We start from the raw sequence: 142,634 nt of genomic DNA, 5'->3' as shown, positions 1-142,634 counted from the left end.
TTATATATAAAATATAAATATATTATATAAACATAAAATTATATTATTTATAATATAAATTATATTTTATGTATTTATAAAATTTATGCTCGAGCGGGCCCAGTAACGTCTCCATTGGAGACTTTGTTGTTACTGTGTCTGGCATGATTTATTTATAATTTATAAATTTATAAGGAGCGATAGCACAGCGGTAGGGCATTCACCTTACAAGCGGCCAACATGGCCGACCCGAGTTCGATTCCTCCGCCCCTCTCGGAAAGCCCGGCAAGCTACCGAGAGTATCTCACCCGCACAGCAGAACCTGGCAAGCTCCCCGTGACGTATTCGATATGCCAGACACAGTAACAACAAAGTCTCCAATGGAGACGTTACTGGGCCCGCTCGAGCAAATCGACGATCAACGGGAGGGCCTTTTGTTTAAAGTTTATTTATTTAAATGTTTTATTTAAAATAAAATAAATAAAATATTTTATTTTATTTTAATAAATAAAAGGCTGGAGCGATAGCATAGCAGCTAGGGCATTTGCCCTGCATGCAACCACCTGGATTCAATTCCTCTGCTCCTCTTGGAGAGCCCGGCAAGCTACCAAGAGTATCTCGCCCGCACAGCAAAGCCTGACAAGATCCCGTGATGTATTCGATATGCCAAACACAGTACCAACAAGTCTCACAATTTGTTGTGAGATGTTACTGATGCCTGCTCGAGCAAATCGATGAACAGCAGGAGGACAGTACTATTATTACTATTATTATTATTATTATTATTATTATTATTATTATTATTGGTCTGGAGCGATAGCATAGTGGGTAGGGCATTTGCCTGGCATGCGGCTGACCTGGGTTCAATTCCTCTGCCCCTCTTGGAGAGCCCGGCAAGCTCCCCGTGGCGTCTTCAAGATGCCAAACACAGTCACAACAAGTCTCACCCTGGAGACGTTACTGGTGCCCGCTCGAGCAAATCGATGAACAACGGGAGGACAGTGCGACAGTGGTAATAAATAAAAAAATATAAGAGACCACAGATCAGAGAGACTGCAGAACCGCGCCCAACCCGACGGCCTTGCTTTAAACATAAGCAGATGTGTGACGTTGGTGAAGGAGCCGCCAGCAGAATGACATCTGGGCACTGACACCGCTCAAGAGCCAACGGAGAGGCAACGGCTTTCCAGAAAGGAACGGAGCGCTCTCTCGTTCAGGGCATCGGATTTCTTCTTCCATTCGGCGAGTGCGTCAGCAAGATCTCCTGAGTGGCCAGAGGAAGGGCTGAGTGGGGAGAGACGTCCACGCAGGAAAGAGGCCCCACAGCTGAGAGGTGAGAGACCAGAGCTTCGGGAGATCCCCAACAAAAAAAAAAAGCATTGTGGGGGTCAGAGTGATAGCACAGTGGGGAGGGCGTTTGCCTGGCACACGGCCAACCCAGGTTCGATCCCCGGCATCCCATAGGGTCCCCTGAGCACCTGAATGCAGAGCTAGGAGCATCGCTGGGTGTGACCCAAAAAGCCAAAAAGAAAAAAAAAAGAGAGAGAGAGAGAGAGAAGAAAAAGAAAGTGTGATACTGGAATCGAAAACATAGGGACATAGGGAGAGAGGCTGGAGGGACAGCACATCGGGGAGGGCGTTTGCCTTGCACGAGGCCGACCCGGGTTCGATCCCTGGCATCCTATAGGGTCCCCCGAGTACCACCAGGCGTGATTCCTGAGTGCAGAGCCAGGAGTCAGATCTGAGCATCGCCAGGTGTGACGCACACCCCCCCCCAAAAAAAACATAGAAACTACTTGAGGGGCTGGGGAGGTGGTCTGGTGAGAGCATATACGAGCATGTGTGACGCCCTGGCTTCGACCCCTGGTCCTGTAAAAATAATTTCCCGCCTCTCCCCAGGGACTAAACAAAAATGTCTTTTTTTTCGGGGCCAGAGCAATAGCACAGCACAGTGGGTAGGGCGTTGGCCTTGCACACGGCCGACCCGGGTTCGATTCCCAGCAGCCCACAGGGTCCCCCGAGCACCACCAGGAGTGATTCCTGAGTGCAGAGCCAAGAGTCAGCCCTGAGCATAGCCGGGTGGGACCCAAAAAGCAAATAAATAAATAAATAAATAAAAAGCAAACTAGGGACTGGGGTGATAGCACAGCGGGGAGGGTGTTTGCTTTGCACGCGGCCAACCTGGTTCGCTTCCCAGCATCCCACAGGGTCCCCCGAGCACTGCCAGGGGTAATTCCTGAGTGCAGAGCCAGGAGTAACCCCTGTGCATCACCGGGTATGACCCAAAAAGCAAAATTTTAAAAAAAGCCAAACAAAAAAACAAAAAACAAACCAAAAAAACATGGGGGGGGAGAGAGAGAGAGAGAGAGAAGTGAGGGATGGAGGGAGAGAGAGAGAGAGAGAAGGGAGCGATTAATAAGGTTAAGGAGATGCTGATAAGGAAAGACAAAGGACTGAATCTACTGGAGAATTCGAGGGTGACGTTTGTTTAAGATTCGTAGGGTCATGAGTGACCCTCATGATTGTCATTTTCCTGCTAGGTTTTACTGATTTCCCCCCTGGTGACCTCGAGTGACCCATCATGGCATGAATGATGACCCGTGGGAGTCGAGGACATGAAAATGATTTCTAATTAATGAGGTGAGCAACTGGTGATGAGTGTGATGCAGTGACAGGGTGGGCCGAAAGTGCTGAAGAGCTTTGGCCAAGAAGGCTCTGCCAAGAGCCATGACAATGGTGAAGAAGGGAAGTGCCCAGCACCACGGGCATCGGGCGAGGGGGGACCGCGGGAGACTCTTTTTCAGAAGATGAACGTCAGGTCAGTGAACAGAAACCCAGAGGAGGTAGATGACAATGGGCCGGAGCGATAGCACAGAGGGCAGGGCGTTTGCCTTGCACGCGGCCGATCCGGGTTCGATTCCTCCGTCCCTCTCGGAGAGACTGGCAAGCTCCCGAGAGTATCCTGCCCGCGTGGCAGAGCCTGGCAAGCTCCCCGTGGCGTCTTCGAGATGCCAAACACAGTCACCACAAGTCTCACCATGGAGACGTTCCTGGTGCCCGCTCGAGCAGATCGATGAACAACTGCACCACAGTGCTCCGGTGAAGGTCGGTGACTAGATACCCAGAGGAAGTCGATGACAATGGAATGAAATCACACCTCGGACTCGCTGACTCTCTCGAGGGCTGCCACGTGGACTGAGACGAACGGGAAGTCGGTGGTTCCACGGCAACTCGAAAAAGACTCCAAAGCAATCAGGAGTGAAGACAGGCTTTGGGGACTGGAACAAGAATAGCACAGGGTTCGAGCCCCAGCATCCCCTACGGTCCCCCGAGCACCACCAGGAGTAATTCCTGAGTGCCTGAGCCAGGAGGAACCCCTGAGCATCGCTGGGTAGAACCCAAAAAGCGGGAAAAAAATAAAGGCTTTGGACACAGAGTGGGTGTGAGCCGTCCTTGTGGAAAGTTGAGCACCGAGCTGGGAGTCGACCCGAGTGCACAACACCTCAGCCTCTGCCTCCGCCTACCCTATGGGTCTGCTACTTGCAGAACAGCGACCTTCGGCCGCGGGCCCACTGACCCCTGGTCTACTGCCCTGGTCAGTACAGTGGGGGCCATAGGGTGGTTGAAGAACGGTGGTCTGGAACGCCCTCTAGAGGCAGGGGCAGAGATTCCACCTGCGTGTTCGAATTTTATTTGCTTTTTTGGGTCCCACCCGGCGATGCTCAGGGGTCCCTCCTGACTCTGCACTCAGGAATCACGCCTGGCAGTGCTCAGGGGACCCTATGGGATGCCGGGGATCGAACCCGGGTCTGTCGCATGCAAGGCAAATGCCCTCCCCGCTGTACTATTGCTCTAGCCCACATGTTGGAATGTAGATTGTCATGACTTACTGGAAACAACTTGATAAAATTAAATTAAAATTTAAAAACTTTGGGGGTATAGTGCCACCAGCAGGTCAATCTGTACCTGTGAGGCGAGTGCATCAGCATCCTCATGGCGCCTTCAGACTTCCAGATACCCCAAAATTGCTGCTGTGCCTTTGGCCAGACCCCAAAAACTTGGGACAAAGTTTACCAAGAAAGTAAACGGCCAAAAGTTAGGTATGTGGGAAACACACCCACAAACCACCTCCGGCTCAGCTATATAATTGGAGGCATGGTCTCTGGTTCCTGATTGAACTGCTTAATGGCCATGATCCCAGAGACTCAGAAACGAATCTCGAAACCCAGCGGCTTTAGGTAGAAATGCGTCCGGTCCCTGCAGTAGGCTACCAGTGCTGGGCCAACCCAGGTGGGAATAGGTTCCGTGACTTGGCCTGTTCCCCTTGGCGGCCCAGTGGCCGCCATCCTTCAGAGGCCACTGGATAGTCAGGTTTGGGCCCCCAGTGATGAGACACACAGGGCCTCACAGGATGGGAGTGGAGCTGGGCTTGTCCTCCCCACCCCAATGAGACCCCAAGTCATCGCCCACGAATGGCCTCTCTGGCTCCTGATCCAGCTGCTTGGCCATGATCCCAGAGACTCAGAAACAAATCTCAAAACCCAGTGGCTTTTGGCAGAAATGCGTCTGGACCCCACAGTACATTAGTGTCGCCTGGCCACACCAGGGAGGAAAGGGTGTTGTCCCTCCGCCTGCTCCCTCTTGGCGGCTTGGTGGCCGTCATCCTTCAGAGGCCATTGGACAGTCAAGCTTGGGCCCGCAGTGACAAAACTTGTTGGGCCTCACAGGATGGGGTGGAGCTGGGCCTGTCCTCCCCACCCCAACGAGACCCCAAGTCATCGCCCACGAAGGGCCTCTCTGGCTCCTTACCAAGCTGCTCAACGGCCTTGATCCCAGAGACTCAGAAACGAATCTCGAAACCCAACAGCTTTTGGCAGAAATGCGGCAGGACCCCGCAGTAGGTTACTGTCGCCGGGCCACCCCAGTGGGGAAAGGGTGTTGTCCTCCGCCTGTTTCTCCCTGGCGGCTCAGTGGCCGTCATCCTCCTGAGGCCATTGGACAGGGCCAGCAGTGACGAGACATTTTGGGCCTTACGGGATGGGGGGGGGGGGGGGGAGCCGGGCCTTCCCTACCCTAAGTCATCGCCCACGAACAGCCTCTCTGGCCCCTGATCAAGCTGCTTAACGGCCATGATCCCAGAGACTCAGAAATAAATCTTGAAACCCAGCGGCTTTCCGCAGAAATGTGTCTGGACCCCACAGTATGTTGCTGTCACCAGGCCACCCCGGGGGAAAAGGGTGCTGTCCCTCCGCCTGCTTCTCCCTGGCGACTCAGTGGCCGTCATCCTCCAGAGGCCATTGGACAGTCAGGCTTGGGCCTGCAGCGACGAAACTTGTTGGGCCTCATGGGATGGGGTTGGAGCCAGGCCTGTCCTCCCCACCCCAACAAGACCCCAAGTCATCACCCACGAACGGCCTCTCTGGCTCCTGATCAAGCTGCTTAACAGCCTTGATCCCAGAGACTCAGGAGCAAATCTCAAAACCCAGTGGCTTTTGGCAGAAATCCCTCCAGATTTAAGTGTTAAAATTTCGGAATTTCAAAATCACATGCCCCTACTGCAGCCACACAACATCATAGGTTATTCATAACCAGCAATAGAACACAAATTGTCTACTGTTGCCTTTTCAGCAGATCTGAGTGTTGGGGTAAAATCTCAAATAATAATGGTGGGTCTGGTGTCGAAATATTGAATGTGATCAAAGTAGAGAGAGAGTCATGTGGAAATCATCTGCCCCACAGGTAGGGGGAGGGTGTGGGATGGGGGTTTACTGGGGTTCTTGGCGGTGGAAAATGGGCACTGGTGAAGGGACGGGTGTTTCATTGTATGACCGAGACTTAGACCCAAAAGCTTTGTAACTGCTCTCATGGTGATTCAATAAATAAAATCATAAAAAATGAAAAAAAAAAAGTAAGGTGGAGTTCATGCACAATTCAGTCAGCTAATCAGTGGCTGAATTAATAGCAGTACTCCTACAAAAAAAATTTTAAAAATTTTAAAACTTCCACCTGCTTGGGGCTGGAGCGATAGCACAGCGCGGGGAGGGGGGGGGGTGTTTGCCTTGCACACGGCTGACCCGGGTTCGAGTCCCAGCATATAAATGTAAATTTTCTGGGGCCTGAGCCATAGCACAGTGAGAAGGCTTTTGTCTTGCACACATGGCCAACCTGGGTTCGATCCCCGGCATTCCATAGGGTCCCCTGAGCACCTCCGGGAGTGATTCCTGGGTGCAGAGCCAGGAATAACCTCTGAGCATTGCCAGGTGTGACCCAAAAAGCCAAAAATAAAATTAGCACTGTCGCACTGTCATTGTTAAATTTAGCATTGTTGAACTCCCATTGTTCATCGATTTGCTCGAGCGGGCATTAGTAACGTCTCCATGGTGAGACTTGTTGTGACTGTGTTTGGCATCTCAAATACACCACAAGGAGCTTGCCAGGCTCTGCCGTGCGGGCAGGATACTCTTGGTAGCTTGCCGGGCTCTCCGAGAGGGGCGGAGGAATCGAACCCGGGTCGGCTGCATGCCAGGCCAACGCCCTACCCGCTGTGCTATCTCTCCAGTCCAAACTAAATAAATAAATAAATAAATATATAAAATAAATTAAAAATGCCTCCAGATCCCTAACCTGGCTCCCAACTTAGCATCTGGAGAACAAGGTGTGCCCTGTAATTTCCGCCCAAGAATGGGCCATCATGAAGGGGCCTGTTCTGAAGCCATGGATGAATCCCAGAAGGCCCGTGCTGGAACATTCTGAGCTGACTTCCAGGGGTCGTGCGAAGAAATGCCTCGGGCTCGACCCCAGCCGTGGGCCCCTCTGCATTCCTGCCGCCAACTCAGTTCTGGAAAAGCCTTTCCTCTGACGAGCTACTGCCTGACCCAATTACCATCACGGCCCTGAAGAACAGAACAGCAACGGCTGCGGCCAGAGAGACGCAAAGCGTCAGGCCTGGGGAGACACTGGGGCGTCTTATTCAGACGTGGGGAGGCAGAGGGGTCAGGGGTCCTTGCCTCTGGCTCCCTCGTGGGACAGAACTTGAACTGTGTCCATAAGGATGGTCTAGACAGAGGTCGCTATTTCTGAACTGTGTCCATGAGGATGGTCAAGACAGAGGTCGCTATTTCTGAGAGCCCCCGGAGTCCCGGGGGGAAGGGCGTGCTCCAGAGAGCTACAGCCAAGGAGGAAAAGTGAGGACGGGGTAGTGGGACAGAGTGACCCTTTGGGCCCCCCCCCCCCCCGTGCGTAGGAAAAAGAGAAGCTATTCTGGGGACATGATGAGACCGTCTCCATTCGACGCCGCCCGCCGGCCCCAGCCGGCCCCAGGGGTGTCTATACATCCGAGACTGGAGGGAGAAGCACGCGAAGACAAACACAGGGGGAAAATGAATCACCCGCTGCATTTCTGACAATTAACGAGTGGCAGGAAAGGGACATTTTTACCCAGGAGGGCGTCGAGGCAAGGGGTGGAAGGGCATAGAAGACAGGGAGGTGGCTGCTCTCCTCTCCCGGACTCCAAAGATGGGGGGAGAGAGAGAGCGGGAGAGGGACAGCGAAGAAGAGAAAGAGCGAGAGAGGGAGGGAGGAAGTCAGGGAGAGGGAGAGAAAGATGGAGAGAGAGGGAGAGAGAGGGAGAGAGGGGATGAGAGAGGGAGAGAGGGAGGGAGAGAGATGAAGAGAGAGAGAGAGGGAGAGAGAGAGAGGGAGAGAGAGAGATAGGGAGGGAGAGACAGAGAGAAGGAGAGAGAGGGAGAGAGAGAGGGAGAGAGAGGAGGAGAGAGGGAGAGACAGAGGGAGAGAGACAGAGAGAAGGAGAGAGAGGGAGAGAGAGGAGGAGAGAGGGAGAGACAGAGGGAGAGAGGGGAGAGAGAGAGGAGGAGGAGAGAGGGAGAGACAGAGGGAGAGAGACAGAGGGACAGAGAGAGGGGAGAGAGAGGGAGAGAGGGAGGGAGAGACAGAGAGAAGGAGAGAGAGGGAGAGAGAGAGGGAGAGAGAGGAGGAGAGAGGGAGAGACAGAGGGAGAGAGACAGAGAGAAGGAGAGAGAGGGAGAGAGAGGAGGAGAGAGGGAGAGACAGAGGGAGAGAGACAGAGGGACAGAGAGAGGGGAGAGAGAGGGAGAGACAGAGAGAAGGAGAGAGAGGGAGAGAGAGAGGGAGAGAGAGGGAGAGAGAGAGGGAGAGAGAGGAGGAGAGAGACAGAGAGAAGGAGAGAGAGGGAGAGAGAGGAGGAGAGAGGGAGAGACAGAGGGACAGAGAGAGGGGAGAGAGAGGGAGAGAGGGAGGGAGAGACAGAGGGAGTGAAAGAGGGAGAGGGAGAAAGGGAGAGAGGGAGGGAGGGAAGGAGGGAGGGAGGGAGGGAGAGACAGAGAGAAGGAGAGAGAGGGAGAGAGAGAGGGAGAGAAAGGAGGAGAGAGGGAGAGACAGAGGGAGAGAGACAGAGAGAAGGAGAGAGAGGAAGAGAGAGGAGGAGAGAGGGAGAGACAGAGGGAGAGAGACAGAGGGACAGAGAGAGGGGAGAGAGAGGGAGAGAGGGAGGGAGAGACAGAGGGAGTGAAAGAGGGAGAGGGAGAAAGGGAGAGAGGGAGGGAGGGAAGGAGGGAGGGAGGGAGGGAGAGACAGAGAGAAGGAGAGAGAGGGAGAGAGAGAGGGAGAGAAAGGAGGAGAGAGGGAGAGACAGAGGGAGAGAGACAGAGAGAAGGAGAGAGAGGGAGAGAGAGGAGGAGAGAGGGAGAGACAGAGGGAGAGAGACAGAGGGACAGAGAGAGGGGAGAGAGAGGGAGAGAGGGAGGGAGAGACAGAGAGAAGGAGAGAGAGGGAGAGAGAGAGGGAGAGAGAGGAGGAGAGAGGGAGAGACAGAGGGAGAGAGAGAGAGGGACAGAGAGAGGGGAGAGAGAGGGAGAGAGGGAGGGAGAGACAGAGGGAGTGAAAGAGGGAGAGGGAGAAAGGGAGAGAGGGAGGGAGGGAAGGAGGGAGAGAGGGGGAGAGCAAGAGAGACAGAGAAAGAGGGCACAAGATCAGAAGAAAGAAGAGGCATGGACCGAGTGATAGCTCTGCAGGGAGGGCGTTGGCCTTGCACGCGGCCGACCCGGGTTCGATCCCCGGCATCCCATAGGGTCCCCCTGGGCACTGCCAGGAATAAACCCTGAGTGCAGAGCCAGGAGTCAGGCCTGAGCATCGCCGGGTGAGACCTCCAACCCCCACCCCCCCCACACACACACACACAAAAGAACATAGAAAGGGGAAAGAGGAGTGAGGTCCGAGAGTCACTGAGGAGGTAAAGGAAGGTGCGTCTACCCCAGCCAGCAAGGCAGGGTTAGGGGAAGTGGGCCCAGGAGCGGCCACTCAGATGGTCAACGCTAGGCAGGCCCTGGGAGCCAGCCAGGGCGTGAGCAGGCGGGAAGGAGGAGAGAAGCTCGAAGAGACTAATCTCAACACTGCTGGTGCCCCACCACACACACACACACACACACACACTCACATACATTAACACTCCTGCCTACACACTCACACGCACTGACACACCTGCACACAGACTCACACATGCACGCACGTACACACACTCACATGCACACACCTGCATGCATACACACATGCACACACACTCACACACTGACACTCATGCGCATAGACTCACACACATGCATGCGTGCACGCACACACACTCACATGCACACACACGCATGCATACACACATGCACACACACACTCATACTCACACTCATGCACGCACACTCACACGCACTGACACACCTGCACACAGACTCACACATGCACGCACGTACACACACTCACATGCACACACCTGCATGCATACACACATGCACACACACTCACACACTGACACTCATGCACATAGACTCACACACATGCATGCGTGCACGCACACACACTCACATGCACACACACACTCATACTCACACTCATGCACGCACACTCACACGCACTGACACACATGCACACAGACACACACACCCGCACGCACTCATTCGCACACACAAACACACACTCACACGCAGGCACGCACACCACACACTCACACACGCACCAATGCATACACACACTAAAACACACATGCACACAGACACATGCACGCACACACACAGACACGCATGCACACACACTCACACAGACACACACTCACATGCACACATGCATGTATACACACGTGCACATGCACGCTCACAGAGACAGTAACACACGGCCACCCGCATGCATGCACACACACTCACACACATGCATCTTGCACGCACACATATGCACATGCACACAGACACACATGCGTATACACGCACTCTCTCAGCGCTTCCTGGTGCCCAGACGGAGGTGGCCACTGTCTGCACTGCACATGGGGACCCTTGGGGGGGAGGGGACAGTCCTGGACCTGGTCACCCCGGGATCAGATGGGAGAACTCGGGACCGGGAACGTCACCGCCAGTCCCTGAACTTCTCCCGTGGAGATGCTTGGGGGGGGGGGGGGGGGGGACGGGTAACCCTGTAGAACTGCCCCCACTGGTGCGGGCTTCTACCCTGACGCCACCGTGTGGGCACCCCTGTCACCCTGGATGAGGGGCCAGGGGCCAGAGGTCAGCCTCTGGTGGCCCATAAGGGACATCAAGGCGTCAGCTGCCAACTCCCAGCAACTCGGGACTGAGGGTTTCATTCCAATCAGGATCTGGGGTGGGAGCGACAGCATAGCGAGAAGGGCATTTGCCTGGCACGCGGCTGACCCGGGTTCGATCCCCGGCATCCCCTAGGGTCCCCCGAGCGCCGCCAGGAGTGAGTCCTGAGTGCAGAGCCGGGAGTCAGCCCTGAGCATTGTCAAGTGTGGCCCCCCAACAAAACCAATGACAGCCCTCCCCCCAAAAGCATCTGGAGGGTGCTTCAGAGCATCACGGGTGTGTAGTCTGAGCACAAAATCGAGCCTGGAGTAAGCCCTGAGCACAGAGTTGAGAGTCCACCCTGAGCACCACCAGGAGTGATCTCTGAGCACAGAACCAAGAGTGACCCCAGAGCATCGCCAGGTGTGACCCAAAAAGCCAAGAAAGAAGAGAAGTCATTTGAGTTCCAATTTCTTCTAAGGAGGTGTCAGATACTTTTCTTTCCTTATTTATTTATTTGTTTTATAAGTTACTTCACAATATTAATCACGCGGCCGACCCAAGTTCGATTCCCAGCATCCCATATGGTCCCCTGAGCACCGCCAGGGGTAATTCCTGAGTGCAGAGCCAGGAGGAACCCCTGTGCATCACCAGGTGTGACCCAAAAAGCAAAAAAAAAAAAAAAAGAATAGATTTTGTATTGTCTGTTATGATGAACTGCTGAACAGGCTTACAAAACTGCGTTCTTTTTTTTTTTCTTTTTGGGTCACACTCGGCAATGCACAGGGGTTCCTCCTGGCTCTGCGCTCAGGAATCACTCCTGGCGGTGCTCAGGGGACCCTATGGGTTGCTGGGAATCGAACCCGGGTCGGCCGCGTGCAAGGCAAACGCCCTCCCCGCTGTGCTATCGCTCCAGACCCCCAAACAAGTGTTTCTATAGAAAACAGTGTGAAAACGGTTCTGTTTGGGCAGGAGCCATTAAAACACTCTATAGGATATCACTAACATGTTGTAACATGTTGTGACGCTTCCTGATGTCCCAAGCGAGGCAGAGAGGAGACCCAGCCACTCAATAGCCAGGCTCAGTGTCCCCTGTGGAATGAGGGTCAGTCACAGCCTCGCGACAGATGCTGCCACCGTCCTGGGTCCAGAGAATTCAACGCAAATGGGTTAGGGATAAGAGGGGCTGAGGAGATGAGATGATGCTTTTCCTGTTCCCCACTTGAGATTTCTCACTCCCCAGTAACCCACCTGAACCCCAGCACCAACGTCTTCACTGTAACACTGTCACTGTCATCACTGTCCTCCCGTTGTTCATCGATTTGCTTGAGCGGGCACCAGTAACGTCTCCGTCCATCCCTGTTGCGTGCCAGGGTAGCCCGATGGCGGATCGGGGCTCTTTCAGGGTCAGGGGAAGGAGACCCGTCGTTGTTACTGTTTTTGGCATATCGAATATGCCACGGGGAGCTTGCCAGGCTCTGCCATGAGGGCGGGATACTCTCGGGAGCTCGCCGGGCTCTCCCAGAGGGATATTACGTTGCTCTCTTCTGGGAGTTTTGTTTTATTTTATTTTATTTTATTTTACTTTTTGGGTCACACCCAGCGATGCTCAGGGTTTTTTTTCTGGCTCTGCACTCAGGAATTACTCCTGACGGTGCTTGGGGGACCATATGGGATGCCAGGAATTAAACCCAGGTTGGCCATATGCAAGGCAAATGCCCTACCCAGTGTGTTATCGCTCCGGCCAGCCGGGAGCTTTGTTTTATAGTCTCTGGGTCTTGGCCATTGATGAGATTACGTGGCACTTGGGGCCGTTTGTGGGTGTGGCTGCCAAGCTACTGGAAAACTGGGGGTCTGGGGGAGGAGGCCCAGTCCCCATCCGAGCAGGCTTGGAGGTCTCAGCCCCGGGTCCCACACACCTGGGTTCCTCTGTTGGTTCCTTCATGCGTGAGGCTCGTCCGAGCTCGTGGAGAGTGGCCTTGAGCATGGCTGTGGCTGGGTTCTGGAGGTTTTCAGCTGCCGGGGTTCCACTTGGGGCGGGAAGGGAAACTCCACCCGTCCCCAGCGTTTTACAGGCAGGAAATACCCAATAGGCCCCAGAGGCACCAGAGTGGGGAACACAGGGGAGGCTTGTTGACACTGATCTTCAGAGTTAGTCCAATCCTCTTTCTTTTTTTTTTGCTTTTTGGGTCACACCCAACAGTGCTCAAGGGTTCCTCCTGGCTCTGCACTCAGGAATCACTCCTGGCGGTGCTAGGGGGACCCTATGGGATGCTGGGAATCGAACCCAGGTCGGCCAAATGCAAGGCAAACGCCCTACCCGCTGTGCTATTGCTCCAGTCCAAAAGCTGTAATATTTTATTCCCAAAACATGCAGATCTCGATTTTCCCCCTCCCAACCCATGGGGAGGAATATTAAGCACCACTGAGTAATTCATTAATGAGATGTGAATTTACACTGACTTCGAGCTGTGAATTTACGCTGACTTCTCTGACACCAATCCCCAAGGGGAGGTTAATGACTTCGCTAACTAATTCATCAGACAGGACATGTTGTATCAACAACCTACAGAATCCATTATGCAAATTAAAATCAATATAAAAAATTTTTTTCATCATTCAAGAAAAGAATCTGACTCATGGCCACTTCTCCCAGAAGGGTGCATAACATGAGGCCCCCATAACCATGTCACCAGATTCCGCATCTGGCTGTTGTCATCCGGGGTGCCCCAGAGGGGGCTGGGTGAGAGCCCTTCCCACCCCAAGGGACCCAACCCCCGCAGTCGACCTCCACTACCCAACTACCGCCACCCTCCAGGCCACTTTCCACACGCTCGGGCCGAGCCTCACAGATGAGTGAACAAATTCCTGGACACATCATAAGACACTCCCTACCCATTTTCCATAATTACCACACCATATTTTTTTGGGGGGGGGGGATTACTATAGTCCCAAGGTATCTTGAATATTTTAATTTCAATTTTTATTAGTGAGACATCATGGGGTACAGTTGTAGACTTACAAATTTTTGTGCTTGGATTTCAATTATGCAATGATCAAATACCCATCCCTCCACCAGTGCCCATTTCCCACCACCACGGATCCCAGTATCCCTCCCACCCCCCATTCCCCCATCCCACCCTGCCTCTGTGTCAGGGGCATTCCCTTTTGTTCTCTCTCTCTCTTATTAGGTTCACACCATATTTGATGGGGTTCAGACAGGAGGCAACCAATCATAGAGGGAAATATATATGCATATGTACATATTTTCAGATATATATATACCAAAGCTCACATCACCCGAACTTTAACATGTCAGTGATACCCTATAGAATGTCTTAATGGCTCCTGCCAAAATAGAACCATCTTCACACTGCTTCCTATAGGAACACTTTTTTATTTATTTATTTATTTGTTTTCTTTTTGGGTCACACCCGGCGATGCACAGGAGTTACTCCTGGTTCATACACTCAGGAATCACTCCTTGGCGGTGCTCGGGGGACCATATGGGATGCTGGGAATCGAACTCGGGTCGGCTGTGTGCAAGGCAAACACCCTACCCGCTGTGCTATCGCTCCAGCCCAGATATATACATATATATATATATATATATATTACAGTCATCCTGTTTTTCTTCGATTTCCTCGAGCAGGCACCAGTAACGTCTCCTTCTTCCTAGCCCTGAGATTTTAAAAGAGCCATTTCAATGCTCTTTCAGGATTAGGAGAATGAGACCCATCATGGTTACTGGTATTTGGCATATTGAGTACGACACAGGGAGTTTGCCAGACTCTGCCGTGCGGACAGGATGATTTTGGTAGCCTGCCAGGTTCTCCAAAGGAAAAATAAGGTAATAAGATGTCGCGCGGCCCCTATATGAACACGTTTTTGTAAGCATGTTCAGCAGTTCTTCGTAACAGACAGGTAAAGGTAAAGGCCCTCCCGTTGATCGTCGATTTGCTCGAGCGGGCCCAGTAACGTCTCCATTGGAGACTTTGTTGTTACTGTGTCTGGCATATCGAGTACTCTCGGTAGCTTGCCGGGCTCTCCGAGAGGGGCGGAGGAATCGAACTCGGGTCGGCCATGTTGGCCGCGTGCAAGGCAGACGCCCTACCCGCTGTGCTATTGCTCCAGCCCATAACAGACAATACAAGATATATTATTTCATTTGTGTTTTGGGACAGGGATTGGAGCTTGGGATGGAACCATCCCGAATTGGGTAGCAGGAAGGTGTCATGGTGGTGGGATTGATGTTTGAGTATCAAATGTCATCAAATATTGTGAAGTAACTTATAAAATAAAAAAAATAAAAAAGTATCTGACACCTCCCTAGAAGAAATTGGAACTCAAATAACTTATTTTCTTATTTTCTTTTTTGGCTTTTTGGGTCACACCTGGCAATGCTCTGGGGTTACTCCTGGTTCTGTGCTCAGGGATCATTCCTGGCGGTGCTCAGGGCTGACTCTCAACTCTGTGCTCAGGTCTTACTCCAGGCTCTTTGCTCAGGAGACCCTATGGGATTCCAGGGATCGGATGTGTCGGTTGCTCCAGCCCTGAGAAAGTTCATGTCTGAGCAGTAACTATTTCCAGGAAAAAAAAAAGAGCAGGGGAGGGTGTGCAGTGACAGGTGGATGTCTCCAGAAATTGCAGGACACTGAGATCTGACCGATCTCTCTCTCTCTCGCTCTCTCTCTCGCTCTCTCGGTCTCTCTCAATCATTAATCGAGCACGTCAAAGAAAAACCAACAATTACACAAGAAACGTAAATGATATTTCAGCCAACCTGACGCAACTGACATTTGGAAAACACTCAAGCAGGCTCTCCTGTGTGTGTGTGGAACATTTGCTTGAACCATCACGTTTTTGCTAGGTAAGCAAACATTCAGAAACCCAGAAAAGTTTCCAAATATACATTGGGATATATAAACACAAAGGCGCTATCTTGGAAAGAAAACACAGAGACTATTTCGTGGAAATGAAATAACCTATGAATCCATGAAGAACTCGACACGGAAATGCAGAGTTCTTTGAAACCACAGGACAAGGAGGAAAAAAATATCTCCAAGTTTGTGAGTTATAGTGCGTGGAGCTATGTGAGGGGTGGCCTTAAGAGTAATCACTGCGAGAACCGAGGGGAATGCCCTGCCACAGAGGCAGGGTGGGATGGGGGGATGGGGGGTGGGAGGGATGCTGGGACCCACAGTGGTGGGAAATGGGCACTGGTGGAGGGATGGGTACTTGATCATTGTATAACTGAAACCCAAGCACAAAATTTGTAAGTCTACAACTGTACCTCATGGTGTTTCACTAACAAAAATTTTTAAAAAATGTAAATGATGGAGATTGGGCACTGGTGGAAGGATGGGTACTCGATCATTGTATAATTGAAACCCAAGCACAAAATTTGTAAGTCTACGACTGTACCTCATGGTGTCTCACTAATAAAAATTTTTTTAAAAAAAGTAATCACTGCGTTTATTGGAAAGTAATAACGATTTCAAATAAATTACCTTCATGTTCAAATTACCACTTTGAGGAATGAGGAAAAAAAATCAATTAAACCCATCTGTACGCAAAAGGAAATGACATCCAGGAAAAACCAATAAACCAGATAGAGCAGAAATGAAAGAGAAAAATAAATGAAATAAAGAGCTGCTTCTTTTAGAAAATAAAGGTGATAAACTCCCACTTAGACTGATAAAAAAGAGAGAAGGGGGTGAGGGGGGGTGGGAGGGATACTGGGAACATTGGTGGTGGAGGGATGGGTGTTCGATCATCGTATGACTGAAACACAATCATGATAGCTTTGTAACTGCAGCTCATGGTGATTCAATTAAAAAAAATTTAAGGGGCTGGAGAGATAGCACAGCGGGTAGGGCGTTTGCCTTGCACGCGGCCGACCCGGGTTCGATTCCCAGCATCCCATAGGGTCCCCTGAGCACCGTCGGGAGTAACTCCTGAGTGCAGAGCCAGGAATAACCCCTGAGCACCGCAGGGCATGACCCAAAAAGAAAAAAAAATAAAAATGAAAAAATTTTGAAAAGAGAGAAGAAAAATCTCACCAGTATTAGAAATGAGAAAAGAGGGGACTGGAGCAATAGCACAGCAGGTAGGGCGTTTGCCTTACACGTGGCCAACTCGGGTTCGATCCCCGGCATCCCATATGGTCCCCTGAGCACCACCAGGGGTGATTCCTTAGTGCAGAGCCAGGAGTAACCCCTGAGCATCGCCGGGTGGGACCCAAAAAGCAATAAACAAAATAAAACAAAACAAACAAACAAAAAAAAAGAAATGAGACAAAGGACATCAGTAAGCATAGTCAAAGGATAAGGAAATACCATTTAAAATTATGTCAATAAAGTTCAAGAGTTGAACAAATGAACTAATTCCTTGAAAGTCACAGAAGAAAACTACCTCAGGAAGAAACGGGGCGAGAAAGACAGGACATTGGGGTGGGGGGCTTGCTTTGCATACATCTGATCCGGGTTCAATCTCTGGCCACCGAATATGGTCCCCCAAGCTTTGCCAGGTGTCAGCTCTGAGCTCAGAGCCAGGAGTAAGTCCTGAGGACCTCCAGGTGTGTGTGTGTGTGTGTGTGTGTGTGTGTGTGTGTGTGTGTGTAAGGTGGGGAAGAAGGGGGAGGAGGAGGGAAAAGAGGAAGTGAAGGATGAGGAGGAGGAAGAGGAGGAGGAGGAGGAATAGATGAGAAGGAGGAGGAGGTAAAGGAGGAAGAGAAGGAGGAGGAGGAGGAGGAGGAGAAGGAGAAGAAGGAGAAGAAAGAGGAGAAGGAGGAGAAGGAGGAGGAGGTAAAGGAGGAAGAGAAGGAGGAGAAGGAAGAGGAGGAGGAGGAGGAGGAGGAGGAGGAGGAGGAGGAGGAGGAGGAGGAGGAGGAGGAGGAGGAGGGTAAGAAGATCATCTTCAGTGCCACGGATCCAACCCAGGTCAGTTGTGTGCGAGCCAAGTGCCTTAATCTCTGTGCTACCACTCTGGGCCAAATTAAAAAATACCGTAAGTATTTTTTATGGTATACATGGACTGGAGCGATAGCACAACGGGTAGGGCATTTGCCTTGCACTCAACCGATCCGGGTTCGATTCCTCAGCCCCTCTCGGAGAGCCCAGCAAGCTCCCGAGAGTATCCCGTCTGCATGGCAAAGCCTGGCAAGCTCCCCGTGGCGTCTTCGAGATGCCAAACACAGTCACAACAAGTCTCACCATGGAGACGTGACTGGTGCCCGCTCGAGCAAATCGATGACCAACAGGAGGACGGTGCGACGGTGCAGTGCTAGTTTCTGCTATAAGACACATGCATCCAGGAAGTGAGGTGGCATTGGTCACTCTCAGTTGATCAGAAGCTGAAAGGGAAAAATCCCTTAGCTGTGATCATTTTGATGAGGGAGGGGAAGAACTAGAGAGGGAGAGACAGAGACAAAGAGACAGAGAGGGAGATAAGAGAGAGAGAGAGAGAGAGAAAGAGAGAGAGGAGATGATTAATGAACTGAGCCAAAAATGAAAAGCAAAGATTGAGCAAACCCTCCTAACCTGGAACAAAAATAACAACCGCTGTAATACTCTGATAATTAGGGGCTGGAGTGATATCACAGCGGGGAGGGCATTTGCCTCACACATGATAAACCCAGGTTCCATCCCGGCATCCCAGAGAGTCCCCAAAGCCAGGAATCAGCCCTGACCTCAGCCGGATGTGACCCCCCAAAAAAACAATTTAAGAAGAAGCAATTTGAGATAAACGTGACCCATTGAGAGTGTCAGCCCCCCAGCCCACCCCCCAAACAACCTCAGGGCTTGTGGGAATAAACCCCTCATTAGAATTCTATCTCCCGGGCTGGAGCAATAGCACAGCGGGTAGGGCGTTGGCCTTGCACGCGGCGTGCAACTAGGGTTCCCAGCATCCCATAAGGTCCCCCCGGGCACCGCCAGGAGTAATTCCTGAGCGCAGAGCCAGGAGGAACCCCTGAGCATGGCTGAGTGGGACCCCAAAAGCAAAAAAAAAGAAAGAAAGAAAGAAAGAAAGAAAGAATTGTCTCCCAATATCTCCATTTCGAAGCCCGGCTCTCCTTCCCCCCAGTCTGGCGTCCCTGAGAGACCCAGCGACCCCTCCCTGCCCATCTCACCCGTGTGGGTTCCCTCCCGCCCACCCCCAAAACCTCCCTTTGGGGGCTGCCAACGTTGTCTTGGGTGCGAGCGCCCTCTGCTGGTGAGCGTCGGTGCTGGGGCCCACCCGCTCCAACTCCAGCCTGAGCCGGACAGAGTCGAAGCCCCAGTTCTTGGATGTCTCCGGGTAGAGATGGAATTAAGAAGAGTTCTAGGGGGCTGGAGCGACAGCACAGCGGGGAGGGCGTTGGCCTGGCACGCGGCCGACCCGGGTTCGATCCCCGGCATCCCATAGGGTCCCCCGAGCACTGCCAGGAGGGATTCCTGAGTGCACATAGCTCTGTAGCACTGTCCTCCTGTTGTTCATCGATTTGCTTGAGGGGGCCCAGTAACATCTCCATTTTGAGACTTGTTACTGTGTTTGGCATATTGAATACGCCACCGGGAGCTTGCCAGGCTCTGCCGTTGGGCCGGATACTCTCGGGAGCTTGCTGGGCTCTCTGAGAGGGGCGGAGGAATCGAACCCGGGTTGGCCAGGCCTACCGCTGTGCTATCGCTCTGCCCAGGAGCACAGGGGATCAAACCCAGCTTCCTTCATGTGAAGCTCTTTGAGCTCTCTCCTGGGTCCCTGCTCATTTCTGTGTGTCTGTTTTCAGGGCTACCTCCAGCGATGCTCAGGGGTTCCTCCTGGCTCTGCACTCAGTTATCACTCCTGGCAGTGCTCGGGGGCCCCTATGGGATGCCAGGGATTGAACCTGGGTTGGCCACATGCAAGACCAGGGTCCTCCCAGCTTTGCTATTGCTCCAATCCCCCCATCTCACTTTAAAAAATATATTTACTTCTGCATGTGTATGTGTGTGTGTGTGTGTGCGCGCGTGGTTATGAACAGGTTATTTCCGATATCAGGAAAGGGCTTCCAATGTGGGCTGTAACTGCTGGAGGCAGGCAGGTAGATGGGGAAGGCCCCCTTCCAAGGCAAAGGCAGTAAATTTCCTGGGCAAGGGGGCTGGAGCCATAGCACAGCGGGGAGAGCGTTGGCCTTGCACGCGGCTGACCTGGGTTCGATTCCCAGCATCCCATATGGTCCCCCAAGCACTGCCAGGAGTAATTCCTGAGTGCAGAGCCAGGAGGAACCCCTGTGCATCACCGGATGTGACCCAAAAAGCAAAAACAAAAAAATTTCCTGGGCAGTTATAGCGCTGACCTCATGGACAAGTGCCAGTGGGTAACAGACCCTGAGGAGTCTGGACCCCCCGCTGAGAGAAACTCCATCAGGAACAGAAGGCCAGGAAGGAATTTCAAAGAAGACCATCACCACTCCCAAAACTCTATTCCCTTGACAACCTCCTTAGCAACGAACTTTGACCTAGGTAGAAACCCCAGGTGGGGGCAGGTTGGAGAAACCCTATAAAGGCCGCCTTGGACCAAGGAAGGGCACAGATGCTGCCTCAACCCAAATGCTGCTTGCACCCACGTGACCGAGCACATGTGGTCCCCGAGTACACGTGTCACCCGCATCTCCCCTCATGCTTTCCTGTCTGATGCTGGGGTGTGTGCGGGGGTCTCTCCGCCCTCGGGTGTGTGCGGGGGGGGGGGGGGGGTCTCTCACGCCCTTGGGGTGTGTGCGGGGGTCTCTCCGCCTCTCTCCGCCCTCGGAGAAGCCCAGGATCTCTCTTGAGCATGATACTCACCTCTCTCTTCCACTTTCCCTCCCTCCTTCCCTTCAAAACCTCCAAATAAAATCTACTTACTTTGGGGCTGGAGCGATAGCACAGCGGGGAGGGCGTTTGCCTTGCACGCGGCCAACACAGGTTCGATTCCCAGCATCCCCTAGGGTCCCCTGAGCACCGCCAGGAGTAACTCCTGAGTGCAGAGCCAGGAGGAACCCCTGTGCATCGCTAGGTGTGACCCAAAAAGAAAAAAATATCTACTTACTTTGATGTCGGTGGGCCCCGCGGGTGACTTATGTGAAGTAGGGGAGGAGAGAGACGGTCACTTTCTCCCCGTCCACTTCTGCCATCTGGGACCCAGCCTTAGTGGGTTCTCGTCTTGCCTTGCAGAAAGGAATTTCAGGAATAGACAAGCAGTGAAATAAATAGATTTTTTTTTGTTTTGCTTTTTTGGGTCACACCCGGCGATGCTCTCTCTTGAGCGTCTCTCTCTCTCTCTCTCTCTCTCTCTCTCTCTCTCTCCTCCTCCTCCTCCTCCTCCTCCTCCTCCTCCTCCTCCTCCTCCACACCTTAAAAATCCTCCAAATAAAATCGATTTATTTCGGGGCTGGAACTATAGCACAGCGGGTAGGGCATTCGCCTTACACGCGGCCAACATGGCCGACCCGAGTTCGATTCCTCCGCCCCTCTCGGAGAGCCCGGCAAGCTACCGAGAGTATTCGATATGCCAGACACAGTAACAACAAAGTCTCCAATGGAGACATTACTGGGCCCGCTCGAGCAAATCGATGATCAACAGGAGGACCTTTTACCCGGCGATGCACAGGGGTTACTCCTGGCTCTGCACTCAGGAGTTACTCCTGGCAGTGCTCAGGGGACCATGTGGGATGCTGGGAATCGAACCTGGGTTGGCCGCGTGCAAGGCAAACGCCCTACCCGCTGTGCTATCGCTCCAGCCCCGAAATAAATAGATTTTATTTGGAGGATTTTTAAGGTGTGGAGGAGAAGAGAGAGAGAGACGCTCAAGAGAGAGCATGGGCTTCTCCAAGGGCGGAGAGACCCCTACACACCCCCCAGCATAAGACACGAAAGCATGAAAGTCCCCATCTCAAGAGGGGAGATGCGGATGACACGTGTGCTCAGGTAACACATGTGCTGGGCCACGTGGACGCAAGCAGCACCTGGGCTCAGGCAACCTATGCGCACGCAGAGGGTTTGAGGAACTTCATGGAGAGGGGTCCAATCTCAAGGTCTGCTGGCGTCCTCATCAGGTCTGTTTACTGCATCCACATGGTGAATCAAGTCTTAGGATTCTCCTCCCAGACCTTCTGTCGACCTAAGTTTCATTGCAGAGGGCCTTTCCCTGCCTAACCTGCCTACCTCAGGCTCAGACAGGAGGGTTGAACAGACGAGCTCAGAATGGTGGGCCGGAAGGAAGGCCCCCTGGGCAGGTGGCTGCACAGGTGGACACAGTTATCCCGAGAAGGGGGCGGGCGGGGCCCGGCAGCGGGTTTAAATCGCTTCTGTGGAGAGAAGAGCGTTACCTGGCTGGCTTGAGGGGCTCGTGCCCAGATCCAGCTATGTAGGCTCTGCATCCCACCCCGCTGCGGCCGCCTCCCGCCAAGCTCAGTGAAGGAAAAACTTGGTTCGATACCTCTGTCAATCGGGACACTCATATTTCCCCTATGGAACTGAGGCGTGACGGCGGCGGCGTGGCTTTCGAAGGAAGGGACCCGACACCCCGTGGGCAGGCGGACAGACAGCCCCGCAGGACAGAAGCTGTGGTTTCTTCCTCCGGGAGCCGGGCAGAGAGCGGGGCTTCCAGACCCCGAGTCCCCGTTTTTCAGCCTCCAGCCCTGCCTGACCCGATGGAGGCGATGGAGATGTTCTCCTTCCCCAGGTACGAGGTGGACGAACTCCTGGTCCACATCCGTAACAACATCCTAACGGGAGCGAACGGGAAGAACCTCTCCAAGGCAGATCTCTATCCAAACCCCAAGGTAAGGGGGCCAGGGGTGGAGGGTGTGTGCGGCAGGGACATGGGTGCAGGCTGGGTCCCCTGGCCCGCCCTTGGGGGCCGCGGGACACCCTTGGACGATCACGTTCGTGTCCAGACTCCTGTCTGTGTGTCAGGAAGTCACTCCGTAACACGGGCCGGGTTCGTGAGATTGGAAAAGGAACGCCTTGGACCCATTAAAAAATATTACGTTTGGAGCTGGAGTTGGGGAGGCCCAGAGGGGAGGGCGTTGGCCTTGCACACGGCCGACCCGGGTTCGATCCCCGGCATCCCATAGGGTCCCCCGAGCACCGCCAGGAGTGATTCCTGAGTGCAGAGCCAGGATTAAGCCCTGCGCATCGCCAGATGTGACCCAAAAAGCAAAACAAAACAAAACAAAACAAAAAAACCTCGTTCAGAGCCCACCCGGTTAGGGGTTCACTGAAAGAAAGACTCCGGAAACTTCCTTCCCAGGAAGTACCTGTCCCCTGGGCTCTGTCCAGGTTAACACCTAAGAACTGGACACCTGAAGTGTCCTGCAGGACTGCCCAGGCCAGAGCAACAAGACAGAGGCGGAGGGGCAGGAGCGATAGCACAGCGGGGAGGGCGTTTGCCTTGCACGCAGATGACCCGGGTTCGATTCCCAGCATCCCCTAGGATCCCCCGAGCACCACCAGGAGTGATTCCTGAGAGCAGAGCCAGGAAGATCCCCTGAGCATCGCCGCGTGGGACCCAAAAAGCAAAAAAAAAAAAAAAAAGACTCTGGAAGCCCCCTTCCCAGGAAGTGCCTGTCCCCTGGGCTGTGTCCAGATTCACACCTAACAACTGGACACCTGAAGCGTCTTACAGGATAGGCCAGGCCAGAGCGACAAGACAGTGGCAGAGCTGATCCCTCCCAGGCTGCCCATCGGGTCCCTGAGTTCCTGCCAGGGGCCAGCCTGGACCATCACCCAGGCCTCCCGTTGCCCAAGGGGTGCCCCTGCCATCCACCTGCCGGTCTCAGCTGCTTTGCTGGGCTGGTTTAGGGGTGCGGGGGGTTCCACTGAGCGGCTTCCATTGCAGCCCGAGGTCTTACGTGCGATCTTCGTGCGAGTGCTGGAAACGGTGAACGGGATGCAGCCAGAGGACTTCTACAAGGTGAGGGTGCGGCCGCCGGCCCGGTAGCTTGGAACAGGGCACCCCGTTTTTCCTTTCGGGCCTTCCCGGGGACCAACAGTGGATGGGATTTCTCGGGCTTTTCCTTGCTCTGAGTTTACAAACGCTTTTCCACAGCGTTTACAAACCCAGGGCTTCTCCGGGAAGTCCCGCCTGGACTTCGTTCCTCTGTAGAAGGCTTTTTTCAAGTCATGAGAGAACACACAGGAAACGTTTAGCCAGACAGACAGGGGACGCGGTGTTGTCCTTGCCCACTGCCCATCCCTGATCCATCCATTTGGGCATCGCGGGGAACTCAGCCCCGAGCACCCTGGGTGTGACTCTTCCAGCAGTGAATCAGCCTTGAGCACAGAGCTCGGAGTCAGCCCTGAGCACTCTGGGTGTGACCCTTCCTGCAGCGAATCAGCCCCGAGCACCCTGGGTGTGACTCTTCCAGCAGTGAATCAGCCTTGAGCACAGAGCTCAGAATCAGTCCCGAGCACCCTGGGTATGACCCTTCCTGCAGTGAATCAGCCCCGAGCACCCTGGGTGTGACCCTTCCTGCAGTGAATCAGCCCCGAGCACCCTGGGTGTGACTCTTCCAGCAGTGAATCAGCTCCGAGCACAGAGCTCAGAGTCAGTCCCGAGCACCCTGGGTGTGACCCTTCCTGCAGTGAATCAGCCCCGAGCACCCTGGGTGTGACCCTTCCTGCAGTGAATCAACCCCGAGCAGAGCTCAGAGTCAGTCCCGAGCACCCTGGGTGTGACCCTTCCTGCAGTGAATCAGCCCCGAGCACCCTGGGTGTGACTCTTCCAGCAGTGAATCAGCCTTGAGCACAGACCTCGGAGCCAGCCCTGAGCACCCTGGGTGTGACCCTTCCTGCAGTGAATCAGCCCCGAGCACCCTGGGTGTGACTCTTCCAGCAGTGAATCAGCCCTGAGCACAGAGCTCAGAGTCAGTCCCGAGCACAGAGCTCAGAGTCATCCCCGAGCACCCTGGGTGTGACCCTTCCCGCAGTGAATCAGCCCCGAGCACAGAGCTCAGAGTCAGTCCCAGGCACAGAGCTCAGAGTCATCCCCAAGCACTCTGGGTGTGACTCTTCCAGCAGTGAATCAGCCTTGAGCACAGAGCTCAGAGTCAGTCCCGAGCACCCTGGGTGTGATCCTTCCAGTAGGGAGTCATCCCCGAGCACCCTGGGTGTGACCCTGCAGTGAGTCAGCCCTGAGCACAGAGTTCGGAGTCAGCCCCGAGCACCCTGGGTGTGACCTTTCCAGCAGGGAGTCATCCCCGAGCACAGAGCTCAGAGTCAGAACCAGCACTCTGGGTGTGCCCGACCGGGTCCGTTAGCTCACAGCCTCTCTGAATCGCCCCCACGCAGCTGCCTGCCGGCTCGGAGGTGTCGAACCCACAGCTCATGCAGGGCTTTCTGCCAGTCAGCAACTTGTTCCGACACCTGTGAGTAGCAGGCGGCAGCCCCTGGGGGTCGGGTGCCCGGGCCCCGTCCACCCGCTCTGGTGCTCGCACCCGTGACACCTCCTCACTCCCCTTCCCACCCCCCCAGAGGGCCACAGCAGCCGGGCTCTCGGCACCCCAGGTTAGCACACGGGACCCCCCTGTCCTTTGGCCTTTGACCCTGGGGAAGCCCAGGTCCCCGTAGCCCAGAGCGGGGCGGTCGCAGCCACACTGTCACGTTCTTGCTTCCTCCTCCAGGAAGCCCTTCATGCTCATCTGTCGGGTCAGTGACTTCGAGATGGTGGATATTCTGCACCCAAGTAAGTGAAGTCCAGAGCCAGGCGCCGGCTTGAGGCGTCCCGGGGCGAGGGGGCTTCTGGGGCACCCCCACACCGGCATCTCCTCTGCCCTCCGTCTCCAGGAGAGCTGATTTTATCGTGACTCTTTCTCTCTCTCTCTCTGCTTTCGTGCTTGGGCCATCCCCGATGATACTCAGAGCTCACTCCTCACTCAGTGCTCAGGGTTACTCTTGGCTCAAAGCTCAGGACTCACTTCCGGCTCTGTGCTCAGGGAAAACTCCTGACATTGTGCTCAGGGCTGACTCCTGGCTCTGTGCTCAGGGCTGACTTCTGGCTCAGTACTCAGGGCTGACTCCTGGCTCTGTGCTCAAGGGTTGACCCCTGGCTCTGTGCTCAGGGCTGACTCTTGATTCTGTGCTCAGGGCTCACTCCCAGGTCTGTGCTCAGGGCTGATTCCTGGCTCTACGCTCAGGGCTGACTCCTGGCTCTGTGCTCAGGGCTCACTCCTGGCTCTGTGCTCAGGGAATACTCCCAGCTCTGTGCTCAGGACTCACTCCTAGCTTTGTGCTCAGGGATCACTCCCGGCTCTGTGCTCAGGACTCACTCCCAGCTCTATGCTCAGGGATCACTCCTGGCTCAGTGCTCAGGAAATACTCCTGGTTCTGTGCTCAGGACTCACTGCCAGCTCTGTGCTCAGGGATCACTCTGGGCTCAGTGCTCAAGGAATACTCCCAGCTCTATGCTCAAGACTTACTCCCAGCTCTGTGCTCAGGGATCACTCCTGACTCAGTGCTCAGGGATAGCTCCTGGTTCTGTTCAGGACTTACTCCCAGCTCTGTGCTCAGGGATCACTCCTGACTCAATGCTCAGGGATAGCTCCTGGTTCTGTTCAGGACTTACTCCCAGCTCTGTGCCCAGGGATCACTCCTGACTCAGTGCTCAGGGATAGCTCCTGGTTCTGTGCTCAGGACTCACTCCCAGCTCTGTGCTCAGGGATCACTCCTGCCTCAGTGCTCAGAGCTCAGAGCAGAACTCAGAGGGGCTGTGGCCCAGCACGGTGGGGGGGGAGGACGCGATGCCAGGTGTGTCCCTCTGTTCTTTCCCCACCAGAAGCCAAACGGACCATCCGGTTTCTCAGCGCCGTAATCAACTTCATCCACTTCCGGGAGTCTCGCCGAGAGACCTACACGGAATTCCTTTGGCAAAATGTGAGGCTGCATGTGGTCTGGGCGGTAACTGGGCCCCTCGCACCCATTGGAGTGGCCCCTGAGCACTGCCGGGGGTGGCCTCCCAAGCCACCCAGTTATCTGGGAGCCGTGGGCCAGATGGGTGGCCTCTTGGGGTGGGTGGGGGCCTGGCTCTCTAACTCGTCTTTTTTTTTTTGCTTTTGGGGTCACATCCGGCAATGCTCAGGGGTTCCTCCTGGAACTGCACTCAGGAATCACTCCTGGCAGTGCTCGGGGGGCCATGTAGGATGCTGGGAATCGAACCCGGGTTGGCCGCGTGCAAGGCAAACGCCCTCCCCGCGGAGCTGACTCTCCAGCCCCTCTGTAACTCATCTTGGCTGGCCGCGGGCACTGGCCTCTTGCTGGATGCTTCTCCCCTCAGTGACCTGAGGACAGCTGCGGACCTGGCCACGGCGACCCTCGCCTGCCAGCAGGGCCCTGGGTGGTCTGTCCTGTCTACTCTCTGTGGGGGGAGACCGCTGACCCCCACACTCAGAGAGACCCCTCACCCCCACAACCCCAGGCTGCGTCTCTGCCGTCCTTCTCCCCAGCTCACCTGTGTCCCCCACTGGGGGAGTGCGCTGAGCTATGAGGCTGGAGCGGACACTCTGGGAGTCTCCAAGGGGCACCGGCAGCCCCAAGTTGCCCTAGGAGGGGGCATCCCCGACAGGACCCCATGCTCCCCGACAGGAATCTTCCGCGAGCAAGATGGGTCAGCTCGAGAACGCCCACCAGGAGGCGCTGCAGAGGCTAGAACAGCTGCAGTGAGCGGCCCTGGGCAGCCTAGGGGGGTCAGGGGGCTTGGGGGGGGGGGGGCAGGGGTCCTGACCCGCGTCCCCTGCCCAGCTCGATCCCCGTCGACCAGCAAACTGAGCTCCAGCAGCTGTCAGACGAGATCCATGACCTGCGCCAGACACTGAGTCACCTACAACAAAAATCGGTACTGAGGGGGCACGGGGCTGGGTCCCATCACCAGGCAGTGGACAAAGGACCTGCCGTCCCCGGCCACTGCAGGGCGTTGCTTGGCATAACGCACAGGGAGGGCACAAGTGGCACCAGCCTCTTGGAGAGCCGGGCTGGATGTGATGGAAAGTCGGGCCAGGTGTCACCTAGCACAGAGCCGCCGTCACTAATGCAGTGTCTGCCCTCTCTGCAGACAGATGCACAGGAGACAAACACGCAGAAGAAATACCAAATCTCCCAGAAAACCAAGCACCTGGTGAGACCTTGATCCCACCCCCTGCCCCCCGCCCCAGGCACGGGTGGGTGTGGGAGTTCCACTGGGCATTCAGGGCTGGCCAGCTGGGACCATGGCCCGTGATTAATGTGTCCAAGAGGATAACGGGAGAGGCTTGAGCAATCGCACAGCAGGGAGGGCGTTTGCCTGGCATGTGGCCGACCCAGGTTAGATTCCCGGCATCCCACAGGATCCCCTGAGCACCACCAAGAGTGATTCCTGAGTGCAGAACCAGGAGTCAGCCCTGAGCATCGCTGGGTGTCACCCCCAAATAAACCAACCCAAAAATGCAGGAAAAAAAATAAATCTGGGGCTGGAGTAATAGCACAGCGGGGAGGGCGTTTGCCTTGCACGCGGCCGATCCAGGTTCGATCCCCAGCATCCCCTATGGTCCCCTGAGCACCACCAGGAGTGATTCCTGAGTGCAGAGCAGGAGGAACCCCTGAGCATCGCCGGGTGTGCCACCCCACAAAAAAAGCCAAAAAAATAAAAAAGGAGGGTGGGTGGGGGTGGTCAGATGGCCTGGGACCTAGGAGGGGGCGGGGCTGGTACGAGTTTGTCAAGATGCACTGTCCCCTGACCCCCCAGAATGAGCTGAAGCTCTCGCTGGCCTCCACCAGAGAGCGACAGGACACCTTGAAGACCAAGATCATCGATTCGCCAGAAAAGCTGAAGAACGAGCAGATGAAGGACACGATTCAGAAGCTCAAGGCCTCCCGGGTGGGTGCCAGTCCTTCCCCTCCCTGCCTCACCTCTGTGGAGCCTCCCACCCACCCTTGAACCCCGGGCGGAGGACAGGAGCTCTGTGGCCCCTCCTGGGCCTTGGTCTTGGCTGTGGTGAGTCAGATCCAGGCCCACCAGAGGCCCTGCCCAAGGCACCACAGAGAGGCTGTGTCCCCAAAGCCAGGCCCCTGGCTTCTCTGCGACAGGCTGCGGGACCGGGCACGGGTGGGGACGGTGGCCCCAAGCCAGGCCATCTGCTCCCACTGCTCCGAAGTCAGAGCAGGGCGAGTCATGGGCATCCGGTGGGCTCTGAGCTGACCAGGCGGCGCCTTCCAGCGAGAGGTGATGGACAGGTTGGACCAGTACCATGACGTGGTAGCGGGTCTGCCCGAGTGTCAGCTGGAGCTGCAGCAATGCCTGAGGAAGACGCAGGAGCTGGCGGACAGCAGGGACCGGAGGGCCCAGATCTCCCAGGAAGTGGGTGTCCACCCCCCCGGGGTGGGGGACAGCGGGACGCCCCTGCCCCCGGGCCCAACTCTGACTGCATCACCATCACCATCACGCCCGGCCCGACGCAGAACCTGATGCTGGAGGACCAGATGGAGAGCGCCCAGCTGGCCCTGAGGAAGATGAAGGTGGAGGAGGGCACGCTCCGGCGGCAGCGGGCGGCCAAGGAGGAGAAGCTGGCCACCGCCCAGCTCAGGGCCGGCACGAGGCGGCAGGACACAGAGCGGGACAAGCGTGCGCTCACCGAGTAGGTCACCCGGGTCACCGAGGAGGTCATCATCCGGGTCATTGAATAGGTCACCTGGGATTACCCAGTAGGTCACCTGGAGTCTGGGTTCATTGAGTAGGTCACCCGGGGTCCTCGAGGTGGTCACCTGGGGTTATCGAGTAGGTTATAGAGTAGGTCATCAACTAGGCCCTCGATTAGGTCACCCAGGGTCATCAAGTAGGTCACCTGGGTCATCGAGTAGGTCATCGAGTAGGTCATCAAGTAGGTCGCCCGGGGTCATTGAGTAGATCATTGACTAGGTCATTGAGTAGGTGGTCTGGGGTCATCAAGTAGGTCATCAAGTAGGTCATCCGGGGTCATTGAGTAGGTCATTGAGTAGGTTACCCAGGTCATTGAGTAGGTCACCCAGGGTGATCCAGTAGGTCACTTGGAGTCTGGGGTCATTGAGTAGGTCACCCGGGGTCCTAAAGTAGGTCACCCAGGGTTATCGAGTAGTTCATTGAGTACTGGGGTCATCGAGTAGGTCATTGAGTAGGTCACCCAGTCATCGAGTAGGTCATCAAGTAGGTCATTGAGTAGATCACCCGGGGTCATAGAGTAGGTTACCCGGGGTCATCAAGTAGGTCACCTATGCTCTGGGGTCATCGGGTAGGTCACCCAGGGTCCTCAAGGAGGACACCCCGGTCCTCGAGTAGGTCATCGAGTAGGTCATCGAGTAGGTCATCAAGTAGGTCACCCGGGGTCACTGAGTAGGTCACCCGGAGTCTGGGGTCGAGTAGGTCACCTAAAGTCCTTGAGTAGGTCATCGAGTAGGTCATCCAGGGTCATCTAGTAGGTCACCAAGAAGTCCTGAAGTAGGTCACCCAGGTCCTCGAGTAGGTCACCTGGGGTCACCAAGCAGCTCCCCCTGGCGCTCCAGCGACACTGAGCCCGTGTCCCCGCATCCAGGGTCTGTCAGAGGCTGCAGGAGAAGCGGGGGGCAGTCTGCAAGCGCATGGTGGCCGTCACCCAGGAGGCGCAGCGGGTGAAGCTCATGACCCAGCAGCTGCGGGACACAGCCGAATGGGAGCACCTCAAGGCCCGCGTGAGTCCGGGCGTCGGTTGACCCCGCCCGGGCGGGACCCCACCCTGCTCACGCGTCGCCCCCTGCCCGCCCCCCAGGAGATCTCCCACAACCTCAAGGCCGGGCTAGAGAAGTACCACGAGGGACTCGAGAGGGCGTCGGCTGAGGGGCATGCATCTCTCCGGAGGAAGGCGGAGAGGCTTCGAGCGCGGATGTACCGGGTCGACACCCGGGGGAACTTGGAGGGAGGGCACGGGCCAGGGAGGGCAGGAGGGAGCACCCAGCACTCAGGACTAAGCACCTAGCACACAGCACGTAGCCTCTCGCCACAGCCCCCACTGATGAGGTTGTCACCTGTGGCCCCTCTGAGGTGTTCTGGGGGTCCCCAGGACTCAGACTCCCTGTGTGTTTTCTGCCGGGGGCTGTTTGGACAGAAGAATAAATGAGCACATTCACGGCTGCGTGTGTGCTTGCGAGTCACCTGGCACCACCCTTCAAGACGCCTGGATCTGAGGCTGGGGGTACGGTCCGCAAGACTGAGTGGGCCTGAGGTCTGAGGTCAGAAAACGGCTTCCTGAGCTGACTCGGTTCCGGGGGTCCATATGCGGGGTCGGAGGCAGAGCGAATACTTACCTTCAGGTTTAATGGGGTCATCTCTCTCTTTCTTTCTTTCTTTCTTTCTTTCTTTCTTTCTTCCTTCCTTCCTTCCTTTCTTTCTTTCTTTCTTTCTTTCTTTTCTTTTCTTTTTGGGTTATACCCAGTGATGCACAGGGGTTCTCCTGGCTCTACACTCAGGAATTACCCCTGGCGGTGCTCAGGGGACCCTTATGGGATGCTGGGAATCGAACCCGGGTCGGCCGCGTGCAAGGCAAATGCCCTACCTGCTGTGCTATTGCTCCAGTCCCATAAGGGTTTTTGTTTTCTTTCTTTTTATTTTTTTCATTCTAAGAGTCTCCTGTCCCCGCGCCTGGCCATCCTCACCGGGTCCCCTTGGAGGGGGGAGGGTTGAGTTTCTCTCCCCCCCCCCTGCCCCGAGCAGAGCCCCAGCAGCTGAGGACCTCTGGAGCCAGCCACAGCCATGCTGGGACCACTCTCCACACGTCCGGATGGGCCTCATGCATGAAAGAACTGGCAGAGGAACCCAGGCATGTGGGTCCCGGGGCTGAGGTCTCCAAGCCTGCTCGGATTGGGACTGGGCCTTCTCCAACCAGACCCCCCATCTTCCAGTAGGTAGGCGTCACACCCACCAGCTGCCGCCAGCGCCAGGTTGGTCCCATCAATGGCCAAGACGCAGAGACTGTAAAACCCAGCTCCTGGAAGCACATGGCCACGTTTGCGGCCACGCGACATCTTATTATCTTATTTTTCCTTTGGAGAAACTGGCAGGCTACAAAACGTATCCTGCCCGCACGGCAGAGTCTGGCAAACTTTCCATGTCGTACTCAATATGCCAAATACCAGTAACAATGATGGGTCTCATTCTCCTAATCCTGAAAGAGCACTGAAATGGCTCTTTTAAAATCTCAGGGCTAGGAAGAAGGAGACGTTACTGGTGCCTGCTCGAGGAAATCGACGAAAAACAGGATGATCGTGATTGTGATCAGTGAAGAGTCTTTTGAACTATCCTCCACCCTCAAATGCTGCCTCTTGGTTGAGTCCCATCAGATTAGCCTCCCGATCTCTGGGATGCCATCAGACCTGCACATTGGGATTCACCAAACTCTTCCTCTCCCTGGATTTTTTTTTCTTTTTGGGTCACACTCAGCATTGCACAGGGGTTACTTCTGACTCATGCACTCCAAAATTACTCCTGGAGGTGCTCAGGGGACCCTATGGGATGCTGGGAATCAAACCTGGGTCGGCCGCATGCCAGGCCAATGCTCTCCATGCTGTGCTATCTCTCCAGCCCCCTCAACGGGCTCATTTCCAGGGGTGACCAGGTGCAGGACTGAGCCCCTGGCAGGCTGAAGTGGGCTCACCTGATTCCAGCCCAGCAGAACCCATCCTACTTTCACTCAGTCCAGCAAAGTTGGAGATGAAATTCCGTTCCCCAATCGGGTCGGGTCTCCGTTGTGAGACTTGTTGTGACTGTGTTTGGCATCTCGAAGATGCCACGGGGAGCTTGCCAGGCTCTGCCATGTGGGCGGGATACTCTTGGGAGCTTGCCGGGCTCTCCGAGAGGGGCGGAGGAATCGAACCCGGGTCGGCCGCACGCAAGGCAAATGCCCTACCTGCTCCAGCCCAAAGCTGCATGTAAAGAGAATTATGAAACTGTAGTGAGAATTAAGAAAATGTGATGGGGACAAGAGAAGGGAGGGAGAACCGCTCCTTTGATGACCCCCATCAACTGCATGAAGGGCCCACCAGCCCACCAGATTGATATGAGCATCCTGGGCCCAACAGATTGATGGTAATGCCCAAGGAGATGGTACCAAAGACTGCACTAAAACTGACTCAGATATGCTGACACTGTTTTTCTTTTTTTGGAGGGGGATGAGGGGGCTGGAGGGAGCCCCACCTGGCGATGCACAGGGGTTCCTCCTGGCTCTGCATTCAGGAATCACTCCTGGCAGTATTTGGGGGACGCTATGGGATGCTGGGAATCAAACCTGGGTCGGCCGTGTACAAGGCAAACGCCCTACCCGCTGTGCTATCGCTCCAGTCCCCTCTGTCTCATTTCTTTTTTGGAGGGGGCTAGTGATACTCAGGGGTTCGCCTGGCTCTGCACTCAGGAATCACTCCTAGCGGTGCTCGGGGGACCCTATGGGACGCTGGGGATCGAACCCGGCTCAGTGCTGAGCCTCTAATAACTCCCTCTCCTGTCTCAACTCTCTCTCTCTCTCTCTCTCTCTCTCTCTCTCTCTCTCTCTCTCTCTCTCTCTCCTTACGCCTGGCTCACTCCAGCACAAGCCCCCCCGTTCCTCTGTCATACGTCCCCCCCCCCGCCGCCTTGTCCCTCTTGTCCCACAGACAAGCCGATTCCCCTCTGGACACAGTATAATTCTTGCTGTGACCCCGCTACCTCTGCTCTTGCAGGAACAACTCTTCAAACCTCAATCCAGATGCATGATAACATCAAAATGTGACTCAGTGATATATACCATCTCTGGATGTTGCAGACAAATGGACAAGCTCTGGGTCCAGGATCGGGTTGGAAGTTTAGAACAAAAATTGTGACTGTTTCGGAGCTGGAGCGATAGCACAGAGGGTAGGGCGTTTGCCTTGCATGCGGCCAACCCGGGTTCGATTCCCAGCCTCCCATAGGGTTCCCTGAGCACCGCCAGGAGTAATTCCTGAGTGCAGAGCCAGGAGGAACCCCTGAGCATTGCTGGGTGGGACCCAAAAAGAGCAAAAAAAAAAAAAGCTTCCAATTACCTGGAAGATTGGTAATAGATGCCTGGGTGATCAATTAATTATTATTAATAATTAGCATATGGATAAATTAACATTATAATAAATAACATATTAAGAAAGCCTATGTTAGAAAAGTCCAACAGGTATTAAGAAAAGTCCAACACGGGGCTGGAGCGATGGCACAGCGGGGAGGGCGTTTGCCTTGCACGCGGCCAACCCGGGTTCGATTCCCAGCATCTCATAGGGTCCCCTGAGCACCGCCAGGGGTAATTCCTGAGTGCAGAGCCAGGAGCAACCCCTGTGCATCGTCGGTTGTGACCCAAAAGGCAAAAAAAAAAAAAAAAGATTGAGACTGTTTTGTGATGGAATTGTTCCTTGATCTATTTCATTTTTTTTTTTTGGCATTTTGTGAACAGAAAAGTGAAGATCTTGAATATTACCCCTAAGTGTTTTAGGCTTCGTCAGTGAATCTCTCCTTTTCCTCCTCCGAGAGACGCTTACTTTGCCCTTGCAAATATCCCTAATACAGCACTGTAGCACAAACTCCATAAATCTCAGTGTTTAACCTATTGCTTTTTTTTTTTCTTGGTATGACTTTTCTGCTCATTTTTTCCCTCACAACACTGCTTATCACAGAAATCTACCTGTTTGATTTCACTTTACTGTTTGTTATCTCTGAAAATTTATTGAGATCTGGAGCTGCTAGTGATCAGTTAGCTGATACTTTTTAGGGGTTTCGTTGTTGTTGTTGTTGTTTTGTTTTGTTTTTGTGACAGATATTGGGGGGGGAAATTTTTTTTCGGACAAATTAACCAGTGATTCCCAAGACTCATTTTGGGAGATTGTGACCTCGGTACCACAAGAGTAAAATAAAATTCATAGGACTAGGTCCTGGAGAGTGTGGTGTGTAAGGAACTTGTCTTGCACATGGCTGACCTGGGTTCGATTTCCATCACCCGAGAGGGTCCTCCAAGAGAGCCAGGAGTAATCCTCGAGTTCAGAGCCAGAATGAGCCATGAGCATCACTAGATATGGTCCAAAGCCAAAACTAAATAAAATCCATAGAACTAAATTCATTTGGATTTACTTTTTCGTTTCCAAAATAAATAGGGTCTTGGAACTGGAGAGATAGTCCAGCGGGGAGGGCGCTGGCCTGGCACGCCGCCGACCAGGGTTCGATCCCCATCATCCCATAGGGTCCTCCGAGCACCGCCAGGAGTGATCCCTGAGCGCAGAGCAGTTCCCCAGTTACTCCTGAGCATTGCTGGGTCTGACCCCCCCAAAAAAAAATTTGAAGAAATACATAGGGTTTTCCTCAACACAAAACCTAACAAAAAGTGTTATAGCTCCAGACAGATTTGGAACTAGTCTCTAGAGACAGGTGGGGTGTACGTGTTGGTGTGTGTGTGTTGGAGTGTGTGTGTTGGGGTGTGTGTGTTGGGGTGTGTGTTTTGGGGGGTGTGTGTTTGGGGGGGTGTTGGTGTGTGTGTTGGGGGGGTGTGTGTTGGGGTGTGTGTGTTGGGGTGTGTGTGTTGGGGTGTGTGTTTTGGGGTGTGTGTGTTTGGGGGGGTGTTGGTGTGTGTGTGTTGGGGGGGTGTGTGTGCTGGGGTGTGTGTGTGTTGGGGTGTGTGTGCTGGGGTGTGTGTGTGTTGGGGTGTGTGTGTGCTGGGGTGTGTGTGTGTTGGGATATATGTGTTATATTGGGGTATGTGTGTGTGTTGGGGTGTGTTTTGGGGTGCTTGTGTTGGTGTGTGTATTGGGGTATGTGTGTTGGGGTGTGTGCGTTGGGTGTGTGTTTGGGGTGTGTGTTTTGGGATGTGTGTGGGGGGTTGTGATAGCAACAGAACACCTGGGAAGCCTTGCACATGGCTGGGTTCGATTCCTGGTGACCCATATGCCCACAAGGCCCCCGAGCCCACCAGGGGCGACACCTCAAAGCAGCGCCAAGAGCGGGTCAGCCTGAGCGCGGCCGGGGGGGCCCAAACGGAAACCAAACAAACGGGAAAAGAGCCCCTTGCCCTGGAACGAGGCTGGGACCCCCGTGGCCACTCCAAGCCAGTGGCACTTTTTGTGGTCTTCAATTTTGACTTGATTTGTGGGGTTGGGGGAACACACCCCCCCACACACACACACCCCAACACACACACGCCAACACACACGCCAACACACACACCCCAACACACACACCCCAACACACACGCCAACACACACACACCAACACACACACCCCAACACACACGCCAACACACACGCCAACACACACACACCAACACACACGCCAACACACACGCCAACACACACACCAACACACACACGCCAACACACACCCCAACACACACACGCCAACACACACCCCAACACACACACCCCAACACACACCCCAACACACACACCCCAACACACACACCCCAACACACACATGCCAACACACACACCCCAACACACACACGCCAACACACACCAACACACACGCCAACACACACACCCCAACACACACACCCCAACACACACACCCCAACACACACACCCCAACACACACACGCCAACACACACACCCCAACACACACACCCCAACACACACACACGCCAACACACACCAACACACACATGCCAACACACACCAACACACACACGCCAACACACGCCAACACACACATGCCAACACACACACACCAACACACACGCCAACACACGCCAACACACACACGCCAACACACACATGCCAACACACACACCCCAACACACACACCCCAACACACACACCCCAACACACACACCCCAACACACACCCCCAACACACACACCCCAACACACACACCCCAACACACACGCCAACAAACACACCCCAACACACACACCCCAACACACACACACGCCAACACACACACCCCAACACACACACGCCAACACACACGCCAACACACACACACCCCAACACACACGCCAACACACGCCAACACACACACCCCAACACACACGCCAACACACACACCCCAACACACACACCCCAACACACACGCCAACACACACACACCAACACACACACCAACACACACGCCAACACACACACACCAACACACACGCCAACACACACGCCAACACACACACCAACACACACACGCCAACACACACACCCCAACACACACACGCCAACACACACCCCAACACACACACCCCAACACACACACCCCAACACACACACCCCAACACACACACCCCAACACACACACACGCCAACACACACCAACACACACATGCCAACACACACCAACACACACACGCCAACACACGCCAACACACACATGCCAACACACACACACCAACACACACGCCAACACACGCCAACACACACACGCCAACACACACATGCCAACACACACACCCCAACACACACACCCCAACACACACACCCCAACACACACCCCCAACACACACACCCCAACACACACACCCCAACACACACACGCCAACAAACACACCCCAACACACACACCCCAACACACACACACGCCAACACACACACCCCAACACACACACGCCAACACACACGCCAACACACACACACCCCAACACACACGCCAACACACACACGCCAACACACACACCCCAACACACACGCCAACACACACACCCCAACACACACACCCCAACACACACGCCAACACACACACACCAACACACACACCAACACACACGCCAACACACACACACCAACACACACGCCAACACACACGCCAACACACACACCAACACACACACGCCAACACACACACCCCAACACACACACGCCAACAAACACCCCAACACACACACCCCAACACACACACCCCAACACACACACCCCAACACACACACGCCAACACACACATGCCAACACACACACGCCAACACACACCAACACACACACGCCAACACACACACACCAACACACACACCCCAACACACACACGCCAACACACACCCCAACACACACGCCAACACACACACCCCAACACACACACCCCAACACACACGCCAACACACACACACCAACACACACGCCAACACACACGCCAACACACACACACCAACACACACGCCAACACACACGCCAACACACACACCAACACACACACGCCAACACACACACGCCAACACACACACCCCAACACACACACCCCAACACACACCCCAACACACACACCCCAACACACACACGCCAACACACACATGCCAACACACACACCAACACACACACCAACACACACACGCCAACACACACACACCAACACACACACCCCAACACACACACCCCAACACACACACCAACACACACACGCCAACACACGCCAACACACACATGCCAACACACACACCAACACACACGCCAACACACACGCCAACACACGCCAACACACACACGCCAATACACACATGCCAACACACACACCCCAACACACACACCCCAACACACACACGCCAACACACACACGCCTATACACACACCCCAACACACACACGCCAACACGCACGCCAACACACACACCCTAACACACACACCCCAACACACACACGCCAACACACACATCCCAACACACACGCCAATACACACACCCCAACACACACACCCCAACACACACACCCCAACACACACACCCCAACACACACACCCCAACACACACTCCCAACACACACACCCCAACACACACGCCAACACACATGCCAACACACACATGCCAACACACACACCCAAACACACACACCTCAAAACACACACCGCAACACATACACACCAACACACACCAACACACACACCCCAACACACACCAACACACACGCCAACACACACCCCCCCAACACACACACACCAACACACACACGCCAACACACACACCCCAACACACACACCCCAACACACACACGCCAACACACACACGCCAACACACACACCCCAACACACACCCCAACACACACACACCAACACACCCCCCAACACACACACTCCAACACATACACCCCACCTGTCTCTAGAAACTAGTTCCAAATCTGTCTGGAGCCATAACACTTTTTGTTGTTGTCCCAAATATTGAGACATGGCTCTTTCTGCTTTCTCCTTGGTCTCATTTTCCTGGTCACTTTGCTGGCCTTTATCCTTGCCGTGCTCATGGCTAGTTTTGTTTTGTTTTTGTTTGTTTGTTTGCTTTGAATGTGCATGTATGCGTGATGGGTGGTTGTATTTATTTTAGATTTTGGGGGGTCAGACCTGGAAATGCCCAGGGGTTGGTTCTAAGCTCCTAAGCTCTGTACTCAGCGGTTACGCCTGGTTCTGCACTCAGGAACCACTTTTTTTTTTCTTTTTGGGTCACACCTAGCGATGCTCAGGGTCTACTCCTGGCTCTGCGCTCAGGAATTATTCCTGGTGGTGCTCGGGGTCCTTATGGGATGCTGGGGATCGAACGTGGGTCCACTGCATGCAAGGCAAACGCCCTCCCCACTGTGCTATCGCTCATGGGTTTTTGGTGTGTGTGTGTGTGTGTGTGTGTTTTGGTTTTTGTTTTTTGGGTCACACCTGGCGATGTTCAGGGGTTACTCCTGGCTCTGCACTCAGGAATCACTCCTGGCAGTGCTCGGGGGACGCTATGGGATGCTGGGAATCGAACCCGGGTCGTTCGTGTGCCAGGCAAACGCCCTCCCCGCTGTGCTATCGCTCCGGCCCCTCTCCCTGGATTTTAAAGCTCTGCCACCTTGATGAGTTGTCAAGTTGGCATAGGACAAGAAGCCCCTTGGCGGTTCCATATCACTGTTCATGCTTCTCGCCTAACTGGGTCATCTGCTGGTGAAATTCCCCCCCTTCTTCGACTCCAAACATCACCTTTTGCCCCGTTAATCTGGGGTGGGGGGAGGTGCTTCCCCCTCACCTCCCTGGCCCAGATCATCATCATTGAAGTTTGAACTTTCTAACCTGATTGCTACACTTGGCCCCTAGCATGGTCCCTGATGGGAACAAGTTGTGTAAGTGCTGACTTTAGGGGCTGGAGCGATAGCACAGCGGGGAGGGCGTTTGCCTTGCACGTGGCCGACCCGGGTTCGATTCCTGGCATTCCATAGGGTTCCCTGAGCACCGCCAGGTGTAATTCCTGAGTGCAGAGCCAGGAGGAACCCCTGTGCATCATCAGGTGTGACTCCCCGCCCAAAAAAGCAAAAAAAAAAAGGGGGGGTTGGAGCAATAGCACAGCGGAGAGGGCGTTTGCCTTGCACGTGGCCGACCCGGGTTCGATTCCCAGCATCCCATAGGGTCTCCTGAGCACTGCCAGGGGTAATTCCTGAGTGCAGAACCAGCAGTAAACCCTGTGCATTGCCGGGTGTGACCCAAAATGCAAAAAAAAAAAAAAAAAAGTGCTGACTTAAAGGTTCCAAAACAAAACAGACACGGGAGAAAGGAGCTGTAACAAGCCTCAAGCAAGTCCAGTTCCGCTTCCCTCCGCCCCAGCTCTTGTGGCATTTATAACCTCCAAAAAGATGGGAAGTTGGGGCTGGAGCGATAGCACAGGTGGTAGGGCATTTGCCTTGCACGTGGCCGACCCGGGTTCGATTCCCAGCATCCCATAGGGTCCTCCGAGCACCAGCCAGGAGTGATTCCTGAGTGCAGAGCCAGGAGTCAGCCCTGAGCATCCCTGAGTGGGACCCAAAAAGATAAATAAATAAATAAAAGCCCGGCAAGCTACCGAGAGTATTCGATATGCCAGACACAGTAACAACAAAGTCTCCAATGGAGACGTTACTGGGCCCACTCGAGCAAATAAAATAAAAATGATAATAATAATAATAACAAAAGGATGGAAAATTTATTTGTTAGAGTTCCACCCGTCAATGCTCAAGGGTGACTCCTGTCTCTGCGCGAAGGAATTACTCCTGGCGGTGCCCGGGGGACCCTATAGGCTCCTGGGAATCGAACCCGGGTCGGCTACGTGCAAGGCAAACACCCTCCCTGCTGTACTATCTATCGCTCAGGCTCCAGAAAATTCACTTTTGCAGCAGGTAGGGCGTTCGCCTTACAAGCGGCCAACATGGCCGACCCGAGTTCGATTCCTCCGCCCCTCTCGGAGAGCCCGGCAAGCTACCGAGAGTATTCGATATGCCAGACACAGTAACGACAAAGTCTCCAATGGAGACGTTACTGGGCCTGCTCGAGCAAAATATGTTTCAATCCTTCTGAGAGGCCTAAATTGGATCTTCTAACTCTAGACATGTCACCATGATCTTTGAAAAGAACCCAACCATTTTGTTTGTTTGTTTTGGGGTCACACCCAGTGATGCTCGTGGTGCTTCCTGGCCCTGCCCTCAGGAATCACTCCTGGTGGTGCTCGGGGGAGCATATGGGAGGCCGGGGCTCGAACCCCAAACCCAGGCACGTGGCAAACTCCAGTGAACCAGCATCACAAATGTTTGGCTTTTGTCCTCTTTGTCGAGATCTTATTTGTTTTAATTTGTATTTATTTTTTTTAATTGAATCACAGTGAGATACACAGTTACAAAGTGGTTCACTATTAGGCTTCAGTCATATCATGTTCCAACAACTATTCCTTCACCAGTGCACTTTTCCCATCACCAATGTCCCCAGTTCCCCTCCCATCCCACCCCTACCTCTGTGACAGGCACTTTTCCCCTCTCTCTGTCTCTCTCTGTCTCTCTGTCTCTGTCTCTCTCTCTCTATATATATATATACATAATACACACACTCAAGTGGGCGCCAGTAATGTCTTCATCTGTCCCAGCCCTGAGATTTTAGCAGCCTCTCCTTATTCGTCTTTCCCAACACACACACACACACACACACACACACACACACACACACACAATCTCCCCATAACTTTTTATTACAATTTTTCTTTTGGTTTTGGGAACCACACCTGGTGATGCTCAGGGCTGACTCCTGGCTCTGCACTCAGGGATCACTCCTGGCAGAGCTACAGGACCATAAGGGGTGCTGGCGCTCGAACCTGTGTCCCCTGCGTGCAAGGCAAGAGCCCAGCTTGATGCACTATCTTTCTGGTGTCTATGGTCCACCCACCATTTTTTTTTCCTTTGGGCAGAAGTTACTCCCAGCTCTGTGCTCAGGGTCACTCCAGGGAACTGCGGCATTAATGATGGAATCCCCACATTCCACATGCAGGAACTTTGCTCTCCAGACCTTTGAGCTACCTAGGTTTTTTACTCCTTTATTTTCTACTTTGTTTGCAATTAGAGGTCACCCTCAAAGACTCTGAGCCTCTCGGAGAGCTCGGCAAGCTACCAGCTACCGAGAGTATCCCGCCCGCACGGCAGAGTCTGGCAAGTTACCCGTGGTGTATTCGATATGCCAAACACAGTAACAAGAATGGGGCTCATTCCGCTGACCCTGAAAGAGCCCCCAATACGGCAGCATTGGGAAGGACGAGTAAGGAGAGGCTGTGAAAATCTCAGGGCTGGGTTAAATGGAGACGGTCCTGGTGCCCGCTTGAGCAAATCGATGAACAATGGGACGACAGTGATACAGCAACAGTGATGCAGTGATTTTCTACTTAGGAATTCTTACAGCCTTTATAGTAAAGGCCTTTCTCCTTTATTTTATTTTGGTGCCAGGGGTCAAACCCTTGGGCATAAAAAGCAAGTTCTCTATTACTAAGCCTTGTCTTCGGTTTTTGGGCTGGAGCGATAGCACAGCAGTAAGGCGTTTGCCTTGCGCGCAGCCGGCCAGGCAGAGCCGGGTTCGATTCCTCCGCCCCTCTCAGAGAGCCCAGCAAGCTACCGAGGGTATCTCGCCTGCACAGCAAAGCCTGGCAAGCTCCCCGTGGCATATTCGATATGCCAAACACAGTAACAACAAGTCTCACGATGGAGATGTTACTGGGCCCGCTTGAGCAAATCGATGAATAACGGGAGGACTATGACTGTGACCGTCTTCGGTCTTAGTAACAAGGCACATTTGTAAGGATAAGATTCACTCAGAAAAAAAAAAAAGAAACCTCCCTGTTAACTCAGTTTCTTTGAGAGTAGGTATTTCAGCATCACTGCAAAGACTAAACAAGAACCAAAATATTCTCTGTGACGCTGAAGATCTCAGGGAAGGCAGGGGGAAAATGTTGGCAAGTTAAAAGAAAGCAGAAAAAAAAGAGACCTAGGGGCTCAAGTGATAGTACGGTCTGTAGGGCATTTGCCTTGCACGCGGTTGACCCGGGTTCGATTCCATCATCCCATAGGGTCCCTCAAGCACCCCCAGAAATAATTCCTGAGTGCAGAGCCAGGAGGAACCCCTGAGCAACGCTGGGTGTGATCCAAAAAGCAAAATAAAATAAGATAAAATATTAATATTTGAGCTTTCCTCCCCGCCCCGACCAGGGCTCCAGCAGCCGAAGACCTCCAGGACCAGCCACCACCATGCTGAGACCACTCTCCGCACACCTGAAGGTACTGGAAGAGGGACAAAGCCACGCGGGTTCCGGGGCCGAGACCTCCAAGCCTACTCGAATTGGAGTCGAGCATCTTCCACCCAGATCCTCCAAATTCCAGTAGGCGGGGGTCACACCCACCACCTGGCCCCCTGGCGCCGTGTAATCCCATCAGCGGCCAAGACTCAGAGACTATAAAATCCAGATCCCGGACGAGAACAGTGCAGTCTGCTGCCCCCGCGCCTGGGTGTTCCTTCCCGGAGCCCCTTGGAGGGGAGCGGGTTGAGCTTTCCTCCCCGCCCCGACCAGGGCTCCGGCAGCCGAAGACCTCCAGGACCAGCCACCACCATGCTGAGACCACTCTCCGCACACATGAAGGTACTGGCAGAGGGACAAAGCCACGCGGGTTCCGGGGCCGAGACCTCCAAGCCTACTCGAATTGGAGTCGAGCATCCTCCACCCAGATCCTCCAAATTCCAGTAGGCGGGGGTCACACCCACCACCTGGCCCCCTGGCGCCGTGTAATCCCATCAGCGGCCAAGACTCAGAGACTATAAAATCCAGATCCCGGAACCGCGCGGCCGCATTCGCGGCCTCGCGACATCTTATCAAAACTTTTTTTATGACATCTTATTGTCTCATTCCTACTTTGGACAAACTTGCAGGCTATCGAACGTAGCCTGCCCACAGGGCAGAGTCTGGCAAACTCCCCGTGGCATACCAAATATGCCAAATACCAGTAACAATGATGGGTCTCATTCTCCTAAATAGCCTTGAATATAATCTCAGGGCTAGGATGAAGGAGACGTTACTGGGGCCTGCTCGAGGCAATCGACGAATAACAGGATGATGAAATGAAATGAAATGAAAATATTAAAAAAAGAGGCCTGTGTTCAAGCGTTAAAACGATTCACCATGTTATTGAATCGAAACCAAATTCACTGATATATTACCGAGACCAAAAAATGATAAGTCAGATAGGCGTTATGCAAAAGAAAACTCAGTTTTATTAATATGATACAAGACAAAGAAGAATGATTAGAAATGGAGACACAGATGATGATAAATTCCAGGAAGGAGTTGGCGCAAAGTTCAACTCCAGGTGGTTAATGGCTGCGTTTAAAAAATAGATGAAGCCAAAGTGGAGGGAACTTAAGAGGCAGACAAATCTCCGATCAGAAGCAGAAATATCAATTTCCTCTTTAATGTCTAGAAAAAAAAAAAAGATCCAGGAGCATGCAGAATCACTTGAATCACTTGAAATGCAGTTACGTGGCTGCCCAGCGCATCAACTCTAGAGCCTGTCTGGAGTTAGACTGACGGGCATGAGCCTGGAGCCTAACGCTGTATCCCTGTATCACTGTCATCCCATTGTTCATCGATTTACTCGAGTGGGCGCCAGTAACATCTCCGTCCATCCCAGCTCTGAGATTTTTAGCAGCCTCTCCCTACTCGTCTTTTCCAACCCTGCCGTATTGGAGGTTGTTTCGGGGTCAGGGGAACGAGAACCGTTATTGTTACTGGGGCCTAACTCAGGGACATACATTGAATTTCTATATGCACGTGCTTACAACCCCAGGTTCATGTTCTCTCAAGGCAGAACTCTAACAGAAACTAGAGTCAGGAACCAGAGTGATCACCCAACACCATGTGCTCTGCGTGTGTGTGGCTGACTCCGGTGTGATCCCCGGCATCCCCTAGGATCCCCTGAGCCTCTCCAGGTGTGAGTCCTTGAGAACAGCTGGTTGTGACCCCCCCAAAATCAAAGCAAACCATATCCCAAAATACATGTATAGTTTTATATAGTTATAATATAGTTCGAAAAGCCACCATTATATATAATATATATTATTTATTATATAAATATGCATTATTTAATCACTTCATCACTTAACTTCCCGTTAGTCGTCGATTTGCTCGAGCGGGCGCCAGTAACGTCTCCATTTGTCCCTGTCGCGTGCTAGTGTAGCCGAATGGCATCTGTTCGCTCCAGGAACATGAAGGGCCTCAAACCGATCGTTCATGATCTTGACGAAGAAGTCTGACCATTATTGCTGGAGCGATAGCACAGCGGGTAGGGCGTTCGCCTTACAAGCGGCCAACATGGCCGACCCGAGTTCGATTCCTCCGCCCCTCTCGGAGAGCCCGGCAAGCTACCGAGAGTATTGGATATGCCAGACACAGTAACAACAGTCTCCAATGGAGACGTTACTGGGCCCGCTCGAGCAAATCGACGATCAACGGGAGGGCCTTTACCTTTACCTTTTTACCTATTATATAATATATTATTTATTATATAAATATATTATTTATAATATATGTTATATATAATATATATTATTTATATAATATATTATTATATATAATAATATATCACATATAATATATAACATATATATTATATAGAATATATATTATTTATAATATATTATATATGTCAACTATTATGTAAAACTATATAATTATTGGACTGGAGCGATAGCACAGCAGGTAGGACATTTGCCTTACATGTAGCCAACATGGTCGACCCGAGTTCGAGTCCTCCACCCCTCTCGAAGAGCCCGGCAAGCCACCGAGAGTATCTCGCCCGCACGGCAGAGCCTGGCAAGCTCCCCGTGACGTATTCGATATGCCAAACACAGTAACAAGTCTCACAATGTTACTGGGCCCGGTCAAGCAAATTGATGAACAACGGGAGGACAGTGACAGTGAGATAACTATTATATATGACCATTATATAGTTATAATATCGTTCGAATAGCCACCAATGCTTGCAAATAAAACAATGAACTTTTGTGTTTGTTTTGGGGCCGAGCTGGCAATGTCAAGGGCTTACTCCTGCCTCTGCACTCAGGAATTATTCCTGGTGGTCCTTGGGGGACCATTTGGGATGCCAGAGATCCAAACCTGGGTGCAAGGCAAGTGCCCTCCCTGCTACCAACCAACTTCTCAAGCTGCAAGATTTGGTCTTGGTTCTGGGCAATGACCCAGCTTCCTAAGAGCACTGGCACTGAGTTCTTTAACATGACACCAGGACAGGCGCCCACACATGTCCTCTCGGTGGTAACAGGGCACTTCTGCGCCATCTTTCTTGCCATCAGGAGTCCACATTTATGACTTAACTCCTTCCAAAGCCGCAACACTAAGTGTGCCTACGAGTTGAAGCGAGTTGGTGTTCCTGCCTCTCTCCATCAGGAAGAATGAATCACCTCCAGGGATGGAGCAATAGCACAGAGGGTCGGGCGTTTGCCTTGCACGCGGCCAACCCGGGTTTGATTCCCAGCATTTCGTAGGGTCCCCTGAGCACCACCAGGGGTGACTCCTGAGTGCAGAGCCAGGACTAACCTCTGTGCACTGCCGGGTGTGACCCAAAAAGCAAAAAAAAAAAAAGAATTACCTCCAACTTTGAGGCTTTTCTTACCAGAATGGAGGTCCCTTCCACGCAGTTGACTTGGGTTCGATGCCTTTGTCTATCTCGGAGAGCCCAGCAAGCTACCGAGAGTATCCTGCCCACATGGCAGAGCCTGGCAAGCTCCCCGTGGCGTACTGGATATGCCAAAACCAGTAACAATGATGGTCCTCATTCCCCTGACCCTGAAAGAGCCCCCAATATGCCATCGGGCTACACTAGCAAGTGACAGGGACGAATGGAGACGTTACTGGTGCCTGTTTGAGCAAAGCGATGAACAATGGGACGATAGTGATATATATATATGTATATATACATATCTTGTTTAAAAACCAAACAAACCAAAGAAGTATATGGGTTTATTTGGTTTTTAAACAGTAATTAATTAATAAACAATATTAATAAATATTAAATATTAATTAATCATTAGTATTAATTGATTTTTAAATATTAAAATTTTCCCCCTTCCCCACCCTTTCCAGATGGGGTTACAGTTATGAGAAAACTGGGGAGTCATGCATGGGCCATCTATAATGACTATTTTTCAGTGTCAGTTAGAAAAAAGCCCACCTAACCGGACCCCCTGTTTCCTACTCCCTGGAATCCCTCAGTGTACACATGCTTCATAGCAAAAGGGACCTCTTTGGTGGAATTTGGTGACATGAGGACAGGGCTGGAGCGATAGCACAGCAGGGAGGGCGGTGGCCTGGCACGTGGCCAACCCGGGTTCGATCCCTGGCATCCCATTGGGTCCCCCAAGCACCGCCAGGAGTGACTCCTGAGTACAGAGCCAGGAGTCAGCCCAGAGCATCGCTGGGTGTGACCCAAAAAAGCAAAAAGCAAAAAGAAAAACAGGGTCAAGTGATAGCACAGCGGGGAGGGCGTTTGCCTTGCACGCGGCCGACCCGGGTTCGATTCCCAGCATCCCATAGGGTCTCCCGAGCACCGCCAGGAATGATTCCTGAGTGCAGAGCCAGGAGGAACCCTTGAGCATCTCTGAGTGTGCCCCCTACCCCCCCAAAAAAATAGAGAACACATGCACACAGATACACACACAAAGAATAGAGAACAGAGGTATTGGGAGAGAAGCACCCAGGCAGGCTGGTGATTGGGAGACTGAGTCAGCCACCGCTGTACTATCACTCCAGCCCCATTTTTTTATTTTCTGGTTTTTGGGACACACTAAGGGATGCTCAGGTTATTCCTGGCTCTGCACTCAGGAATTGCTCCTGGCAGTGCTCGGGGGACCTTATGGGATGCTGGGAATCGAACCCGGATCGGCTGTGTGCAAGGCAAACGCCCTCCCCGCTGTGCCATCGCTCCAACCCCATTTTTTTTTTTATTTTTTAGTCTTTGGGTCCCACCCAGGGATGCTCAGGGCTGACTCCTGGCTCTGCACTCAGGAATCACTCCTGGCAGTGCTCACGGGGGGACCCTATGGGATGTCAGGGATCGAACCCACGTCATCTGCGTGCAAGGAAAACGCCCTCCCCGCTGGACTATTAATTACTTTGACTCTGGTTTTAAGTTTCTATCCCTGTGGCTCGCACATGCTTGTCCCTGGAAGTTATGGGATCCAGCGACCTGGGAAGGGACAAGAGGCTTGAGTCCAGATGCCTCCTTCAGTGTGAGGCTCCACCCCCCCACCCGCAACTGAAATCTTTCTAAATTCTGCCAGGGGCTAGGAATGCATCTCCCCCCTTTTTTCTGTTTCTTGGTTTCTAGGCTTTGGGGCTGCACCCGTTGATGCTCAGGGCTGACTCCTGGCTCTGCACTCAGGAATCACTCCTGGCTGGTGCTCAGGGGACCTTATGGGATGCCGGGGCTCAAACCCGGGTCGGCCACGTGCAAGGCCAACGCCCTCCATGCTGTGCTATCGCTCAAGCCCCACCGGTCACTTTTTTGGGGGGAAGGACCATATCTTCCTCCACACAGTAAGCACTTGAGAACGAGACCAAGGCTTTCAACGAGGCCGCAGGCTGGAAGCTCGTGTATGCGATTTATTTTTTGTATGTCTGTACGTCAGAGACTATAAAACAAAGCTCCCGGAAGTGTGCGACCACGTGACCTCTTATAGTCTAGCCCACTGATGTACCCAAAGCAGTGCATGTGTGTTTGGTTTTATTTATTTATTTATCTTTTTGCTTTTTGGGTCACACCTGGTGATACACAGGGGTTCCTCCTGGCTCTGCACTCAGGAATCACCCCTGGCGGTGCTCAGGGGACCCTATGGGATGCTGGGAATCGAACCCGGGTCGGCCGCGTGCAAGGCAAATGCCCTATCTGCTGTGCTATTGCTCCAGCCTCACGTGTTTGGTTTTAACATACTTGCTTACATTCTCTTATATACATCCTCCGTCCCTCTCGGAGAGCCCAGCAAGCTCCTGAGAGTATCCTGCCCGCACGGCAGAGCCTGGCAAGCTCCTTGTGGCGTATTCGAGATGCCAAAAACAGGAACCAGGATGGGGCTCATTCCCCTGACCCTAAAAGAGCCTCCAATACGGCAGCGTTGGGAAGGACGAGTACGGAGAGGCTGCTAAAATCTCAGGGCTGGGACGGATGGAGACGTTACTGGCGCCCGCTCGAGCAAATTGATGAACAACGGGATGACAGTGATACAGTGGTGTCCGTTTTGGGGCACACCTGCCCGTGCATAGGGCTCACTCCTGGCGAGGAGGAGAGGGGAGCTGAGTCAGCAGGAGGCAAAGGTCACCAGCTCTCTGGCCCCAAGTGCAAGTTGTTTTGCATTGGCCATGATGCAACGGAGTCCAAACCTTCATGGGCCAGGACTCAAAGCCATGACTCATTCTCAGATGCGGAACACTGGGATTGGAGCCAACGGCTTTGCTGCCTTGACTTGTGTTTCGAAACTGGGGAGGAGATAATCCAAGTTTCTGCTGTTCCCACTGATAAGCGCCCAAGTGAAGTTGATGAATCGACTTGACAGTTTGGTGTTCAGGACTTAGCACTGTCGCAGTGTCCTCCCGTTGTTCATCGATTTGCTCGAGCGGGCACCAGTAACGTCTCCATGGTGAGACCTGTTGTGACTGTGTTTGGCATCTCGAAGACGCCACGGGGAGCTTGCCAGGCTCTTTGAGTGGGATGGAGGAATCGAACCTGGGTCGGCTGGGTGCAAGGTAGAAACACCCTACCCGCTGTGCTATCGCTCCAGCCTGTCCAGGACTTAATGGAATGAAAAAGGAACAGCAACAACAAAAAAAAAAACCACCACAGGCTTGTTGTGTCCGAGTGAAGCAAAGTATCTAAGAACGATCAGATTTATTTAGGTCAGATTTTACCATTGCTGTGGGTAGTTTGTAGAAATGCGTCACTGTCCTCCCGTTGTTCATCAACTTGCTCGAGCGGGCCCAGTAACATTGTGAGACTTGTGGCTGTGTTTGGCATCTCGAAGACGCCACGGGGAGCTTGCCAGGCTCTGCCATGCGGGCGAGATACTCTCGGTAGCTTGCCGGGCTCTCCGAGAGGGGCGGAGGAATCGAACTTGGGTTGGCCAGGTCGGCCGCATGCAAGGCAAAATTTATTTTGGAGTTTGGTTTTAACCACACCTGCTGGTGCTCAGGGGCTACTCCTGGCTCTGCACTCAGGAATTACTCCTGGCAGTGCTCGGAGGACCTTATGGGATGCCGGAGATCGAACCCGGGTCAGTCGTGTGCAAGGCAAACGCCCTCCCCGCTGTGCTATCGCTCCAGCCCCCAAATGTGATGCATGTTGAACCATTTCTCTGGCCCTTGTTTTAGCTCCTTTAGTGGTTTCCAGTGTAGCCCAGTAGAAATCAGGGGGCTGGGGAGATGGCGCAGGTGTGAAGCTCCTTGCCTTTTAGATGGTTCCCTCCACGTGATCCCCAGCCACGTGAGCGACCCCTTGAACACAGAGCCAGGAGTAGCTCCTAAGTACCACCGGGTGTGGCCCCCATGTCCTCGTACCCCTCCTGAATTTATTTATTTATTTATTTTGCTTTTTCGGTCCCACCTGGCAATGCTCAGGGGTCACTCCTGGCAGTCCTCGGGGGACCCTATGGGATGCCGAGGATCGAACCTGGTTCAGCCGTGTGCAAGACCAACACCTTCCCCGCTGTGCTATCGCTCCAGACCCCCAGACAAGGATTCTGATGCATCATGACACCAGCGTCCATGGCCATGTCCTTGGGACTGAGCCCCTGGGTGGCGAGTGTGGAGGACCTGGAAGAAGGACCCGCAGGCTTGGTTGTGTTAGCCCTGCAGGGGGGGCCTTGGGGAGAAGCATTCAGAAACAGACCCTTCTCCTTTGGGACCCCCGGGACATTCTTTTTTTTTTTCCTGGCCTTTTGGGTCACACCCAACAGTGCTCAAGGGTTCCTCCTGGCTCTGCACTCAGGAATCACTCCTGGCGGTGCTTGGGGGACCCTATGGGATGCTGGGAATCGAATCTGGGTCGGCCACATGCAAGGCAAACGCCCTCCCCGCTGTGCTATCGCTCCAGCCCCCTTCTCCCTCCTTAATTTCTCTCTTCCTCCCTCTCCCTCTTCCTTCCCTCCCTCCCTTTCTCTCATCTATTATTATTATTATTATTGCTTTTTGGGTCAGACCTGGAGGTGCTCAGGGGTTCCTCCTGGCTCTGCACTCAGGAATCACTCCTGGCGGTGCTCGGGGGACCCTCTGGGATGCTGGGAATTGAACCGGATGCCTGCAAGGCAAACTCCCTACCTGCTGTGCTATCTCTCCATTCCCCACCCCACCCCCACCTGAATTTAGCATGCATTCTTTGATAATGTTCTTACCTCCCCTCCCTCCCCATATATATATATATATATATTTAAAGACTTTATTGCTTGGGTCACACCCAGCGATGCACAGGGGTTCCTCCTGGTTCATGCACTCAGGAATTACTCCTGGTCGTGCTGGGGGACCATATGAGATGCTGGGAATTGAACCCAGGTCAGTTTGTGTGCAAGGCAAACGCCCTACCTGCTGTGCTATCACTCCAGCCCCCCATATATTTTTTAATTACTCCGTAAGCTTCCTGAATGTAAGAACAAGCTTTCGGTTTGGTTTGGGAGTCATACTAGGTTATGTCAGGATCCAGCTTGGGTTCTTTCACATTCAACACCTATATTCACCCCAGGCAGCCAAGCTCTTGAGTCTTGAGTCTGTACTGTCGCGCTCCAGTAACGGCTCCATTTGTCCCTGTTGCCTGCTAGTGCAGCCCAATGGCATCTGCTCGCTCCAGGAGCACGAAGTGAGACTTGTTGTGACTGTTTTTGGCATATCGAATACGCCACAGGTAGTTTGCCAGACTCTGCTGTGTGGGCGGGACACTCTCGGTAGCTTGCTGGGCACTCCGAGAGGGACAGAGGAATCGAACCTGCGACAGCCGCGTAAGAGGCAAACGCCCTACCCGCTGTGCTATCACTCCAGCCCTACTATTGCTCCTGCCCAAGGCAGTCGGTAAAGTGTATTTTTTTTTATATATTTCTTGACCTCTTCCTTGCCAGATACAGATCTATGTATATATAATTAAATGTTGGAACAAATACTCATTATATTCATTTACTGATCATTCATTGATCATTTTGTGGTGGCGATAGCAATAAATTGATCATTTATTGATCATTTTGTAGTGGCGATAGCACAGCAGGTAGGGCGTTCGCCTTACAAGCGGCCAACATGGCCGACCCGAGTTCGATTCCTCCGCCCCCTCGGAGAGCCCGGCAAGCTACCGAGAGTATTCGATATGCCAGACACAGTAACAACAAAGTCTCCAATGGAGATGTTACTGGGCCCGCTCGAGCAAATCGATGATCAACGGGAGGGCCTTTACTTTACTTATTGATCATTCACAGGATCGATATGATCCACAAATATTACATTCATTTATTCATCAAAAAATGTTTGGATAGGGCTGGAGCGATAGCACAGCGGGTAGGGCGTTTGCCTTGCACGCGGCCGACCCGGGTTCGATTCCCAGCATCCCATAGGGTCCCCCGGGCACCGCCAGGGGTAATTCCTGAGTGCATGAACCAGGAGGAACCCCTGTGCATTGCCCGGTGGGACCCAAAAAGCCAAAACCCACGCGCCGGAGCAACTGCACGCACGTGCCAACCCGGGTTCGATGCCCAGTGTCCCCCTAGGGCGTTCCCCCCCAACAAAACCCAATCGAGGTTTTTTGCAAAAAGAACCTCCCGGTGAGCAAAATGCAAGGGACGTCGCACGGGGGCCCCGAACTCGCGACCCCGCGATCATGGACTTGCAGCGGCCTTTCTGCGCCCCTGGGCTGAGCCGGGAATGCGGCTCGCCTCACGCATGCGCCGTGCGGCGCCGGGCGGCGGTTGCTGGAGGGGCGGAGGAGGGGGGAAGAGGGCGGTTGCGCGTGAGCAGTGGCGGCGGCCCGCGCCGTTCCGCCTCCGTCTCCGCTCCGCCACGCCCCTCGGCCACCCCTCCCTTCCGTTCCGCTTTGCCTCCAGCCCTTCCACCCGCTCCGCGTTTCGAGGCATCAGGCGTGCCAAAGAGCTCCTGAGAGAGCCGCCGAGGAGCGCGAGTGTGTGTGTGTCTGTGTGTGTGTGTGTGCATGCGTGAACAACGGGCGCGGCGGCGTGTGTGCCGCGTCCGAAGTCGTCCCCACTCCCCGCTTTCCTTTCCCTTCCCCCGCCCCGCCCCTTCCGCCGCTCGCGCAGGCGCAGGCGCACGGGCCCGCCCCCGGCGCGTGGGGATTGGCCGCGGCGGGAGGCCCGGCGCGTCTTGATTGTCTCGGCTCCTTCCGGGCCCCGCCCCTTCCGCCGTTCGCGCAGGCGCAGGCGCACGGGCCCGCCCCCGGCGCGTGGGGATTGGCCGCGGCGGGAGGCCCGGCGCGTCTTGATTGTCTCGGCTCCTTCCGGGCCCCGCCCCTTCCGCCGTTCGCGCAGGCGCAGCCGCACGGGCCCGCCCCCGGCGCGTGTGGATTGGCCGCGGCGGGAGGCCCGGCGCGTCTTGATTGTCTCGGCTCCATCCGGGCCCCGCCCCTTCCGCCGTTCGCGCAGGCGCAGGCGCACGGGCCCGCCCCCCGGCGCGTGGGGATTGGCTGCGGCGGGAGGCCCGGCGCGTCTTGATTGTCTCGGCTCCATCTGGGCCCCGCCCCTTCCGCCGTTCGCGCAGGCGCAGCCGCACGGGCCCGCCCCCGGCGCGTGGGGATTGGCCGCGGCGGGAGGCCCGGCGCGTCCTGATTGGCCGCGGCGGGGAGACCGGCGCGCTCTGATTGGCTGCGGTGGAGCCCCGGGCGGCTGCGGCGGCGGCGGCGGCGGCGGCCTGGGGAGCGGTCGCGGCTTCTGCTTCTTTTTTCCCGACTTTCGGCCGCGGCGGGCGGCGGCCCGAAGGCCACTGAGGACCGCAGCCAAGCCCCCCGCCCCGAAAAGCCAAAGCCAAGCCAAAGCGCCCCCGAGCGGCCCCGCCCGCTTCCTTCCGGGGCGCGGCGGCCGCGGCGATGCTCTGAGGGCGGCGGCCGCGCGGGCCCCGCCGGCCTCGCCATGTCCGGCAGCCGCCAGGCCGCGGCGGGCTCGGCCGGGACCAGCCCCGGCTCGTCGGCCGCGTCCTCGGTCACTTCCGCCTCGTCCTCGCTCGCCTCGTCGCCCTCGCCCCCCGCCCCCGCCGCCGCCGCCGCCGCCGCCGCCTCCGCGCTGGGTCCGGGCGCGCCGGCGCGGCCCGTGCTGGTGGCGCCCGCCGTGTCGGGGAGCGGCGGCGGCGGCGGCGGCGGCGGGGCGGTGTCGGCCGGTCCGGCCCGGCCCAGCTGCGCGGCCCGGCCCGGCGGCGGCGGCGGCGGCGGCGGCGGCAGGAAGCGGCCGCTCCTGGCGCCCCTGTGCAACGGGCTGCTCAACTCCTACGAGGACAAGAGCAACGACTTTGTGTGGTGAGTCCGCGGGGGAGGGGCCGTCCCGGTCTCGGTGCACGCCCCGGTCCCGGTGCACGTCCCGGTTCCGGTGCACGACCCGGTTCCGGTGCACGTCCAGGTCTTGGTGCACGCCCAGGTCTTGGTGCACGCCGAGGTCCCGGTGCACGTCCCGGTCCCGGTGCACGGCCCGGTCCCGGTGCACGACCCGGTCCCGGTGCACGACCCGGTCCCGGTGCACGTCCCGGTCCCGGTGCACGACCCGGTCCCGGTGCACGCCGAGGCCCCGGTGCACGCCGAGATCCCGGTGCATGTCCCGGTCCCGTTGCACGCCCAGGTCCCGGTGCATGTCCCGGTCCTGGTGGTGCACATCCCGGGTCTCGGTGCACGCCGAGATCCCGGTGCACGCCCAGGTTCTGGTGCACGCCGAGGTCCCGGTGCACGTCCCGGTCCCGGTGCACGCCGAGGCCCCGGTGCACGACCCGGTCCCGGTGCACGCCGAGGCCCTGGTGCACGACCCGGTCCCGGTGCACGCCCAGGTCTTGGTGCACGCCGGGGCCCCGGTGCATGTCCCGGTCCCGGTGCACGACCGGTCCCCGGTGCACGACCCGGTCCCGGTGCACGCCGAGGTTCTGGTGCACGCCGAGATCCCGGTGCATGTCCCGGTCCCGGTGGTGCACATCCCGGGTGTCGGCGCACGCCCGGGTCTCGGTGCACGCCCCGGTCCCCAGTACACGACCCGGTTCCGGTGCACGCCGAGGCCCCGGTGCATGTCCCGGTTCCGGTGCACGCCAAGGTCCCGGTGCACGCCGAGGCCCCGGTGCAGGTCCCGGTGCACGCCCAGGTCTTGGTGCGCGCCGCGGTGATGCGAGGGGCGTGAGAGCGACCCCGGCTCGCTTGGGCGCGGGTAGCGTGCAGCGTCCAGGGGCCCCAGTGAAAGTGACCTGGTGAGTTTCACTCACGGGGACCTGGCGGGCGCCCTGCTCTGCCTTGCAAGTCTGGGGTCGATTTTTATTTTTATTTATTTACTATCATTATTATTGTTCTTTGGCATTTTGGGTCACACCTGGCGATGCTCAGGGGTTCCTCCTGGCGCATGCACTCAGGAATCACTCCTGACGGTGCTCGGGGGACCCTATGGGATGCCGGGAATCGAACCCGGGTCAGCCAGCCGTGTGCCAGGCCAACGCCCTCCCCGCTGTGCTGTCGCTCCAGCCGCTGGGGTCGATTTTGAAGGCCTGTCTGGCGTGGGGATTCCTCTCTTACCCGCCCGCCCTACACCCCCAAACCAAAAAAATCTGGGCACTGGGAATTTGCACCCTTCAGCTGCGGGGGAGCTGGGTTTGTTGCAATAAACATTCCCCAGGTGCCCACGGCCTGGGGGACCCCAGCATCTTGGCCTCGGTGGGCCCAGAAGTGCTCGTGGCAGGTTCCCCAGCTCCTCCACGGATGGACAAGGGGCGGTAGGGACCCTGCTGGGGGTGTTTGGGGCTCGGGTGGCTTGTGTGTGTCTGTGTGTGTCTGTGTGTGTCTGTGTGGGGTTTTTTTTTTTGCTTTTTGGGGTCACGCCCCGCGATGCTCAGGGCTGACTCCTGGCTCTGCACTCAGGAATCACTCCTGGCAGTGCTCGGGGGGCCTTATGGGGATGCGGGGGATCGAACCCGGGTCGGCCGCGTGCCAGGCCAATGCCCTCCCCACTGTGCAATTGCTCCAACCCCTTGAAGTCTTTTTTTGTTGTTGTTGTCATTGTTGTTTTTACTTTCTGGGTCCCACCTGGGGATGCTCAGGGGTTCCTCCTGGCTCTGCACTCAGGAATCACTCCTGGCGGTGCTCGGGGGACCCTATAGGATGCCGGGGATCGAACCCAGGTCGTCCACCTGCGAGGCCAACACCCTCCCCACCGGCCTGTCGCTCAGTGGGGTTTGCAATCCAGCCCCTGTCCCGATGCCGACTCGAGTTGGCCGCGCTCCTGGGAGCCCACCCTGCGTTGGGGGGGTTTTGCCCCTGGAGGAAATTGTTTCGGGCCGTGGTCTCCGGGCACGGGGAAAGTCGGTCTGTCCTGTCCCTCTTGGGGACCTTGTTTTCTCCTATCACCGGGCGGAGGCGTTAACCTAGAATAGGGCTGAAGTCCGGCGGGGGAAAGTTGATTGGATTGAGTTTGTAGTAGCTGCCAACCAGAAAGTGTCTTTTCTTTTAAGCTCTTGGCTTTGAAGGTTTTTTTTTTTCTCTCTCCATTCGGAACCAGCCCGTTTCTCGGGGATGCTCTGGCGGGGCCTTAATCATGCTTGTTCCTTGTAAATAAAGCAGCAAAGCAGCTTGTGGTTGGGACTTAAGCGGTCTTTTCTCCTCCGTCAGGGCATGTTATAGGATAAAATAGAAGCGCAGAAAAGTGAAGGGGCCGGAGCCGTAGCACCGCGGGGAGGGCGCTTGCCTGGCACACGGCTGACCCTGTTTTGATCCTCGGCATCCCATAGGGTCCCCCGAGCACCGCCAAGCGTGACTCCTGAGTGCGGAGCCAGGAGTCAGCCCTGAGCATCGCCAGGTGTGGCCCCAGCGTTTCGACATGCAGGAGATTGAAAGCAAACAAACACGAGCATCCATAAAGATGCAGTGAAATAGTGTAGAAGAGGTGGAGTGCGGCACACTTGTCATCCACCTGGCAGTCCTCCCTGGAGTTTCATTGCCTACATTTACCATACGCTGTTTTGGAGGGAAAAGTAGAAGCAAATGGCACCGGGTTTTTTTTTTTTTTTTTTTGGACACGATTATTAGTGTGACTGTATCACATTGTTTCTTAGTTGGGGGCCATCAGGCCTCTTGTAACCCCCCGGGTATTGCATGGGTACCTGTTACTGTTACTGTCTTCCCCTTGTTCATGGATTTGCTCCAGTGGGTGAGATACTCTCGGTAGCTTGCTGGGCACTCCAAGAGGGGCGGAGGAATCGAACTCTTGGCTGAATGCAAGGCAAATGCCCTACCCGCTGGGCTATGGCTCCAGTCCCACAGGTGAGAATTGTCAAGGGTCGGAGGTTAGCAGGAAAGAAGTCGTAGGAAAGGAACCACGGTCAGAAAAAGTTTGAACAACATCGGTATCGATAATTCTGGGTGTGTGTGTTCTGAGGGGGTCCAGTGAGTCTCGAAAGATGCTAAATACTTTCTGAGAATCACATTGGTCCTTCTCCCCACCCCGTCCCCCTTCCCTGATGGGCCTGGTTGAGTTTTTTCAGAATTCTTCCGTGCAGATCTGTTTCCCCCAATTTCCAAGCTAAATTCGATTTGGATAAACTTTTGCAGGTAAGATAAGAGACGAGGCCAGGCCCCAGCCAGCCTTTCCGTTTCTAACGGACCTTGGCTCATTGATCTTGTGGACATTAAGGTCATACTGTGGACAATTCCAAATTCCTCGATGCCTTTCCGTCTCAATGAGGGCGATGTTTGAATAATGGTGGTGGTGGTGACTTCTTTTTATTTCTTGCTTTTTTGGGTCCCACCCGGCTATACTCAGGGGTTCCTCCTGGCTCTTCACTCAGGAATTACTCCTGGCGGTGCTCAGGGGACCCTGTGGGATGCTGGGAATCGAACCCGGGTCAGCCACGCACCAGGCAACGCCCTCCCCGCTGTGCTATCGCTCCAGCCCTGAATAATGGTGGTGGTGACTTCTTTTTCTTTCTTGCTTTTTTGGGTCCCACCCGGCGTTGCTCAGGAGTTCCTCCTGGCTCTTCACTCAGGAATTACTCCTGGCTGTGCTCGGAGGACCCTATATGGGATGCTGGGAATCAAACCTGGCAGCGTGCAAGGCAAACGCCCTCCTGCTGTGCTATTGCTCTGGCCCCATTTTCTGGGTTCTGGGTGACACCAGCTATGCTCAGGACTCACTCCTGGTGGTGCTCAAGTGTATGTTAGAGCCAGGACGAAAATAGGATCAGCCCATTGCCCCCTGTGCACATAGTTCATTTTACCCTTCGAATAATTCTTTGAAGTTCCGTAGAACATCCAGTGTCAACATCATGCTGACAAAGTTCTTGTCCCATAAAGATAGAAAAAAAGACACTTTTTCCCCACCTAGAACAGCTGAGGGTAGAAATGTGGGCATGAAACCCTCCAAGCCCCCGTTTAATGCTTTCTCGGGGTGGAACGAGATAGTGCCCGGCGTCTTGTGTGGGAAGACCGCTGCTTCCTAGTTACTTGAGCCTCGTCGTCGTACTCGCCCCTGTGTCCCCCAGAGCACTTGTGGGACTTGGAGACCGGGTGGGCTGCGTCGGTTGCAGATTCTTCCCTGCTGGTGATGGTATCGTGATCCTGTCATGGAGCACTGGAGCACTGTCCTCCCGTTATTCATCGTTATTCGAGCGGCTCAGTAACGCCTCCCTTGTGAGACTTGTCGTTACTGTGTTTGGCATCTCGAATATACCATGGGGAGCTTGCCAGGCTCTGCCGTGCAGGCGAGATACTCTCGGTAGCTTGCCGGGTTCTCCGAGAGGGACGGAGGAATCGAACTCGTGTCTGCCGGGTCGGCCTCGCGCAAGGCAAATGCCCTGCGCTGTGCTCTCGCTCCAGCCCAGACCTGCCTTAAAGTCAGACGCCCCATTTTCAGTATCATGCATTGCTCTCTCTTGATTTATTTAGTTGCAGAACTGATAGGAGTTTTAGGGGTTTGTGGTTTTACTTTAGTATGACCACTGGAATTATTGTCAAGTTGTTGTTAGTTTTTTTTTTTTTGATCATACCATAATTTTTTAATTACAGTTTTTTAAAGGAATCAGTGGGAAAAGTAGACAATATTTGCAAGACCATGTGAACAGAGATAGAAAGTCAAAAAAAAATTAACAAGAAATGCACGAACACAAGTTGTTGTTAGTTTTAACATTTTAATCAAAGATCTTTTTGTCTGTATCATAGAGTGTATTGAACTTAAACTTGAATAAGTCTTTGATATGAGAAAGTCATCTTTTTACCCAAAGATCATTTCTTTTACACGATCACCTAACTCCTGTCTCCTCGTTAGCTTTGTCGTCAGTCTGAAATCATCTTTCCTGCAACCCCCAGTCATTTTCTCGAGCAGAAAGAAGTAGTTCTGAGTCACTTGTAAGGCCTCGTGGGAAAGTGCTTCTCATCTTCCTGATAGGCTGACCTGCATTCATCGACGTAGCCCCTAATAAATCAGCGGCTGCTCGCTCCTGTCAAGCTATTAATCAAACGAGGCTCTTTTCCGAGGGCCTCATGATTCCACGTGAAGAGAGACTTTGGTCACACCGTCGCTCCATCCTGGCATCCGCTTTTCTTAGGCCGGCGGCAGATGCGAAGGGCCCTTCCGAACTCACTTGTCACAGACTTAAGCATCTCACGGGGTGGACGTCACCCTTCGTCGTTTGTAGGCCTAAGAAGGAAGCCCGCCAGCTGTTCCTTGCTTTTCTAACCATCTCCACAAGCTGCCAAAGAGTGAAGTAGAACGGGAGGGAGCATCGAACCTGCCACAGTAAGAAAAATTGAGGGAGACTTGCCGACAGCCTTAGACATCACTTTTGCATGATGTGTGTCTGACGGGTCTCAGGGTGAAAACTATTTTGCTTTTGTTTTTTTTCCTTTTTGGGTCACACTCGGCAATGCACAGGGGTTGCTCCTGGCTCATGCACTCGGGACTCACTCCTGGCGGTGCTCGGGGGACCCTAGGGGATGCTGGGAATCGAACCCGGGTCGGCCGCGTGCAAGGCAAACGCCCTCCCCGCTGTGCGATCGCTCCAGCCTCGTGAAAACTCTTTTGAAAGTTCTGAAGTATGGGATATGACCCTCCCTGTGTTAGTTGCTAAAAGTCAGTTGAAAATCTGATTGGCCTTTTGGGACCCGTGGGAGCTGATGCATCGTGCTCGGTGGAGTGCTTGGCTTGGCTTTTGGATTTGGCGCTGCACCTGGTGTTGCCAGGAATTGGATCTCGGTCCCAGTGCAAAGAGTGGGCTCAGCCTCTTGCGGCTCTCCCCGGCCCCGTGTGGACTGTGAAGGCAAAGTCAGTACCGAAAGAAACTTCTGAGTCCCGCAGACTGTGAGAACACCACCCAGGAAGTTCCTTGAAACTCCGTAACTAACCTTGTGATCATTCTTTCGCTTCACGCTGAGGAAGATGATGCAGCATCCACAAGTTTCATTGGGTTCTGGCGATCAATTCAGTGGCGGGTCATTAAGCGTTATTGTCAGAAGACTCGGGGTATCAAGTGGTCGAGAACAGAAAGCGGGTGCTTCTGAAGCCGAATAGGGAAGCCGGTTGAATTCTTGTCTGTAAGTTGAGAGGAAGGTGCTCGTGCGGGTTAGGGTTCATTACCCAAGAATGGGCTCATTCCTAGCTACCCCGCCCCTCGTGCTCCGAACTGATAATGGGCCTTATTTAGATTGTTGATCAGATTCCTCTAAGAACTTCTGTGATTAACTACTTCTAACTACTTCCTTAAACCTTGTTACTCTAGACGGCAGCTTCTTAGTTTGAATCATTATTTCAGCCTTATGTAACCCTTTCCCCAGAAGACTTCTAAAGTTTGGGGTTCCTCTTGGCTCTGCACTCAGGAATCGCTCCTGGCGGTGCTCGGGGGACCCTATGGGGTGCTGGGAATCGAACCTGGGTCTGTGTGTGCCAGGCCAACGCCCTCCCTGCTGTGCTCTCGCTCCAGCCCAGACTTCTAAAGTTTGGAAGGATTTGACAGAGGAATTAATCATTTCTGTTAATGGTGGTATTGTACGTAATAAAATATTTCTAAAAAACGCCTAATTTTGTTTGGCAATCTAAAAAGCCCTTGTTTTTCCCCCATCTTCGCCTTCCCCTTGTCCTCCTTTCTTCCCCGTTCCCTCTTTCACCGCCTCCTCTCTCTCTTTCCACGCTGAGAGAACGGCCCGTCTTCTCATCATACCCTCACCTGCATTAACTGGCCTTTCAATTTTCCTAATTTAGTTTATATGTAGAGAAAGGGGCATTGTTACTGATTGGTAGGGATAAAAATTGTGTTTTTGATTTTACGGTTTGGATCCCGTATTTGTCTTTGTTGTGTGTTTTATCCAGGGGAACCGTTTTTCTAAATCAAAAGAGTACATGAGGTAATTAACGGTGATATTGGTGAAAGAACAGGTAGACACGGTGTAATGGGAACGGCATAGGGCACCCAGACATAAATGTGGTCAGTTGTTCTTTGTCAAAGGAACAGAGCCAATACAGTGAAGGAAAGAGTTTTTTCTAAAAATGTGGCTAGATCAGCTGGATGTCTGTGTACAGAAAGATAAATCTAGACCCAGACACTTCGGAAAAATTATCTCCAAATGGTTTGCTGATCCCTTCTTATACAAATACTAAAAGGATCACTGAGCAAAAAGGGTTTGATTTTTTTTTTTTTTACATTTTTGTTCTGTGAAAGACATTGTCAAGAGAATGGAAAAATGAGCTGTGGGTTTGAAGAAAATGTTTGCAAAAGGTATACCCGTAAGGACTTATCTAAAATACACACACACACACACACAAACCTCGATTGCATGAGAACAACTTGATTAAAAGTGAACCGAAGATCTCAGCCCAAGAAGATAATAGCTGGTGAATTGGGCTATTGAAAAATCCGTATCATGTCAGCAGGGAACTACCAGTCAAAACTCAAGTGGGATCCAGCCCCTGTTGGCCCAGTCAGTGCAAAGCAAGTGTCCTACCCACTGAACTGTTCTTCAGCTTTGGATTCATTTTATTTGATGTCAGAAATAAAATGCAGAGAGGCTGTCAGATGTGAGATTTAGCTGAGAACTCCAAAGTTCTGCCATTGTTGATTATTCTTTTAAAAAGGGGGCAAATTACAATATTAGGGCCATTTGAATCAATTCCTTTAATTGATTTTTAGAATTTGGTTGTTTGGACAAGTTTTTACTAGTAAAATTCCCCAAAATTCATCTTGCTCGAAGAAATGTGCTCTTTTGGGGGGGGAGAGGGGTGGTCACACGCGATGATGCTGAGGGGTTACTCCTGGCTCTGCACTCAGGAATTACTCCTGGTCTTGCTCAGGGATCATCTGGAATGCCAGGGACCGAACCCAGGCCGGCCGGGTGCAAGGCACATACCCCGCCTGCTGTCCTATGCCTTCATCCCCAGAGATGCCCTCTTTTATTCATGGAAGGTTGAGGATCCTTCGCTGCTGTGTACTGAATGATTGTGTTGGTGTTGGTATTGGTCTTTCTCAGTTTGTAAGCACTCGAAAAAAGTTACTGATCATTTTCCTGTTTTCTATTTTCTTTTTAGCCCCATCTGTTTTGATATGATTGAGGAAGCATACATGACGAAATGTGGCCACAGCTTTTGGTAAGATGATTCTGTTTTGTGAAATAGTCTTGTACACACATGTAGTCAGTGAGGTTATGTTTTTAAGACTCATTGTTATTATCCTGCAAATTGTGTTATTCCTTTACCTAGTGAAACTGTTTTCTTTCTTTTTTAAAAAAAAATTTTTTTTTTTTTTTGCTTTTTGGGAACACCGGCAATGCACAGGGGTTGCTCCTGGCTCTGCACTCAGGAATGACTCCTGGCGGTGCTCAGGGGTACCATATGGGATGCTGGGGATCGAACCCAGGTTAGCTATGTACAAAGCAACCGCCCTCCCCAGTCCCGAAACTGCTTCTGAGGACTGTTGAGGATCAAACCACATTGTGTAGGCTTCCCTTCCCTGAGGCTCACTCCTGGTGTTGACTGTGACAGAACCTTAACATTGACAGGATAGTAAGTTTACAGCAGGGAACCGGCCTGCTAAATACTTAGGTTTACGTAAACCTTTTAGAGGAAATTGTGGGGTGCTGGGTTAATGAGAGAAAAGCATGAAAGGACCCTGAACTCTCTGGCAGGATCTGTCAGGGGCTCCATTGAGCTGATTCAGAGTCGGAAAAGGACGGAAAGGATGGAAAACTCCGCTCTCTTCTTTCGTGCTTGGCTTGATGTTATCTTTAAACTACGGCATGCCACAATTTGTGTATTTAGCATTGTAGCTGCTGGAAAATCTACATGAAACAGAACTGACCGTTTTTAAGTCGGGTCGTGTTTTCTAAGTATATTCACATTGTTTTGCAAGGTGTCTGTGGATCGCTTTTATTTCGCAAAATTGAAGCTGTGCTTTTCATTTCCGCAGTGCCGGTCTCTGTCCATCCTCCGTTCTACGTGCTCTTTCTACAGATTTAACTATTCTAAAACGTGAGGTGCTAGTGTGGAGGGAATAGAGCTGTCTGTTTGTCCGTCGGGGGACATTTCCTTGGCCTCCTTATTAACCCTTGTTAATATGCTGCTTTGAATATGGGTGTATGAATATCTCTTTAGACCCTGCTTTTGCTTTTACTTTTTGAGGGTTATATCCAGGAACAATTGCTGGATTTTTTTTTTTTTTTTGCTTTTTGGGTCACACCGGCAGTGCACAGGGGTTGCTCCTGGCTCTGCACTCAGAAATTACTCCTGGCGGTGCTCAGGCGACCCTATGGGATGCTGGGAATCGAACCCGGGTCGGCCCAAGGCAAGCGCCCTACCTGCTGTGCTATCGCTCCAGCCCCACGATTGCTGGATTTTAACACTGATGATAACACGTTTTTTGTTTCAGCTGCTCTCTACGGTTTCACTACTATTTTACATAGGCAGTTTTTATAATTATTTCTTCACCAACACTGTTTTTAATAACAGTAATCATCCTAATGGTTATGTGATCTGATACCGATTTTTAATTCCTTTTTCTTATTTGGTTTGTGGTTGGTATATTCTATTTGTAATTAAACGTTATAAATTAGTCTTTTGGTATATTACTTTAGCCTTAGTGTGTTTTTTTTTTTTAATTCCTCTAGTTTGGGTCACACCCAGTGGTGCTCAGGGCTTAGTTGTGGCCCCACACTCAGGAATCACTCCTGGCAGTGCTCAGGGGACCGTAAGGGGTGGCGAGGGTCAGAACTGGGTGGCTGTGTACAAGGCCGTTAAACTACTGCTCTGGCCCCTAGGATTTCTGTTGTGTTTTGATAGTCTTTCTGTTCTAGTTTACATTGAAGTTAGCTTAGGTCTATCATTTTATTTCATTTAATTTTTATTCTGGGGCATTCGGAACCACACCTGGCGGTGCTCCGGGCTTATTTCTGGCTCTGTGTTCGTGGATATGAGTTGGGCATCAAACCGGGGCTGACTTCATGCTAGGGAATTGCTTTGACTCCTGTATTATCCGTCTGGTTCCCAGTGAGTCGGATTTTTTCGGGGGGCTGGAATGTAGGGGCAACACCCAGGCAGTTCTCAAGGCTTACTCTTGGCTCTGTGCTCAGGGACCACTCACTCCTGGTGGGGTTATGCACCATTTAAATTGCATGCATTTAAAACTCTGAACGTCCTTGGTTTTTCTATCTAGTAGATTTGTTTAATTATAACGTATTATCATAAACTTGATTGAATCAGTGCCCTGTGAATCTGGTTTATCATGTAAAAATATCAGCTGGGAAGAACTTTGTCGCAACTACAGCGGAGAAGAGGACTTGACAACTAATAGGCATTATTTTGTGACCAGCTAATCAGTCTGTCACTTGTTTCATCAAACCTATTTTCTATTTTCTTTGCTCATAGCTACAAGTGCATTCATCAGAGTTTGGAGGATAATAATCGATGTCCCAAATGTAACTATGTTGTGGATAATATCGACCATCTGTATCCTAATTTCCTGGGTGAGTCTTTGGAATGATCTTTGTATTTTTTGAAGTAGTCTCTCCCCCAAAGTGTACGCTGGCAATAATTGATTCAGTGGACCTAGCTTAGAGGTAAGCAAATCTGTCTCTTTTGACTCACCAGGGTGCTTTTCCCAGTCTTCCTAGGTTGTGACAGAAATTCTATACCATATGTTGTTAGTACCATATGATAATTATTTTTAAGCTTCCAAAAAGAAGAGACACCACTCTTCCCCAGATGGCTGGACAGAATGTGAGATCGAAGGAGCCGCCAGAGGTCTGGAACGCCTCCCCCACCCCCCTCTGACGCTCTCTCCCCCCTCCCTCTCCCTCACTTCCCCTCTCCCCCCCTCCCCTCTTCTCCCCGCCCTGCCTTGCCGTCAGTGCTGCCGCATGGGCAGAAGAGAGAAGCACCAAATGATCGGGAAAACGACTCAGATCTGGGACGTCTGCTCTGGGGGCCGGGAGGATGCGATCAGAGGCTGATCTGGGGAGGTGACGGGGAAAGTTTGGCAGTGAGAAAGACGGTCGTTGCCCGCAGGACTCCGGAGCCACGGAATGGATATTGTGGACGTCTAGGCAGAAAATCTGGTCAGGGAGCAGATGTGAGGGTGGGGGGGATGTCACATCTGGTGGTGCTCGGGAATTCCTCTGTACCGTCACGCCAGACCCATAACATACAGCGATTCTGCATGTTGAGACGTTTAAGATGATGTGGGAAAGCCCTGGTGTGAGAACTTTCGTTTTTTGTGTTTTGGAGCTCCCTCCTCGCGTGCTGGTCACGCATTCTACCATTGAGCTATCCTGCTGGCTTCTGAGTTAGGGCACAGATCAGATTTCGGAAAATGGATGGTCAGATACGGGCAGGAATCCATCGGTCAGAACCGGATCACGTGTTCGCCGCAGTGCTGGGGTGAATGACGGTCCTTGTGTAGGCTGGTTCAGAGTCAGCCCGGGAGCTGCCGGTGGGCTTTATTTAGCTCCTGAAACGGGGCAGTCTGACCCTGGGCATCAAGTCATCCTGAAAATCCATTAGGATGTGTTTGGGTGGGTGTCTGCTTAGAGAGTTCTACAAACACACACACACACACACACACACACACACAAGAAGAATGATGTCCTCGGTGTGTGTATTATAGAATAGTGTCTGATGTCACCCAGGGAAACCTCTGTAAGTGCCTTCCTCTGGGCATTGAAAACGGTTTAAGAAAGAGCATATTCTGAAGCATTGTTTTGTTGTCATAATAATCCTTTTCCACACATGGTTTTGGGGCCCCACGCAGTGGTGCTCAGGGCTTCCTCCTAGCTCGGAGGGACCCTGTGGGGTGCCTGGGATTGAACTTGGGTCAGCCACGTACGGAGCAAGTGTCCTCCCTCCCTGCTGGACGATCTCTCTGGCTCTTGTACTAATAGTAATTACGGGAAGTAGTAGCTACGGCTCATCATGGGCTTCTGGTTTGAAATGAAGCACCTCGCTTCATTTTATTTATTTATTTTTGGCTAGGCACCTTTTAATTTTTTTTTTTTTAAAAAAAAAGCTCCAATAGACGCTCATCTCAACAGAACAATTAGATTATGTGGTTGATGAAAAAATGCCAATCACCTCTGCTTTCTGTTTTTTGTTTCAGTCAATGAGCTTATACTCAAGCAGAAGCAGAGATTTGAGGAAAAGAGGTTCAAGTTGGATCACTCAGTGAGTAGCACCGTATGTTTCAACTCTTTTTTTACTATTTTGAAAACATATCCATGTGGTGGGGCCGGGGTGGGGGGTGGTTTAATAGTGATGTTAAAGCGTTGTGCGCCTTAGTGGACTTTTCTCGAGGGGGGTTTGTGTAGAATACTTTTTATTCAGTGAATATTCTTAACTATTATTTTAAAAATGTACTGATCGTCTTTGGAAAAGTCTGGTGGAATCTCACTGGGTCAAGGTCTTGGAATAGTTGCCCTTGAAAGGATTCTGCGGCAAGGTGGAACTAGGGGTGGTAGTTGGGAATTTTCTGAAGGTTTCTCAGCTGGACAGAACCAGCTCCTAATCGAGGCAAGTGAACATAAGTTGGGAGTGTTTTTCTAATACAGAGACAGTGAATGCGTAGACATGTGTGGAAAGTCTAACTTGAAGGCAGTAGTCGCCTGGGAGGAGGAGATTAGAACAGCGCGGTTCTTCCGTAGCTGTGCAATAAACATGTTCACTATCACTATCGCCCCATTGTTCATCGATTAGCTCGAGCGGGCGCCAGTAACGTCTCCTTTCGCTCCTGTCAGGTGCCAATTTAGCCCAGTGGCATACTGGGGGCTCTTTCAGGGTCAGAGGAATGAGGACCATCATTGTTACTGTGTTTGGCATATCGAGTACGCCACGGGGAGCTTGCCAGGCTCTGCCGTGCGGGCGGGATACTCTCTGTAGCTTGCTGGGCTCTCCGAGAGGGATGGCGGCTTTTGGGGCAGCCTCTAATCGCCTTTACAGGTGTTCCCTGTCAGGCATATATGCAGGCAGCAGACTCTCGGTAGCCTGCCGGGTTCTCTGAGAGTGAGAACTAGATAACGAGAGGTTGCGCGGCCACAAATGTGGCCGCGTGCTTCTGGGAGCTCGGTTTTATAATCTCGGGATTCTGGCCGTTGATGGGGTTACCTGGCAGTTGTCTAAAGTCACACATTATAACACGTGTAATAAACATGTTAGCAAGTGCAGATGTGGGCTTGTCTGAGCCTGGGGAAGACCGCCACTTGCTGAAGTTGCTGAGTTTCTTCTCTTTTTCAGAACGGCCACAGGTGGCAAATATTTCAGGATTTACTGGGAACTGACCAAGATAATCTTGACTTGGCCAACGTCAACCTCATGTTGGAGCTGCTGGTGCAGAAAAAGAAACAGCTGGAAGCGGTGCGTGACCTTGAATTTGCATTTCATCACATTGGAGACGATCTAGGTAGAGGGAGAAATAACGGGACGGTTGGCAGGAATCGCGTGCACATGTCGGGCGTGCCGAGGGCTTCTCGTCATGTTTTTGGTGTTAGGGCTGAACCCCAGTCTCGGTTGTGAGGAAGCACTGTGTCATTCAGGGATTGAGCCCAGGAACTGAACCTGGGCACCCGTTCTCCCTCACGGCCTCTCCTCAGCCCTGTTTCCGTTGTATCGGGGACGTTGGTCATTGCTTGTCTTTTCTGGATTTCTTCCTGGCCACACCGTCTCCTCCTCACACATGCGATTTGGAGGGAAGAGAGAGGCACAGTTGAGGGGCAGGGGAGACGGCGCAGAGGCTTCAGTTTCTTTCCAGGCCTTGTGTGATTATCCGAAGACAGAGTTGGGAGCAGTTCCCTAGAGCAAGCACTACTCCGTCTGACCCCCAAAGAGTCACACCCTCCCCCCACCATAGAAAAAAAAAACAGTTGGAATTTTTGAATTTCTGATCCCCTTCTATGGAGCAGGTGATTCACTCTTCTATTTTGAGAAAAACGCTGACATTTCCCCCACTGGTGATAGTTTAAGGAGAGTCTCTTTGGGGAGCACAGAGGCACTGAAAAGTGTGTTTGCTGTGTGGGCCACCGTACTGAAGACCCAGGTGTGGACCGATTATGAGAACTTAATTTCCTCCACCGTTTTTCCCTTCTCTTGCTGCGAAAACTCTCTCCTCTTTTTTTAGCCTTATGACTTGGAATCGAACAAAGACAGGGATCTTAACTGTGGATTGCCAAGTCTTTTCCTTTTTCTCTTTTTGCTTTCTGGGCGATGCACAGGGGTCAAATCCTGTCTCTGCACTCAGGAATCGCCCCTCGTGGGGCTCGGGGGACCCTATGGGAAGCCGGGGATCGAACCCGGGTCAGCTGCATGCAAGGAAAACACCCTCCCCGCTGTGCTGTGGCTCCAGCCCCTCATCTCAATTCTTTTTAAGGCATTTTGTTTTGTTTCCTTTTGGGGGGCCACACCCGGCGGTGCTCAGGGCTGACTCCCGGCTCTGCACTCAGGAATCACTCCTGGCGGTGCTCTGGGAACCCTGTGGGATGCCGGGGATCAAACCCGGGTCGACCACGTGCAAGGCAGACGCCCTCCCCGCTGTGATACTGCTCCAGCCCCCTGCAAAGTCTTTCTTGAAAAAAGAATTTGAACTTGTGGAGTGATGGTTCAAGTGGGTAGGGTGTCCGCCTTGCATATGGCCAGCCTAGATTTGATCCACAACCCCTCGTGTGTTCCCTCAAGCCCGCCAGAAGTGATCCCTGAGTGCAGAGGTAGGGGTGAGCCCTGAGCACTGCTGAATGTGGCTGGAAAACAAAGCTAAAAACAAAAACTGGGTTTTTTTTGGCTCTCTCAGCTTCTTTCGATGCTCGCTGGGGGAGGGGGACTGCGTCCCGGTTTTTTGGGGGTGTTCACACACACGTGGCTCTAATACAGCTGGACACTGTGGTGCTGTTGTTCACCGACCGCTGAGCTGCCAGGCTCACAGTGCAGCGTGGCCTTGAAAGCCTTGGGCACCGTCGGTACCCCGGGGATTTGAACTCCTGCCCATACATCTGCTCAGCTCAGAGCCCTCCAAGCCCAGGAGAGGGGATCTTAGGGTCTAACCTCCCGCTGTGATTTTTGTGTGATACTATTTGGCTGGAGCGATAGCACAGCGGGTAGGGTGTTTGCCTTGCACGCAGCTGACCCGGGTTCGATTCTTCCGCCCCTCTCGGAGAGCCCGGCAAGCCACTGAGAGGATCCTGCCTGCCGCCTGCATGTGGCAGAGCCTGGCAAGCTCCCCGTGATGTGTTCGATATGCCGAAAATGGTAACAGCAAGTCTCACAATTTGTTGTGAGACGTTACTAGTGCCCGCTCGAGCGACTCGATCAGCAACGGGTGGACAGTGCGACAGTGCTACTGTTTGGCTGGGAATGAGCGGGGCTGGGTAAGAGTAGATAAACAGAGTAGATGAACTATAATTCCTACATAGTTCTATAAAGGAGTTAATTCATAGGAGTGTCATTTGAAATAATGTTTCGGGGCTGGAGCCATAGCACAGCAGGGACAGTGTTGGTTTTGCACGTGGCTGACCCGGGTTCGATTCCCAGCATCCCAGAGGGTCCCCCGAGCACCGCCAGGAGTGATTCCTGAGTGCAGAGCCAGGAGTGAGCCCTGAGCATCGGCTGGGTGTGACCCAAAAGGAAAAAAAAAAAAATTGGGGCTGGAGTAGTAGCACAGCGGGTAGGGCATTTGCCTTGCATGCGGCTGACCTGGGTTCGATTCCCAGCACCCCACATGGTCCCCCAAGCACCGCCAGGAGTGATTCCTGAGTGCAGAGCCAGGAGTAACCCCTGAGCATCGGCTGGGTGTGACCCAAAAAGCAAAAAAAAAAAAAAAAGTTTCTTAAAACTAGTTCTAGTACTATTTCACAGTGATTCAATAAAATAAAAATAAAAAATCAACTAGTTTTAGTTGGTTTGGGGGAAAATGCCTTATGTTCAGAAATGCCAGTTAACAAATGGGAAAGCTGAATACATAGACGTAATGTATACAACTGTATTGTACCGGCTGATGGTGGTGTTAAAAAAAAATGAACTGTTAGAATTTGAAAGAACAATAATGATTTTCTATTTTAGGAATCACATGCAGCCCAACTGCAGATCCTCATGGAATTCCTCAAGGTTGCCAGAAGAAATAAGAGAGAGGTATATTTAATATATTTTACAATATGTTTTGATGACTGTTAATGACTGTTTCCATTATGTTCATTTGTATAACGGGTCTCAGGCCTAAATAATTTAAACGTTTTATTTCATTCTTTTTAGAAAGTAGAAAAAGCTTATTGGAAAGTAGAAGAGAAAGGAAAAGTAACTATATGGGGAGGAACTGAGGTGTAGGACTTAATTTAAACGTTTTGAAGGTATTTGAATTTCCAGTTTTTCTTAAGCTTTGTTCTTTTAATTCTGACACTGTATGACTTGATATTTTAAAAAGTTCTTTCTGGGGGCATGCGGATTATAAAATGACTTAGCTCAGAGCTATAATGAATAGAAACTAATTATTAAATGACATCTTATCTCCGCCTGAAAGACATCTTAGGGACTTAGTAAAATTTTTGTAGCGAGGGTTACCCTGGCTAGTTGCTTTGGGGGAGTGGGGGCTCCGCTACAGTGCTCACGAGGTCCGGGGCCGACTTTCACCGACACTTGACCGGCTGGGCCAGATGGCTCCGAAAAAGGGCCTGAGGATGTGGTGCTGACTACAAGCGCTCTGATGCTGGGGTCCATCCGGGAGGGCCGTCTGGGGGGGGGGCTTAGAGGGTCTTCACACTGGGCAGATGCAGGATCCCCCCTCTCTGTGCTCTATTCCCGGCCTCACACTTAAGCGTTTTTCTTTTTTTTTCTTTTTTTTTTTTTCTGCTTTTTGGGTCCCACGCAGCGATGCTCAGGGGCACCTCCTGGCTCTGCGCTCAGGGATCACCCCTGGCGGTGCTCAGGGGACCCTATGGGATGCTGGGAATTGAACCCGCGTCGGCCGCGTGCAAGGCCAACGCCCTACCCGCCGTGCTATTGCTCCAGCCCCTTAAGCGTTTTTCTTGAGGGGAAATGCATACTGGGACAAGCAAGGCCAACACTAGAGAAATGTTTGGGAATGAAAACTCCGCCTCACGCAGGAGAACTAGTAAAATAGTTGTTTACGATGAATGAGCACATCAGTCAGGTGAATCCGTTTCATAGCCAGAATGCTCTACTAGGATGTGAAATTCTGATTTTTTTTTTTTTTTTTTTGCTAAAAATTCTTCAGTCCCTTCATACTTGTACAGAATTTGGGGAAATTGTAGAGCAGTTATCTGTTTTCTTGGTATTAAGCTAAAATAACTTTGGAAACGACTTTATGCGTAAATTCCTGTCTCAAAACTGTGCTAGAGTGATAGTACAGCGGGTAGGGTGTTTGTCTTGTATGCAGCTGACCTGGGATCGATCCCTGGCATCCCATGTGGTCCCCCAAGCACCGCCAGGAGTGATTCCTGAGTGCGGAGCCAGGAGTGACTCCCGGGCATCTCTGGGTGTGACCGAAAACGCAAAAAAAAAAAAAAAGCTATTTTTATTTTGCGTGTCATCCTTGCGCAGGGGCCATGCTAATCTTCTCTGTATCGTTCCAATTTTAGTATATGTGCTGTCGGAGAGCCCGGCAAGCTACCGAGAGTATTCGATATGCCAGACACAGTAACAACAAAGTCTCCAATGGAGACGTTACTGGGCCCGCTCGAGCAAATCGACGATCAACGGGAGGGCCTTTACCTTTACCTTTATTTTTATTTTGAGTTGTCTAAGGATACGTCTAATTAATTTTTTTTATGTGCTATGTTCTTTTTAAAATAACTTGATGAGGTTAGAGCAATAGCCCAGCGGGTAGGGCGTTTGCCTTGCACGCGGCCGACCGGGGTTCAATTCCCAGCATCCCATAGGGTCCCCCAGGCACCGCCAGGAGTAATTCCTGAGCCAGGAGGAACCCCTGAGCATTGCTGGGTGGGACCCAGAAAGCAGAAAAATAAAATAAGTTGATGGATGGTTTAATTTTGATGAGTAACTTGCATTGCCAGGATATTCTGTTTTCTGAATTTATCACTACTCCTTTTTTGATTATTCATTCTTTATTTTATTTGGAGGACAGATTGCTTCACTTGGTGGCGCTCAGAGCTTACTCCTTGCTCTGTGCTCAAGAATCACTCCTGTGGATACTTGAGAAAACGTATGTGGTGGTGCGAACGGAACCGGGTTTGGCCACATTTGAGGCAAAAACCACAACCCCTGAGCTCGCTGAGAGGAGATTCATAATCAAACCTAAGCAGTCGTTTGATTATTGATTATGAACGTGTAAATGAAACAGTTTGAGTGAACGGTCCAAACATGATATTTCCCTATTTAAGGCTTTCATAAGCCTTAGGCCTTTTGATGTTTTTGAAGTCTTTTTTTTTTTTTTTTTTTTTTGCTTTTTGGGTCACACCCGGCGATGCACAGGAGTTACTCCTGGTTCATGCACTCGGGAATTATTCCTGGCGGTGCTCGGGGGACCATAGGGGATGCTGGGAATGGAACCCGGGTCGGCCGCGTGCAAGGCAAACGCCCTCCCCGCTGTGCTATCGCTCCAGCTCCTGAGGAGTCTGTTATTATTTAGAACGGATTTTTTAGATTGAACAGGAACTCGGCAGACCGACAGCTGTCAAGAGAACGACAGCCCTCGTGCTTGCCGTGCATATGGCCAGTCACCTTTAGATTCCCAGCACCACACATGCTCTCCCCCAAACCCCTCTGCTCGTGATCCCTGAGCACTGAGCCAGGAGTACGCCCTGAGCACTTCTGGGTGAGTCTTAAAAGCCAAATAAACGAAATAAAAAGTAGTGCTTCTGAAATCTGCCCTGCCCCGCGAAGCTGACAGGCTGGCTTATGTTGCCACAGCTCTGGGTGCCGCCAGGAGACAAAAGGGCCATGAGACAGGCCTCCCTGCTCGTGCCTGTCGGTTCCCTGGCCTTCCCTGCACGTCGGGTGCGCCGCCTTGGTGGCCGCCGCACCTGCAGCTATTGGTGTCAAAGAACCTCGAGCTTGGGGCTTGCTGGCAGACCTTCTGGTGCTTGCTTTGTAGGGAAACCCTTTGGATGTTGGTCCGAGAGTAACTGCCTTCTGTCCCTCAGGAAGTCGGGATTTTCCCCCCTTGCCAGGGCACAGGCTGTCTACACGTGCTTCGCTGGGATTTTTCTGTTAGACTTCTGAGTTGATTTTGCCGTTCATCTTGTTATCTTGACTTTAGTTTGAGTCTCCCATGATCCTTTGGGAACCCAGCCAAGAAACTTTTTGTTTTGAGCCAGCGGTGCTCTCCCAGCAGTGCTCAGGGCTGACTCCTGGCTCTGTGCTCTGGGATCACTCCTGGGGGTGCTTGGGGCACCCGGTGGCGTGCTGGGGATTGAACCCGAGTGAGCTCCTATTTCTCCAGCCTAGGTCAATAAACTTTTAAAATTATCTGTTACTTTGATTCTGGGCTGGAGCGATAGCACAGCGGTCGGGCATTTGGCTTGCACGCAGCCAGCCAGGCCGAGCCAGGTTCGATTCCTCAGCCCCTCTCGGAGAGCCCGGCAAGCTACCGAGAAAGCTACCTGTGACGTATTCAATATGCCAAACGCAGTAACAACAAGTCTCAAAAATGGAGACGTTACTGGGCCCGCTCGAGCAAATCGATGAACAACGGGAGGACAGGACAGGACAGGACTTTGATTCTATTTCATAAATTTCTATGTGATTGAGTATAATAGCAGTGATTCATAACCATATTAGTCTAGAAAATATAGTTGATTAATAGCTAACTCATTTAGTGCAGATAGAATGAAGTGTGTAGTTACATATTTTTGTTTAATTTTTATTTCTTTTTTTGCTTTTTGGGTCACACCCGGTGATGCACAGGGGTTCCTCCTGGCTCTGCACTCAGGAGTTACTCCTGGCGGTGCTCAGGGAACCCTAAGGGATGCTGGGATTCGAGCCCGGGTCGGCCGCGTGCCAGGCAAACGCCCTCCCCGCTGTGCTATCGCTCCAGCCCCTACATATTGTTTTTAAAGGTCTTAATCTGTCGTGTAATTTATACTAGTATACTTTGAATTCATTTAAATATAAAACAAAAACAATAATAAAAAGTAAAGCGAGTACAGACAAACCCAAAGACACCCTGTTTTTAAATTTAATTTTCTAAGTTTAATTAACACACAGTCTTTGAAAGCTAAATTCCAGTTGGGGTGTGATGAGTCCTGGTTCAGGTACTGGTACCCACCAATCAAACAAGTTTGCTTTTCCCGTTTATCACGTTTCGTTGTTGGCACTTCTCCACTAGTAATTTGGGCTATTAAGAATTACACACTTCACTTCCTTTTTCCCTGGTGAGGACTGTATAATGTCTGAGGCCCACAGCAACCCCTTACGCTGGTCATGTGTTGCTCGCAACTTACCCTCTCGTGACTTAAAACTTTCACTGTCCCGGGTGGGCAGTCTTGGTGCAGTCTCTGTGACCCAGTGCTTTGGGCTCAGCATTTCTCACTGTGCCACGAGCACGGTGTTGGGCTGACGGCAGTAATCTCCAGGTCAGACTAGGAACCCAGCCAGCTCACTTCCTGGTCGTTGGAATGAGAATCCGGCTTCTTGCTGCGGGGGTGTCTTTTGCAGGCTAGTTGACGTCCGCCTGAGAGTTTGTCTGAAAGTAAGAGAAGGCGTGGGTGCTGTGGACGTCACGCATTTGGGTGCCTTAGTCTCGGGACCTGTTCCCTAGGTCTGGCCCCCACGCAGAGGGGCAACTCCAAAGAGGTGAGGACCTTTGGAAATGATCTTAGAGCCTGCCCACTACCGCCCTCCGAGAATGCAGGTACTTAGAGGAATGGGCTCCTCCCTTTCTTCACAGTTACATTGAACCGAAGGGCTTCAGGGGCCGTGCAGAAGAGTTCTGTCTGAGAATTTGCCCCGGCAGTTTGAACCCCTGTCTTTCATTTCATTTCCAAATACTTGGGAGCGGTTTGGTGACTGCTTAATGTTTTAGGACAGTTTTGATCAGTTTTGATGAGTGTTCTGGGGTTGCTCAAGGAAGGATTGGACAGGTCAGCCGCATGCAAGGAACATGCCCTAGGCCCTTCGCTATCTTGTGGGCCCTTAAAAAGTTCTTAGCAAAACTACAGTGGAACCTATAGCATGACCATCATTTAATCACTGTCCCAATTAAACAGGTCATTCGTAAGACCCCCTCGAGTCCCTTGGCTGTCCTTTCCAGATTATCACCGCCTCAGCTGGTCATCCTCCTTAATACTTTCGCTGGTCATGTTCCCGTTGGTCTTTATCTTAGTCCCAGTGTAAGTCAAGCTCTAGCTTTTGAATTTACATCAGTGTACTTCTGGAGTGTCCAGTTGCCTGTCCTTGATTCAGTGTTGAGTGTATATCGTTCTATATGACTGTAGTTGATTTTCTGTGTTCATATAGTCGGAGAGTTTGTGAAAGAATATTATCCCCCGTTTTTAAAAAAAATATATGATTTAGTGATGGACCTTCAAATTGTTTTGTTGAGGAGCGTCCACAAGCCACGCAGTTATCACATACAAGCGCGCACACATCTCCAGGTGAGACAGGTACAGCATGTGAATGGTGTCCTTGCAGAGGGAGGGTTCAGGGGTCATGGGCATGCATAGCTCCAAAGTTAGGCGCTAAGACCAAACTTGGCTTCCTCCTTAGTGCAAATGTTCCTGGTTTTGTTAGTTGGGTTTTGTTGGGGGTGCCGGGAATCGAACCCGGGATGTGGACTGACTCCCGCGTGTGAGGTGAGCGTGTGCTTGCTCCAACCCCTCACCCTCTCCCCGGACTGGCACTGGGGTCTTGCTGCCAGTTGCCTTGCCCCAGTTTTGCCAATCTTGGGCTAGGATTGCTGTCTCTGTGGTTCTAATTTGCATTTCCAGGCAGCCGGGAGCTTAAGCCTTTGGCGCTGTTCTGTTGGCCAAGGCATTCGTTCGTTGCTTCACAAATGCTTCCACCTTTTCTCTTTCGTTATTTAATGATTTGCTATTTATTTATATCTGTTAGAATGCTCTACTTCTCTGTCACAAACTATTCCCCCCCCCCCAGCTACTTTTCCATTGTCTAATTATGTCCCCTGATTAGCAGATGTTTCTGTCAATTACAGTGTCAAATTTATTTGTCTTTCTTGCTGTAATGATGCCTTCGTCAGGTGAAGAATTCTTCCCCTCAGGTCCTAAAGACAATCTGCTGCATATTAAATCTACTGACAACTTTCTTCCTTTATCTTTCACATTCAAAACATAGTCTGCTAGGGAACGTACCTCTGTGTAGCAGTGTGGGGACTTTCTGGAGTGGCATTTGTTTGAGTGTCTTGAATTAGAGTTTATCCTTTCTGGATGCTCTGACGTATCACCTTTGTTCTTTGTTTTATATCATACATTGTTGTACGCACACACACACACACACACACACACACACACACACAGAGCCATATTTCTCAGCTCCCTTTTTTGGCTTTGCTACTCTTTTTGTCTGTTGTTTTCGCTTTTCAGCCATACCCAGATGTGCTCAGGACTCACTCCTGATTCTGTTCTCAGGATTCCTGGTGGTGCTGAGGGGATCATATGCCAGAGATTGAACCCGGGTCAACTCCGTGCAAGACAAGAATCTTACCTGCTGTCCTGTCTCTCAGCCCCTGATGCTCTGTTTGTTCATCATCATCCTTTTTTTTTTTGGGAGGGGGGGTCACACCTGGCAATGCTCAGGGTTTCCTCCTGGCTCTGCACTCAGGAATTACTGGTGGCAGTGCTTAGGGGACCATATGGGATGCTGGGAATCGAACCCAGGTTGGCTGCTTACAAGGCAAACGCCCTCCCTGCTGTGCTATTGCTCCAGTTCCCCCCCCCCCCATTTCTTATTTTCTGTCTTGAGGGCCATACCGCATTTTATTAAATGCTAGAACTGTTAAGCGCTGACTGTTCTCCCTAAACAAAATCTCAATTGTTCATTTCTCTTTGAATTTCTTGGACCTTTAAAAAATGGTGGGTGCATTTCCAAGGTAAAACTGTTGACATTTTTTATTGGAACTACTTGGATTCTGTTAATCAGTTGGGGAGACTGTTCTGTAAAATCCTGAGTCTTTTAAATCCATGAACATGCTATTTCTCTGTGTATCTTTAGGCCTTCGGAATGCCCTTCAAAATTTTGATGGTTTGGTTTAGGGTGTTACCCTTTTCATCTTTTATTGTAGATTGGTTCTTCAGCCTCCAGTCATTTTGATGCTCATGTAAATTATGTTGATGTCTTTAATTTCATTTTCTTACTTATTTGCTGCTGGTGTGAGAGAAATACAATTTTATACGTGAAAGAATTTTTTTTTTTGTATCCCGCAATATTCAACTCATTAATCCTAATTCTAATAACTTATTTGTCTCTTGTTGTTTTCTGTGTACTCGTCATCATCTGCAAATAATAAGTTTAGATTCTGCCTTTATGATCCTTATATCTTTTATTTATTTTTCTTGTCTTACTCTGCTGGCTAGGACTTCCGGTACAGTGATGCATAGAAGTGGTCATAGCGGGGCAGCCTAGTCTCCGTGCTGATCTCAAAGTGAAAGCTTTCGACGTATCACCATAGGTATGAGCTTTTTTGTAGGTTTTTTTTTTTGTTGTTTTTTTTGTAGGTACATTTGTCGTACAAGGAAGTACATATCTATTCCCAATTTCCCAAGAGGATTTTTCCCCCCCTTAACCATGAGTGGGGTAAATATTTTATAAATTGCTAATGATTCTGAGATGAAAAACATCTTTTTATTCTATTGATACACATGACTTCGTTGATGTAACTTTAAAAAGCAAGCTGACTTTGCCTATTGGGTGAGCAACCGTCTTGATGGGCCCGAGAATATCCTTGTTGAATCACTGACCGTGATTGACATTCTCGGTCTCTCGTGCTGACGTAAAGCAAACCGCATCGTGCGTATTTTTTTCTGAATTGCTGGGTTTGCTGATACTTTGTGTAGGAATTTGACATCTCAGTCATACTGTTGCCTGACTTTTTTTCTCTTACACCGAACTTGTCGGTGTTGCTCTACGCCCGTGTGAGTTGGAGCTTGTGCTTTTCTGCTCTGCTTTCTGGAAGAATCCATGAAGTTCAGGGGGACTGTCTTTGCAGGGTGACAGACAGCCTTGGTAGAAGCTAATAGGACCGCTTGTTTGCTGAACGTTTTAAACGGTCTCCGTTCGTTTCGACGGGTTTATTCAGATTTTTGTTTCCCTGTGGGCATGATGCCCTTTCAGTTGTCTGTTTCATCTGATTTCCAAGTTTCTTGGTCTCCGCCTGTCGTGCTGACTGGAGTGCCTGTAGGATGCCCTTCCTTTCTGATTCTGCCTCACGGTGCCTGGCCTTTTCTTCCTCGGTTCTTCCTGGACTCTTACCCAGGATGTGTTTTTTTTATGACTCAGTCAAAAATCAAGTTTGGACTTTGTGTACCGTCTCTTTTAGTTTTTTGTTTTCTGTCTTATTCGTTCACGGTCTTCGTTATTTTTTTCCCCCTTCTGTTTTGTTGGGCTGGAGCGATAGCATAGCAGGTAGGGCATTTGCCTTGCACGCGGCCGACCCGGGTTCGATTCCTCCGTCCCTCTCGGAGAGCCAGGCAAGCTACCGAGAGCATCTCACCCGCATGGCAAAGCCTCGCAAGCTCCCCGTGACGTATTCGAGATGCCAAAAACAGTAGCAACAAGTCTCACAATGGAGACGTTACTGGGCCCGCTCGAGCAAATCGATGAGAACGGGAGGACAGTGACAGTGACAGTGTCTGTTTTGTTCCTTTCTAGTTGGTTACTTTGAGTATCTATATCATGATGGCAGCATTGTTTGGGGGCTCGGGGCCATTCCCAGTGGTTCTGGTGGTGCTTAGGGGCTACTCTTATTTCCGTGCTCAGGGATCACACCTGGCAGTGCTCAGGGGGCCGTATGTGGTGCCAAGGATTGAACTGGGCTAACTTCGTTTGCGATTAAGCTTGCAAAGGCCAGCACTTTCCCTCTCCCTGTGTTTTAGTTTTTATTTTGGGGGTGTGGGGGGAGCACTCCTGGCTCTGCACTCGGGAATCACTCTCGGTGGGGCTCAGGGGCCCCTATGGGATGCCGGCGATGGGACCCGGGTGGGCCACACTAGACCCGTACCTGCTGGACTGTTGCCCTGGCCCCGGGGCAGTGGTTTTCTTTGAGCTGCGTCTGGTGATGCATCGCGTTTCTTGTTTTCTTGTTTCTGGCCCCTGCATTGAGTCCCAGCCAGGGGGCTGCGAATGGCCGGTCTGGGAGACCCCTAAGGACTGCAGAGTCAAGCGACTGCAAGCGCCGAGGGCACGTGACCGTGCCCGCCACCCTCTGTCGTGACATCACCGGTTCTGTGACGGTGTGCACTCTCCTCCTGCCTTGGTGTCCCTGGGCTTGTACTGACCTCTCCTTTCCCCTTTGCTGCTGTCGCTGCGGCGACCGGGAGTCACGCACACCTTTGGCTCGGGTCCTTGCGGGGTGTGCCTGCTTCTAGTTGGTGCCCTGACCGTGACCGCTGGGCCGCGCGGGGCGTTGCCGGGGGCCAGGCGCCGAGACTGACCCCTGCCCAGCGAAGGCTGTCCTGCTGAGCCCTCCCGGCCCCCGGGTCCCTTTCTGAACCGCGATGTTCCCTCTGTCTCCTCCCACTCAGCCCCTCTCCAGACGGAAACGGGCCGATTTCCTTTCTTGTTCGAGTGTGAGCCCTTAGGATTTGCCCGCTGCCCGCTTCACGTGTGGAATCAGGCCACGGCCTCGGGAGCATTCTCTCTCTCCTGTTCAGCCTCATAGCTTTCCCTCTGGAAAGACTCGGCCAGTTCTCCAAGTCCGCCTTGCCACTTCATTTCAGATCTAATTCCAGTTACCCCAGCGGCCTCCCCCCGCCCCCCTCCGTTTCTCATCTAGTTTCGGGACAATCTTGTATTTTCCGTATCCCCTGTGCGTGCCGTGGGTTTCAGTGACGGGCTTCCAAGCTGGCTTGCCGCCTGGCCAGAGTGCCGTGAAGGCGAGGCTACAGTTGTATGGCACAGCAGTAGGGCGTTGGCGTTGCACGCAGCCAGCCCGGCCGAGCCGGGTTCGATTCCTCCGCCCCTCTCGGAGAGCCTGGCAAGCTACCCGTGAGGTACTCAATATGCCAAACACAGTAACAAGAAGTCTCACAATGGAGACGTTACTGGGCCCGCTTGAGCAAATCGATGAACAACGGGAGGACAGTGTTTGTTTTTGTTTGTTTGCATCTTTATTTGGGCGGGGGGAGGAGTGCTCCCAGGCGGTGCTCAGGAAGCTCAGGCTGCCTCAGTGGCCCTCAGACAGCTGGGCGGCTGGTTCAGAGCAGGGGCTCAGCTTGGGCCCTCTGGTGCTGGGGACAGTTTTTAAATCCTCTTCTAACCAGCACTTAGCAGGAATGCCGAGGATCGCTCTTGTTCATATTTAAATTAATAATGTATCAGCTCTCTTATCAGCTGTGATGTATTGCTCCGGAAGAAACGGAACCAACGTTAATAAATTGTAAATGGATCGCAGAGCCTTAGCAGGCATTGAGTGGAAATTAATTAATAAGAAATGTTCAGGGAGTGCAGAGCCGCAAGGTGATTAACAGCGTGAAGTCTGGAGCAAGGCCAAAAGCTAGTCTTGGTTCGAACTCCAGCCTTTACCACCGCCCGCGTGATCTGTGCAAGGGATTTGTGGGGTTTTTTTTTTTTTTGGCTTAATGTGTAATGCCTATTTCACACCTCACTCAAGTGCCGCTTACGTATTACTGTTCCTGTTTCTTTACATTTAAGAATTTTGGTTTATTCCATTTGGGTTAGAATGGGATAGGTCTGTGGTGATGGTTTTCCATGTCGTGTTTTCGGATAGCAGTCGTGTTAGAATTTTTCTTTTCATCAGACCATTTAATACTTAGTAAAATTCGGAATACAGACGCATGTTTGAGAATTGCGATTGTTTGCAAACAGCTTAGATCTGATGAAAGAGGAACGGTTGAGTATGTTCTAGAATGTGATCCATCGGTTCAGGTGTTTGCATTGGGGCTGGAGTCTGTGCTCTGTGTGCCAAGGCACCCGGTTCCCCGAGCTTCGCCGGGAGTCATCCCCAGAGCTGGGAGGGCTCCCTGAGCACTAACCACTGGCTGTGGCCCATCTTCTCCCCCAAAAGTTTGCATTTTAACGGTATAGGACAGGATTACGGAACAGTAGGTAAAATACTCTGATCAGACAATGCTAAGATGTCAACTTGTGAGTGTTTTGGGATGAGACTGATGGTGTATTTTGTATTCATGGGTATTTTTTTTTAGGGGGGGGAATGCACAACCAACAGTGCCCAGGGGCTGCTCTTGGCAATGTTTGGGGGACCCTGTGGGATGCTGGGGATTGAACCCGAGTCAGCCACGTGCCAGGCAAACGCCCTCCCTCCGTACTATTGCTCTGGCTCCTGACTTTTCTTTTTCAAACGGGGCGAGTAACTGACGTCCTAACGTTAGCTGCTGACAGGTCCATGAACTAAATTGAAAGTGGACTGGACCGCTACGTGCCAGTTAATTCATCCCGTCAGTGTTGCTGACGTCCTGCTTGGCATAGGTAATTCTTGTTTAAAGGACACTGCAGTTCTTCAATATTGGCTCCCATTTTTGCATTTTATCACGGGAACTTCCTGCTCCTCTTTTCTGTGGGGCGGGGGTCAAACCTAGGGTCTCAGGCGCGCAAAGCGTGCTTCCCTGCTGAGCGGTGCCCCTTACCTCCTTCCAGCACTTTCTGCCCCTGGTTTTTCATTCCTGCAACTTGCCATGAGCACGCAGTTCCCGCGAAACCGTCTTCCGAATGTCAAGTTCTTTTGTGCTCGTGGCGGTGCCATGCATTCTGGTTTGATGTAGGTTTTCCCGCTTCTTCTGTTCACAGCAGCTGGAGCAGATTCAGAAGGAGCTAAGTGTTCTAGAAGAGGATATTAAAAGAGTGGAAGTAAGAGATCAAGAATTCCTCCCGCCTCTAGCTGTTTGTCGATTTCCTGAAATTGTCACTTTTCTTTAAATTGCTGCACTAAATTTATGGGATTAGTCTGTTACGTAGAAAATAACAGATGTTACTTTGATTTTAATTGAGTGCACTTTTGTAGAAAAACCTTCTGAAATCTTAATGAAAATATATTCTGATGTTGGCTGTGCAGTGCTTTATTGCCATAATTAGCCGTGGGTAGATTGAAAAATGTTATTTAATTTTCTTGGTGTGCCATCATGTTAACTTAAATAAATTCCTGCAAAACCCTCGGTTGTTGCCATCAAAATGATGTCACAGTCCTGCTCTTTTATTAACGATTTGTTATATTTACTGTGCATTACTAAGTGCTGAGGTTAACTTAAAAGAAGGTATGAGAATATATTCATTACCAATAGCTAGGAATCTTTAGTATTTGGTAATTTACATCTCGGAATCCAAGAGAGACTTCCTGGGAGACGCATGGGCGACAAGGATGTGGGATTCTTTTCCTTTAGCTATATTTTAAATTCAGAATGTACTTACAGTTGACATGTTAGCGTTTCCTTTTTTGACATGTAGACCGTTTTCAGTAATACCGGGTTCGGTGTTGAGTGGCAGTTCAGTATCCCATGTGGGTCCTAACCTCTGCCCCTGGTTCGACTGTCTGGTTGAACTGAGGTCGGCTTAGCCAGAAATCACTCTGTGATTATGTTTCTGTGGTGGGTTTTTAAAATGTGTGCACTTTTCCCATTGATCACAATGTAGCACATATAAAACCTTCAAAAGTGGGGTGCTGGAATAATTTCGTCTGTGATCTAATAGTTGCCTGGGAGGCTGTCCCTGAGTACAAAGATAATCTTTTTAATCAGTGGTCAAAGGTCATTATTAAGCAGAGCCTATGCTTGAATCCCAAGGAGTGTTCCGGTATTTTTCTTACTATTTGCAAGGGGAGGTTTTTTTTTTTTTGTTTTTTTGTTTTTGTTTTTGTTTTTGTTTTTGCTTTTTGGGTCATACCCGGCGATGCACAGGAGTTACTCTTGGTTCGTGCACTCAGGAATTACTCCTGGCAGTACTCGGGGGACCCTATGGGATGCTGGGAATCGAACCTGGGTCGGCTGCGTGCAAGGCAAATGCCCTCCCCGCTGTGCTGTCGCTCCAGCCGCGCAAGGGGAGTTTTTAATGGCAGTGCTGGACGTTCTCCTCTTCCGCACTGCAGAGCTGAGCCTAACGGTTCACTTGACTGTGCTGTTGATATTGATCCCTCGATTATTTTTATCCCGGATTTCCAGCTAGTTCACATATTTCGTTGAAAATATTCCCATCGGTCTTTTCTGTAATCGGTGGCTTCATCGGCGATTAGCAAAATTTGCTGAAGAGCTCCCTGTTCTTTGGGAAAGTGTGCTACAGAAAAGACTTGTCCTTCAATCATTTAGATAATTCAAAATAAACCCACCCAGGGGTCTGGAGCGGGGCCGGAGAGATAGTCCAGCCCAGGGTGTCCGATCTTAGCGTGTGTGCTCTGCATGCAGCTGACCCGGGTTCCTCACTGGCATCCCATCTGGTTCCTTGAGAACCAGCGAGAGTCATTCTAAGACCTAAGAGCAGAGGGAGCAGTTAAGCCCCGAGCACTGCTGGGTGTGGCCCCAAAACAGAACGGGAAAAAAAAGTGTGGGGAAGGAGTTTGGAGAGTTAGTGCCAACCCCAGTTGGTTCGCCGGCACTGCAGACGGTCACGCCTGAGCCAGGAGTGATCCCTGGAGCACATCCGGCCTAGGCCCACCACCAACCCGCGTTAGAGACCTTGTGAAATTTGGCCCTGGAGATAGAAAGGACTTAGCGAGAACTTGGGGTCGGGAAGATGTCATTGTGATGTCCCCGTTTTGCGTTTGACTGTCAGACAACTCTAATGGAAATAATTCTGCTTTCAGGAAATGAGCGGCTTATACTCCCCCGTCAGCGAGGATAGCACGGTCCCCCAATTCGAAGCCCCTTCTCCGTCACACAGGTACAAAGCTTCAGACTTCCCGTTGCTGAGGATTGATGTTTTTTAAAATGCACATATGGTACCATGACTCGGGAGCATTTTTCATGTAATGTACAAAAACCCCTGAGAAATTACTTTTGGTCATGATCTAGCAGTGAGAGGTTTGGATGGCCCATCTGTTTCCTTACTGCTTTGAATTTTCTTGCCAGGAACCAGTCAGTAGAGTATTAGAAGGTTACGAACTGTTGGATTATGAGTTTGATACATTTCTTTTTTGGGGGGGGGGGGGGGTCACACCCGGCAATGCACAGGGGTTACTCCTGGCTCTGCACTCAGGAGTTACTCCTGGCGGTGCTCAGGGGACCATATGGGATGCTGGGAATCGAACCCGGGTCGGCCGCGTGCAAGGCAAACGCCCTGCCTGCTGTGCTATCTCTCCAGCCCTGAGTTTGATACATTTCTTGAGATGATCTGAATTCAGCTCAGACAGAATTAAAATGTGTAATTTGGGGGCACGAAATGGAAATCGTAGGGGCCTATTTGATGAAGTGAAGCCTTTCACTTTCTCCCAGCTTTTTGCGTTTTTTTTCTTGGCAGATCACTTTCGCCAGGCTTTAAAACGAGGGCATTCTAAGTGCTAGTACAGCGGGTAGGTGTTTGCTTTGCACGCGGCCAGCCCAGGTTCGATCCCCGGCATCCCGCATCTTCCTCCAGCGCCGCCAGGAGTAATTCCTGATTGCACAGCCAGGAGGAACCCCTGAGCATAGCTGGGTGGGACCCAAAAAAAAGAAATGAGGGCGTTAGACCTGTTGGTTTCGATCTTTTATCTCCCTCTAACAGGTTTGACTAAGATCTCCCTTCTGTTCCCCGGCAGGGCCGGAAGGCGCGTTCCTCTCACTCGTGACTATTTCCCTCCAGTTCAGAGGAGTGGTCACGGGAACGAGTCTTTTATGTTTGTGAGGGAAATGTCTGAGGCCCCTGCCAGCTTTAAAGTTCTTTTTGGTGCATTATCTATTACCTAAGGGCTGGAGCGAGCTGGCACAGCGGGGATGGAGTTTGTCCCCGCAGCGCCGCCAGGTGCGTGAGCCAGGAGGAACCCCTGAGCATCACCGGCTGTGACCCGAAAAAAACAAAGAAATAAGTGAAACAAAATGAAATGGTTCCTGCAGGAGCCAGGTGGAGAGGGGGGCGTGTGTGTCCTCTCAGTTCGGGAACTCTCGAAGCCGGAAGGGAAAGTTCAGGGTCCGGGAGAGATGAGAGGCGGTTGCATTGAAAAGCAGCAGATCGTGCAGAGGGCGGAGGATTTTCTAGTCTAGGGAAAAGCAGGAGAATTGCTGAAAAACTCCTGCAGAGTTGTTCTCAAAAGGAGATGCTGGCAGAGTGAGTGAGTCTGGTTAACAACTGAAAAAAAGAGAAACAGGCCAAATGGAATTGTCATCAACAGAATTTTTTTTTTTTTTGCTTTCTGGGTCACACCCGGCGATGCACAGGAGTTACTCCTGGTTCATGCACTCAGGAATTACTCCTGGCGGTGCTCGGGGGACCCTATGGGATGCTGGGGATCGAACCTGGGTCCGCTGCCTGCAAGGCAAATGCCCTCCCCGCTGTGCTATTGCTCCAGCCCCTCAAAAGAATGTTTTGATTTTTTTTAAACAAATAATTTGCATGCCACTTGAGGTTTGAAACACTTGGGGGGAAATTATGTACTCTTAGCAAATGACGCTTAAGATGAAGATGTGAAATTAAATGCGCTGAGGAAAATGTTAACATGATTTTTTTTTTTTTTTTAAAGAAATAGCATAGGGTTGGGGCTGGAGCCGTAGCACAGCGAGGAGGGCATTTGCCTTGCACGCGGCCGACCCAGGTTCGATCCCCAGCATCCCATATGGCCCCTGAGCACCCCGCCAGGAGTAATTCCTGAGTGCAGAGCCAGGAGTAACTCCTGTGCATCGCCAGGTGTGACCCAAAAAAGCAAAAAAAAAAAAAAATAGCACAGGGTTGAAGAAGATAGTGGGAAGGAGGGAAGGGATGAGGAATCTCTAACTGAAATGATATTAGCTCCTTCCACCCCAGTCCTCACGGGTTTACTTTACAAAACCTTCTGTAGCTTTATTTTCCCTGTAAAGAGGGCACGGAATTCCTCGCTTAGATTTGAGGTTTCTTTTACGATCTTTTTTTTTGGGGGGGGGGGGTCACACCCAGCAATGCACAAGGTTTTCTCCTGGCTCTGCACTCAGGAATTACCCCTGGCAGTGCTCAGGGGACCATATGGGATGCTGGGAATCGAACCCGGGTTGGCTGCGTGCAAGGCAAACGCCCTACCCGCTATGCTATTGCTACAGCCCCAGGATCATGTTTTTAAATATAAAGGGGAAACAAAAATGAGAAATCTTTTTTTTTTTTTTTTTTGTCTTTTTGGGTGGGCTGGAGCGATAGCACAGAGGCTTGCCTTGCCCGCGGCCAACCTGATCGACCCGGGTTCAATTCCTCCACCCCTCTCAGAGAACCCGGCAAGCTACTGAGAGTATCTCGCCCACATGGCAACGCCAGGCAAGCTCCCCGTGACGTATTCGAGATGCCAAACACAGTAACAACAAGTCTCACAATGGAGACGTTACTGGGCCCGCTCGAGCAAATTGATGAACAACGGGGAAGACAGTGCTTTTTGGGTCCCACCCGGCGATGCTCAGGGGTTCCTCCTGGCTCTGCACTCAGGAATCAACTCTTGGCAGTGCTCGGGGGGAGATCATATGGGATGTCGGGGATCGAACCCGGGTCGGTTGCAAGCAAGGCAAACGCCCTCCCCACTGTACTATCCATCCGGCCCTAGAATAAATTCTTTGGTGCTTGCTACAGGAACAGGCTTCCGGGGTGGTTGGGAAGATGGAGATGGTGGAGGAGGGAAGGCGACTGCGATGGTGGGGTTGGGGTTGGAATATTGACTGCCCGGGACAAGGCACGCACAAGCCCGGTGCTCAAATAAACAGGGAAACGGGAACAGGAAAGAGGAGCAGTTTGGACCCGGCCCAAGAAGACCCTGGCAGCCACTTTTTCCTGGGATTCTCCCTCGTCAGGTTGCTTTGTGTACAGTGCACATTTTGGACGGGATTAGAGGATTTTGTCTGGAATGTTTCTGGTGTTCACTTTACTTACGCACCGGTCGTATTTCTTAGTGAATAAGCCCAGATGTGAAATGCATAGAAAATCCCAGAGCCATGAATAAGATGCCTTTCATAACTGATGATTCCAATATCTTGAGTTTCGTTTTCTGCCACCGTATGCGTGAATACATAGGAGTGTTATTATTCAGGCTTGCAGTCACGGAGGTCTAAAATACGGCCTCTCTAGAAATAGCCTCAAAATTGATATGTTGTACTGGCCTCTGAAATGTCATTTCATAATTTTATTACTGTTTGTACAGATGCCAGGGGATTTGGTTTCACTAATTAAAATGGAGCAGGGAGCTCTTTTCTGGTGGGTTTTTTTTTTTCCCCTTAGTGTGAGGTAGAAGCAGGCAAGGCAGGGCAGTACCTCAGAGCCGCGTCCCTGGTTCAGGGACAGGGACTCTTAACTGTCCGGCATCTTCTCCATGCATGCGGCCGACCCGGGTTCGATTCCTCCGTCCCTCCTGGAGAGTCTGGCAAGCTCCCGAGAGTATCCCACCTGCACGGCAGAGCCTGGCAAGCTCCCTGGGGCGTATTCGAGATGCCAAAAACAGTCACGACCAGTCTCAACAATGGAGACGTTACTGGTGCCCGCTCGAGCAAATCGATGAACGACGGGAGGACAGTGCTACAATGCTACCCTTTTCAGTGGGGTCGGTAGCAATTCCAGGGGTGTGACTGCAGAGTCAGTTGGGGGGTGGTCGCATTAGCCCAAGAGACGCCATTAGAGGGTGGTACTCACTCTTTCATTTTTCATTTTGGGGGGGCCCTTCCCTACCGCCCCTGATTCAGACACTGCATTAGGAGCAGAATGAATTCACTTCCACTCCTGTGTCTTAAATTTGAAGACTACTATGAGGGCTGTTTGATCTGTTCCATATGTGAAGTTGTGAGGTTGTGTATTATTGACTACTAATAGAGGAAAAACTTTTTTTTGGGGGGGGGGTCACACCTGGCGGTGCTCAGGAGTTCCTCCTGGCTCTGTACTCAGGAATCACCACTGGCGGTGCTCAGGGGACTCTCTGGGATGCTGGGAATCGAACCCGGGTTGGCCCGCTGCAAGGCAAACGCCCTACCCGCTGTCCTGTCGCTCCAACCCCTGGGGGACGATTTTTAATGACTCTTATCCCCCCCTTTGGGACATTGTAGTGAGAATTGAAGACGGAAATTTTCATTTCAAATCTCTCTCTGAAGTGTTTTCCTCATTGGCAGTAGGTGTGGAAATGAGAAGCCCTAATAAGACGAATGGTCCCGGCCTTGTTGAACTGCTGAGGGGTGAAATTCCCGTCACGTCTCCATCATCCTAAGATGGCCCCTCATGTTTGACCGTGAAGGTTATTGGGATACTCCAAAAATAACGGTTTTGTGTACTTGTGTGGAAAGGGTTGTTTTCAGCAGTATCCTCAGTTGCTTGAATTTCATTCTGGTTTACGAATATAGTTAAAGAAGAAAGAGTTTTTTTCAATAGGTAACTCCATTCCTGGTTGGCACATGTATCATTATCATTATTATTATTATTATTATTTTCCTTTTGGGGTCTCACCCGGCGATGCACAGGGGTTGCTCCTGGCTTATGCACTCAGGAATTCCTCCTGGCAGTGCTTGGGGGACCCTCTGGGATGCTGGGAATCGAACCCAGGTTAGCCGCGTGCAAGGCAAACGCCCTCCCTGCTGTACTATCACTGCAGCTCCTATGGGATCACTCCCTGGCATGCCTGTTTGAGGGGGTGGGGTCACGGGGTAAATCGTTGAAACATTTGTCAATTTTCCCCCCTTCATTGTCCATCATGTCGCATTATTTGGTAACTGAATTAATGGCAATGCTTTCTGCTCTACACAGAGAAACACAGATCTGTGTGCCGCATTTCCGGTTTGCTTTTCTCTCTGAAGGTGGACACTGAACTTACGTTTTTGTCGTTCCCTTTGCAGTAGTATCATCGATTCCACCGAGTACAGCCAGCCTCCGGGTTTCAGCGGCAGTTCCCAGGTGAGTGAGCCTGGTCAGGGAGTGGTGAGTGGGTCCGCGCTCGGGAGCGTGCCCGATGATGCAGACGGCTGTTCGGAGCACTGGGGCCCGGAGGCCTGATCGCGGAGGGGCTCGGTCCTTTCACGGAACTTCGGGTGACGTCAGACCCTGAGAGGGAGAAATGATGTAAGAGGAAATGGTCGATTATCAAGGCTTAGCTTACATTCTGCTCATGAACTACCCATCACCGTGTTTTCTTCCCTTCCCCCTTCCCCTTTGGTTGGGGTCGCCGTGTCTGGGGCGTGCTCACTGGCCACACTGGTGACGCTGCAGTGCTCGCTGGATCGTAGCATCAGTTACCCTGTAGTGCCACGGTCACAGCCCTTGGTACACTCACTTGCCCCAGAGGCGGCCCCCACGCAGTGCAGCTGGCATCACCTCAGCGGTGTGGGATGGTTCCGGGAATCGAACACGCAGGTGCTCTACTGAGAACCCAGTCATTGGGCCCCCGTCTGTGCGTTTTCAGATATTAAACTTCTCTGGGGAAAGGAAACTGCAGACTTGAGTGAAATCAACTCTGGCTTCGCCCCTCTTTTAGCTCAATCATCTGAGGAGTTTTTCACTTTCCTTCTCTTCATCTGTGACCTGAGGCTATTTCTCAGTTCTGATTTTGAGGCCTGGCGTATTTAATAACTTTGTATTGAAATAACTTCACACTTAAACGCAGTTATAAGAATGGTTCAAATAACCGTTACTTTTTCCAGACTATCCACAGATTAGCCATTAACCATCCCACTCTTATTCTCTCTCTTACATATATAGATGTACGGTTTTGAAAAGCCTGGGTTATTGTCTAGGGTACAGCAGGGTGTCCCTTCTAATTACTTCTCTATGGAGTTTCTTAAAAACAAAGACATTAGGGCCAGAGAGACGGTACAGGAGGGGAGGCAGTGGCTCTGTATGTAGCAGACCCTGGTTTGAACCCCTGGCGTCGAATGTGGTCTCCAAGCAGAGCGCCAGGAGTAAGCCCTGAGCACTGCTGGGTGTTGCTCAAAACCAAAAAAAATCCAATAAAACAGATGCATTGGGGCTGAAAAGATCGTATAAGGGTTACAGCCCAGATGGGTCAGGTTTATTGCCTGTCCACATGTCTGATCTAGTTTCTCTGTTCGAATAAATGTCCAAATACTCCAGCGCATATTCTGCTCCTTACTCTTACTCTAAATTGGTAACTTAAATTCATTATCCATGCAGCCGAGCGCTATTTTAATCCAGAGGGTACAATGGCTACAATAGAGGGTTGACAGAATAATTCGTTTTCCCTTGGTAATTGTTTTCTAACAAGTTTTGACTCTCCGTAATGGATTCTACCTGCATTTAATTGGGGAGCGTTGAAAAAATTTGTGATTTTTGAAAAATTCATCTTGAAGCCTCTTCTTGCGTTAAAACCAAAGTTGGAAACTGATCTAAGAGCCGTGCGTTTTTACCACCTATCATTATTCTAATATGATGGACATTTGAAATGAATGAAATTAAGTGATTAAGTGATTAAGGACATTTGAAATAAGACACGTGAGCATGTAGGGCTTCTCTGCAGAACAGGTAAGGTTCGTCGCAAGTTTCAAGAGGCGTTTTGTTTTGTTCGTCCTGTTTTCACGTTAGACAAAGAAGCAGCCTTGGTACAACAGCACGTTAGCTTCAAGACGAAAACGGCTCACTGCGCATTTCGAAGACCTCGAGCAGTGTTACTTTTCCACGAGGATGTCCCGGATCTCAGGTACTCATGAGGGTTTCTTCAAGTCTTCCAGATCTGTGTCTGGCGTTTTATGTTGGGTTTATGCCTATTCCGAAAGCAAAAGTAGATTTTTCCACAAAGTCAGCATTGTGGATATTTTTAAGCGAGGAGCACAAGCAAGGAGCACATTCCTTTCTCATGACTAGTTTTGTTTTGTATTGGGGAGTTGGGGGCCGGGGTTCACTGCCAGGGGTGCGTGAGGTGACTGTGTGGTCCCGGGCTGGCATCCAGTCCCAGAGTGCGGAATGGGAAGCGTTTTCTCCCGCGCCGGCCTTTTGAGCCATCTCCCTGGTCCTCTCCGGGAAATGTTAACCTTAGTCCGGTGAGCTGTTTCAGGCTTTGGAAGCAAACACAGTTATGGCTGTCTAATGAGGAAGCCAGGGTGTATGCAGTTCTTCACTTTAGCAAGTTCTCTGTCTCTATGCTGAGAATAAAAAGGTGAAGGCACGGGGCGGGGGGGAGGTGTGTGTGTGTGTGTGTGTGTGTCTGTGTCTCTGTGTCTCTGTGTGCGTGTCTATGTCTATGTCTCTGTGTGTGTCTGTGTGTCGGTGTGTGTCTGTGTCTGTGTGTATGTGTGTGTGTAGTATTGTAAGTCTAATGGGAAAGGCAGCAGGTCCACAGCTGTATTTGATGCCCTGTGCCGTATGTAGCGAAGACGCCCTGGGACCAGGGAGGAAGGCCCGCTAGCAGAACTGAGAGTGACAGAGCCAGGCCGCGCATGGCTGAAAATGGGGCCTTGCATGTCGATGATCACCGGAAGGACTTCAGAGGGGCTGAGTTGTAGTAGGGACCGAAAAAGGTCGTGAGGGACACGTTCCGAGGTGAGAGAGGTAACTGGTGCAGAGCTCTGGACGGCGGAGTGCAGGGTCTCCCGCCGCTCTCGAGAAGTGAGCCAGTTCTGCCCCGTTGGCTCAGCGCTCTCCTCATGCTCACGTCTTGCCGGTGAAGGTGGTGTTGTGGAGGGTGACTCCGTGGAGGTGTGCCTGTTGGCCTGTAGGAGACCTGGGTTGATCCCTGCACCCCAGAACACAACACGGCAACAGCCAGCGGCATTGACAAGCCGACCGAAACACCAACCCTGCAGACTTTTAAGAAAAGAAAAAAGGCGGTAGGCGATGTGTATAAAATGGAGTACTTGGTCGGAACTGTTCGTTTTAGTCCTAATACAGCTTCTCAGAACGAACACCATCAAGGAAAATGATAACGGCTGATAATTTATTAAAAATTGCATCTTATTTTTCTCTCGACTAGGCATGTTTTCGGTGTGATTGATTTGCTGCTTCGATTCCTCGAACGTACTTGCCTCGGGATTGTTGGTGGAATTGAAAAATGTGGCAGATTTACATAATGTTTTCCCCTCTGAAGAGCAGTGGGAAACCAGCCTGGGTGTGTTTCAGAATTGAGTGATAGGCGGTTCTCGTGTAGTTGGAGAGTTTAAGTTTTCTGGCTTGGGGTTGGTGCTGGCCCCCACCGCCACCGAAGCTAAACTCTGTCAAGGTCTCTATTTTCTGCTCGTCAGCCGCACAACAAGGCCGGATATTTTCTTTCAGGTTGGGAAAGAGCTTGTGGAGCCTGTTGCTACTTTAAAAAAACTAGCCGCCTGGAAACGTCAAGGGAGAGGGGAGGTCATAACAGACCAGTTGGACCCATTTGAGGGCTCTAGCCTGGCAAGCTCCTGAAAGGATCCTGCCCGCACGGCAGAGCCTGGCAAGCTCCCCGTGGCGTCTTCGAGATGCCAAACACAGTCACCAGTCTCACCATGGAGACGTTACTGGTGCCCCCTCGAGCAAATCGATGAACAACGGGAGGACAGTGCTACAGCTCTACAGAAAGATACAACTGTAAAGTGACAACTAAGAGGAAGATAGATTTTGATTTCCACTGTGCTTCAGACATTTGTCTTGGGGCTGGAGCAATAGCACAGCGTGTAGGGCGTTTGCCTTGCACGCGGCCAACCCGGGTTCGATTCCCAGCATCCCATATGGTCCCCCGAGCACCGCCAGGAATAATTCCCGAGTGCATGAACCAGGAATAACTCCTGTGCATCACCGGGTGTGACCCAAAAAGAAAAAAAATAGACATTTGTCTTTAGTTTTTTTGGTTTATCCTGCCAAATTTGCATATCGAGGAAAGTAATCAAAACTATTGACTATATATAAGTTCCTCCTAGTGCTTTTGACTGGGAAAAGGAACTTTTAACTTCTGCGTAATGGAGGCACTTCAGAATTTCGATTGTCCTTTTGTGTATTTTCAAATGTGACTCCGCCCAACTTTCTTCAGTTTCTCTTACCCAACTTTGACTTACAACTTTGAAGTGGGATTAAGGAATGAGTGACTTGGAGAGAAGAGAAACTGGAACGCATTCAAAGAGAGCAGCTAGGTACTGAACACACTTTGATTTTGGCTTTGGTGTTGCCAGACGCCACATCCAGGCCCTAAAACAAAGAGGCACGTGATCTGCCGCCGAACACACACTACTAGTCTGTATTTAATACAGGATTAAATACCAGCAGATCTGTGTGTATGTTGCTTATAAACCAACCTCGCCAACGGAGTCCTGATTCCTAAACTGGACGTCACTGAAATAACATATTTTGCTCTCTTATAATTTCTACTGGAAGTAGGTGCTAATGAGTGGGTTTCCAATAGCTGAAAGTTCAGATACACCAGAAAAGTATTTTGGTCTTCAATAGATGCACATTCTTGGGTGCTCGTGAATTTCATGTTCTTAAAAATTGCTGTTAAAATGTGGAAGAATAGATTAACATTAAAGCAATTTAAAAATGAATATCTGAAGTAATTATCTTTCCAGTATTTATTGAATTAAATGCCAGAGCAATAGGATTAGGTAGGAAAAAAAAACCCAATTAACTATTAACAGCCAAACCACGCTGTTGTACATTTGGTTCCTTTTTTGCAATCACCCATACTTTATAATTTGATAATTTTCATGAGAAGAATTTCGGTGGATCAGGAGCTTTATCTTAATAACATGATATTCCATACTAATTCGATTTGTTCCTTTGCTATTTTTAGAATGGAAACACTACAGAATTGGACTCTGTTCAATGTAGGTCATTAGATTTGCCTGGTTAGTGTTGAAACATTTGAAATGATAAAAGAGTGTGTAATTCCTCTGGCCATTTTCTCGCTTACGATCACTGGTGACGCTTTCACATCCACAGGCTCGCCTGTGTTCCCTGATGACTTACTAGTCAGCTCCGCACACGCTGCCGAGTCACGCCTCGGTGACTCGGTGATGGTTATGATTGTGTCTTTGCTTCGCTGTGTCCACTGTTCGCAAAGGACACCGAGAGGAGCGATGACAAGAGTAAACAAGCTGTGTGTTTGCGTGGAGGAGCTTGGCACAGGGAAAGGTTTGCGATGACAGTGTTGTCGGGAACGTAGGTCAGGTTTCAGCCTAGGAACTGAAAGTTCGTTGAACTTCAGGGCCACGTTTGGCAGTGCTCAGGGCTTACTCCCGGCTTCGTGCTCAGGGCTTACTCCGGTGGATCTTGGGGGACCGTCTGTGATGGTGGGGGGGATCGTGGGTGGGTAATCTGTGTACACGGCAAGCACCGTCTGTGCTCTGTCTTCTCGGACCCTTTTCTTTTTGGCCCTGACGTGGGGCTCTGGGTGGCTCCCGGGGTTACCCCGTGCAGTGCTGGAGATCAAACAGGATTGGTTTGATCAATGCAATCACTGGAAACGCACTGACTGCATCTATTCAATGCAGGTCATGAGATTTGCCTGCTTAGTGTTGAAATATTTAAAATGAGAAAAGATTCTATAATTCCCTCTGGCAATTTTTTTTCCATGTCACTATCACTGTTGTCCATTGTTCATCGAGTTACTCGAGCGGGCGCCAGTAGCTTCGCGTCTCCGCTCATCCCAGCCCTGGGATTTCAGCAGCCTCGGCATGCAAAAACGATTCTGGTCCCTCCGCACTGCCTTTCTAGCCCTGCTTTGCTTTTCATTCCTTGGAAAGGAGCGATGAGTCCAGATCTGAAATATTTTTGAAAACCAGTGGCGAAAAACTGCTAATAACTGCTTTTCGTGATAAAACTGTGTATTTAAATTGAAGAGTAGTTTGGCTGTATTCTTTTCCTCTGTTTTGTTCATCCGTTATTCTGTTCAGATGGATTACGTTTGATTGTTAAATAAACCCGGCTGGACTATTAACATGTTCCCTCAAACTAGCAAATAGCTTTTTTGTTTGTTTCTTTGTTTGCTTTTGCTTTTTGGGTCACACCCAGCGATGCTCAGGGGTCACTCCTGGCTCTGCACTCAGGAGTTACTCCTGGCAATGCTTGGGGGACCATATGGGATGCCGGGGCTCGAACCTGGGTCAGCCGAATGCAAGACAAACGCCCTCCCCGCTGTGCTATTGGTCCGGCCCCCCAAATAGCGTTTTGTATATACACGTTCATTCCTTTCTCCTCTTTTCTTCAATATCAAGCTAAGAAAGCGATTTTGGCTTGAGAAACGATTTTTAACTTCTCTTTCTCAAAAGTACTTTTCCGGTTTTGTTTCCAGCAAATTTTTGCTTAATAAGAAGGAGAGAAATTGATGTTGAAAATCACAGATTTGGCCAGAGCAATAGTATAACGGGTTAGGCATTTGCCTTGCAGCCAGCCGACCCGGGTTTAGCCTCTGGCATTCCACATCGTGCCCCAGCACTACTGGGAGTAATTCCTGTGTGCAGAGCCAGGAGTCAGCCCTGAACATTGTCGGGTGTGACCCAAAAGAGAAAAATCAAGAGAAAATCCAGGTTTTTCCAGTTAAAAAAAAGTTTTATGGGAGCTGGAACAATAGCACAGCAGGGAGGGTGTTTGCCTGGCACGCAGCCAACCCCGGGTTCGATTCCCAGCGTCCCATAGGGTCCCCCGAGCACCACCAGGAGTGAGTCCTGAGTGCATGAGCCAGGAGGAACCTCTGTTACATTACTGGATGTGCATCTCTGGGTGTGAGCCAAAAGGAAGGGGAAAAAAAAGTTTTACTGTAGCTTGTAACATCAGCTAGTTAATTTGTGCGTGCTCTGATCTTTCCTAAATGCTTCTTCAGATTTTTTTGTTTGTGTGGGGGCTGGTCAGATAATCCAGGGCGATTTTTACCTTGCACACAACCGACCTGGGTTCGATCCCAGCACCACTTATGGTCCCCTGGGCCCTGCCAGGAGTGAGCCCTGAATGTCAGACCAGGAGTAAACCCTGAGCACGGCCAAGTGTGATCCTCAAACCAAACCAAAACAAACCTTGGGAATTTTTTTTTTTATAATGTGATTTTTAATCTGTGGATATTGCTCTTTGGATTATATTATAGTTCAGAACAGTCATTTGGCCTTTTTTCTCTAGATGACAGCCGAACTGCAAGCCAGCTGGATGAGTTTCAGGAATGCCTGTCCAAGTTTACCAGATATAATTCAGTCCGGCCCCTGGCAACGTTGTCCTATGCTAGTGACCTCTATAATGGCTCCAGTATCGTCTCCAGGTAAGTATTCTTCACGGCTTCCTGTTGCAGATGTTCTAGAATCCAGTAGACCATGAGTAGAAATTTTACTGTTTTAATGTTTCAGAACCAGTGATCTGAAGTTGGGTTGCCTGATAATTTCGAATTCTGTGAGCTTAGCATGGTTTGTGAAATCTCTCTCTTCCTCAGTTTCTTCATCTCTGAAATGGGGTAATTGGTCAGAGCTTCCTCAAAGACGTGAGTGTTGGCTTGGGTTTCCTTTGACAGGTTTCGATAACAAGAGTTCGTTCTTGTCATTTGATTCCTCTTCAGTTTCCTGGGAGAGTTGGTGAAGAATTGTGATTATTTCTCAAATATTTTGTAGACGTTTTCCAGTGATACTCTCTCTGTCTTAAGATTTGAGAGAAGATTTTTAAGAAAATAAATAAATTCAGCTTTCGTAGATTATCTGACTTTTTGTCTATTGTTGATTTAGCATGCATGAGCTGTGGTAATTAAGTTTGTCTTTCTAAAGCAATGTATCACCCTCATGTTGGTCGCTGAGTTTATTGACTTATGTTTGTGAAATTCCTTCATTATCTTATTTATTTATTTATTTATTTTGGCTTTTTGGGTCACACCCGGCAATGTGCAGGGGTTACTGCTGGCTCTGCACTCAGGAATTATCCCTGGCAGTGCTTGGGGAACCCTATGGGATGCTGGGACTCGAACCTGGGTCGGTCATGTTGGCTGCATGCAAGGCAAACGCCCTACCCGCTGTGCTATCGCTCCAGCCCCTGATTATTCTTTTAATGTCTTAGATTCTTAATGATACTGTTTCTCATCCCCGATACTGAGTTTTCCCTCTTTTTCCCTTTTGTTATTGGTCTGGCTTGGAAGTTTGTCAGTTTTTTCAAAGAATGTAGAATATTTTTCTATATTTTTCTCTTTGTCTTGTTGATTTCTCAGTTTTACCGTTTCTTCTGCTTTCTTTAGATTGTCAGCTTTTATTTTTCTAAGTCAGAAACAAGTGCTGAGTTGAAAACCTTCTTAGAAAATTCATTTCAAGCACTGCTTTGCACATTTGATGTGGTATGTGCTTTTTTCCCCAAAAACTTTTTTATTGTAGTCAAATAAATATAAGTTATAAATGACTGTCTCAGGCCCGAGAGATAGTACAGTGGTAAGGCACTTACCTTGCATGCCACCAATCAGGTTCAGTCTCTGGTATCCCTTATTATCCCCCGAGCACTGCCTGTAGTGATCCCTGAGCTCCGCTGCCGGTGGTCCAAAAATAGAACAAAAAAAAAAAATCAAAAGAGTTCCCACATGACCAAGCATGCCATTCGTGTAGCGTACATGAATGACACCATGCGACCATTATCGCCGTCCAGCTTTGTCGTACACTGTGCAGCCCTCACGCCACCCAGCACCCAGTGAGATTGGATTGGGGTGCCCATGGCAGTCACTCCCACGGACCCTTGTGTCTGCTTCGGGGCCGCTGTAACTGCCTCTTTGGAGTGAAGGCGCAAAGCCCCGCTGGACTCATTTCCCTGCAGATAGGTTTGCAGTGGGGCTCTGAGTCACGTTTTCCTGAAAGGGGAAGGTTGGTCAGATAACTTTGGCGCCTCTGATTCAGCCGCATCTTGTGCTCATCTCTGTGTGTGTGGCGTAGTTCAGAATTTTCTTCCTTTGACTTGTTTTTCCGGGGGGCCGCACCTTGAGGTGCTTGGGGACGGACTACCCCTGTCTCTGTGCTCAGGGATGGAACGGGGGTCGGCCACATGAAGGCATCTACCTTCACCTCTGTACTTCGCCGCCGCCCCCAAGAGATCTTCCTGTTTTCCCTTTCACCGCTTTTATTGAGGTGTGTGATTTCCAGTTCTGTGAATTAGACATTTCTTGTGTGCGTCATTTCAACTCCATACTCATCACCAGGCGCTGGAGCGATAGCACAGCGGGGAGGGCGTTCTGCCTTGCACACGGCCAACCTGGGTTCGATTCCTCCACCCCTCTCAGAGAGCCTGGCACGCTACCCAGAGTATTCCACCCGCACGGCAGAGCCTGGCAAGCTCCCCGTGGCATATTCGCAATGCCAAACACAGTCACAACAAGTCTCACGATATAGACGTTACTGGTGCCCGCTCGAGCAAATCGACGAACAATGGGAGGACCATGCTACTCATCACAGAGTGCCCACTTCTTCCCCCCCACCCACAGGCTTCTCCTCCCAAACCCTCCCCTCTCAGGAAAGCTAAGTCCCAAGAAATCTTTTAACTTTGTGTGGGTGTGTGATTCATAAATTATTGGGACATACCTCAATTTGCAAATACTTTTCTGGTTTTTTTTTTTTTTTGTCGTTAATTTCTGTTACGTTTCCTATCCAGATGATCATTTTATCTTACCTTTCCTAATAAAAGTTATATGCAGGAGGCCAGACTATTGGTACAGCGGGTAAGGAATTTGTTTTGAAAGCGGCAAACCTGGATTCAGTTCCCAGCATCTCCGATGGTCCCTTGAGCACTCCAGGAGTTTCCTTGAGCACAGAGCCAGGAGTAAGCCCTGAGCTCTACAGGTGTGGCCTAAAAACAACCCCCCCAAGACAGTATTATATGCATTAAAAATAGAAATCGTAGTCCCTCAAACGATCAACTCCCAGATTCAGCAGTGATCCAGATCTTCGCTTATGCTTTTTCATTCTAGTACTTTGAACTTTTGGGGTGGGGGGGTGTGATATCACCCCTGGCAGTGCTTAGGGATCACGTCCAGTGGTGCTGGGTGGGACAGGGACAGGGAGATACTCGGGCTCGAACCCTGGTCCCTGGCACGCAGAGCGTGTGCCCAGCCCCGCCGGCCCTGCCCCTTGAGTCATCTTGTCTGCCTGCTTATGTTTCAATGAGCTTGCCTTTTTGTCTGGAGTTGCGTGTTAGAAACTCCTTGTCAGTTGTGTGATGTTGCGATGCTTTCTCTCATTCAGCTAGTCTTTTTGTGATGTTGATGATTCCTTTTTGCTGTACTGAAGCTGTTTGTTTGTTTGTTTATTGCTTTTTGGGTCACACCCAGCGATGCTCAGCTCAGGGGTTGCTCCTGGCTCTGCACTCAGGAATCACCCCTGGCGGTGCTCGGCAGACCCTATGGGATGCTGGGAATCGAACCGGGGTCGGTCGCGTGCCAGGCCAACGGCCGACCCAGAGCTTACTGTCACTCCAGCCCCTGAAGCTGTTTAATTTTATATTGTCTACTTGCGTTTGGAATCAGATCCAAGTCGTTCTCTCTCAGACTGATGTCACGGCTTTGGGTCTTACGGATTTTAAAGCTGTTTTGAATTCATTTTTGTCTGATTGGTCCGTGCTCATTGTTTTGGCATGAATATAGCCTTTCCGTTTCCATGGTTAAGACCTTTATTTATGTATGTAACCATCAGAGACCTTTTATTGTAAACTAGCTGGAGGTTTCACTCCAGGAATAAGACAACAAAGTTTTGTTTTTTGTTTTCTTTTTGTTTTTTGGGTCACACTTGGTGTTGCTCAGGGCTTCCTCCCGGCTCTGCACTCAGTAATCACTCCTGGGGGTGTTTGGGGGACCCTATGGGATGCTGGGAATCGAACCCGGGTCGGCCACGTGCAAGGCGAACGCCCTCCCCGCTGTGCTATCGCTCCGGCCCCAAGACAGCACACTTTGATGCTGGCAATGGGAATTTCCTTTCCAGGCACTAGACTGACTAAAATTTGAAACTGCAGAAGCAGTTGTAGTGCTTATTTCGCCAGTGAATTTAGTGAGCAATTAAATTGATGCGGTTTCATTAGATGAGTAATTAATCTACTTAACAAAAACTAATTGACCACCTAGCGTGGTCTCGATTAAAGGTATACTCTGTTTATGATATTTGGAGTCAAGAGAGCTCGTAATCTCCCCTCTTGATGAGAATGTGCCTTCACTGAAGTATTAATGGAAGTCTGCTAAACAATTTGCCTGGCGCAGGAGTTTAATGCCGTTAAAAAAGTTCTTAACTGATGAAGGAATGTATCGTGCATATTTCCAAAGGTTTAAGAAACGTAGCTTGGGTGTGAGGTGGCAGAAATAATTGGGGTCAACCAGGGACAGCCTCATGCAAGGCCTTCATCTCCCCGCCTGCAAACGATCTCTCTGGTCTCGTAGCATTTCCTCTTTGTTTGGGGATCACACCTGGCTTTACTCAGGAGTCACGTCTGTCACTATTCTGTGGCTACATTGGATGCCGGGGTGGGGCCGGGGAGGGGGGTGATCCGGGTGTGTTTGTGCTTCTGGCCCCTTACTTTTGAAGACCATTTTGCACTGATCTGTTATAGTCTCGGTGTGTTTTTGTTTTATTTTGTTTTGTTCTGTTGTTTTTTTGGGTCACACCCGGCGATGCTCAGGGGTTCCTCCTGGCTCTGCACTCAGGAATCACTCATGGTGGTGCTCAGGTTGGCCCGGGTCCGGCCACGTGCAGCGCCAACGCCCTACCCACTGTGCTATCACTGTGCTATTCTGCCCCGGGGTTTGTTTTTAATGCAGTACAAAGATTTATATTCAAATCCTGTCCATGCAGCAGCCAAGATGTCCTGTCAGAGGAACAAATACTCCACAGACCTCAGTTTGGGAGTATCACTTGTTGAAAGCGAGTCATCAAAATAAGTAGATAGGGGTGTCAAAATGGACCTTTGCCACATTTTGTGTGCTTAGTGATGTTGTCTTAGCCGCTGTAGGAGAAAGATGGCCAGTGTTCAGAGCTTCCCCAGAAGGCAGGACAGATGTGACTGGTCACCTGCAAGCGAGCAGACCGGGGGGCAGAGAAATGAAGGCGTTTGGACTCTGTCCCAGCCTCGACCACTTGGCTCTCCTCCTTCCTCCCAGACTCTGCACTGGTAATGCCATTATTTGGAAGGATTTTCTTTTTCTTTTCTTTTCTTTTTTTTTTTTGCTTTTTTGGGTCGCATCCGGCGATGCACAGAACTTACTCCTGGCTCACGCACTCAGGAATCACCCCTGGCAGTGCTCTGGGGACCCTATGGGATGCTGGGAATCGAACCCGGGTCGGCCGCATGCAAGGCAAACGCCCTCCCCGCGGTGCTATCGCTCCAGCCCCTGGAAGGATTTTCGATCCTCTCCAAAGCAGCTATTCTGTTAGAAGAGACGAATCCATGAAATTTGCACATAAGTGGGTCCGCATGGAGAGTCTCACGCTAAGCGAAGTGAGTCAGAAAGAACGGGGCAGACACAGAATCACTGTACCCGTCTGTGGAATGAATATAACATAAAGAAACATCACCGGAGAATAATACGTCAGGATAGTAGAGATAAGGGTCAGGAGGGTGGCCCCAGGGCTTGGAAGCCGATCTCCTGTGCTGGCGGAAAAAGACAGGTGGGATGGAGAAGGGACCACTCAGTGAAGGATGCTCGCTCGGGATGGGGGATGCCGGCTGAGAGTAGACTAGGGACCAAACGTGATGGCCGCTTAGTACCTGTATTGCAAGCCACAACGCCCAGAGGGAGAGAGAGAGAAAGAGGGAATGTGCCTCCCACAGAGGCACGGGGTTGGTGGGGGAGGGGGTGGGTGGGAGGGATACTGGGAACATTGCCTGGTGGAAGGATGGGTGCTCAAACATTGATTGAAACATAATCACGAAAATTTGTCACTGTGTCTTCACAGTGATTCATTAAAACAGTGATGCTTTTTTAGAAGAAGCAACTAGTTCCTGAACAAGTTTTCCCTTTCCTGTTCACGAACGAACGTTTCGGGGACTTGTGGTGGCGTCACCCGTCTGGTCTCTGAGCTCACGCCCCCGCTGGGCCTTGCGCCCTCCGCCGTGATAACTCGCACCCGCCCTGTTTGCAGCTCTCGAGCGTGCCGCCACGCCAGCCGTCCTGCCCACCAGGTCTCTGGCTGGTGTGTCGCGCACTGTCGCTGCGCTGCCTGCAGATGCCCGGTTGTGTCCTCGACACGGTTGTCGTGTGGGTGCATGTGCTTGGTGTCAGATTGGAACTCTCGCCACTTGCTTGCAAGGTGGACCCTTCCCTGCATGTCGCATCCTCCTGGCCCAGTGAAGAGGCTCTTCTAGGAGTCGGGGGGGCAGAGTTGCTCGAGAACGTACCGTTCAGTTTTGCACATCAGTTCCTTACATTCAGAAGACCTTACTCTTGCAGAGCCTGGCAAGCTCCCCGTGGCGCCTTCGAGATGCCAAAAAACAGCCACCAGAACGGGCCTCATTCCCCTGCCCCTGAAGGAGCCCCCAATACGGCAGCATTGGGAAGGACGAGTAAGGAGAGGCTGCGAAAAATTCAGGGCTGGGACGGATGGAGACGTTACTGGCGCCCCCTCGAGTCAGTCGGTGAACCACGGGATGACAGCGATGCAGTGATACTCAAAAGACAAGAGGTCCAATGTTGGTCATTTATCGGTGCGACCTCTCAGAGAAAAATCTGCCAGGCTGCTTTCAAAGGACTGCTTGCTTTGCTTGGGGAGAGTTTCCCGTTATTTAAGAACCGAAACCTGGGCCCACCAGGGGGCAGCATTCGTTTATTTTGACAGTATCAGTTATTAAGTAATACATGGAAATAGGGGCATGGAGAAGTTTCAGAAGAAGGTTCATTTTCAGGAATTTCACGTGGCCCTGGGCTAACGGAACAGGTAATGGAAAAGACGGGAAACTCTTCTCCCACACAGCAATAGTGTCGTAGTTTAAGATTTTTTTTTTTTCTGAAATTAGCTATTCAGTTTGGTGGCTAACACAGTGATGGTTTGGAATGACATTGTTTAAATTCATTAAACAATGACTGCTTCTTGAATTCCTGGTTCAGTGTTCATTATGAATTAAAATTTTATTCCCCCCACACACATGCTTGCAGTTTAGAGATTATTTTAACATTTCTGCTTGCTCGCTTGTTTTTTTTTGGGGGGGGTCACACTCAGCAGTGCTCAGGGGTTACTCCTGTCTCTGCACTCTGGAGTTACTCCTGGCAGTACTTTGGGGACCATATGGGATGCTGGGAATTGAACCCGGGTCAGCCGCGTGCAAGGCAAACGCCCTCCCTGCTGTACCATCACTGTGGCCCTGCTTCTATTTTTTTTTTTTTTGAAGATTTGAAATAGAACTGCACTAGTCATGAGTAGATTCCAAAGAAAATGACTGAATATGGCATTCGTGACTTCACTACCAGCCACTACACTGGATTTTTTGATTAGGGAAAACTAGCAAACTCTGATCCATGAGTTCACATTTGACCCATTGCCATATTTTGAATACCTGTGAATCAGGATGGGCGTTACCAACCCGAGTTCGATTCCTCCGGCCCCCTCGGAGAGCCTGGCCAGCTACCGAGAGTATCTCGCTCGCACGGCAGAGCCTGGCAAGCGCCCCGTGACGTATTCGAGATGCCAAACACAGTCACAAGTCTCAACACTGTTACTGGGCCTGCTCAAGCAGATCGATGAACAATGGGAGGACAGTGACGAAAAAAGAAAAAAAATGCTGAAGAACATCAATGGCATATAATATATAGTCATATAAAATGTCTAATAAGGGTATGAAAATTACTATAAAATTTAAATTGTGTTGCCTAATGAAGTTTCCTTGGGACACAACCCCCTCATTCCTTTACATATAGTCTTTCCCTGCTTTTACACAACAGTAGTTTCAATAATGAGCAGGTCTGTTCTTTGTGGGGTTTTTTTTGTTGTTGTTGTTGTTGTTTTTTAAATAATGTAGGAGCACTGCTGTTTATTCAGCCTTTGATCAAGCTGATTGAATTGGGCACGAACTCCACATTTCTATTTTCTTTTAATTTTACAAGTTCACAATGTTTGATGACATTCAATCTTCAAACACCAATCCCACCACCACGACACCTTCCAACCAACCACCAAATTCAGGATATTTCCATCCCAAGCCCCAGTCCCTGTCCCAAAACACAACCGGAGCGATGCGTTTCATTTTGTCTGTTTTGAAGAACCGCGGAACACGCTTACAAGAAAGTGTTCCTGTAGGAAGCAGTGTGAAAATCGTTCTGTTTTGGCAGGAGCCATGAAGACATTCTGGAGGGTGTCACGAACATGTTGTTAAAGTTTGGGTGGTGTGAGCTCTGGTGTACGTATCTGAAAACATGTATATATGCACGTATATATATACATATATGCCTACTATCTGAACCCCACCAAATGTGGTGTGGTGATTACGGAGAATGGGTCGTGAGTGTTTGATGATGTGTCACGTGCCTGCTTTTGCGGCCGCGCAGTCCAGGAATGTGTTTAAGAGCAGGTCTGTTTTTGACCTTTTTTGCAAGCACCCGACCTAGTCGATTGGCTTAGGCTCTAAGGAGATCCTCTTTGCTTGGTTAAAGTCCTGGGATCAATTTGGAGATGGCTTGTGCAGGGGTTTCTGGGCCCCAGTGAAGAACAACTGTTTTTCATGCCTCACTGTCCTATAATACAAATAACCCCACTCCGCCCGTCAGATGGTGATGCTCCATCATTGGTTGAATGACAGCAAGAGTCGTTTCGTACTTACGTAGAAGGAAGTCCTGCTTGCCCAGCAGAAGCGTCCCATTTGTGCCTTTTAAAATTTATTTGTGGCAATGAGCTGAAAAAAAAAATGATATGAAATAGGGCAGAAAGTTGGACCTGTGTCGGCAATTCTGACAAGCCCCGTTAATCTCGACTGGATGCTTCTCAGTCCCCGCCTCTTCCTCTGTTCTCCTCTCTACTTCCACATTCCCGGGGCCTTTGTTGCTGTCGCCTAAAATCATAGAACTGTGCTCAGCTCTGAGCTTTAAATTTCCTAATTGTAGAACCACAAACTGAAAAGCTTCAGGGCTGGAGCAATCGCACAGCGGGTAGGGCGTTTGCCTTGCACACGGCCAACCCAGGTTCGATTCCCAGCACCCCATACGGTCCCCTGACCACCGCCAGGAGCGATTCCTGAGTGCGCGAGCCAGGAGTGACCCCTGAGCATCGCCGGGTGTGACCCAAAAAAGCAAAAATAAAAACAACTGAAAAACTTCAAAAGCCACTTTTACTCAAGTGCAATTGCTGTACAACGAAGTAGAACATCTCAGTGTTTAAAATTGGGTGGACCTCAGTCAGAATACAGAAATGTATTTTTCTGGTACATGATTTCACCTGTTCCTCCAAATGCCTGTTCCAGACCACTGGCTACCCGATTCTTGCCTCTGAGGGAAAATTTTGAATACCGAACCATTCTGTGGTTTACATCGGAATAGACAGTATTCACTTTGTTTCTGCTACCTAAGCTCCATCTGTATTTGAGATTCATCGAAAACATTTAGATGCCCGTGTTAGTGACTAATATTTTTTATGAATATTCCACATTTCGTTTATGCATTCATGAATGTAAGGACCTTTGAACTCTTTCCGGTTTTCTACGATTGTGAATAAAGCCGCTATGAATATTCACACAGGAGTCATTTTGGATATTCATATTTATTTCTCTTGGGTAAATAGTCTGGGACTGATGTTGCTGAGTAGTGATTACCTTTCACTTTTCATTCTGTGAAAAGGCCAAACTGTTTCTCAAGGGATTCCGTTACTGGGGCTTTCTCATCAGCAATGCAGGAGATGGAGTTGTCCCCAGTAACTCTTGGTTATTGATTAGATAATTGGTTATTTAATAGCAGGTCAATCTTTTTATTAGTGGGTGTGAAGTAGAAATAGACCTTTTTGTTTTGCTGTGTATTTCTTTCATAAGGTCACGATCACGGTCATCCTGTTGTTCGTCGATTGCCTCGAGCAGGCCCCAGTAACGTCTCCTTCGTCCTAGCCCTGAGATTTTTTAAAAAGTGCCATATTCAAGGCTCTTTCAGGGTTAGGAGAATGAGACCCATCATTGTTACTGGGTTTTGGCATATTGGGTACGCCACGGGGAGTTTGCCAGACTCTGCCATGTGGGCAGGTTACATTCGGTAGCCTGCCAGTTTGTCCAAAGTAATAATGAGATAATAAGACGTCGCTTCCGGGAGCTGGGTTTTGTAGTCTCTGGGTCTTGGCCATTGATGGGATTACACAGCGCCAGGGGGCCAGTTGGTGGGTGTGACCCCTGCCTGCTGGAGGATGGAGGATCTGGGTGGAGGATGCTCAGCCCCGATCCAAGCAGGCTTGGAGATCTCAGGGCCGGGACCCGCATGCCTTTGTTCCTCTGCCGGTACCTTCATTCCATACGGAAAGGTGTTTAATGTTCTTATTTGTCATTCATATATCTTTCAGGATGTACCTGCTCAAATATTTTACCCATTACAAAAATAGCACCAGGTCTTCCTCTCATTGAATAAGGTTTTCAAAATCTATGCTGAACATGGTTGCTTTGTCAAATATATGTGTCGGTAGTACTTTCTTCCGGAGTTGGGTTCATCCTTTATTTAATGATGTCTCTTTTGAAGAACGAAGGTATTGATTTGGATGAATTCCAATAGAATCATTAGATTCTTCATAGAGAAATACTTGCCTCCCCCAAATTCTGTATTTGTTTTTCGCTTTGATTTTTAGGAGTTTTAGTTTTTAGGTTTTACTCTGTAATTCATTTCAAGATAACTTTTTCTGGCTGGCATCTTAGTTTATTTATTTATTTTAATTTTTATTGGTGAAACACCATGAGGTACAGTTTGTAGACTTACAAAGTTTTGTGCTTGGGTTTCCATTATACAATGATCACACACCCATCCCTCCACCAGTGCCCATTTCCCACCACCACGGGTCACAGTATCCCTCCCACCCCCCATCCCCCCCATCCCACCCTGCCTCTGTGGCAGGGCATTCCCTTTTGTTCTCTCTCTCTCTTATTGGTTGTTGTGTTCTGCAGAAGGGGCATTGAGTGGCCATCATGTTTGGTCTGTAGTCTGCTTTCAGCACTGGCATCTTAGTTTAAAGTCGTTTGAGTGCTCATCAGAACTTACCTCCTGATTCTGTATTGCTGCCATCTGAACAGTTTGTTCCTGATCCGTGTCTTCTTCAAGATCAGGACCCACTTTTTATTTTGTTTTGTGTGTCATCAGTCACGAAAGTCGGTCAGTTGTCTTATTGACCAATTATATGCTTCTTCCCCCCCCCCCCCCCTTAGTATCGAATTTGACCGGGATTGTGACTATTTTGCAATTGCTGGTGTTACCAAGAAAATCAAAGTCTATGAATACGGCACCGTCATCCAGGATGCAGTGGACATTCATTACCCTGAAAATGAAATGACCTGCAATTCTAAAATCAGGTACTTACGTGAGTTCTATGGCATAATGCTGTGTCTGTGTAACAATGATGCCGTATGTATGTAACAATAAGTATGTATAGCTAGTGTGAGTCTATTTATTATTTTAAGCTTTCTATGTGATTCTTTGGCGTTCTTCATCTGTTTTCTGTCTGTTTGCCTTTTTGGGTCACACCCTGCCGGTGCTCAGGGCTTCCTCCAGGCTTTCCTCAGAAATTACTCCTGGCGGTTCTCAGGGGGCCATATGAGATACTGGGGTTCGAACCCGGGTCGGCCGCATGCAAGGCAAATGTCCTACCTGCCATGATTTCATTCCCGCCCCTGCTTTCTCGTTCTTGTTGACCAGGATTGTGACTGTTCTGCAATTGCTGGTGTTACTAAGAAATTTAAAGTCTAGGAATACGGCCCCATCATCCGGGATGCAGTGGATATTCATTCCCCCGAAAATGAAATGACCTGCAATTCCAGAGTCCAAAATGCAAAGTAATTTTGCATTCGGAAGATACAGCTTTTTTTCTTTTTCCTTTCGTCTTTTTGATTCTGGGTCTTAAACCCTGGGCCTCATAAATGTGAAGTGTGCACTCGACCACTGAGTCACATCCCTCCAGGGAACAGATTTTTATTTTTAATTTTTGGTGTATCCCAAGTGGTCCTCAGAGGCCCTGGCGCCCCTCCTGGTGATACTTGATCAGCGCAGTGCAGCGCCCAAGGGCCCTGGGTTGCTCAGGCCCTGTGGCCACAGGGATTACTTGGGCTGCTTACCCAGCAGTGCTCGGGAGTCTTTTTCTGTCTTGGCACCTGCTAAACTGGGCGGTCCTTTATGGCTCCGTGGAGTGAGTGCAGGAAGCGCGACTTGGCCGGAGGCTCTGGGTTTCTCTAGGCCGCATGCCCGAAGCCAGTCCTAACCGGGGACCTGAACCACCCACACCTCCAGCTCAGAAATGCTAGATCGGGGCCGGAGCGATAGCACAGCAGGGAGGGCGTTTGCCTTGCACGCGGCTGACCCGGGTTCAATCCCCGGCATCTCATAGTGTCCCCCAAGCACTGTCAGGAGTAACCCCTGAGCATCGCTGGGTGTGACCCCCCCCGCTAAGCCTGTGCCCCCGTGCCTCAGTGACCTTCTCTGCTGGCCTGGTCTCCCTTGTCAATTTTCCAGCTAGGGATTGGAGAGAATCAGGGTGCGGGTACCGTGGTACCTGGTAGTTTGTTTCATTAGAAGATTGTGGGATTTACAGAATCCGTTTTTTCCCAGGGATGTCATGCGCGGTGTGATGATTATAGATGCATGTAGACCATTCTTCAAGAAGTCTAATCTTTCTTTTTTTTTTTTAATTTTTATTAGTGAGACACCATGAGGTACAGTTGTAGACTTACAAATTTTTGTGCTTGGGTTTCAGTTATACAATGATCCAGTACCCATCCCTCCACCAGTGCCCATTCTCCATCATTTACATTTTTTTTTTAATTTTTGTTAGTGAAACACCATGAGGTACAGTTGTAGATTTACAAATTTTTGTGCTTGGGTTTCAGTTGTACAGTGATCAAACACCCATCCCTCCACCAGTGCCCATTTCCCACCACCAGGGGTCCCAGCATCCCTCCCACCCCCCCCACCCCCTCATCGCCCCATCCCACCCTGCCTCTGTGGCAAGGTATTCCCTTTTGGTCGAAGTCCAGTCTTTCTGAACACATCCGCGTTTTTTAGATTCTCGTGACTTCTTTGTATGTAAAGCAAGTCTCTCTGTTACAGCTGTATCAGTTGGAGTAGTTACCACAAGAACCTATTGGCCAGCAGTGATTACGAGGGCACCGTCATCCTGTGGGATGGATTCACCGGGCAGAGGTCAAAGGTCTATCAGGTAAAGAGGGATCCTCGATCCATGTTTGCAGAATCATCTTTTTCACTTTCTCGGTCACTGTAGAGCTTCGTGTGCTTTGTATTTACAATCGGGTTGTTTATATGTGTGTGTGTGTTGCGGGGCCGGCTGGAACGATAGCACAGCAGGAGGGGGGTTTGCCTTGCATGTGGCCAGCCCAGGTTCGATTCCTCCGTCCCTCTCCGAGAGCCCGGCAAGCTACTGAGAGCTTCCCGCCCTCACAGCAGAGCCTGGCAAGCTCCCCATGGCATATTCGATATGCCAAAAGCAGTACCAACAAGTCTCACAATGGAGACGTTACTGGTGCCTGCCTGAGCAAATCCATTAACAACAGGAGGACAGTGCTGCTGTGTGTGTGTGTGTGTGTGTGTGTGTGTGTGTGTGTGTGTGTGTGTGTGTAATACTACTTTTCTGAAGCATTTCTTCAGATCCTGTGTAATATAGCGAACTTATTTCCAGAACCAGCAGTTTGAGTAAATCTATACATGAAATTTTTCGAGACTATCTTGCATCTCATTTATTTTCTTTTTTTCTTAATATTTTTTATTTTATAAAGTAGTTTACAATATGTATATTCACATTTAAAATCCAAACCCCAGTCCCACCACCATATTTCGGGTGTTTCCATCCCAAGCCCCAATCCCTGCCCCCAAACAGGACCAAAATAATATGTCATGGCCGACCCGCGTTCGATTCCTCCGCCCCTCTCGGAGAGCCCGGCAAGTACCGAGAGTATCTCGCCCGCACGGCAGAGCCTGGCAAGCTCCCTGTGACGTATTCGAGATGCCAAACACAGTAACAACAAAGTCTCCAATGGAGACGTTACTGGGCCCGCTCGAGCAAATCGATGAACAACGGGAGGACAGTGGACAGTGGACAGTTTGTTGTGAAAGTCTGCTGAGAATGCTAGAAAAAAGTATCCTTAGAGGAAAGAGAGTGAGGATTGTGGTATTTCACCCAGGGGCCATTAAGCCCTTCTAGAAGAGATCACTAACATGTTGTTAAAGTTTGAGCCTTGTGTGTTTTCATATATGTATATATATATATATATCTGTAAAAAAAAAAAAAGAATGTATATTTCCCTCTAAGATTGGTTGCCTCCTATTTTGAACCCTGTCAAATGTGGTGTAGTAATCCTGGAGTACGGGTAAGAGTATTTGGTTTGAAGTATCCTGCAGCGTCAAATGAAGCTGCATTGTACATGAATAGTTGTGCTTTTGTGGGTGAGCCTCAGCCCGAGCGTTTTCGGCTGGCTGTGGGGGCTGGGTCCCTCGGGGCGGGGAAAGATCTCACTCGCCCCGGCCCCCCCTTCCCCACCCCCCCACTCCCGGTGCCCCGAGTGAGCCAGCCTGGCGCGGGGTCCGGCATCTCATTTATTTTCATAGCCGATTCTCACTCCCACCACAGTAAGAGATTGGTTTCACAAATTGTTTTCCCCCTTTAATTAAGAGCTATGTTCCTGTCTTCTTCCAGGAGCACGAGAAGAGGTGTTGGAGCGTGGATTTTAACTTGATGGATCCAAAGCTCTTGGCTTCGGGGTCCGATGATGCAAAAGGTACTGATGAACCCCTACCCCCCTCCCCTGCGATCCCTTTTACTGGCAGGGAGGCAGATATTGAGTGAAACTCGGGGCAGTCCTTTGTGATTATTGATGAGTCTAAAAATAATCCATGCACAGCAATCTATATCATTTGGCCGTAAAGAAAACTGAATATACCGATTGTCAAAACTATCCTCTGGATTCACATCTTGTGCCTGAGGTTTAAAAAGTACGACATCTGAGAATCGCCATCCACTTGGTTCTTTCGGGAATGTTTGGGCATCTATTTATTCCGAGTTTCTTTGCGGAGGGGTGTGGGTCCAGTGTCATCCTTCCAGTGGGAAGGATGGAGGGAGGGAGGAGGGTGACCCACTAGCGCGCGCGCGCGCACACACACACACACACACACACGTGTATTTTCCTTCACTTCACAAGCCCCACGGCTCAGCTTGTGCTTCTGGCTGACAGGCTGTGGCCAGTTCCCTCTTGGCCTTGGCCCCTCCAACTCAGGATATGCTCCTTGTTGCTCCCTGGACTTCCGGTTTGCACAGCCTCCTGGCTGAGTTTGACTGGTGTGTGCAGAGTGACTCACAGAACTCGGAAACGTTTTCCTCATTAGCTAATGGCTTCAGTGGACAGAGCCGCTTAACAGCAGAGCATGTGACCCGAGCCAGAGCTTCCTGTCCTCCCTGTGTCCCCCACCTGGCCGCCTGCCTGGAGTCTCCCCAAGCAGTCTGTCCTTCCGCTTGTTCAGGGACCATCACAGAGTTGATTGATGAAATCGCCAGTTTTAGCAAGGCTTTCCTTCTTCCGTTCCCCCTGGAGGGCGGGACTCCCGCCACTGGCCACTGGGTTCGTGCTTAGGAAACCAGCTGCCTTCCTTCCTCAGCCTGGAGCCTTTAAGAGTTCATCTTGTTAGCATAACAAAAGACACATTGCGTTTTCTCATCTTCGCCTACATGCTTTCAGTCTCTTGTCTCACGTATGTGTGTACACACACACACACACACACACACACACACACACACACACACACTTTATCGTGGATTAAGTTTGGCTTCCTAGGCTCTTAGAATTCTACCCAAAGGTCCTCTATCTTCTATTTATCAAGTATTTACATGTATGAATATGTGAACATGAACATGGATGTGAATATGTTTATCTGAATCTCAATAAGTGCTTTTTGACGTGCCTGCTTTAATTACAGCTAGTCTTGTCAGCTAGCTCAAAGCTCTATATCTCATCCCCCCGTGTATTTTGACTAAACGGCATGTGATTCATATTGGAAAATAATGGACCAAATCACATACTGCCATTTGAAACTCTTGCTCTTTGATCTTAAAAACAGGCATCTTATTTTGCTCTGGGAAAGCCAATCACTTTCCAGGAATATCTCCAAGCTCCCAATGATGTGTATCTGGCGGCGGTCCCCATGTGAAATGTGTGTTTGTGCTTCACTGGAGTGTGTGGTTCTCACGAAGGTCTTAGGTTTGAAAACCGTGCAACCTGGACGCACCCAGCCGGCCACACAGACACACAATTAATATCCCTCGTATCTGCTACCTAGCTCCGGGCAGTTTTCTATTTCAACTCCTATCTTTCACGTCTTCGTTATAGGATGTCGTTACCTTTCAGTTGTACATTGATTTTTTTTTTTTTTGTCTTTTCTGTGTCCTGGCTTTGAAATTAAGTACCCTGGGTTTTAAGCCTCTGTTGTTTGTTTGTTTTTTTTCTGTTGTTCAGTTGCTCCGTTTAAGTAGCTCTTGATTCTAGTAAACTGTGTTGCTTTATTTTTATTATATTTTTTATTATATTTTTATTGTATTTGATTTTTTTTACTATTTTACTAGATTGCTTTACCTTTTTCTTACCAGATTGCTTTAGATTAGCAGAAAATGAGCGAGAGAGCAGCGTCTCAGCTCCCCTGGTGGTAGAAGCTCTCGCCTGACGTTTTCTCCTTTTTCTCTTTTCGTTGTCTGTTGTCCTTAGTAAAATTGTGGTCCACCAACCTCGACAACTCGGTGGCAAGCATTGAGGCGAAGGCGAATGTCTGCTGTGTGAAATTCAGCCCCTCTTCTCGATACCATTTAGCTTTCGGCTGTGCAGGTAAGAGGGATGCAGGGCCGCGAGAGCACTGTGCACGGCGCGCGTGCTTGGCCCTCTGGAGGCCCGGGATGGCCTCTGAGCACCAAGTGGTCTGGCCCTCGGACGAACAAAGCGGGTTTGTCTTCCTTTGATGCGGTTGCATGGTGGGACAGAGTTGCTTTCCATGAAGAGTCCTACGCCTTTGCACAGCTTAATCGGAGGGGCTGGAGCAATCGCACAGCGGGGAGGGCGTTTGCCTGGCACGCGGCCGACCCGGGTTCGACTCCCAGCATCCCATGTGGTCCCCTGAGCACTGCCAGGAGTGATTCCTGAGTGCATGAGCCAGGAGGAACCCCTGAGCATCGCCGGGTGTGACCCAAAAAGCCCCCCCCAAAAAAAAAGAACACACACACACACACACACACACAAACTTAATTGGAAATGTGACTCTCAACCCCTTAACACCTCAGACCCCAAAGTATGCTCATTTCTTTCGACCTCAGAACCTGGGGTGTCAGGAGCTGTTGACATCTAACTAGTGTTAGAGCCTTAACGTGAAAATTCGACTAAGTTAAGTTCGTTAACGCCCACGGCATCTTACGTGTTTGTATCTTCGGAGATGAAGAGGGTTCATTGCCTCATAAATCTGCCTTGTCTTTTATTTTACACAGCAATTGCCACGGGGGCGATAGCTTTTTGTTTCACATAAATGTCTGAATGTGTATTTAATAAATCTTGATTTATGTCATGAGCATGTTTTTATTTATCTGTGCTGCTTGGTTAATAGAGGAAAGTAACACCAAGGACATTCTGTTTTCAGGTTTCCGAGTCATTTAAGTGAGCCTAAATGGGAGTGCTATGCATAATGACAGCATTGGAGAAACACAGTTACTTAGTCATAGATAAAATGGACCTTTGAGAGTAATAGAATCTAAAAACATCTTTGAAATACCTAGTAAATCTTCTACCTATTTCGTCTGTCTTGCCTTCCTCACTGAGGAGATCCAGAGCCAAATCTTTTAATAAATATGTTTAGAATAGACCTACTTAAAACCAGACTGAGGGAAGTGTAGAGCAAGCCGTGTCGTTTTGCGTAGCAGAAGATAGACCAGTAGAACAGAACCGAAACAGAATCACAAACGTCTGGATATTTGATACCTAGCAAATACATTGCTAGAGTTTGGACAATAGGGAATTGGCGTTCTAGGACCATTGGTGTGGGAAAATGATATTACAGAGAGTTCACACAGTATATGAAACCAGTTGTAGATGATTTAGTGACCTAAGTAAACAGTGGCACTATGCAGGGTTTAAATGATAAAATAGGAGAGACCGTCTTCATGATCTCCTGGGCGGCAAAAGCTTTCAGCAGTGAAAGTAGAAGCTAGAAAGGAAAGATAAATTCGGCTACAATAAAATGAAATTCTACTCCTTGGGTAGTACTTGAAGTAATTTTTAAGTCATTAACCAGAGGAAGAGCGTTAGTACTATGTATTAATTGAAGAGTTCTTACAAATAAATGAGAAAATGATATCAGTATACCCTAGAGCCCTGCTCAGAATGGCGCCTACACAGTCATATACTTGCATCATGTAGGAGTTAGTAAGAAATTTGCATTCTGGGTCACTCCTGGCTCTGCACTCAGGAGTTACTCCTGGCGGTGCTCAGGGGACCATATGGGATGCTGGGAATCGAACCCGGGTCGGCCGCGTGCAAGGCAAACGCCCTCCCCGCCGTGCTATTGCTCCAGCCCCAGAAATTTGCATTCTAAAACCCTACCTAGGAGCCACTGAATCCGGGTTTCTGAAGGCGAACCCCAGGATCCCAGGTTTTAACAGACTCTACAGTGGCGATTCTTAAGTACTAGACATGTGAGAGGCCATGCCCCAGAGAAACACCTAATATAGTCTCATTGTTTGCACATTCAGATATGGAATTTAACAGTGAAAATGAGTGACCTACATAGAGCTCCTTACATCCAGGTGGAGAGGTGAAATAAATGTTGAATGAACCAAAGTTATAGAAGAAAATTACGGTGCCATTTTATTTATGACTATATATGAAACAGACATACACTGACTGCAGAATTACACGGTTGAGTCACAAGGGAAAGAAAGCCAATAATTATTAAAGTCCCACGCAGAGTTAAAGGAATATTGTATTATGCAGTTACAAAGTGGTCGGCAGTCTCCTGCCCCGTGCCTGGCTGTCCTCACCAGAGCCCTTTGGAGGGGCGGGTGGGTTGAGTTTCCCTCCCCACCCCGAGCAGAGCCCCGGCAGCTGAAGACCTCCGGAATCATGCTCGGACGAGCCCCACGCATGAAGGAGCCGGCAGAGGAACCCAGGCGTGCAGGATGCGGGGCTGAGATCTCCAGACCTCCTCGGATCGGGACAGGCCCCCTCCACCCAGACCCCCCGTCTTCCAGTAGCTTGGCAGTCACACCCACCAACTGCCGTGTAATTCCATCAACGGCCACGACCCAGAGACTATAAAACCGGGCTGCGGAGAGCATCCTACCTCAAACATGCCTGACTGGGGACACCTGTAAAGGTGATTAGAGGCTGCCCCAAGAGAGAGCAGGTCTTCATATGTTAAGGTATTTCTCTCTAGGTTTTGTATTTTTGAACCATTTCCGAGTCCCTTTCTCTCTGACTTCAAACTCGACTACAGAAGCATCTGAGAGCTTTTGGAGAGCCCGGCAAGCTCCCTGTGGCGTACTCAATATGCCAGACACAGTAACAATGATGGTCCTCATTCCCCTGAGCCCGGAAGATTCCCCAGTATGCTATCGGGCTACACCAGCACGTGACAGGGACGAGTGGAGACGTTACAGGCCCCCGCTCGAGCAGATCGAAGAGCAACGGGAAGACAGTGACAGTGATAAGGTGGTCGGAACTGTTAATCGTCGATTGCCTCGAGCAGGCCCCAGTAACGTCTCTTTCATCCTAGCCCTGAGATTATATTCACGGCTCTTTAGGAGAATGAGACCCATCATTGTTACTGGTATTTGGCATATTGGGTACGCCACGGGGAGTTTGCCAGACTCTGCCCTGTGGGCAGGCTGCATTCGGATAGCCTGCAAGTTTGTCCAAAGTAGGAATGAGGTAATAAGATGTCGCGCGGCCGCAAATGCGGCCGCGCGGTTCCGGGATCTGGATTTTATAGTCTCTGAGTCTTGGCTGCTGATGGGATTACACGGCGCCAGGGGGCCAGGTGGTGGGTGTGACCCCCGCCTACTGGAATTTGGAGGATCTGGGTGGAAGATGCTCGACTCCAATTCGAGTAGGCTTGGAGGTCTCGGCCCCGGAACCCGCGTGGCTTTGTCCCTCTGCCAGTACCTTCATGTGTGCGGAGAGTGGTCTCAGCATGGTGGTGGCTGGTCCTGGAGGTCTCCGGCTGCCGTAGCCCTGGTCGGGGCAGGGAGGAAAGCTCAACCCGCTCCCCTCCAAGGGACTCTGGGAAGGAACACCCAGGCGCGGGGGCAGAGACTGGTCGGAACTATTCCCATATATTTCACAGGTTCTTCTCTGTGAAGGTTCTTTTGCCAACCCAGAAAGCGGGTCTTTAAAAAGCTAGAGATTTAGACATTTACAGAAAAGATCATTAAATATTTGGGGAGCTTGACTTCGAAGATCGTATTATGGAAACTTCTTCAAGTTGACTGATGTGGTGACGGTTTTGAAAGGAAATAGATGAAGTGGGTATAAACATGTTAGTGTCTCGGGTTCTTCTTTATAAGGAAACGTTTAATTTTTGGTTATTACACGCTGGTAGCACATGAAGATTATAGGTCCAGCCATACCGTTTGTGGTCTCTCTTGGCACACCGACACTCATACTTAATGTGAACTGCAGCTATGATGAGTTACGTGTGCTGGAAATTATTAGCCTGTGCCCGACGCGGAAATAAAGCAAGCCTGCCACTGCTTATTCGCAGACCCACTCACCGGGGGAAAAACATTTTTACATCCCGACGTGTGTGATTTACGGAAGCAGTTCTGGGAGATGTGTTTTTCCTCATTGAAGTTTTAAAAATTGACTTCTAAATGTTGCTGGCCGTTGTGGAGTGTCGTAACTGCCAAAGGAAATACTTTAAATAATTTTTGAAAAACCCATTACAGAAAATTGAAATCATTTTTCTACCTTTAAAAATTTATTTGCTGTTCTTGGGTTCCGTTTGCGAGGTTCGAGTTTAAGAGATAGCCCGAAAGCAATGACTCACAGAACGCTCACCCCGTTTCCCTAGGGAGAGGATTCAGAGGGAGATTGGCGGAGAGAGGCGAGAGCTTAGTACAGGCGGGAGGGTGCTGGCCCGGCATGCAGTCGGCCCAGGTACGTCCCAGCCCCTGTAAGGTCCCCCAAGTACCACCGCGAGTACAGAGCCAGGAGTAAGTCCCGAGCACTGCTGGTGTTCCACCAGTCTTTTATTTTTATTCTTATTTTTTTTTCTTTTTTTGCCTTTTTGTGTCACGCCCGGCGATGCTCAGGGGTTCCTCCTGGCTCTGCACTCAGGAATCACTCCTGGCTGTGCTCAGGGGACCCTATGGGATGCCGGGGATCGAACCCGGTTCAGCCGCATGCAAGGCAAACGCCCTCCCCGCTGTGCTATCGCTCCAGCCCGCTCCTTATATATTAAAGGAGCTAGTGAGAAAGGTCAACAGCATGCTGGGAAATGAGATATTTTCATGGTAAAAACAAGAATTTTGGCCAGGAGATGAGTCCCATTTTTTAAGATTTGGAATAGAAGACTAGAAATACAAGTCCTGATATCAAAATCGAAGAATCTTTTGACGTGCTTATCAACAATGTGGATGCCAAGAAAAGAAAAATTAATGGACTTCCAGATGGATCCGTAGATGTCCTTCATCCAAAATGACGGGAAAGTAGAGCTTCGCGGCCAGGGGTTTTTAGACAATAGCACATAGTCAGACGCTTTTGTAATCGGGTTTGAAGTCAGAGAGAAAGGGACGGGGAAATGATTCAAAAATACAAAGACCTAGAGAGAAATATTTTTTTAATTTATTTATTTTTATTTCTTACTTTTTTAATTTTTATTAGTGAGACACCATGAGATACAGTTGTAGACTTACACATTTTTGTGCTTGGGTTTCGATTATACAATGATCGAGTACCCATCCCTCCACCAGTGCCCATTTCCCACCACCACGGGTCCCAGTATCCCTCCACCCCCCATACCCCCATTCCACCCTGCCTCTGTGGCAGGGCATTCCCTTTTGTTCTCGCTCTCCTTTTGGGTCTTGTGGTCTGCAAAAGAGGCATCGAGTGGCCATCATGTTCAGCCCTTTTGGGAAACAGTATGGACAATTCTCCAAAAATTAGAAAGTGAGCTCCCATTTGACCCAGCAATACCACTCCTGGGAATATATCCCAGAGAGGCAAAAAAGTATAGTCGAAGTGACATCTGCACTGGTTTGTTCATTGCAGCGCTCTTTACAATTGCCAGAATCTGGAGAAATACTTTAACATATGAAGACCTAGAGTTCTTTTTTATTATCTGACTCTGCCCTCGGGAATTACTCCTGGCGATGCTCGGGGGACCGTAGAGGTTGCCCGGGATTCAACCTGTGTTGGCTTTGTGCAAAGCCAACGCCTTTCCCGCTGTACTGTAGCTCCAGCTAGACCTAGAGACGTTAAAGATGGATGGAAGGTTACAGCCCACAGATGCCAGGAATTCACATTAAAATTCACATTAAAATTTCCTAGATTTGTATCTTATTGAAACTTTTTGAAAAACAACGATTTTTTTTAAATGCCTGTGTTTTGGGGGTCACACCAAGCAGTTCTCATAATTTATTCCTGGCTCTGTGCTCAGGAATCACTCCTGGCGGGGCCGGGACCATCTGGGATGCCGAGGAATGAACACCGGGTCAGCAGCCTGCAAGGCCGGGGCCCTCCCTGCCTGTTGCAGTCCCAAAGAAAATCATCTTACCACTGATGAGGGTGGAATTAAGATACGTCTAGACAGTGAAAAATCTGAGATTGCGCAGGTAGTCGTGTAGGCTCCTACCCTGAATATTTCCGTCTCTCCCACCCACATCTTATCCCACAGAGATGAGCGCGAGGATTAAACCCAGTATTGAATGAAATGGAAATTGAAATGGGCTGGAGCGATAGCACAGCGGGGAGGGCGTTGGCCTTGCACGCGGCTGACCACGTTCGATTCCCAGCATCCCGTGTGGTCCCTTGAGCACCGCCAGGAGTGATTCCTGAGCGCAGAACCAGGAGTGATTCCTGTGCATTGCCGGGTGTGACCCAAAAAAGCAAAAAAAAAAAAAATAAGAAAAGAAAAGCAATTGAAATGGGCTGGAGCGGTGGCACAGTGGGTAGGGCATTTGCCTTGCACGTGGCTGGCCCGGGTTCGATTCCTCCATCCCTCTCGGAGAGCCCGACAAGCTACCAAGAGTATCCCACCCGCACGGCTGAGCCTGGCAAGCTTCCCGTGGCATATTCGAGATGCCAAAGACAGTAACGAGTCTCGCAGTGGAGACGTTACTGGTGCCCGCTCGAGCAAATCGATGAACAGCGGGAGGACAGTGCTCCAGTGCTACATTGAATAAAATGGGAGGGGGGAAATCTCACAGGCAAAGAAATTAATAAACGTGGCCAATCTCAGCGTTCACTGTAAAAAGCCATAACAGTAAGGGGAAATAGGCCTAAATCGGAGGATCTTAGAAAGTTGGATCAGCAGAGTAAATTTTTCCCTTCAGAGCACGTACACATTTCTGCGCACCAAAGGTGGTCCTGCCTTGATGCTTGGGAAGTCACTCTTGGCCTTATCCGCCTGCTAAGTGGTCTTTTACACATACACTTTCGTTTTTCCCTTTATTTTTGGTCAGACCTGGCGATGCACTCCTGCCTCTGCACTCAGGAATCACTCCTGGCAGTGCTCGGGGGACCCTATGGGATGCTGGGAATCGAACCCGGGTCGGCCGCGTGCAAGGCAAACGCCCTCCCCGCTGTGCCATCGCTCCAGCCCCAACACATTCCTATGTATACTTTTCAATGCAACTCTCTGTTACGAATAATCAAGGCAGATTTCTGCCATAGGCGTGTGTCTTGGAAAAGGAGCCTCGGGCCCTGGTTCTCTGGCGGGAAATAGGTGTGGCGTCGTGTAACGTTTGATGAAAAGGAGTCGGGCTTTTTCACTTCTCTCTGACCCCGCGTTTTCCGTTTCTCGTTCTGTCGTAGATCACTGCGTCCACTACTATGATCTCCGTAACACTAAGCAACCAATCATGGTGTTCAAGGGACACCGGAAAGCCGTCTCCTACGCCAAGTTTGTGAGTGGCGAGGAGATTGTCTCCGCGTGAGTATCCTGTCTTCAGAAGGGCACGAACCTCCTGAAGATTCTGATTGCCGTTTTTAATTATTTATTTATTCACTTTTTGGGTCCCACCCGGCGATGCTCAGGGCTGACTCCTGGCTCATGCACTCAGGAATCACTCCTGGCGGTGCTCGGGGGACCGTGTGGGATGCCAGGGATCGAACCCGGTCGGCCGCGTGCCAGACCAACGCCCTCCCTGTTGTGCTATCGCTCTTGCCTTGCACACGGCCGACCAGGGTTCGATTCCCAGCATTCCATATGGTCCCCTGAGCACCGCCAGGAGCGACTCCTGAGTGCAGAGCCAGGAGGAACCCCTGCGCACCGCCAGGTGTGACCCAAAAGAAAAAAAAAAGGGGCAGTAAGAGCAGGAGAGATTGTGCAGTTTGTCGGTCACGTACCTTACGTGTGACCAACCCAGATTTAATCCGGAGCTTTCCATATGGTACCCCAGCCCAGTCGGGAGTACTTCCTGAGAACTCAGCTAGGAGTAACTCCTGAGTACTCCAGGTGTGGCCCCGAACTGAACAAAAAAATACGCAATAAATTTGTTACAGGTTTATTCAGATTCAAATATGTTTGGTAGCTTCTGGCAAAAAATATTTTCAGATTCTTGGTGTCGAATCATCTCGTGTGATTTCCAAGTAGTTGAGAAATTATACAGATTTGGATCTCTTAGTTAACTTCAGTGATATGGCTCATTTGTTTTTATAGTTTATAAAAGTTAAAATACCAACTTTTTCTGTTTTTATTTTTATGAGTTAGGATATTTTTCTCGTACGTATTTGAGGCTTAGAATGATTTAAAACAGTCTCGATTCCCTCTGGAAATATTGAATATGTAGTTGTCATATTAAAACATTTATAATAATGGGGCTGGAGCCACAGCACAGCAGGGAGGGCATTTGCCTTGCATGCAGCCGACCTGGGTTCAATTCCCAGCATCCCATCGGGTCCCCTGAGCATCACCAGGAATGACCCCTGTGCGTCGCTGGGTGTCACCCCAAAAAACCATTTATAATGTTAAAATGTCATAAATTGTTCTAACCTGAGCATTTGGCCAGTAAAAGATCTATGTGTACATATATGTATACGTGGGTCGGAGGTATGGCTTAGCAGGAGAGCACAGACCTCACCTGTGAGGCTTTGGGTTCGAACCCTAGCATGGCTAAAATCAAAAGCGTAAAACAGTATAATGTCTGAGGACGGATGCAGTGTTTCAAAAATAAGAAGCAACTTAGGAGGTAGATTTTGGTCTTCAAAAGAAGATATTTTGATGTTGGCGCAACCATTTACTAGCTGTGGTTAGTACCTTAAGCATTTTACAGAAAAGAAAAATTGGTGGATGAGAGAGAAGCAGTTATACATTGAATAGTATAATTCAATTATTGTAACACATTCAAAGAGAAAGAAAATGTGATTGTTTATTCAACTTCTGTGAGTTTTGGATGGGAGTTCCAGTAATTTTTATATGGGTTTTTTTTTTTTGGCAAATGAATTCATTTACATATTATTTCAGTGAGACAAACTATATAAATCATTCACGTAGAGCATTGCATGCCTGAAAATAGTTTATATTCAATATGCCAGTCCAATTCAGTGGTTGAAAAAAATCAAATCACGTGGAAGAGATGTAGTCTTGCAGTAAGCACAACTGTTAATGAGGCCCTTTCCCTGGACGGGAAGGCACTTCCTATAGACCCAGGCAGGATTGGAAGCATTTTAAATGAAATTTTTAATCAACATCTTTCAGAATTCATCGAATTCTGTAGCACTGGAGCACCGTCCTCACATTGTTCATCGATTTGCTCGAGCGGGCACCAGTCACGTCTCCATGGTGAGACTCGTGACTGCGTTTGGCATCTCGAATACGCCACGGGGAGCTTGCCAGGCTCTGCCGTCCGGGCGGGACACCCTCGGGAGCTTGCCAGGCTCTCCGAGAGGGACGGGGGAATCGAACCCGGGTCGGCTGAGTGCAAGGCAAACGCTCCAGCCTATGTAATTCCGTAAGTTAGAAATAATTGTACTTCTCATTGAACGAGGGAAACACAGAAGGCCAGGGTAGTGGCTAGTTTTCCCAGCGCCAGAAGCGAACGAAGGGTCGATTGAAACGCGGGTCTGCATTCCGAGCCGCCCCGTTGTGTAGCGGTGGGTTCCGGGCCAGGACCTCTCACACGCGTCCCCCCTCTGCCCGCCCCAGCTCGACGGACAGCCAGCTCAAGCTGTGGAACGTGGGCAAGCCATACTGTCTGCGCTCCTTCAAGGGCCACATCAACGAGAAGAACTTCGTCGGCCTTGCTTCCAACGGGGATTACATAGCGTGTGGTAAGCGCGGCTCCCGTTGGCGTGCTCGGCGGGCGTCTGTCTGGGCTTGCCGACAGGAAACACTCATCGCCTTCGAAGGAAGCGCGTTGAGATTGGTGCCTTGACACCCTTGATTTTTCCTTAACTGTACGTGAAGACGCTTTAGTTCTTCCTTTCGCTGAGCACAGACTGGATATTAATATGTTTTATAGTTGAGTTCTTATTGTAGCATATAATATCATAATTAATATATAATATAACGTAATATCTGTCACCGTCCTCCTGTTCATCGGTTTTGCTCGAGCGGGCCCAGTAACGTCTCCATTGTGAGACTTGCTGTTACTGTGTTTGGCATCTCGAATACGTCACAGGGAGCTTGCCAGGCTCTGCCGTGCGGGCGAGATACTCTGGGTAGCTTGCCGGGCTCTCCGCGAGGGGCGGAGGAATCGAACCCAACTCGGCTGGGCAGGCTGCACGCAAGGCAAACGCCCTACCGCTGTGCTAATGCTCCAGCCATAATATGATATAATAATATTGTAATGGGCTGGAGCGATAGCACAGCGGTAGGGCGTTGGCCTTGCACGCAGCCCACCCGAGTTCGATTAGAGGGCAAGCTCCCCAGAGTATCTCACCCGCACGGCAAAGCCTGGCAAGCTCCCCATGACGTATTCGATATGCCAAACACAGTAACCAGTGTCACAATGGAGACGTTACTGGGCCCGCTTGAGCAAACTGATGAACAACGGGAGGACCGTGACTGTGAATATTGTAATATAAATTTGGGGGTCCAGTCGCTGGAGGGTGCTTTGGCCTCACCCGGCCTGCTCAGGCCTTATTCCTGGCTTTGCACTCAGGGATTACTCCTGGCCAGCTTGGGGAGACGGTCTGGGGTGCTCGGGACAAAATCTGGGTTAGCTGGATGCGAGGCTAGCACCCTACCTGCTATCCTGTTGATCTGGCCTGATTGTAAAGTAAATTTTTTTCTAATGAATCACTGTGAGAGATGAGTTTCAGTCATATAATGATCGACTACCCATCCCTCCACCAGTGCCCATTCTCCACCACCAGTGGCCCCCGTATTAACCCCCACTTTCCCACCCTCCCCCTGCCTCTATGGCAGACAATTTCCCCCGTACTCTCTCTCTACTTTTGGGTATTACGGTTTGCAACACAGAGAAGTTATCACATTTGGTCCTTTATCTGCTTTCAGCATACATCTCCCATCCCGAGCGATCCCTCCAACCGTCACTGACACAGTGATCCCTTCTCTATCCCAGCTGCCTTCTCCCCCAGCTCATGAGGCAGGCTTCCAACTATGGGGCAATCTTCCTGGCCCTTGTGTTTACTGTCCTTGGGTGTCCGTCTCATATTATGTTATTTTATGTCCCTCAGGGTTGGAGTGATAGCACAGCAGGTAGGGCGCTTGCCTTGCAAGCGGCCGACATGGCCCACCCAGGTTCGATTCCTCTGCCCCTCTCGGAGAGCCCGGCAAGCTACCGAGAGTCTCTCGCCCACACGGCAAAGCCTGGCAAGCTCCTCGTGACATATTCGATATGCCAAACACAGTGACAAGTATCACAGTGGAGACATTACTCGGTCTGCTCGAGCAAATCGATGGACAATGGGAGGACAATGACAGATAGATCCCACAAATGAGTGCAGTCCTTCTATGTCTGTCCATCTCTTTCTGACTCATTTCACTGAGCACGATACTCTCCACGTCCATCCACTCAGAAGCAAATTTCATGACTTCATCTCTCCAAACAGCTGCATAGTATTGTTCCACTGTGCGGATGTGCCCGAGTTTCTTCAACCGGTCAGGTTGGGCACTATTAGCACTCAGTTGGGCACTCAGGTGGTTTCCAGATTCTGGATCTTGTGAACAGTGCTGCAGTGAACATACAGGTGCAGACGTCATTTGTAGTGTGCTGTTTTGCACCCTGGGGTATATTCCCAGAAGTGATATCGCTAGGTCATATGGAAACTCAACTTCTAGTTTTTTTTTTTTTTGAGAAATGCCCGTATTGTTTTCCAGAAGGGCTGGACCAGTCAGCATTCCCACCAACAATGAAAGAGAGTCCCTTTTTCCCCGCATCTCTGCCAGCACTGGTTGATCTTGCTCTTTTGAATGTGTGCCAGTCTCTGTGATATGAGATGATATCTCGTTGTTGTTTTGGTTTGCATCTCCCTGATGATGAGTGACGTAGAGCATTTTTTCATGTGCCTTTTGGCCATTTGTATTTCTTTTTTGAAGAATTTTCTTTTTCCTTTTTTTTTTTTTGTGGCTTTTTTTTGGGGGGGTCATACCCGGCGATGCTCAGGGTTTACTCCTGGCTCTGCACTCAGGGGGGGCTGGAGCGATAGCACAGCGGGTAGGGCGTTTGCCTTGCACGCAGCCAACATGGCCGACCCGAGTTCGATTCCTCCGCCCCTCTCGGAGAGCCCGGCAAGCTACCGAGAGTATTCGATATGCCAGACACAGTAACAACAAAGTCTCCAATGGAGACGTTACTGGGCCCGCTCGAGCAAATCGATGATCAACGGGAGGGCCTGCACTCAGGGATCATTCCTGGTGGTGCTCGGGGGACCCTCTGGGATGCCGGGGATTGAACCCGGGTCGGCCGCGTGCCAGGCCAACGCCCTCCCCGCTGTGCTATCACTCCAGCCCTTGAGGAGGTTTTTGTTCATTTCTTCTCCCCATTTTTCGATGGGGTCAGGGGAATGAGACCCATTAAAACAGCAGCAGTTATTGTTTTTATATATACAAACAGTAACCATAACAGGTCTCATTCCCCTGACCCTGAAAGAGCTTCCAGTACGGCAGCGTTGGGAAAGACGAGTCAGGAGAGGCTGCGAAAATCCCAGGGCCGGGACGAATGGAGACGTTACTGGTGCCCGCTGGAGCAAATCGATGAACAACGGGACAACAGTGATGGAGCAAACATTTTCCGCATTTCCTCTTTTCCTGACACAATTTGCAAGACAGCCTGAAATGTTTTTTGGGTTTTTTTTCCCCAATTTATTGGGTTTTGCTTTGGGTGGGCCAAACACTGGTGCTCGGGACTCATTCCTGGCTCTGTGCTCAGGGAGCACTCCTGGCAGGGGTTTGAGGGACCGAACGTAGGCGCTGCCGAGGATCGAACCCAGGTCAGATGCATGCCAGGCCAGAGGCACCCTCCCCGTTGTGCTGTCATTCCGGCCCTCGCACATTGAACTCTCCTCTATTGTGTATTCACGAGGTGACTAGGCAGCCCACGGCTCTCTCGCCGCCTGCGTTCTGTGGTTTCGGGCCTCTTCCCCACCCCGGCCTCCCCTCTCCACCGGCAGGTGCATGCTGGAAGGGACAGGACCGCCATGCTGGTTGGTGGTTAGTTGCTGGTCGCTCCGTTCTCCCCGCGCGCCTGCTCCCGTCTCTCTCGTTCCCGTCTCCTCCCGACTCCCTCGCTCATCTTCGCCGCACTCAGGCTGGCCTCGGTCTCTCCCCTTCCTCTCCAACCTCCGCCTTTGCCGTGGTAGCACGATCAGCATGTAAAAACCCTTCCTGCTCTGGGGCTGGAGCGATGGCGCAGCGGGTTTTGTCTTGCACGTAGCCGACCCGGGTTCGATTCCCAGCTTCCCACAGGGTCCCCTGAGCACCGCCAGCAGTGACTCCTGAGGAACCCGAGAAGCTCTTCCTCGGCTCAAGGGCAAAATGCCACTTAAGGTGGTTTTCTTCTTTCCTTAGTCCAATGACTTAATTAACATCTTAATTGACGTCTTAATTCTACTTCATTTTGTGTGGACGCAGAAAGAGTCGCAGTAAGCTTATCGGGTGGCTCTCCTGAGGACAGCTCGATACAGATTTCAGACTAAAGTGCTCAGGTCTTATTAATCTTTCCTAATCCTAACGGGGTCCTAATCTAGTTGTTACGTTTTGGATCATGACAGAACACGCCCATGACCACGCTCTTGACTTAGAGTTAAGTATGATGGCGCTGTGGCCTGGCCCATTTCAATGACAGGGTAGCTCACAGCTTGCCCTGGGTCCATCTAATCCCTCATCAGGACCCTGCTCTTGGAGTGCTAGGAATTTAGGGCAACTGAGGCTTAAATTGAAAGAACAGATGCCCGGGAGTGAAGATCATTCAGAGTCCGTTAAGGTAGCATTGACTGTCGTCCTGTGTCTACACAAAAGGGACATTGGTCTGAATTAACCATGCAAAGGACTTAGGTGGAAGAGAAAAGCTTACAAGTTAACAGAGTCTGATTAGGAGATAAAGGTGATTGACCGGTAGGGAAAGCAGAACACAAAAAAAAAGAGGTTACAAATAAACACAGAGGAATGGGAGCACTGTGATGGGAGTAACCCAATAAACCTAACCTCCCTGTGGCAAGGCAGAAAGGACAAACCAACATTATCCTCCGGTTTAATTCGCCTTTGAGCTTGATTAAGCACTGAAGGGTAATTACCTTACAAACGCTTTTCCGAATTTTTCGTCCTTTCATTACAAACTTTTTTTTTCAAATTTCAGGAAGCGAGAACAACTCTCTTTACCTGTATTATAAAGGACTTTCTAAGACTTTGTTAACTTTTAAGTTCGACACGGTCAAGAGCGTTCTGGACAAAGACCGGAAAGAGGACGACACGAACGAGTTTGTCAGCGCCGTGTGCTGGAGGGCGCTGCCCGACGGGGTAAGTCTGCTCTCAGCCGGGGCTTCCCGACGCCCTCGATGCTCACGCGAGATGCTGGTGAGCCCCTGGGAAGTTTGGAATAAACGTTTTTCGCAGGATGCGGCAGTTTATTTTCTGCATAGAATTGTACCGCCCAGGCAGCGGGTGACCCGTGAGCTGTGGAGCTGGTACCTGGGAGGCCCCAGACGAGATTTTGTGGCGCTTCCTGTGTTGTCTCTGTCTCCCCTAAGACTGGGGATTTCTCCCGGGTACCCGGTGTCTTGGTTCTTTCCTTCACCGTCACGTGCGCAGCTCCATTAATAATTCATCTCACCCTGGTGGTCAATTAGGAGGCAGATAATTTGCTGTCGGTCCCTGGAGGCGAGTGACCTATACGGAACATCTCCTTAAACCCGACTTCAGGGCAGAGTCTAAGCACGTTTAAGTTCTTAACAAGAAAGTTGCCCTTTTCGGTTGCAAATACACGTTTCCTCACACTTGTCATTTGTTCGTGCTTTTGAAACTATGAGTGAAGGGGCTGGAGCGAGAGCACAGCAGGGAGGGCACTGGCCTCGCACGCGGCGGACCCGGGTTCGATTCCCAGCATCCCATAGGGTCCTCCGAGCACAGCCAGGAGTCATTCCTGAGCGCAAAGCCAGGAGTCAGCCCTGAGCATCGCCGGGTGTGACCAAAAAAAAAAAAACCTACAAGTGGAGTTGTTCATCGATTTGCTCGAGTGGGCACCAGTAACGTCTCCATGGTGAGACTTGCGTTACGGTGTTTGGCGTCTCTGATACGCCACGGGACGCTTGCCAGGCTCTGTGGTGCGAGCGGGATACTCTCGGGAGCTTGCTGGGCTCTCTGAGCGGGACGGAGGAATCGAACCCGGGTCACCGCGTGCAAGGCAAACGGCTTCTCCGCTGTGCTATTGCTCCAGCCCCCGTGTGCCTTTTTAATGGCTCTTTTTCTATTATCTGAACCCAGTTTTTACCCCCCTGTTACTTTTTTTTAATGCATTAAAGTGTATTTAAATGAGTTTGATGCAGTCACGAGGCCAACATAGGGAAGATTGAATCATAAAAGGCGACTTTTTTTTTTTTTTTTTTTGTCTTTTTGGGCAACACCCCGCGATGCTCAGGGGTTCCTCCTGGCTCTGCACTCAGGAATCACTCCTGACGGTGCCCAGGGGACCCTGTGGGATGCCGGGGATCGAACCCCGCTCGGCCGCGTGCCAGGCCAACGCCCTCCCCCCGTGCTATCGCTCTGGCCCCAAGACTTCTAAGTAATGACGCAAACCACAAATGGAACCTGCAGGAATCAACCGTGTAGGCAGATGGAAATCTGTCGTCTGTCTACAGATCGCAGTGTCCTACAGAAACACGGAGGTCTCTGTCTGACTTAGACTAGCTGCTAAGTCGGATCGTTCCCCTCCACACAAGACAGCCTGGAAACCCGCACACCAAGTCCCGCCTTCCCTGACGCCGCGTTGAGATTTTTGGCTTGTCTGTTGTTACTGTTGGGGGACCACACTTGGAGGTACTCCGGGCGTACTCCTCGGCTGGGCCCTGAACCCGGGCCGGCCACACGGAAGGCCAGCACCCTGCCCGCCGTACTTGGTGCCCACACTTGCGTCCGGCCACTTCGTGTCGGATTTTATTGAAGACTCTTGCTTTCTCCTTCTCGAGATCAGCACCAGACCCCTGGTCGAAAATCTTGATGCTGGATCATTAAGAGACATCAGAGAACTTCCTTCTGCATCCATCTGAACGAATTTTTTTTTAATGTCTTACGTGATTTTTTTTTTTGCTTTTTGGGTCACAACTGGTGATGCACAGGGGTTCCTCCTGGCTCTGCTTGGCCGGGTGTGGTCCCAGAACAAACAGAATGTTGGTGATCAGGGACATGTCCCCATGCCTATCTGCTGTTTTTCTTTTTCTTTTCTCTTTGGGTCACACCGGTGATGCACAGGGGTTACTCCTGGCGGTGCTCAGAGGACCCTATGGGCTGCTGGGAATCAAACCCAGATTAGTCACGTGCTAGGCAAATGCCTCCCTGCTGCGCTAGCCCCGAGTTGTTCTCATTGAGAACTGATTTGTCGATAGTTTTACTGAGTCTGGAGAGGTAGAACAGTGGGTCAGGCTGTATTGCCTGTGGCCATCCTGAGTTCGATCCCCGGCTCTGCTGTGAGTGATCTCTCAGCCCTGAGATCCATTGCATGTGGCCCAAAAACGAGAGAAAAGGGGGAGGAAGGATGTTTTCTAACGTCTGGTCTGTGTGATCGTTTATGTCCTCAACCAAATGTCAGAAATGACCGTGGGGAAACTGCTTCTTAGCGTTTCTATACCCAATTTGGTTGTTCTTCTTTTTTGGCTTTTTGGGTCCCACCCGGCGATGCTCGGGGCTGACTCCTGGCTCTGCACTCAGGGATCACTCTTGGCGGTGCTCAGGGGACCCTATGGGATGCCGGGGATCGAACCCGGGTCGGCCGCATGCCAGGCGAACGCCCTCCCTGCTGTGCTATGGGCTCTCTCCCTCTTCCTCCCTCTCCCTCTTCCCTCCCCCCTCCTCCTCCTCTCCCTTCCTCTCATCTCTTATTATTATGACGTATTCTATATGCCAAACAAAGTAACAAGATGTCTCAAAATGGAGATGTTACTGGGCCCGCTTGAGCAAATTGATAAACGGGAGGACAGTGCTACATCATCATCATCATCATTATTATTATTATTACTGCTTTTTGGGTCACACCCGGAGATGCACCGGGGTTCCTCCTGGCTCTGCACTCAGGAATCCCTCCTGGCATTGCTCGGGGGACCCAGTGGGATGCCGGGGACCAAACCCGGGTCGGCCGCGTGCAAGGCAGACGCCCTCCCCGCTGTGCTCTCGCTCCAGCCCCCCCCCCCCCCCCCCCCCGTACTCAATTTCGAAACCATAGTCTTCGTTGATGCGTGCCAGGCTTTCATGGTTGGGGCTTAATGGTCAGAGGCGGTGTGGGGGGCTGAGTGCGTTTCAGGTGAGCTCTGGACCGAGGCACGGTCCCAGAATATGCTGGAAGCAGGCCCCAGCTGTGTCCCTTCAGGCCGAGCATGTAGGTCCTGGTTGGTAGCTTTCCTAACCTGTGTTCAGTGGGTGAGAAGTTGCATTTCGTGTCCTGATTTTTCTGGTTCCTGTAGAAGTTCTAGTTTGACTGTGGCCATTCTTTTGATGAAACCCTAGATTTTGATGAACCCAGATTTTCTGTGCCCCTCCCTCCCCCTTTTACTTGTGCTCCTTAGCACGGTAACCCCACACGGCAGAGCCTGGCAAGCGCCCCGTGGCGGATTCGATATGCCCAAAACAGTCACCATAACAGGGTCTCATTCCCCTGACCCTGAAAGAGCCCCCAATACGGCAGCGTTGGGAAGGACGAGTACGGAGAGGCTGCGAAAATCCCAGGGCCGGGACGAATGGAGACGTTACTGGTGCCCGCTGGAGCAAATCGATGAACAGCGGGACGACAGTGATACAGTGATAATCCCCTCCTCTTACGTGAGTAGTGCTAAGGACAGGCATTTGAGGCAGGGAAAGCATTCAGCTCTTTGGAAATACGTCTTACTAACGTATTCCAGCATTTGATGGCTTCATTCCATTCATAATCATCTTCATAAGGTAACGTTAGAAAGGGACTGGGGGGGGGGGGCGGGGTGGAGAGATAGCACAGCGGGGAGGGCGCTGGCCTGGCAAGCGGCCGACCCAGGTTCGATCCCCGGCATCCCATAGGGTCCCCCAGCACCACCAGGAGTGATTCCTGAGTGCAGAGCCGGGAGTCGGCCCTGAGCATCAGAGAGTGTGACCCAAAAAGAAAAAAAAAAAAGAAAGGAATTGAGGATCACCCTGAGCCCGCTTACCCGTGAGGAGGCCAGTTCCTCTTTGATAAACCCTAGTGTCGGGGATCTAAGTTGCCAGGCAGGGACCAGGGAATGGCCTGGACAGCCTCATGCAGGAAACTGGCCCCCCACTGCCTCCCACCTTTGTTCTGGGACTTTCCTCTAACGATCCCACTTGAAATCACAGGGCAGTCGGTACAAGATCAGATTCTGCATATTAAACTTTTCGGGGCGTAGGTGGATGAGATTGGAAATGTAACATCCCTATGTATAATGGATGAGAACTTCGGTTCTCTCCTCCACTTCCCATTTTCACCGTTCCATTCTCGTTTTATCAGATCGGCTGAGGCCCGGGGTGTCATAAGGTTGGGAGCCCAGCATTCTACAGGAAGTGACTGGGACCGTATTCACACAGGGGCTCGGGCCTCATCTGTTTCCCAGCTCGACATATCACACATAAGGACACGGAACTAAAATAAGTCATTTCAGCGCTTGGATAAAAAGGAAGAACTGTAATTATTTCAGAGTTTCAGGGCTGCCTGGGGGAAGAAATCAGACGTTGTATTTTGCAGACCGTAGGTTGATAAGACCCGAGAAGAGCAGCATACCTTCTGTAGAATATTTCTTTTGCTGGACCGGGCGGAATTTTTAAAATAACTGAGTGATCAGAGATTGCATTGATTCTTGGGGGGTCTGACGTGGGGCGTGTTCTAGTTCCGAGCAGGATTAGAGCCCCGGAGATCTAAAGTTAACGCTCGCGAAATATGTTAAAAGGTTGTCCAGAGCCAGTAAATACTCCGACCTGCTTCAACTGGAGCCTGGCATTGAAAATTGGGTGCGTCCGCACTCAAGAAAAGTTCTTGCTTCTTTTCCTAAGAAGAAAGGCTTTTCTTCAGAGACGTTCACCTCTGCCCAGTACAAAACTTTTTGTTCCATAGATAGCAGGTGATTTGAATGTTTCTGTAAGATAAAAAAAAAAATGAGACAACATCATAAAGCGAGAATCTTAAGATTCTAAATTCAGGGGCTGGAGCGATAGCACAGCGGGGAGGGCATTTCCCTTGCATGCGGCGACCCGTGTTCGATCCCCGGCATCCCATATTGTCCCCTGAGCACTGCCTGGAGTCATTCCTGGGTGCAAAGCCAGGAATAACACCTGTGTATCGCCGAGTGTGACTCACCCCAAATAAAAAAGCCAAAAAAAAAAAAAGATTCTAAATTTCAGATTTCATTTGTTTCAGACATCTAACTCATTCCTCCTTGACGTGTTTTATACATGTCAGGAGAGCCGACTGCCATTTCAAAGAGAAGATCTTTTTTGATAGGTTTGTAGGTTGTGTATGTATATCGAAAACCCAGCTCAATTCTGGAAAAGACAGAACAAGACATACTGAAACAAAGGCCAGAAGAATAAAGGCCAAGAGCCAAAAAAGAAAGGAAGGAAGGAAGGAAGGAAAGAAAGAAAGAAAGAAAGAAAGAAAGAAAGAAAGAAAGAAAGAAAGAAAGACAGACAGAGACAGACTATTTGGCATCAGATTTTTTTTTTTCTTTTTTGAGTCATGCCCAGCAATGCTCAGGGCTTACTCCTGGCTTTGCACTCAGGAATCATCCCTGGCGGTGCTCGGGGGACCCTATGGGATGCTGGGAATTGAACCCGGGTCGGCCGCGTGCCAGGCCAACGCCCTCCCCGCTGTGCTATTGCTCCAGCCCCGGCATCGGATGTTTTTTATTCCAAACCTCTGAAGACTCTCCTGGAACCAGCGTCGCTGCTCTTGGCTGGGACTCACAACTGCCCGTGTTGGGCAGGTCTGTCTGCCTGACGGTCGGCGAACACTGCCCACGTCCCCAGACCCCTGACCTGTGGGGTCCAGACCAGTGTGAAATGCTTGCTGACTGGGAGATCGGAAGATAAGAGACTTGATCAAAGAGAAGATCTCGAACAAGGTGTTCTGCATAAAGGAAGGAGGACGTGGGTTGGGGAAAGGTCCTCCGGCTCCATAAAATGAAACACAGAAAGGGGCGCGCTTTAATTTTCTGTCTTTTGCCTTGAAATCAGAGGGGCCCTGGGGGAGAGTTGGAGTTCCACACGGCAGCTGTAGAGACGCCGAGAGGAGAAGCGGGGAGGACCCACAGGGTCAGCGGGGAAAGCCCCACTGGACACTACCCAGCCTGTGGAGGAGAGAGACTGTTTCACGATTGGAGGAGCCTTTCGAATGCAAATAGGACCACCCTTCCTGCCGGCCCCCAGACAGGAAAATCCGATTCATAATTCTCTAGAATTACATGCCAGGCGCACGGCAGAGCCTGGCAAGCTCCCCGTGGCGGATTCGATATGCCCCAAACAGTCACCATGACGGGTCTCGTTCCCCCGACCCTGAGAGAGCCTCCAATCCGGCGGCGTTGGGAAGGACGAGTCAGGAGAGGCTGCGAAATTCTCAGGGCCGGGATGGATGGAGACGTTACTGGCTCCCGCTCGAGCAAATCGATGCTCAACGGGATGACGCGTGAAACATGCAAAGAATAAGAAATCAGTTTGGGCTTTCTTTTTCTTTCTCTTATTTCTCACCGTTATGTCGTAGTTCTTCAGGTTGACACCCTTTTTCCTGGCAGTGAGAAAAAGAAGGGATCGGGGTTTGTAGGAAAGAGGTGTGTCCGCTGTGACCAAGAGACTCCGTAGAGAGAATCGTCAAGAGCTGGGAGGTAGCTTGTGGGTCGTTGAGGACCGGTTGACGTTTGTGGCTCTCTGGCTCTTGATTTTTGTCTGAGGGGGCACCGTCCTCAGATCGGAGTCCCCGGGAGGGAGAATTGCCCGCGCCGTCTCTTCGATGGGCTGATGGACCATTTCCGTCGTGCCTCGGTGCTTGTGGGAAGAGGGGGGATGGGTGGCCGGCGTCACCGCAGTGGACGCCTCAGGGGGAAAGCTCGCTCACCGGCTTGTCGCTGCCCACCAGGGCGCGCGTCAGTTCCCACTGGCTAGCTCCACAGCGTTTGCACCGAGTCGAGACGGCACTGCGGATAGTGGCTCAGTGGCCGTCCCCTCGGCTCTGTCACTTGGAAACGGTAACGCCCTCGGACAGAGCGAGGGTCTCGGCTTTTCTTCCTCAATAAAACCCCAAGGGAACCCGCCTGCCTCATCAGCTTTCTAGCACAGACCCTAATGAGGGCACAGAGAAGTCGCCGTCACTTTTCCTGTTCTTTCATACAGTTGGGATTGTTGTTCGTGTGTATTTCTTACACAAGGATACTAATGAATCTATATTTTTTAAAGGAAAAGGGAAAGGGGAGGAGCCGGAGCCATAGCACAGCGGGGAGGGCATTTGCCTGGCTCGCGGCCGACCCGGGTTCAATTCCCAGCATCGCCTAGGGTCCCCCAAGCACGGCCAGGAGTAATTCCTGAGAGCAGAGCCAGGAGTCAGCCCTGAGCATTGCCGGGTGTGGACCCCCCCAAAAAAAAAAATTTGAAAACCAGGGCTAGAGTGACAGCACAGCAGGGAGGGCATTGGCCTCACACGCGACAGATCAGGGTTCGATCCCCAGCATCCCATAGGGTCCCCTGAGCACCGCCAGGAGTGATTCCTGAGCGCAGAGCCAGGAGTAGCCCTTGTGCATCTCAGGGTGTGTCCCAAAAAGGAAAAAAAAAGACAAAGTGATACAAAGTGTCATAGTGTTTTGAAGGTGATACAAAGTATCATAGTGTTTAATGGGTGATACAAAGTATCATGGTGTTTAAAAGGTGATACAAGGGCTGGAGCAATTAATACATCGAGGAAGGAGGAAGGTGTTTGCCTTGCACATGGCCAACCTGGGTTCGATTCCCAGCATCCCATAGGGGCCCCCGAGCACCGCCAGGAGTGATTCCTGAGTGCAGAGCCAGGAGTCAGCCCTGAGCATCGCCGGGTGGGACCCAAAAAGCAATAAAACAAAACAAAAACGAGAACCCTGGGGGCTGGAGCAATAGCACAGCAGGGAGGGCGTTTGCCTTGCACACGGCCGACCCGGGTTCGATTCCCAGCATCCCATAGGGTCCCCTGAGCACCGCCAGGAGTGACTCCTGAGTGCAGAGCCAGGAGGAACCCCTGAGCATCGCCGGGTGGGACCCAAAAAGGAAAAAAAAGAAAAGAAAAAGGAAAGGGGGAACCAGTGACCCCAGCTGGAAGCCCGTCGCTTTCTTGACTCAGTGATCCGAGCAAATGAGGTGCAGCCGGACAACTGCTTTGGGCAGCTGCCGAATTCATCTTTACCACGGGGAAATGGTGGGAACATCGCGTTTGGTCGCCCCTGTAAGTCCCATGCTTGTCCCAAGGTGTCACCGAGGCGATTGGCCAGTGTTCCCGCCCTCTCAGGTGCCGCTTTCCTTCGGGGTTCCGGGCTCCTCTCCGTGCTAGGTGACAGGTTGCGCCCTTTCCCGAGGACTCCTTCCTTCCAGAAAAAAGGGAAGCACCCCGTGGCCCCGAATCCCAGACCCGGTGGAGGGGGAGTCTCCCCTCTCCCAGAGGAACCCCACTTCCCTCCCCCCAGGTCCCTTTCTCCTTTGTAGAAAGTTCTGGAAGTGCCGGAGGCAGGAGCCCTCTGCTCTCGTTTCCGTCAGCCTGACGCTGCAGTGCTCTCTGCTGCTCTGGGTGCTGGTCATAGAAGCCCCTCGCTCTCGGCATCGAGTGCCCGAGTAAGCGCCCCTGGTACCCACCAGCATCCTGCCTCACTTGGTCATTTGACATCCCGTTACTCATCGATTGGCTCGAGCGGGCACCAGTAACGTCTCCATTCACTCCTGTCACCTGCTAGCGTAGCCCCATGGCGTCTGCTCGTTCCAGGAATACGAAGAGCCTCAAACCGATCGTTCAGGGTCTTAACGAAGAAGCCTGACCATCTCGCAGGTGGGCGGCCATGTGGGCTTTTGACGTCCCGTAGAATCCAGTCGGTAACGGCTCTAGTCCAGCGGTCGTCTCCAAATCGCATTACGTGTCCAGCCCATCTGATTTTCGATGCCTTGGCAGACGAGGCAGTAAAGACAATGGGTCTCATCCTGCCTCAAAGGGCCCCAAATCCCTCATTTCTTTTCTTGCTCCCCGGGGAGCGAGGGCGGGCCACTAGACCCGTGCGTGCATGGTCAGGCCACAGCTGGGACCCTGCAGAACCCTCCAGAACAAATCCGGAGACGATTCCTCCCTCCCGGCCACGGCTCCGAGAATCCGGACGCTGACCCGCTGGGAAACCGCAGCTGGGAACAGAGCCAAGGTGACAGAATCATGTTGTCCACCCACCTCATTGGGTCCGAAATTGAAGCGGATGCAGATTAATCCAGCGCAGAGTGTCCGTTTAATGTCTATGAAAGTTTGACTCGACACAGGAGACTTGATAAGAAAACAGAGAATCGGGCAGCGCCTCTTGGCTGGGTTTTTGCTTGCTTGCTTGCTTATTGATTGATTGATTGATTGATTGATTTTTTCGTTTGGGGCTGTTTTTTGCATTCAGGGCCACGAGACACATCATAAGAAACTTCCTACCCATTTTCCATAATTACCACACCATGTTTCATGAGGTTCCGACAGTAGGCAACAAACCATGAAAGGAAATAGATAGAGATATAGATATAGAGAGAGAGCCCGGCCAGCCACCAAGAGTATCCCGCCTGCACGGCAGAGCCTGGCAAGCTCCCCGTGGCGTATTCCATATGCCAAAAACTGTCACCATAACGGGTCTCGTTCCTGGCCCTGAAAGAGCCCCCAATACGGCAGCGTTGGGATGGACGAGTAAGGAGAGGCTGGCTAAAATCTCGGGGCTGGGACGAATGGAGACGTTACTGGCGCCCGCTCGAGTCACTCGATGAACAACGGGATGACAGTGATACAGTTTGGCGGCCACACCCGGGAGAACTCAAGGCTTTCTCCAAACCCAGTGCTCAGGAATTACTCCGTTAGTGCCCAGAGGGCCATACAGGGTGCCAGGGGGTGCCCAAAAGTCTCTGCCAGGCAAGTGCCCTCCCCGCTGAACTATCGTTCTGGCCCCAGATTTCAAGTATACGTTCGAGTTGTCAAGCCGGCTGTTCTGTCCCCAACAGGAAGAATAACCTCCGCGTTCCTCCTCTCTGAGGTTCTCTGCCTAAATGAGCTCATTTCTCTCCCATCCTTCCTCCTTCCCAAAGAAATAATTTCCCCCACTCCAAGGTTTAGGATATCTTAAAAAATACGTCAGGGCTGGAGCGATAGCACAGCGGGGAGGGTGTTTGCCTTGCACGCGGCCAACCTGGGTTCAATCCCCAGCACCCCATATGGCCCCCTGAGCACTGCCAGGAGTAATTCCTGAGTGCAGAGCCAGGAGGAACCCCTGAGCATCGCCGGGTGTGACCCAAAAGGCAAAAAAAAAAAAAAGAAGAACATGTTGCCACATACCTCCTATTCCAAGTAGTCACTGAGGCTGTTGAAAATGCATGTGCTGAGTGATCGAATAATTAAACAGAAAGATCACCTTCCTTCTCCCAGATAAATATCTACGTTGTTTTTGTTGTCGCTCACTGCCAGAGAGCCGTCCAAGAGAGATTCATGTCCGAGATGGAGACGGAGACGGAGAGTGACGTTTCTTGGGGGGAAGTGAACGGAAGTGGGTTCTGGTGGGGAAGACGGGGATTTTGTCTTCGCTGCTTATTCGTCTTAAGTGTTGCGTTTCCGCCTTTGCCATATCCCTCCTCCCGGGAATCTGTTTCTCCTCCCTGCCTTGACAACCGGAAGTCACCTGCTCTGATTCCGTTTGACTTCCGTGACAAACCTAATCCTGAACACGAGGGACTTGGGGGTCTCAAAGTCGTAGTTGACAGGATGTTTAAGGGGCCGGAGCGAGAGCACAGCGGGGAGGGCGTTTGCCTTGCACGCGACCAACCCGGGTTCGATCCCCGGCATCCCAGAGGGTCCCCCGAGCACCACCAGGAGTGATTCCTGAGTGCAGAGCCAGGAGTCGGCCCTGAGCATCGCTGGGTGTAACCCAGAAAGAGAGAGAGAGGAAGGAAGGAAGGAAGGAAGGAAGGAAGGAAGGAAGGAAGGAAGGAAGGAAGGGGAGGGGAGGGGAGGGGAGGATGTTCAAGTTGGTGTTTTGCTTGAAATTCTGTTGGCATCTGAGAGGGGCTTAAGAAAAGAGGATGGGGTCTGTAGCAGTAGCACAGCGGGTAGGACGGCCGACCTAGGTTCAGTTCCCAGCATCCCATATGGCCCCCCGAGTACCACCAGGAGTAACCTCTGTGCATCGCTGGGTGTGACCCCCCAAAAATAAGAGAGGAGGAGGAGAAGGCTGCTTTCTTGGGCGGGCCAGCCAGAAACCCTCCTCTTTTTTTCTTTTTTTCTTTTTTGGCTTTTTGGGTCACACCCGGCGATGCACAGGGGTTCCTCCTGGCTCTGCACTCAGGAATCACTCCCGGCGGTGCTCGGGGGACCCTCGGGGATGCTGGGAATCGAACCCGGGTCAGCCGCGTGCCAGGCCAGCGCCCTCCCCGCTGTGCTGTCGCTCCAGCCCCCAGAAACCCTCCTCTTGTCTTTTAAAAGCTCTCCTCCTTCTCTTCCAGGAGTCCAGTGTGCTGATTGCTGCTAACAGTCAGGGCACGATCAAGGTAAGCTCTTTCTCCCGTCTCCGTTGCAACGCCCGCCCGGCATGCGCCAGGCCAGCACACAAGGCACAGATACCGCGATCTTGCCAAATCACGGGTCTCCGGGTGCTCGGAAGGAACTGTGATTGAAGGGGCAGAGACAAGGCTCCTTGCCGCTGCCGAGATGATGACGGTATTTATGATACTGAGTGGGTGCAGAGGGCGTGCAGGAGGAGGAGCCGGAAGACTAGAAAGCGTTCTCCAGGGCCAGGTGCCGCGTGGCTCCATTTGTTTTTTTCTTCTTTAAATTTTATTAGTGAGACACAGTGAGGTACAATTGTAGACTTACAAATTTTTGTGCTTGGGTTTCAATTATACAATGATCGAACACCCATCCCTCCACCAGTGCCCATTTCCTACCACCACGGATCCCAGTATCCCTCCCACCCCCCATCCCCCATCCCACCCTGCCTCTGTGGCAGGGCATTCCCTTCTGTTCTTTCTCTCCTTTTGGGTGTTGTGGTTTGCAAAAGAGGCATCGAGTGGCCATCATGTTCGGTCTAGAGTCTACTTTCAGCACGCATCTCCCATCCTGGGAGGATCCTCCCAGCACCCTTTACTTGGTGCTCCCTTCTCTATCTGAGCTGCCTTTTCCCCCAGCATGTGCGGCCGGCTTCTAAGCTGTAGAGTGATCCTTCTGGTACTTACCTCTACTATTCTTGGATGTTAGTCTCCCATTCTGTAGCCTTATCTTCCACAAATGAGCACAATCTTTCTATGTCTGTCTGTCTCTCTCTCTCTCTTTCTGACTCGTTTCACTTAGCATGGTACTTCCCAGGTCGAACCACTTATATGCGAAGTCCAGGACTTCATCTTTTCTAACAGCTGCATAGTATTCCATTGTATGGACGTACCAAAGTTTCTTTAACCAGCCCATTCTTCACTCGCAATTTTATAGTTCTCGTTTCTTTCAGTTGTCGCTTCATCACCTTTAACACGTAAACTATTTCTGATAACTAACGCACTGCCGTGCTGAATGGTGGGCCGTGAGGTGGAACATGAGGGAAGGGCCTGGTCTTGCCTCGCTTCATCACTCTGAACTCTTTGCCAGTGAAATCAATCAGTCGCCATCTTCAGGGGGTTCTGAGTGGCGCGGAAGGGTCGTCTGGGGGGCGCCGCTTGAGGGATCCTTACATACCCGGCGCCTTTGTGCTCTGAGCTCATTCTCCATCCCTAGGTGGGCCCTGAGCCCCGCTGGGAGAAGGCACGGTAGCCCCAGCACCTACTAACGTCAGCCTTTTTGGGTGGTGTTCTGGGGCCACACCATGCAGTGCTCAAGGATTACCCTTGCCCCGGCTCTAGGGTTAGCTGCATGCAAGACCCGGGCCCTCCCCACTGGACCCCAGTGTGGCCACTCTTAAAAGGAGTCTGGAGGCTGGAGCGATGGCACAGCGGGGAGGGCGTCTGCCTTGCACGCGGCCAACCCGGGTTCGATCCCCAGCATCCCGTAGGGTCCCCCGAGCACCGCCAGGAGGGATTCCTGAGTGCATGAGCCAGGAGGAACCCCTGAGCATCACCGGGTAGGACCCAAAAAGCAAAAAAAAAAACCAAACTGTGTTTTAAACTCCTTCCCTCCCCACCAGGTGCTGGAGTTAGTGTGACGGTTTACTCGAGTCCGCTCCGTGATCCTGCTGAGACCCGTCTGCAGCGCCAGCGAAGGGAGCAGCGGCCGGGCCCTCCCCAGAGGCCTCCCGCCTCCCCCGGACTCTCCTCCTCCCCCCCGACTCCCCGTCTTCGCCCTTCCGGACCTGGAGACGCCCCCTCGAACCCCCGCCGTCAGCGCCGCTCTCTGGACTTCGCCGCTGCTGCTGCTGGTGCCGTCACCTAATTTTTGTGATAGGGAACCCTTCTTTTGAATAAAAAGAAAGAACAAAAAAAGAATAAAAGTTTCTTGAGCCACAGATGAGCCGGGCACGTGTCTGTCCGTGGTCAGAGGCGTCTCTTCGAGAAGTCGCACAGGTGAACGAGGGGAGAAGGTTCCAGTGGGTGACCCGCAGGGTCTGAACCGGACGTAAATGAATGGAACGTTCCCGCCGAGGGCCTGACTCGTGTCTCTTCTCAGGGTTAGGGTCTCAGCGTGTGCGGGGCGTCTCCGTCCCCCCGGAATTGGCAAGGGTTCGAGACCACCGTCACAGAAGGGAATGATGTCGGTTTTTTCCTTGGTTTTAGTTTTGGGGCCACACCCAGAGGTGCTCGGTGCCTGCTCCTGGCTCTGTGCTCAGGAATCACTCCTGCTGGGCCTCCTTACATTCACTCTAGCCCCTGACTCACTAAATTTCTGTCCACCGTCCTCCCGTTGTTCATGGATTTGCTCGAGCGGGCACCAGTAACGTCTCCATGGTGAGACTTGTTGTGACTGCGTTTGGCATCTCGAAGACGCCACGGGGAGCTTGCCAGGCTCTGCCGTGCGGGCGGGATACTCTCGGGAGCTTGCCGGGCTCTCCGAGAGGGACGGAGGAATCGAACCCGGGTCAACTGCGTGCCAGGCAAACGCCCTCCCTGCTGGGCTATCTCTTCAGCCCACTAAATTTCTAAATTCAACAAACTATATTTCATTTGGCTCAAGGGTCTCAGATCATGAAAAGTGAACCTGAAGTACATTTTAATAATTTTTTTTTTTTTTTTTTGCTTTTTGGGTCACACCCGGCCATGCCCGGGGGTTATTCCTGGTTCTGCACTCAGGAATGACTCCTGGCGGTGCTCGGGGGACCATATGGGATGCTGGGAATCAAACCCGGGTCGGCCACGTGCAAGGCAAACACCCTACCTGCTGTGCTATTGCTCCAGCCCCATTTTAATAATTTTTATGTAGTGTTTTTTTTTTTATAATTTTCATCATTTATAGATTTATCCAGACTCCACACGGCAGAGCCTGACAGGCTCCCCGTGGCGTGTTCGATATGCCAAAAGCAGTAACGAGAACGGGTCTCATTTCCCTGACCGTAAAAGAGCCTCCAATACGGCAGGACGAGTAAGGAGAGGCTGCTGAAATCTCAGGGCTGTAGCGGAGACGTTACTGGCGCCCGTAGGACTCCGTAATTGAGTCGCCACTGACGCCCGCTCAAGCAAATCAATGAACAGTGAGTGGTGTGACAGTGATTCAGACTTCAAGAGTCTGTTTTTAGCCAAATGCAAGTATGATTCTGCTCATAGCCCTTTTCAGACGTGCTCAGGCTTTTAACAGAAGTATCACGTTACTTAAGCTTGACCTGCTACTCTTAACCTCTAACTTCTTCCCGATGTTTTTTCTTTTTCTTTTTTAAAGCCACAGTGCTCAGGCATCACACCTGGAGGAACTCGAGGGACCATCCGGGGTGCCGGGGACCGAACCCAGG

At 51.1% G+C, this 142,634-nt stretch overlaps 2 protein-coding genes and 2 non-coding genes across 5 annotated transcripts; 3 read left to right on the top strand and 1 right to left on the bottom strand.

The window, feature by feature from the left end:
• The first annotated feature begins 22,230 nt into the window (after positions 1-22,230).
• LOC130038284 (kinetochore protein Nuf2-like) lies at positions 22,231-32,172 on the top strand. Its single transcript, XM_056130166.1, has 14 exons — positions 22,231-22,353; positions 23,412-23,486; positions 24,863-24,939; positions 25,195-25,256; positions 26,346-26,443; positions 27,152-27,225; positions 27,308-27,401; positions 27,618-27,680; positions 28,287-28,418; positions 28,758-28,898; positions 29,000-29,175; positions 30,106-30,241; positions 30,319-30,434; positions 32,127-32,172. Exons 1-14 carry the CDS (start codon positions 22,231-22,233, stop codon positions 32,170-32,172), a joined length of 1,413 nt encoding a protein of 470 aa, XP_055986141.1.
• Positions 32,173-53,760: 21,588 nt separating this feature from the next.
• COP1 (COP1 E3 ubiquitin ligase) lies at positions 53,761-141,187 on the top strand. Of its 2 annotated transcripts, XM_056130164.1 has the most exons (20): positions 53,761-54,265; positions 62,499-62,558; positions 64,830-64,927; positions 66,556-66,632; positions 67,686-67,805; positions 70,497-70,565; positions 82,347-82,406; positions 84,349-84,425; positions 89,498-89,555; positions 91,197-91,311; positions 96,684-96,819; positions 107,865-108,008; positions 109,756-109,864; positions 111,356-111,437; positions 113,412-113,528; positions 120,717-120,834; positions 123,049-123,173; positions 127,664-127,824; positions 139,219-139,263; positions 140,883-141,186. In XM_056130164.1, the coding sequence occupies exons 1-20, from the start codon at positions 53,886-53,888 to the stop codon at positions 140,898-140,900; spliced, it is 2,169 nt and encodes a 722-aa protein (XP_055986139.1). In that variant the 5' UTR covers positions 53,761-53,885; the 3' UTR covers positions 140,901-141,186. The 2 variants fall into 2 exon arrangements, with proteins under 2 accessions (XP_055986139.1, XP_055986140.1); XM_056130165.1 differs by lacking the exon at positions 82,347-82,406 and having other exon boundaries at positions 66,556-66,620; positions 140,883-141,187.
• Positions 71,946-72,050, bottom strand: LOC130038287 (U6 spliceosomal RNA). Its single transcript, XR_008794653.1, has one exon. It is a non-coding gene; the product is annotated as a U6 spliceosomal RNA (small nuclear RNA).
• LOC130038288 (small Cajal body-specific RNA 3) lies at positions 129,104-129,242 on the top strand. Its single transcript, XR_008794654.1, has one exon. It is a non-coding gene; the product is annotated as a small Cajal body-specific RNA 3 (non-coding RNA).
• Positions 141,188-142,634: the final 1,447 nt, after the last annotated feature.

Source organism: Sorex fumeus, unplaced genomic scaffold (assembly GCF_029834395.1).
Source record: "Sorex fumeus unplaced genomic scaffold, SorFum_2.1 ptg000074l, whole genome shotgun sequence".
Classification (NCBI taxonomy): domain Eukaryota; kingdom Metazoa; phylum Chordata; class Mammalia; order Eulipotyphla; family Soricidae; genus Sorex; species Sorex fumeus.
The sequence above is the reverse complement of the archived record's forward strand: the minus strand, read 5'-3'. Positions and strand labels throughout refer to the sequence as shown.

Coding starts and splice junctions, on each gene's coding strand:
- LOC130038284 (XM_056130166.1), top strand. CDS start 22,231: ATGGAGATGTTCTCCTTCCCCAGGTACGAGGTGGACGAACTCCTGGTC. Junction 27,226..27,307: donor CAGAGGCTAGAACAGCTGCA/GTGAGCGGCCCT, acceptor TCCCCTGCCCAG/CTCGATCCCCGTCGACCAGC. Junction 28,899..28,999: donor GGGCCCAGATCTCCCAGGAA/GTGGGTGTCCAC, acceptor GGCCCGACGCAG/AACCTGATGCTGGAGGACCA.
- COP1 (XM_056130164.1), top strand. CDS start 53,886: ATGTCCGGCAGCCGCCAGGCCGCGGCGGGCTCGGCCGGGACCAGCCCC. Junction 91,312..96,683: donor GAGGATGTCCCGGATCTCAG/GTACTCATGAGG, acceptor TTTTTTCTCTAG/ATGACAGCCGAACTGCAAGC. Junction 111,438..113,411: donor GGGGTCCGATGATGCAAAAG/GTACTGATGAAC, acceptor TGTTGTCCTTAG/TAAAATTGTGGTCCACCAAC.